This window comes from Balaenoptera physalus, assembly GCF_965194825.1.
Source record: "Balaenoptera physalus genome assembly, chromosome: 2".
NCBI classification, from domain to species: domain Eukaryota; kingdom Metazoa; phylum Chordata; class Mammalia; order Artiodactyla; family Balaenopteridae; genus Balaenoptera; species Balaenoptera physalus.
This window is the reverse complement of record NC_138883.1, coordinates 141,362,181-141,484,076: the sequence shown is the minus strand read 5'-3', so window position 1 is coordinate 141,484,076 and position 121,896 is coordinate 141,362,181. Positions and strand designations below refer to the sequence as shown.

Sequence of the window (121,896 nt, the reverse complement as noted above, 5' to 3'; positions counted from 1 at the left end):
ATACTTGCCAACCTGATAACTGAAACATGGTACTCGTAATTTGCGTTTTTCTTGTTATGAATAAGGTTTAGCATATTTTCTGAAGCCAACAGTTTAAAAAACAAAAAGCAAAGAACAAACAACTCCTTCTGAGCCCTTTCTAGCCCAGTCGACTCAGGACTCAGGGCCTGGTCACCAGCACCACGCGGGACGCCGGGCGTGGCCGGGGCTGGAGTGGGTGGCCGCGAAGCCCTCGGTTCCCCCCCATTCTCTCCCAGCCACGGAGCCCCGCCCCGAGTCCGCCTCTGGCGGGCCTGGGCGGAGCACGTGGCCCAGTGGGAGGTGCTGCGCTGCCTGATTTATTCCCGTCCAGGAGAAGGAGTGAGAACCGCCGGGTCTGAACAGCCCAAGCACCGGGTCTCGGCCCGCATCCCCACACCATGCCGGGTCCCCGTCTGCTGGCCGCGCTCTGCGGCGCGCTCCTCTGCGCCTCAGGACTCTTCGCCTTCTCCGGTGAGTCGATCGCGCCGCCCTCTCGCACTCGCCCCTCCTCTCCGCGCCGCTCGGAAGTTCGCCGCCGCGCCCTCCCTCTACTTCCACTGTTTACAAACTTGGTCAAAGAGCCGGCGCCGAGCGGAGGGGCGACCTCTCCGGCTGCGCCCGGGAGGGAGGCGGGGATGCTCTCGGCCTCTCCTGCTGTATCCGCGCCGGAGGGGTTTTGGCCGGTGATAGAGGCTTGAGCGCTGGGCGGGGACTCGGGACACTGGGTGACAGCCCAGCCTCCCCCAGGGATGTGGCTTACACAGAACAAAGGAATCCGCTGTGTAGGGCCTCTCTTTTCCCATCTGTAAAATGAGGCCACTGAACTGTGTCTGACTCGCGCGTTCCTTCCACCAGGAAGTTTCTAGGACTCTTGTATTGATAAGTCTTCTCCAGCCAACTTTCCCTGGTAACTCCCTTCCCAGCCCTGGCGGCTGGTCAGTTCGCTGGAATTTTATCCTCTGCTTAAAAGTAGGTGTCTGGTCAGATAAGCGAAGGGCTGGGGAGTCGGTGGAATGGAAGGGCCTCCAGGTGGGACCCCAGAGGGGGCGAGGAGCCTGGGGAGGGACTAGGAAAAGGGCTCCCTCCTGAGGTGGCGGCTCCTGACTACCCCCCTCCCCCTGCGGCCTTGGGCTGCTGCTTTATCTTCCTTGGTCCTCCTCCCCCGCCTAGGATACATCCTGCTGGCAGCTGGGCCTGCTGGTCCAGCTGGTCATGGGGATGCCCCATTCGCTTCACAGTGGGCTGAGGAAAGGGTGCCCACGGGGTGGGAGGAGATGGCAAAGACCCTTCAGGCACCCCCTACATCATTTTCTCATAGAAATAGGATTGGCTGAAGCAAGTTGGGGGCGGGGGTGGGTCCCAGCTGAGCCCTGGCTCTGCCATCCGGTGCCAGTCTGACCCCCAGGCCTGGAGTGGAAGCCTAAGGCCACCACTCCAAGCTCCCCCGAGACATGGAGAGCTGGCTGGGTCTTAAAAGTCCCTTGCCACTCCTCTCTGGCCCCAGAGCCTGAGCCCTGGCAAAATGTCCCTGGGGAACTCTCCCAAAGAGGGCAGAACCCTGAAATCCCAAAGGTGGTTTTGTGTAGGGTGACCTGGCTTTGTGGGAAGGGGGAAGTACCACAGCTGCAGTGCGCAGGTGAGTCAGTCAAGGGCCTGCCAGGTAGGGGAGACCTTTCCCTTTCCCTTTTTCCCACTCACCTGCTTTGCCCTGGAGCAGTACAGGGAGAGGGCACTTTGGGAGGGGGAGAGAGGGGAGTTGGACCTTGCCAGGTCAGAAGTCCAGGGCTCTGGCCATTCTCAAGCCTCTGCCGTGGCAGTGCCCGCCGCCTGTCAGGTCAGGGAGGGGATTAACCTGCTATTTAAAGCCAATGACTAATAGCTCATTGGGAGCCGCCTTAAGCTCCCGAGGCCCACGCTGAGGTGGAGTTCTGAGGCCTCCATCGCTCATTAACAGTGTTCCCTTCGTTGGAGCCCCGGCCCAGGTCTCTGGGGCTTTGGGATCTCAGGAGGGCCTCCAGCCTGGGATGGCTTGACTCTGCAGGGAGGAAAAAAGATGTCTCATGTTTTACCCCAAATGACGGGTTTGGGTGTGGGGTCTGAGGCAGCCCTTCTGGGATGCTAAGGTCAGCTAGAAGGTGCTCCGCAGGCCTGGCTGACCTAGTGAGCTGAAGTTCACTCGAGTCAAGGGATCGGGGCAGGCTAACAGTGCACATGTGTCAGCCAGGCCCCCAGCCAGAAGCTGTGATGTCCTCTCTAGCCCTCTTCCCACCTCTAGTCGTCCAGTTTTTCTCAAATCTGTCCTTCCTCCTCACCCCTTCGCCTGACTTCCTGTCTTACCAGGAGCCTGTGACAGCCTCCTTGATGCTCTCCTGGTTTCCTACCTCACCTGCTCCAGTCATATTTCCACACAGAGCCAGAGGGATCTTTGTGTAGCTACAGGATGCCTCCCCACCCTGGGCAGCCCATCCACATCTCTGCAGATGGCCTTTTCTTGACATTCTCCATCCCCAACTAAGAAATGGCTTCCCCACTCCCACCTCATGCTTGAGAATCTCTGACTTTTTTTCCTGGGGGACAATGGTGGGGAGACTAAAGGAAGGTTAAGAACCCTGTTCTGCAGGATGAAAAGTCTAAACTTGTCATTCTTAAGAGTCCCTACCAGTCTCCCTTTTCAGCAATGTCTTACTGTTCTCCAGCATACCATGTCCTCTGTGCTTCTGCTTTTCTGAAGAAAGTTCTTTCCTCATTCCCCAGCCCGACACCCTCCCACTCTGACTTTTTTTTTTTTTTTTGGCCATGCTGCAGGGCATGTGGGATCTTAGTTCCCTGACCAGGGATCGAACCTGTGCCCCCTGCATTGGAAGCACAGAGTCTTAACCACTGGACGGCCAGGGAAGTCCCTCCCTCTCTGACTTTTAAACTAGCTCAGATGTCCCCACCTCTGAAACTTCCTGCTCCCTGGCAGAAACCATCCTCCGGGGGCCCCTCATGCAGGCTTCTGTCAGAGCTCATGGTCCGTCTTCATTACGTGGTGACTTGTCCGCCTCTTTCCTCTGGCTTCTTGAGGCCTGGACTGCATCTGATTTCTCTGTCTCAGGGGCCCAGGACGTACATGGTAGTTGGCCCCCCAGATATTTACTCGATGAACGACTTGTTCCTGACTCAGAACTGTCATTGCAGGTGACTTCTGTGACTCCAGCCAGTGCCTACATGGTGGGACCTGCTTGTTGGACCAGGACAGAAAACCCCCCTTCCACTGCCTCTGCCCTGAAGGCTTCACAGGCCTCATATGCAATGAGACTGAGAGAGGTACCCGCCCGGGGCCATGCCTGCCGCTTCCCACTGGCTCCCAGTTGCAGCCCAGGCTGCTGGGCTGAGCTCCTCCCGAAGTGGACACTGGTCCCCAGCACCCCTCCTGTTGCCCACCAGCTTTTCCCTGGAAGCTCCCAGGCCACTTGGGAAGCTGGGTGCTTCCTTCACTTGGGCTGACTCACCTACCTGTGACCCTTCTTGGCTCCAGGCTGGCCCAGGCCCCATCGGGCAGATTGGGAGGGGGGAGGGACGAGATGGTTGGGGGAGGCGGGCAGTGGGCCGAGTTTGGGCGGAGGGTCCTTTTGGGCTTGGCCCATCTGCTGCTGCCTGTCCCCAGCTCCTTCCTGATCACCTGCCCATCTCACCTGCCTCCCTCTCCCCAGGTCCCTGTTTCCCAAATCCCTGCCACAGTGATGCCGAATGCCATGTGATTGACGACTTCCACCGAGGGGATGTCTTCACCCAGTACATCTGCAAGTGCCCTCATGGCTACACAGGCATCCACTGTGAGATCGGTGAGTATCTGGGGGTGCCTGTTCCAGGGGGCAGACCCTGAGCCACAGTCCTGGCAGCCCAGGCAGTGTGCCAGCCTTATTCCTGCGTCAGGGTGCACTGAGGCAGGGGACAGAGCCTCAGTTAGGCCAGGGTGGTGTGTGGGGAGGGGCGCGGGACCCTGTTGTCCCTCCCCAGGCTTCTTCCTGCCTGGCCCTCTCTCCTGGGACTGCAGGCCAGGCCTGATGTCCCTGCAGGGGAGTGAGGGCTGGTGGTAACCCCAGAGGTCGTGGGAGTGTTATTTTCTGTCACCATGAACCAGACACACAGCGTTAGGGTAAAGTCTTGGCATTTTTCTACCAAGAGGGGAAAACCAACAGATTCTTAATCTTTTGGGGCCCAGGAGGTTGGTTAATAAGGTTTGAGCCTCAGGGTCTGACAGTTCTGGCCCAGGTTTGACCTCTGGCTTCATCACAGAGCTCTGGGAAGAGGGAGAGGCCTGGGCAGGCTGGGTCATCCCCTCACGGTCAGGTGCTCAGAGGCCCTGCGTGTGCAGAGGGGCTGACCCGCCTGGCCTGCTTGGTCATCCACGCGGCCACAGAACGGCGCTGGGCGGGTACCCGGCAGACCTGGCCAGCGTTGTCTGTGCACGCCGTCTCCCTCCTGGCCTGGCTGGGGTCCCTCCCACAAACCAGGACTCTTCCTCACCTGCTGTGGGGCAGGCGAGGCCATGTCTAGGCGCAGGGGTGGGGGGAGTAGGGGTGGTGGTGCCAGACGTCTGCAGTCCGGTGGGTCTGTCAGTGAGCACTGCGGGCAGGGGGCAAGCGGTCCTGCTGTCGGCAGATGTGGGGCTGGGCTCCAGGAGGAGGAGGGAGGGCAGGGCCAGCCCCGTGGGAGCCGGCTTCTGGGGGAGAGCAGATGAAGTGCCTGTGACGCCCTTCATCTTAGAGGAGACAGCCCCGAGGGCCTGGGCCCTGGGCCCTGGGCTGAGGCCGATGTGTCTGAGATACTGGGTGGAGGAATGCGGGGGAGCGGGGTCTCCAAGGCCCACGGAGCCCTGGGTGGGGCCAGGTGGGCCCACTAATTACCGTGCTGGGAGCCCAGGTAACCCTGGGTGTGCCTGAGTGGGGATTACTCATCTAGCCTCCTTCCCCTCCTCGGCCTGGGGTCTGTCCCAGGCTGGATATGGCAGCACCTGGGGCAGAAGGCAGGAGGCGACCACAAAGCTGGAGGAACACCCCCAGAGAGACCTTTGCAGCCCCTCCTTATCTGTTACATAGTGTGTTTCCTTGGAGCCCAGCAGGACCCCACAGGCCCAAAGAATGCACGTTTGGGGCCCTCTGGGTGTGGGCATGGGCTCTGTGAGGACAGAGCAGACCTGGGTTCAGGTCTCTGCTCAGCCAGTGGCGGGCTCTGATCTTGGGTGTATGGCCTCCCTTGTGCCTCACTCTCCCTGCGAGAATGTCAGACACCGAGCTCGGCGTGAGCCTGGGGTGTTGGAATAAGAGTGGATCTGTCCCGGGTTCTCTGCTTGGGAGCTGAGCCCCAGGCATACAGGCTCGGCCCCCAAGGACCACATCGCTTGGCCAGAGGCAGCTTCCCAGATGGCTGGGTCAGGACCAGTAGCTAGAAGGGGCAAAGGATATGAGGGAAAACAGAATGGCACTCACACCCCATCCAGAAAACTCCTGCCAGTGGGATTCTAGAAAACTCCAGGCAGATGTGCTTCTTGCTTTATGTGCAGTACGAGTACTGTTCATTGCTGTCTGAGGCATTGCTTCTTCCAAGGCCGTCCTCCTGGGGGAGCCAGGGACTGGGCTGGATGTGGTGGTCCTCCTGATGGGGCAGGGACACAAAGGAAGAGGAGGCCACGCTGGTATTCGCTCAGCAGCCCACCCCCCTCTTCGAATAATTGCTGCTCCATATCCTGTAAAAACGAGACCACCTACTGCAGCCTGGTGGGGGACATCAGCTGCCAGTCATGGCAGTACCATGAGTGCCGGCCTGCCCTAGAACCTTCTGGCAGCCCAGGGTCCCAACCCCCAGTGACTCTGCCCGGCCCCTCTCTTCCTCACTGTGCACCTTGTCTTGGTACCTCCTCCTTGGCCCTCATTGTCCCTTCATGGTCTCTGCTCTGGGTCCCCGGCAGAGGCCACACTGTCTTGTTCTTGTGTCCTCTGGGCCCCGCCTGCTCGGGTGGCCCTCTGACTGCCCCCTCCCCCCTCAGTCTGCATCTCGCCGCTGGGCATGGAGACGGGCGCTATCGCCGACTCCCAGATCTCCGCCTCATCCATGCACTTTGGTTTCATGGGTTTGCAGCGCTGGGCCCCGGATCTGGCCCGCCTGCACCTCACGGGCATTGTCAACGCATGGACGTCCAGCAACTACGACAGAAACCCCTGGATCCAGGTATGGAAGGGACGGCTCAGGGGTGCGTAGCGTGATGGGAATGGAGAAGGCGGGATGAGTGCGCCTGCATTTGGGGGTCACCACGGGAGGGTTCATAACCGGGGTCCAGGTAGCATGGTAGCAGGTTCCCACGGGTGAAGTATCTTTAAGTAGAGGGCAGCTTTGGGGGGCCTGGAGTGCGTGGGCAGGATGAGGGGGAGTGAACGCTGGGCTGTAGAGGGGCTCTTTGCACTGTACGAGGCCTCTGGAAGCTTGTCCTTGTGTGCTTCCCTGAGCACTGGGTCCAAAGCCTGGAGAGGGCCAGATGAGAAAGCCTCCCTTATTTGTCCTGCTTGGGCTGTTCTCCTTCTGGGCTGGGGGAGTGATGGGGGTGAAAAGAATCTGGGAGATAGGGGTTCTGTCCTTCCTGTCCTGGTCCAGGTGAACCTGATGCGGAAGATGCGGGTGACGGGCGTGGTGACGCAGGGTGCTAGCCGCGCAGGCAGTGCCGAGTACCTGAAGACTTTCAAGGTGGCCTACAGCACCAATGGGCGCAAGTTCCAGTTCATCCAGGGTGCAGGGGAGTCAGGAGATAAGGTGAGGTTTGTTGTGAGCCCTAAAGAAGGGCTGTGGTCAGCAACCCCTGGGGTTCCAGCGCTGTTTGAGGGCCCCCATTGAGGTGAGGGTGCCCTGGCTGATTGGCCATGAGGTGGGTTTTCAGGTGTATCTTGGTTTGAAGAAATTGGGAAACCCAGATTGTGCCCGTGCTCTGTGGTTAAAAGTAATAGCCCCACTTTATAGATAAGAATAGTGAGACTCAAAAAGGTTCAGTGACTTGTTGAGGGTGGCGGTAGTGGTGGATATGGGATGCATTCAGAGCCGTCAGGGATACCATGTACAGTCATACAGGTTGTACACCGCTCAAGGGTGTCATTACTAAGTCAGCACCATTCATGTCATGTTTGTGTACTTCTATCTGTGGGAAAATTGTTATAAAAAAGTCTTTTGAGAAAGGAGTACCTTTTCCTAATTTGCACAGAGGCACCCTATAGATCATAGGTGGCCCTGTGCGAAAGACAGGGGTTTATGCCCAGGCCCCGTGGTGACCAAGGAAGATCTGAAAAGGGGAATCTGTGTTGAGGGCTGTGGGGTGGTCAGAGGAAGGGCTGAGCCCCTCCTGGCTCTGCTAAGCCCACCTCTGCCTCCAGGCCCAAAGAGGAAGGGGAGACCACCCCAGGAAGTGGGACTGCCCACACTGACCCACTCCTCCAATCTGCCTCTTCCCTCCTAGATATTTATGGGTAATGTGGACAACAGCGGCCTGAAGGTCAACCTGTTTGAAACCCCTTTGGAGGTGCAGTATGTGAGACTGGTGCCCGTGATCTGCCACCGGGGCTGCACCCTTCGCTTTGAGCTCCTTGGCTGTGAGTTGAATGGTGAGTGCTGGAGGCTCTGTAATCCTTGGAGATGGCTCTCCCTGCCCCCTCTTTTGTCAGCCAAGCTGAGCTGAGTAGGGTGGCAGCAAGGCCCAGGAACGTGGGCTCTCACAGGAGATGGCCAGGAGAGGGATCACCTGACCATCAGCAGTCCTGCCCAGGTGTTTGCTCTTTGCTGGTTGGTAGAGGAAAAAAAGACACCACTTCAATTTTCAAAATATTCTCACTTACTCTGATTGGTTCCTTGAGCTTCTAGAACATGTAGCATTAGTTCTGTTTTGCAGATGTCAGTTCCACGAGGGCAAGGAGTTTGTTTTGTTCACTGCTGCATTCCCAGTGCCTATAACAGAGCCTGGCTCATAGGCACTCAATAAATATTGATGGATGAGTGAGTGAATGAATGAATGAGGAAAATGAGGCCCAGATAAATTGTTTATCAGGGGCACACAGCTGGTAGGTATTAAAAGTTGGTCTGAATCCCCGGGCTTCTGACACCTACCCATCCACTGTTTCTTCCCCCAGACCTGTAGCCTGCATTCAAGAGAAACATGGGGACTTCTAGGGTCATAGGGCTGGAGATAGTGCTATTTTTTTAAAAATATTTTTTGATGAGGACAATTTTTAAAGTTTTTATTGATTTTGTTACAGTATTGCTTCTGTTTTATGTTTTGGTTTTTTGGCTGAGAGGCATATGGGATCTTAGCTCCCTGACCAGGGATCGAACCTGTACCCCCTGCATTGGAAGGTGAAGTCTTAACCACTGGACCTCCAGGGAAGTCCCCTGGGGATGGTGATTCTTGTTGCCCTTTCCGGAGAGATTCTCAGATGGAGGGGTGGGGGACCAGAAAGGGATAGGTTTCTGCTGAGTCATAAAAAATCTCACCACTGGTGAGGTCAGGGTGCAGAGCTTGGGCTGAGGGCCTTGTCTCTGCCCAGCTCAGCCCAGCCTTGCCTTCTCTGAGGTCTGGATATTTCCCTCTTTTTGCAGACACAGTGCCACCTGCTGGCCACCGGCAGAACTGTAGGGCTCACTAGGCAGAGCTGCAGAGCAGAGGTGGCTCTCTTTCTTGTCTTAACCCAAGACCCACCCTCTGCTCCCCCTTCCACCCTCTGTGGCACCTCTTTCTGTTATCCCGTTTTAGTTACTGCCCAATACCACTCAGAGCTCAGTTCAGTGACTCTCTGGGTTTAGTCTTTTTTTAAGTATGAACTTGAGCCAGCATATTCTTGCTCCCAGCATCACTGCTTTTTGAGCCTAATTGTTCTTTTTTTTTTTTTTTAATATTTATTTATTTTGGCTGTGCCAGGTCTTAGTTGCGGCATGCGGGATCCTTAGTTGCAGCATGCATGTGGGATCTAGTTCCCCGACCAGGGATCGAACCCAGGTCCCCTGCATGGGGAGCATGAAGTCTTAACCACGGGACCACCAGGGAAGTCCCCCAAGCCTAACTGTTTTAAGTGGGAAGTTAAAGACTTTGCCTTTTGCTAAAAGGAAATTCAGGCAGTTGGTAAAGGACAGAGACAGGTCTGGGGCCCCCCACCCTGGGCTCCTCTCCCTGGAGTCCCTCACTACTCACTGTCATAGTCTGAAGCCTTTGGCTAATTGCCGGCCTAGGCCTGTCACAGCCGGTTACCTCCAAGGCCAAGAGAGGGTGAGTCTGGTGAGCCGAGGAAGTGAAGTTTTTCTGTCTGCTTCCCTCAAGGACTGGACCATCTCCTTTCCCTTGTAGGCATTCTGGTCACCTGGAGAGTGTTGGTGTGTGCCTGTGTGCACATGCGTGGGGCTGAGGTCTGGACATTTCTGGGCATGCCCTGCACCAGGATTCCTCTTCACCAGCAGGCAATGTGTCCTTGGTGAATTGATTAGTTATTTAACTCAGTAGACATTTATTAAGCTCCTTCTGAGTGCCTGGCTCTAGGGAGCAATATAGGTGAGATCCCTGACCTCATGGAAATTGCATTCTAATGAGGGAGGCTGATGTGAGACAACGAGCAAATAAAAGAAAGTTCAGATAGCAGTAAGAACTATGAAGGAAACATGAGAGGGAGATGTGATGAGGGTGACTTGGGGTGAAGAGAGGGAATGGCATGGGGACTGCTGTGTTGGGATGGCGTTTGAGTAGAGGCTTGAATGATGGAGATCAAGCCGTGTGAAGAACTTGGAAAGGGCATCCCAGGCAAGGAATTGACATATGCAAAGGCCCTGGGGCATGTAAAGGATAGAAGGGAGGCCAGTGGAGCTGGAGCCTAGAGAATGAGGGGGTAGCTTGGTGGGTGATGAGGCTGGAGAGGTGGGCAGAGACGGACCAGGCAGGGGCCATGTAGACCATTTTAAGGATTCAGGTCTTTATCCTGAGAACAAGGGGCAGCCATTGTGGAGGGAGTGCTAATAGGACACGATTAGAGTTGGGTCTAGAAGAGATCCCTTAGGCTGTATAGGGAGAATGGGGGCAGAGGGCCATTGTGAGTGAGGGGGGAGACATGTGGGAAGATAAGGTGGCTTGGATCAGGGTGATGGAGTCAATGGATTGTACAGATTAGAGCCTTCTACTAAAGTGAGCTCCATGGACCAGCGGGATGAGCATCACCTGGGAGCTTGCAGAAATGCAAACTCCCAGCCCCACCCTTGACTTTCTGAGACAGAATCCTCATATTAACAAGGTCCCCAGGTGAGCTGTGAGAAGCACTGCTCTGGCACCTCATTTTATAGATGGGGAGTCTGAGGACCAGAGAGGGGAGGGACTCCCCAGGGTCACATAGCAAGTGGTGGAGCTGACAGTCCTGCTCTCGGCTTGGTGCCCTGCCCGGTTGCATTTTATGTGGAAGGCTGTCTGACATGCCGTAAGTGATGGGGGCATGAACTGCTGGAAGCAGATGATCTGTAGAAGGGTCCACCGTGGGCAAATGATGCCTTGGCGTCCTCTGCAGAGTGCTCCAGCCTTGTGCCGGCCTCATGGCCCTCCAGGTCTGGAGCCGTGGGATGAACCACCTCCCAGCCCAGCAGCCTCTCTTTGTGGGAGCAGGGTGGAGATTACCTGGTGCACCACCGTCACGAGGAGATGGTACGATTGGTCGGCATCAGCACACTCTGGAGGCAAATTCTTTAGTGGCAAGGGAGCAAGCGTGTGGGGAGACAGTGAGGTAAAGCACTGGGTACTATAGTCAGCTCCCAGATGGAGCCATGACTTTCCAAGCCCACTCTCCCACTCCTGATTTTGCAAAGGGACAGGCAGTTGTGCAGTGGTGATTCTGCCACGTGTGAGACACGCCCTTCGTTCTTTTGGGAGTTTTATCTCCTGCCCGTTCCCAACTGTTCTGGCCACCTGCAGGTGCAGAACAGCCCGGCACATTCCTGAGTGTTTGGAGCAGGCCTGAGTGAAACCAAGGCCAGCTTCTCAGGTAGCCCTCCCAGGCCTCTCTGACAGCATGCCAGGTAGTGAGTGTGTGAAGGCCCTCTGGGAGGGGCTGTGGGGCAGGGATACAGGGTCGTTCCTGAGCCCCAGGAGTTCTGACTTTTCGGCTTCCACCTGCTAGAGAGCAGGAATGTTGTCCTGCTCATCGCTGGGTCACCACCAGGCAGGCCTTCACGGCTCTGGGTGGGTGCAGGAATGGTGGAGATAGTGTCACAGTGTGACATGGTGATTAGGAGTGTGTGTGTGTGTGAGACTTGCGCACAATGCTTAATGTCTCCCAGCCTCAGTTTTCTCATCTGTGGAATGGGGTTACAAATATCCTCTTCGTTCCGGTTTTTGTGTGGTAGATTAAATGACTGAAGTCGGCACTGAGTCAGTGAGATGGTTGTTATTAGCACTCTTGACGGTTATCCCAGGACTCAGCAGTGTGAATAGCAGCTGTACTGTAGGAGTGACAGAGGAAGTGCTGTGAGTCCAGAGGAGGGAGAAGTCCCACCCAAGTGAGGTGGTCAGGGCAGGCTTCTTGGAGGAGGTGTCCCATGAGTCAGGCCTTGAAGGAGGGTGGAGGTGGTGGATCAGGGCCTGCCCTGGTGCGGAGGGAGAAGAGCGATGGGTGATCTGTGCAGAGCAAGTGAGGGGCACGGGGTGGGAGCTGAGATGAGGAGTAGGTGGGGCTGTCGGTAAGCAAATAGAACGGTTGGCCCTAAAAGGTGGAAGGATCTTCCGTCTGTTGTCCAAGAGGATGCCAGAGGTCGGTCAGGAGCCACAGAGTTCTTTCCCCTTCACCACCTCACGCTCACACCCCTGGGAGGCTGTGGACCCCAGATCTGGGTGACAGCACCCCTCTTGTTGGCAGGATGCGCCGAGCCCCTAGGCCTGAAGAACAACACCATCCCCAGCAAGCAGATCACAGCCTCCAGCTTCTACAAAACCTGGGGCCTCAGTGCCTTTAGCTGGTATCCCTCCTTTGCACGGCTGGATAATCAGGGCAAGTTCAACGCCTGGACCGCCCAGACCAACAGTGCCTCTGAGTGGCTGCAGGTGGGTCAGGCTCCCCCTGGGGTGCAGGGCTGGGGTAGGCTGGCGTTGGGTGGGTTTGGGTGGGGCTGTTGGATCTATGACCCTGGCCCAACCCAGGCTTCTGCTCCCCAAGAGGGAGTTTCTGCACGGCCTTGTTTGTGTTCGGCTTTGCTCCTTCTTCCTCTCATATCCCCACCTTTCTCCTGATTCTGTAACTCCAGAGGGGGGGATGGTAGGGGAGCTCAGTGATGCTTCCATCAAGGCCCCCAGCCCCAGGTGGTGAGTGTGTGTGTGTGTGTGTGTGTGTGTGTGTGTGTGTGTGTGGTGTGTGTGTAGGGGTAGGGCCACCTCCATTGGCTGCCACAGGGTGATAAGGCTGAGCTCACATACAGCAGGGCAGGACGGAGGAGGGACACCTCAGGATTTCTCTGTCTGCACTCAGAGGATGCTCTCTAACTTGCGGTCTGAGAACACACCATGTGACAGCCCTTGGATTTCACTGAAATTGGGAAGCGCAGGAGAGTCATGGAAAACCAGAGCATCCACTCATTTTATAGATGAGGAAACTGGGTCCCGGCAGGGTGAGGATTTGCCTGGGGCTCACCCGCTTGTTGGCAGTGAGTTGGGTTTGCAGCCTGGGTCTTGGCACTGCCTGCCCAGGGGCAGCTGGCAGGCTCCCTGGGATGGGCAGGGAACCGGGGGGCAGGAAGGGCATCTCTAGGCCCCAACAAGCACATTAGCCTGTGGGGCTGGGTTCTGTGAGGAGCTGCCTGCCTTTGGAGTCCCTCAGGACCAATGTCAGGCTGTGGACAGCCCTGCAGGGGCCTCAGGAGCAGTTCATGTCCCTATAGGCTGTGGCCTCCCCTGTCCCTGTACCTATCCTATGAGGAGTTGGCAGTGAGTTGGCTGGAGCCCAGGCTCTGAAATCTGAGCTTCATTGCAGAAAAGTGCTTAACAGTGTCTGACAAAGTAGGTGGGATTATTTATGCCCATTTTATAGATGGAAAACTGAGGCTCTGCCAAGTGAAGTAGTTTCCCCAAAACTAGATTGTATGCCTCAGTGTGTCTGCCTTTTCCCACCTTACTGGAGATGGTCCAAGCAAAGAAGATGGGGTGGATTTTTTTTTTCCTGTAGATTGACCTGGGCTCTCAGAAGCGAGTGACCGGCATCATCACCCAGGGGGCCCGAGACTTTGGCCACATCCAGTATGTGGCAGCCTACAAGGTGGCCTATGGTGACGATGGTGTGAACTGGACTGAGTACAGGGACCAGGGGGCCGTGGAAAGCAAGGTGAGTGTGTGTCCAGCTGTCCTTCCCTCCCCACTCCAGGGGTGCCCTGCGAGTGGGATCTGGGGCCCTGAGGGAAGGAAGGCTGGCTCTGGGGCCCTCCTGACCCCCTCTCTGTCTCCAGATCTTCCCTGGCAACATGGACAATAATTCCCACAAGAAGAACATGTTTGAGGTGCCTTTCCTGGCTCGCTTTGTGCGCATCCTGCCTGTGGCCTGGCACAACCGCATCACCCTTCGCGTGGAGCTGCTGGGCTGTTAGTGGTAGGCCCGGCTGCAGTGACCGCAAGGGCCGTGGGGGCACCTGCCCCTTTCCTGGTCCTCCTGGCCTTCTGGGGACCTGCTGCCTTCTCCACCTGCCCTTCTGATTGTAGCTGGCCTGGGGGTGGGGGTTTCAGTCGTCTCTCCCTCCCTCCTTCCCTCCACCTCCTCCCTCCCTCCCTTCCTCCTCCCCCTCCCCCTCCCACATGCCCCTGGTGCCCACCCCTCATGCCATCCCATTTTCTTAGGCACGGTGGGAGTTGAGTAGGTCTGGGATGGACAGGGAAGGGCGAAGTAGGGCGCGTGGGTCCTCCCTAGCGCCTCTCCCACACCCCACATTCCCAAGGCCCTGGAGGAATAGGCCCTGAGGCCCCAAGCTGGAGAGTGCTGGTCTCCTGCCCGTCAGCCCTGGGGCATGATGCTGCCACTCTGCTGCTGCCACCTAGCCCGCCGCCGACACTTCCCCCTCATCTCCCTGGAGACCCCTCTTGACCCTCATCCTGAAGCCTAGAGAGAGACAGACACGGGTTGGCTGGGTCTGTGGAGAGATGGGGGAGGAGGTGGCTGGGCCTGGGGGGCCCTCTGTGCTGGTTCTTCACCCCAGAGTACACAGGCAGCTTCCAAAATATATTTATATCACCCCCTGAACTCTCGCTGTGGTTCATCATTGCTCCGTCAAAATGGGCTTTGACTTGGGCTGGTGTCCCCACCCTGAGTTGTCCCCGAGCCCCAGCATTCTTGTGTCACCTGCCCGACTACAGAGAGGGAGGAGACTACTGGGGGTGGTTCCCACCAGAGGGGCCAGGACTCTTCTCCTCAGTTCTCCTCCACCAGACCCATGCAGCCCCAGGGCCATAGCTGCTGCCAGGTGAGTGCCCGGGGCGGGGCCTGTGCAGAGGCTGTCTTCACAAATGCCTTTGCTCCCTTCCCACGCCAGGAAGACAGGCAGAGGCTGCTGGTTTTCCCCTGCGGCAATTGCCATTTTCTCTGCAACTGGAGTGGTGGGCTGGAGAAACTATTAGAAACTCAGTGAACCTGGGCTGCTTTCAGAGCTGCAGGAGCCCCAGGGCGGGGTGCAGTGTGGGATGGGATCCACTCCAGGGCTGGGAGGAGAGCTCCAGGGGTACCCCTCTCCCCCCACCCCCTCACATCATGCAGGGGCCATCAGGAAGTGGCCAGTGGGAGGCAGTGCAGGCCAGTGATCTGGAAGTGGGGCTTGCAGATAAAAGAGGGACTGACTAGCTGGGAAGGGGCATATGAAACCACCCTAGTATTCAACGCCTTGGGACACAAGATGGATTTTCCGGAACAGACTTTGGGAGCCATGCCTTTGTACACATAGGCACCTCTAGGCAGCAGATCTGGCCATGTGGCTGCCAAAGGGAGGGTGTGGCATTGTTGGAAGTTCATCAGAGAAATTAGTCTGGAAGTGGCTCCCCCGCAAGAGCTCCTGTTGCCAGGGCTTCCTGGCTGGGCAGGGATGGAATAAAAGGCCCAGGCTGTGGTCTCTGAATGAACTGGGTTTGTGGGGCTCCCCACCTCTGGGGGTCTATTGGCTCACTCCTTCCTGTTTCAGAGCTCTCCTCCGTGGAGCTGCATGGGTTGGGTTTGAAGTCAGTCTTTCTGGGTGGTTGCTGGCTTTAGGACTCCCTCCTGGGAGCATTTCCTACCACCCAACCTGTTCAGGCCTCTCCTGGGGACTTAGCAGACAGTGGGAGAAACAGCTTTTTCCCTCCTGCATCTCTGCTCTTGGATGCCTCCCCAATAAGTAACTGCAGCTCGAGCCTTGTTAGAATGCAGGAGTCCCACTTGCAGAAGGGGAAACCAAGCGTCACTTCCAAGCGTCACTTTCATCTGTCAATTTGTCCCTCTTTGTGGCATTGAATATTTTCTGTGGGCCAGTCTCATTGGCTGGTTGGCTGGGTGGGCTGGTGTCACAAGCCCCCCGCCTGGCCCAGGAGATCCAAGGTGACTATGGAATTGCCTAAGCCACCTCTCAGTCCCTTCTTCCTGCTCATCTTTGCAGCCTTGGATGTGTTGGCCATAGCCTTCTGAAAGTCCCCTTCCTGGGACCCTGGACCTGGGCCCCCTCCCTCCTGACCCCTTCTGTCTTTGGCTCCTCTCCCTGGGCAGCCCCCTCTGCTTCCACAGTGTTCACTATCACCTCCACAAATTTACTTTTTTATTCCTGACTGCAGTCCCGAGAGCCAGCTCTGAGATTCCACCTGCTGGCCAGCCCTGCCAGTGGCTGGGATGTTAAACTTGCTTAGCTGTTACAAAACTGACCTTCTCTGCTGTCCATTCCTCTCCCTACACGTGTGGCTGTCAGCACTGGCATCTGTTGACCCGCCTCTCCCAGGAGTCTAGATTCCTTTCCGTTCCTGGCTTAAATATAGTGGAGTGATTGGGAGTGCAAGGCCTCAAGTTGGAGAACCTGGGTTCAAATCTTGGCTCTGAGTGACCTTGGGCAATTTACTTAAGTCTCTCTGGGTCTCAGTTCCCTATCTGTAAGGTGGAAATAATAGAACCGACTCCATGGCCTTGAGACTGATGGAGAGAATGTACATAAGCACTGATGTAAAGCCTGGCCCATCAGAGGCCTCAAAAACTTTGGTCATTGTTGTTAGAAAAGCTTGCAACTTTCCTAATTGGAACTCGTGTCCTATTTCCCCCTCCAATCCATCCTGCATCCAGTGCACAGACTGGTCTCTGTTCCTTATGGAGGAACTTTCATTGGCTCCCTTTTGCTCATCAAGCTGGCATTCACTTTGTGCAATTTAGCCTTGTCCAGCACAGCTCTTTGTGCTCTGATTTGCTCCTGGCTGTGTGTATGTAAAGCGTGCATGCGTGTACACACACACATACACACACACACAGGCTGTCAAGGTGTATTTAGGAAGAGGCTCTGGGTTCAGTGACCACTTGGCCAAGGCTGAAGGACCTCCATAGGCTTTGCTGCTGAGGAAACGAAGGGGCTGTCCAGGCCAGGCCTCCTGTTTGTCTGGAGGGGAAAGAAAACACTCTGTCCAAACAGAGGCATCCTGGGAGGTGGCTGCTGGATGGCTGTGCTGACAGATGTCAGGATTCTAAGGTAGGGTCACCCCTGTTGGAGGACCAGTCAGAAAGGCTTCTGACCGCCCCTGTGGGCGGCTGGGATCACCATCCCCCATCCTGTGCCCCCCCTCCTCCCAGGGCTCATTCAAACCCCACCTACTAGGGGCAGCATCCCTGAGCCTGACACTGAGTTAAGAGGCTGACTGGTGATTTCCTGACGGTCAAACTCAGGGGCAGGAGGGATGTCAGTGCCCCCTTGCCTTCTATAGGGGGAAAGGCGGGTCTACAGAACGCTCACCCCTCCCTCTCCTGCAGGTGGGGGGCAGCCATAGTCCACCTGCAGTGTGGAGAGGGGCTCCTCCTGCTTAGTCCCAATGCTTTTGGTAAACCAGAGCGTTCTAATGAGCCCCTCCCTTTACAAACGCTCCTCTTCCATCCTCCCCCACTTCCTTCCCCCAGATGTGACAGCCTCAACTCCTGGATACTCCCTTCCCAGCGCGGCCAGCAGCTCTGCGGGTTGGGTGGTTTCCAGCCGAGTCTGGAGACAGCCCAAGTGTGTAGCACCTCCTCCCTTTGGGCCCAGCCCGAGGGAGGGAAAGGGGCGTGTGTTCCTTTAAGGGGCTGGCCCGGCGGGAGCGCGGGGATTTGTTCGCCGCCGCTTCCTTTCTGGCCATTCAAGATCCCCAAATCCGCCTGCTTCCTCGGACCCGGTCCGCCCGCAGCCTGGAGCGCTCGAGCCGTCGAGGAGCTGCCTGGGGACGGTACGTGGCTCAGAGGTGGCCGGGCTCCTGGGGCCCCCTGTGGGCCGGTTCCTCCTTTCCCGCTTTGGGTCTCCTGCAGGCCCCACGCCTCCCGGGGCAGGGTTGGGGAACCGGCCGGAGGAGTGAGCTGGGCACCGTGGGGCCGGAGCGGACCTGGGTTGTGATCGCCAGAGCCGGTGGGGGGGTGGGGCTCCCCCGGCGCCAGTGGGTTGAGAGCAGCGCGGGGCGCGGGCTGACTTGCGTGGGACCCTTGTGCATAGACCTTTGTTCGCGAGGAGGCAAATGCCGAGGGAAACCAGTGGCCTCCGAGACCACTACCCGGGTCCCCTCTTTCCCACCGGGAGCCACCGGGTCCCTTCCCGTCTCATCCTGCCGCCGTCCTGCAGCCTCCAGCACAGCGCAACGCCCGCCAGGCTCTGCCCCGGGGCATCTGTCCGATGCTTCCGGGGTCCGCGGTAACCCTGGCAGGGGCTGGGGTCAACTCTTGAGGCAGCGGGCAGGCGGACCTGCGCCTCTCGGCCTCTGCCGGCCTGCTCTGGCCATCCCAGGGCAAACGCAATGGCTGCCCGTCGGTTTCAGGTCCGGGTTCACTGGGGTTTCTGTCTTAGGGACAGCAGAGGGGCAGGGAGGGCGGAGGGTAGAGCCCTGGGTGGGAGATGCGATCGCTCAGGGAGGAATTTAGGGCTTTTGAGCAGCCAGGAAGGAAACAGCTCCGGGCACTTGGTCCCAGCTCTGTCACCAGCTCGCTGGGTGGTCTCCAGCAGCCTGTGACCCGGTCTGGGCCTTGGCGTCCAGCGCTGACCTCCGGAGTTCCTTTGCCCTCTGCAGCGGGGGGAGGTGATTGAGAGGCGCCCTGGCCCCTTTCCCGCGGCCTTGCATGGGCCAGTGGGCTGGGAATGCTGGTAGGAAACACCTCCAGCTTCCACTTTCCGGGCACCGCAGGTTTCAAAGGCCCTTGTAAGCCTTGCCCAAACAGGGGGCACCGAAGTCAAATTCCTCTCGGGGAGCCGGGTCAGCTGGAGACCTGGGGGGGCAATGCTGCCCTCTGCTGGTGTTTGGGAGACCTGTACTCCCCAGTTGTGTAGTCGGGGTGGTCTGGTGGAGCTCCATCTTCCTTCCAAGTCAGGGCTCAGCTTATTCTGGTGTGTGGAGGGGTCCCAAGGCAAGTGGTGCTAGGAAAAGCAAGGGATGGGCCGTCAGGAGACCTGAATTTTCTCTAACCTGTTTTCCGAAGATAAAGCCTTGGGTCTTCACCTCCCTTGGCCTCAGTTTCCCCAACAGTGGCTGCTTCTCTTCTAAACAATGAGAGAGAACAATCTACTGAAATCTTGTGAGACTCACTTTGTAAACTGTTAACAGTAGTAATCATAGCTAATATTTTTTGAGTGCTTGCCCCCTCCAGGCAGTTTTCAAAGTGCTCAGTAGCCGTTCTCTTCCTTAATCTTTACAAAAAGGTTTTCTGGTTGGTATTATTGTTGACTGCCACTTTACAGATGAGGAAACTGAGGCTCCGTGACGTTCCCAGCGACAGACTGTTAGTAAGTGGGTGGAACCAGAACTGATTCCAAGTGGCCACTCTGATTCTAGAGCCTGAAGCCTGTCACTATGTCTTCCGCCAATATGTATTAGCTACTATTTGTTGAGCACCTGCTATGTGTGAGGGGCTGAACAAAATTCATCTTTATAATTCTCACCACAGACCCATAGGTAGGTGCTACTATTATTATTTTTTACAGGGGAGGAAGTGGAGGCCCAGAGAGGTTAAGTAACTTGCCCAAGGTCACACAGCAGGATGCAGGTGTGTCCAGCCCTAATGCTGGGCCCAGACCTGTGTGCCCCAAATCAGCTGGAGCCACTCACTGCCAAGGTGACTGGGCTGGACTTGAACATGGGCCTTCCAGCTGGTGACATCTCTGTGGTGGTCCTGAGGGGCTGATGGCAGGGGTAGCCAGCCTCAGGGAGCAGAGGCTGTCCATCGCTCTCCTTAGTGGTTGTGGTTGGGGATTGGTCCGGGGCAGGGCAGCAACTAGGCAGCAGTTGCCACCCCTGATTCACACCCAGGACTCTGTTCTGTGTTTTAGCCTTGACATTCAGGGTGGTCCTTGTCCTCAGCCCCTGAGCCTGTTAGTATTCTGTTAGTATTCTCTGGAGACAAGGAAACTTCTGTTCAGATGAGTCAAATGACTTGCCCAGGGTCACTACTCCTAAGGAGGGTTGTAGCTCCTGGACACAGGCTGATCTTTCCTTCAGACTCATTTTGTTTTTCCTGACATCCCCCCACCTATTCTAAGGTTGCTTGACTGCTGGGTTGACATCCCAGAGGGATGTTAACCAGATCACACCTCTCCATTTGCAGCTGTGTTAATAAGCCAGGGAGTAAACCAAGGTGGGTGCTCAGACCGGAGAAGTAATGGAGAGAACTAGGGCTGTTTGTAGCTGGAAAGGAAGAACCAGGATGAGGACATGCACTTGACTGAGGTACGAAGATAGCCAGAATGATCCTTTTAGAATGTAAATCAGATTCATGACACTCCTCTGTGGAAAACTCTTCCGTAACTTCCCTTCAGGGCTACAGCTTGGGACCTGTGACTGCTACTTGGACCTCATTTCCTGCCACCCTCCCTTTCTCTATCTCTGGGCTCCAGCCTTACTGGCCTTCAAGCTGTTCCTGCCATAGGCTTTTGCCCTTGCTGTTCCCTCTTCTTGCAAAGCTTTTCCCTGGGATTTTCAAAGCTCATGCCTTCACTGCCCATCCCCTTCTCAGGGAGGCCTTCCTGACCCATCCTGTTGACAGGACCCCCCCCACCCCCTGCTTCATCCTCTTCTATCATGTGCCACATGTTCATTCACATCACATTATCCCACATCGTGTTTATTGTCCGTCTCCCTCACTAGAGTGTAAACCCCACAAGGACCCCTGGTTTGTAATCCCAGTGCCTAGAACCATGCCTGGCACATGGTAAATGCATGATAAATATCTGTTGAGTGAATGCGGTCAAGTCCCAGCTCCTTCATCTATTACCTGGGTAACCTTGGCCAAGCAACCTAGCATTTCTGAACCTCAGTTTCCTGGTCTGTACAATGGGGATAATAATTCTGACATTGTGAGGCCCATAAGCAATGATGTTCATGAAAGTGTGTTGACAAGTAGAAGGCAGCCCTTATGACAGATTGTTATGGAGATTGGCTAAAAAGAGTTCAACAGAGTCCTGCCTCTACCACCTCCAGGCCGTTTCACCTTTAGACAGTTGCTTCATGCCTCGGTGTCTCTGTTCACTTGTGGATTAATTGGGGAGAATGAAATTCTCCTTGCTGATCAGGGTGGGGGTGGGGAGCTCTTGGGAGGATCAAGGGAGCTGTTGGATGTGGAAGCCCTTTAAAAGCCAGGGAGAAAGTGTGGTGCCCAGGCTCAAGGTTGTGAGTGTGTGCCAGGGTCTCTGAGGCTGGGAAAGGGTGCCTCGGAGACTTAAGCTCTGCGGTTCTGGAGGGCAGAACTCTGGTTCTGGAGACACCAGAAGGTGCAACGGTCTGTTCTGCCTCAGCAGGTGTTTCTGAACTGTGAATTACCTCATCCATGGTTGGTAAGAACCCTGGGGGAACAACGTCAGTAAAACATGGAATCGCATTGGTCTGGTGGTGATTTTTTTCCAGCTCGCTACTGTATTGGAGTGACTGAAACAAGAGTTCTCACAATTACAGAGCAAACCTTAGCAATGTATGAATTCCTTATGAGAAATGCTGCCAGTCCTGTAGAAAGGGCCTTTCTTTAGTACAGATGTCCCTCGCTATCCAAATGCTTGCTATTCACTGTCCAACACAGGAACCAAATAGATGTGAATAACACAGCATCCCTCCCTGTCTGGATCCCCCAAATTCTCAATATCCAAACTCCTGCCATCCCAACTCAAGGATGCAATAGATTTGGTGACGGAGGAATGCCTGTACAGCTGGTTTAGCTGCTTAACAGAACTTAGCGTAAAGTTTTCTGATAAAAGTTGGAACCAGCTGAAGAAGTTACAAAGACATTTCCTCTGTGTTAAAACGAAACAAAACAAAACAAAACAAAACATTGAAGAAGGTGACTTCACCCTGTGTCAGATTTTTAATTTTGGTAAATCCACTGGAATTTACCAAAATTGGAATCCAATGCCCCCAAGGACCTGCATGTTGAAGGAAGAAGCACTTGCCCCAGTGGTGGGTGAAGTCTGCAGAGGACTGATTGATGGGACGTGGGTGCCAGTGTCAGTGGAGTGTAAACGATGCTGGTTTTTTTTTTTTTTTTTTTTTTTTTTTTAGGATTGCTATTGTTTTTGTTAGTGCTCTGGTTATAAAGTTACATACGTTTTGAGTAGTCTGCCCCAAACTTATTTTTCCCCTAACCTTGTTATTTTTTAATGCATGATTTTACAAAAATACACATTTTTTTTTTCCAGGCAGACAAAGATCACTTTGTGGCAGAAATGCCTGCATTTGCTCATCCTGGGGAAGCTGTTTCTCACTGGGGAGCATCTGTACTAGATGAGGTGCTGGAAAGAGGCTGGAAACGTTGCAGGTGGAGGCTGGGGAGCCCCTCTGCTCCAGGAGGCCCTGGGTGCCCAGGGACAGGGCGGACCCTGGGACATCCAGCCTCTCCATCCTCATTCCACTTTTCTCTGCATTCTAAACATGGAAACCCAAGGAAGGGAAAGGGAACTAACTCCTACGAGGACCTGCTCTGTGCCAGGCACTGGACTATGTGCTTTATACACGTCACTTTCCCTAGTTTGATATTGTGGTTCCAGGCTTTGGAGCTGGAGTGCGTTCAAATCCTGGCTTTGCTGCTTCCTAGCTGGATGACCTTGCGCAGATTATTTAATCTTTCTGTGCCTTGATTTTCCCATCTGTAAAATGGTGATACCAATAGGTCCCACCTCTAGAGGTTGTGGTGAGAATTAAGTGAGATAGTAAGTGCTCATTAAAGTCAGCTGTTAATATCTTTATGCTGATCATAGCAACCCTGTGGAGTTATTTCTTAGGCCAAGTGTGGCTAAGCTACGTTCATGAAGAGACTCAAATGTGGTGGCTTAAATACAATAGGACTTTGTTTTTCTCTCATGACACAGTGTAGGTGGGGGAGGTCCAGGGCTGGTGGGGTGGCTCTGTCATTAAGCCTGTGGTTTCCATCTCTGAGTCTAAGGTGGCTACTCTGGCTGCCAACAGGTTGGGGGAAAGAATACCAAGGAAAGCTTTCCCAGATTGTTTTCAGTGTAAGACCTGCATGTGTCATGTATTATTTTTGCTCACTCCCATTGGCCAGCACTGAGTCACATGGCCTCTCCTAGCTGCAAGGGAGGCTGGAAATACAGCCTTCAGCTGACTGGTCACACACTTATGTAGAACTCTCTCACTATGGGAGAAAAGTAGAACATATTAGTGAAAAATATACCATGGTGAGTTTTATGATCTCCATTTCACAAATGAGGAATCCTGCCTAGAACGACACAGCTATTAAGTAGTGGAGATGGGACTTGAACCCAGAGCTTCCTGCTCCAAACTTCTTTTTTTTTTCACATTTCCAAATTCTTTTTTTTTTTTTATTAACTGCACAGCATACATATAACAGAAAAATGCATTATCAGGGGTCCGAACTTCTGTATTAGGTTGTTTGTGCTTAGGCTGCCCAGATCCAAGTCACCAAGAGGCTTTGTGGGTGTCACCTGGGGATTCCTCTTGGACAAGAAGCAAGGCTCACGGTGTCCTCCTGTTGTGCAAGGCACAGAGGGCAAGTCTGGGCCTTGGGCTCTCTGCAAAGAGGCCTAAGGGAACAGTGGATTCTACCCCTCAACTTCCTTCACATCCATTCCTTCCTCCCCAGCAAGAGCTCCTAACTGTTCTGGAAACAAGAATGTTTCCTCCACAATCCCACCACCCTTACAGGCCAATGCATTTCTTTTCTTTTTCCTCCCTCCCTTCCTCTCCCTTTCTCTCCTTTTGCTGCTTCCTCCCCTTCTGGTTCCCATTCACAGGCATTCTTAGGGCCACACACTTACAATCATAGCAGAGTGGCAAGTCTATGTTCTGCCTTGTCTATTCTAAATGATACCCTAAGCACTTTCCACGTTGCTGCATGATAGTCATAGTCATACTTCCAAATGCCTGCTGTCAACTCTGGTCTTGCTGCCCTACTTTCCACTCAGCCCCCAGAGGGATGTTTCTAAGATATAGGTGTGATCCTGTGGCTCCCCTGCTTAAAGCCATTACTGGCACCCTAGGGCTTTTGGGACAAAGGACAGGCTGCTGGGTCTGACACACAAGGGCATCTAGACTCTGGTCCTGCCGACCCCTCTCCCCTCCTTTCCCCTATATCAGCCAGGGCCTTGGCAGGAAGCAGAATTCACCCTAGATGTTTCCAATAAAGAGATTCTAATGATGCGATGACATTTAGAGAGGAGGGTAAAGGCAACAAACTAGGGAGTTGGGGCGCAGAGACAAGCAATGGCAGTCGGTGCCCCCCTGGCCTCGAGGGGGAAGGGGAGGAAAGAGTGTTACAGAGCCATGAGAGCGGTGTTGGGGAGAGGAGCCGCCCGGCGGAGTTGTGATCCTGACGGGACACAGGTACTGCAGAGACACAACCTCTCTCCCCTCCTGCCCATCTCCTGTGTGTACCTCCTGTTGGCTGAATCTAGCTGGAAGCCAGAGGGCCTGGGGGCCTGGGAGAAGTGATCAGTGCAGGGCAGAAAAGAGCAGAGATGGACCAGGGAGTGGGGGGGTCACAAATGGACAACTGGCAGCACACCCCAGCCCTCCACGTGCTCTCTGGCCTCTGCACCTTTGCACTTGCTGCGCCCCCTGCTGGGCAGACCCTGCTGTCCTTTTCCACCTGGCTACCTCCTGTGTCTTCAGTCTAGTTTTCTGTACCTTATCTTTGTACTCACCACACGATATCTCCTGCCTATGACTCTGCCCCTTTCCTGGACTGAGCTCCTCCAAGGTATGACCCGGCCTTTTAATCGTTGAGAGTACTCAGTAAATGGCAATGAGCAGGGCAGGGATGGGGGGAGGTGAGTGAGGCATTAGCTTCATGTGCAAATTTAGGGGAGGGGAGTGTGTGTGCAAGAAAACTCAATAATCAAGATATAATATTTTGGGACTTCCCTGGTGGTGCAGTGGTTAAGAATCCGCCTGCCAATGCAGGGGACACGAGTTCGAGCCCTGGTCTGGGAAGATCCCACGTGCCGCGGAGCAACTCAGTCCGTGCGCCACAACTACTGAGCCTGCGCTCTAGAGCCCACGAGTCACAACTACTGAAGCCTGCGCGCCTAGAGCCTGTGCTCCACAACAAGAGAAGCCACCGCAATGAGAAGCCTGCACATCGCAACGAAGAGTAGCCCCTGCTCGCCACAACTAGAGAAAGCCTGTGCGCAGCAACAAAGGCCCAACGCAGCCAAAAATAAAATAAAATTTAAAAAGATATAATATTTTGATGCAATACAAAAAAATAGAATCAACAAACTACAGCCCATGGGCCAGCTGCCTATTTTATTTGCATGTCCACTGAACCTGGAATAGCCCCCCAGAAGTATTCTAGCATGGTATTAAATTTTTTTTTTTTTTTACCTTGACCCAGGATAAGAAATAATTTCACACTGTGACCCCCCCTACCTCATCCCCACAGATGTTTCTGGACTGAAACAAAAGCTCTGCAGTGCAGGACTCATCTTCGCTAACCGTGAATGCAACCTGATGTTTTCTAGTCTAGTCTAGTCTCTTGGATGTCATTAAAAAATTCTGCTCACAACTTTTCCAATTCAATCCCGGTGTTTGGAGAATGGTGATACTGTCATATCATCCTGATTAATTTTCTCCATGGTCTTTTTGCTGCCTCCTAACTCCTTTTTAGGACTTGTTGGCTTGCTTGTTGCCCATCTTGCCTGCACGGTGCAGTCCCCTGAGAGCAGGGACCTTGTCTAGCTCATCACCACTGTCTCCTTGGCCTCGAGAACGGTGCCTGGCACACAGAAGATGATCTACAATTTCCTGTCGATCGAGTGAATGAGTGGGTGCTGGAAACCAGGGGTCCCCGGCCTCAGGGCTTCTCTCACTGGCTTGTTTTTCTCCTCTTCCCAGTTTGCCCCAGCCCCCAGCCTTCCCCAGGACGCCTGGGCGCTGCCGCGTGCATGACGCCATGGACCTGCCGCTCCTGGTCCTGCTGCTTCCGCTGTGCTGCGTCTCGGGCCTGCCCTTCTACAACGGCTTCTATTACTCCAATAGTCCCAACGGCTGGAACGCGGGCAAGGGCCACGGCGAAGGTGGGTGGCCTCCTGGGTCGACTTCTGGCTCGGCCAGGTGATGAAGACCTCTCCTGGCCCCTGCTGTGATGTGCAGGTTCCAGGTTGGGACAGGGGCGAGGGTATGAAGCCAGCAGCCCCTCCCCCAGCTGTGCAGTGGTCCAGCCTCGTTTCTAAGATGAGCAGAAGAGGGGGTTCTGTTACTCCGAGTTTGCTGGCCCCTCAGATGTGGAGCCAAGTGCGCTGTAGGACAATCATTTTTGCTTTTTATACTTTCCCCAAAGTCCTGCCGGATTTTCCAAGATTCTGCTTAAACATGACCTCCCCAGGTCTCCCCAGTGGAAAGGGGGTTTGGGGTTAGGGAGATGTGAGTCTGAATCTCAGTTTTGCCACTTACTGGCTACGTGGCTTTGGGCAGGTGGCTTTTTATCAGTGGTTTTACACACCTACTATGTGTCAGTCATGCTTCTAGGAGCCTTACATATGTTACCTCGTATGATCCTCACAGGAACCCTGGCATAGGCGAGGCCTTGTTAGGTGTAGCTGTTTTTCAGCATGCGCTCCTCTGCAGGGAGCCTCCCTGTCTGTCTCCTGCTTACCCCCGAGGCTACCCCCTGCCCCCACCCTGTGTACCTCTCAAGTCCAGACCCAAGGTCATGAGACCATGAGGCCCCTATAGAGGGGCTCACGTTAGAGATGGGCCAGCCTTAGCCCATAAACCTGGTTCTTGTGGTGCATGGGAGGCTCTGTGTTTGTTTGTCCCCCTGAGCCCTGACTATAATCTCTAGAAGTCCTGGCCTCATCTCACCTGTGTTGCCGGGTGTTTGGGAAGAGTCGTGGTGGACAGTGGACAGAGAGTGAAGGGCAGGCTGTGGTCTCCTGTGGCCAGTGTGTTAGGGAAGGAGACTCAGGGGGATTAGAGTCCCAGCCACCCACCCATCTGGGGGTGCTCTTGCTGCCCGCTACACCAGTTTGCTTCTTTTTTAAAAAAAAATATTTTCTATTTTTAATCTTTTTTTATTTTTGGCTGCGTCGGGTCTTAGTTGTGGCACGTGGGATCTTCCTTGCAGTGCACGGGCTTCTCTCTAGTTGCGGCGCGCGGGCTCCAGAGCGCATGGGCTCTGTAGCTGTGGTGCGCGGGCTTAGTTGCCCTGCGGCATGTGGGATCTTAGTTCCCTGACCAGGGATCGATCCGGTGTCCCCGGCATTGGAAGGCGGATTCTTTACCGCTGGACCACCAGGGAAGTCCTCCAGTTTGCTTCTTATACCGAACAAACCTAGTGGCTTAAGACAACAGCCATGTATTTTGCTCATGATTCCATTTTGGTCAGCGTTTTGGACTGGGCTCCATCTCTTCAGTCTTGGCTGTGCTCATTTAATTGATCGTGCCTGCGGTTGGCAGGCAGATCAGCTGGGGGCTGGTTGGTCTAGGATGGCCTCGGCTGGGATGGCTTGTCTCTGCTCTCTGCATGTTCTCACCCAGCAGGTGAGACCAGCCTTGTTCTGATGGTGGTTGGCAAGGTTCTGGGAGAAAGAGTAGCCTTAGCAGGGCCTCCTGGAGCCTCGGCTCAGAGCAAGCACCACGGAACAGTCACTTCCACCACATTCATTTGGTCAAAGCAAGTGGCAGGGCCAGCAAGGATTCAAGGTGGCGGGCATAGAGTCATCTCCTGATGGAAGGAGATGTCAAGTCGCGTTGCAGAGCGTGTGGATACAGGGAGGGGTGCAGCGCTGCGGCCATTCTTGCAATCTAGAACTCCTGGGCCTGGCGGGAGCTGGGAGTGAGGGTGGGGTGGGCCTTTGCAGGGGTACAGACGTGCTGCAGCAGGTCCCCATCTGCACCCGCCTCTCCCCCCAGGCATCTTCAATGGAGTGAAGCTGGTGGTAGAGACGCCTGAGGAGATCCTGTTCTCCTACCGTGGGGCCAACGTGACCCTGCCCTGCCGCTACCACTACGAGCCGGCCCTGGTCTCTCCTCGGCCCGTACGCATCAAATGGTGGAAACTGTCGGAGAATGGGGCCCCAGAGCAGGACGTGCTGGTGGCGATTGGGCTGAGGCACCGTGCCTTCGGAGACTACCGAGGCCGGGTGCATCTGTGGCAGGAGAGGGAGCGTGAAGTGTCACTGGAGATCCGGGACCTGAGGCTGGAGGACTATGGGCGCTACCGCTGTGAGGTCATTGATGGGCTGGAGGATGAGAGTGGCCTGGTGGAGCTGGAGCTGCGGGGTGAGACCCCAGTGGGAGCTGGGTCCTGGGAGCTACGGGGAGAGGGCCCTGAGAAAGCATCCAATCCTCTGTGCTTTCGGCAGATAAACATTTAATCCTCAGAACAACCTCAGGAGGAAGCTGCTCTTATTCTAACCCCTATTGTACAGCTGAAAAAACTGAGGCACAGAGAGGTCAAGTCACTTACCTAAGGTCACACAGCTCATAAATGGCCGAGTAGAGGTTTGACCTCAGGCAGTCAGGCTCCAGAATCCACTACTCTCTACTCCCTCTTGCTCACATCCTGTTCAGAGAGAGGGGGACAGGAGCTGGGCACACAGCTGATGGAGATAGAGCTGAGATTCAAGCAGGGTTGGCAGGCAACACAAGCAAATGAGGCAGCCCAGGGTGAGTGATAGGGAGTGGTGGGGACTGGGGCACACTCCTGAGCCCTCATCCCATCTGAAAGGAGCCGCTCTATTCAGGCCCAGCCGATGATGCCACATCAGAAGCAGGCCTAGTACAGCCAGATTTTCTGATTTGAAAAGAGAAGCTTATATTTTTATGTGAAATCTAACTGAAAAAAAAAGCAAACCAGTGCTATGCAAGCCAGCCAAACTCTACACACTAGATCTTATGTATGGGTCCCTGTTGTGATCTCTACATGACTCCCACCTTCTCTGTCCCTAGGATGGGGCTGTGTGTCCTCGTATATCTCCTACCTGTTAGGGAGGCAGCTGGGGGGTATGTAGAGAAGGGTGACCTGACTCAATGTCCTTCCCATCCCAGCTGTGGTACCCTAGGTCAGTGCTTCACCCCCAGAGCTGCAGTCCCCTCACATGTAAAATGAAGAACAAGGGTAGTTCCTCCTTTACCTCCTTCGAGGAGATGAGGATAGATGTGAGTCAAGGGCCTATCAATCAGTGCAGATCTTTGCCATCAGCAGCCGCATCCCCAGTCCACGTGGCTTAGGTGGTGGCCCAGTGGTGGCCCATGATGTTGGGGATGGTGGGGGATGGGAGGGAGCCTGTGAGAGCCATTTGTCTGGGGACCACAGAAGCAGCCTAGAGAAACAGGGAGCCCTCACCGTGTTCCTGCGGCTGGAAGGGCTGGGAATTTGGGACGGAACCAGGCATGAAATAAGCCCCCTGCAAACACACATGGAGGTTGTGCACTGATTGTCGAGGCCCAGGGGCCTCTCTGCCCCCTCAACCTGGCTCTGCCCAGGGGCCTGGCTTCCTGAACTAGGTGATATTGGGGGTTTGGGGCCCAGATGTTCCCAGGCCCCTGGCCACAGGAAGGAGATTCTAAGGACTCCAGGCCCTGCTTCTAAACAATGCCAGTCCCAGGCACTAGGGACACCGCCTCTCCTTAAGGTTTCATCTGACTTGGTAGAGACTGGATCTAGGGTGTTTAAAAATTTTTTTATTATGGTAAAGTTTCAAACATGAATGGTGACTTTTGAGGGAGCCTATGGTACCTACAAGCCTCTGGCACCACAAAGGGAAGCCCCCTGCCCAGGACCTCCCTGACCTTGAGCCTCCCCTTTATTAAGACCTTTTACCATCCCTCCTCTTCCCCTAAATTCCATCTGTCCCACATGGAAACTTGTATTCTCCTAAGAAGCTTCTACATTAATGTTAGTGTTAATGTAGATGATGAGATCTCAGCTACCAACAGGGAGAGCCAGAGCCCAGCAGTGCACCGTCTCCTGTAGATGGCAGTACCTCCTCACTGGTGTCTTAGCTCAGGCTGCTGTAATAAAATACCGCAGTGTGGGCAACATAAACAACAGCAGCAATTCATTTCTCGCATTTCTGGAGGCTGGAAGTCCCAGATCAGAGTGCCAGCATGGTCAAGTGAGGGCCCTCTGCTAAATTGCAGACTTCTCGCTGTGTCCTCACATGGTGCAAGGGGCTGGGGGTGGGGGGTGGTCTCTGGAGTCTCTTTTAAAAGGGCACTAACCCCATTCATGAGGACTCCACCCTCCTGACCTAATCACCTCCCAAAGACCCCACCTCCTAAAACCATCACATTGAGCGTTAGGATTTAAACATCTGAATTTGGGGGAACACATCGAGACCATGGCACTGGGGTTCTTGCAACAGCCCTGTGAATTAGGCCTTAGTCTCATTCTGTAGTTGGGGATATTAGTTAGCTGATTAATTCATTACCTTAACAAGCTAATAGTTTTCTGAGTACTGCTGTGTGCCAGTCTAGCTCTGGGAGGGAGGTGTAAAGCAGATATAGGCTCTGCCTCAGATTTGGATATTGGGCAGGAGATGACAGGTTTACAGAGTTTTTCTGAAGGATTGTGTGTGTGTGTGTGTGTGTGTGTGTGTGTGTGTGTATGTGTGTTGAGGGGAGCATCTGTCCCAGTAGGTTTGGGTCTCCAGTCAGCTGGGCCCGGCCCACCCATTCAAGCTGCTTTTTCCTCCCTCCCCAGGTGTGGTCTTCCCTTACCAACACCCCCAAGGGCGCTACCAGTTCAACTTCCACGAGGCCCAGTGGGCCTGCGAGGAACAGGACGCGGTGGTGGCCTCCTTTGAGCAGCTGTTCCGGGCCTGGGAGGAAGGCCTGGACTGGTGCAACGCGGGCTGGCTGCAGGACGCCTCTGTGCAGTACCCCATCACGCAGGCCCGACACCCCTGCGGTGGCCTGGGCCTGGCACCTGGCGTGCGCAGCTACGGCCCACGCCACCGCCGCCTGCACCGCTATGATGTGTTCTGCTTTGCTGCTGCCCTCAGGGGTGAGTGGAATGGCTGAGCACAGGCCTGCGGGTGGAAGGGCAGCATCTGGGGAGCTTTCAGACCTCTCTGCCCACCCTGCTGGCACCTTCATCTGGAGGTCTGGAGCACCTGCACATGTTGAAGCCATGTCCAGCTGAGTTTTTTGTTTTTTTTTTTGTTTCCTGGTGTTCATTAGGGATGCTCTTTATTTTATTTATTTATTTTGGCCACGCCTTGCAGCATGTGGGATCTTAGCTCCCCAACCAGGGACTGAACCCATGCCCCCTGCATTGGGAGTGCGGAGTCTTAACTACTGGACCACCAGGGAAGTCCCCCAGCTGAGTTTTGAGTGCTTTGCTGCTGTTGCTTCACACCAATCATTGGTTTAGTCATTCATCAAACATTTCCTGAGTGCCCACTATGTGCTGGGGCCAAGGCTAGGCACTGGTCATCATAGACAAATAAAACACAATCTGTCCTCACAAAGGAGCTCATTTCATGGGAAGATAAATGAATAAAAACAAACTGGTTCCGTGCCATATCCCAAGCACTTAGAAAAGTGCCTGGCACATAGTAGGTGCTCAGTAAATGTCTGAATGAATGAGAGACTCTGATTGGTCCAGCAGAGGTGGGGCACAAACCCAGGGTGTAATTAGGGAGGGCTAGGGTGGAGTACTGATATGACTGGAGGAACCCCAGCCCCATGGCAGATAGGATGGCACTCTTGGAGAGGGGATGAGGACTGGGAAGTTATCCCCCAACAGTATCCACTGCAGATGCCCACAGCCTGGCATTTCCCTAGGCTCAGAGAGCTGTCAGGTCTTTGGGGGCTGGTTGGTGGGGTCTGGATGGGCTGGCATTGCTCCAGGCCCTGTTGTCTTCTCTGGCTGCCCACTCCACTGCCCAGCTCTCACGCCCCACATCCCACAGGGGAGGTATACTACCTGGAGCACCCTGAGAAGCTGACACTGGCAGAGGCAAAGGAGGCCTGCCAGGAAGACGATGCCCAGATCGCCAAGGTGGGCCAGCTCTTTGCCGCCTGGAAGTTCCACGGCCTGGACCGTTGCGACGCTGGTTGGCTGGCGGATGGCAGTGCCCGCTACCCTGTGGCTCACGCACGTCACAACTGTGGGTCCCTGGAGCCTGGGGTCCGAAGCTTCGGTTTCCCAGACCCACATAGCCGCAAGTATGGCGTCTATTGCTACCGGCCGCGCTAGCGCCCGGGCTCCAGCTCTGTACTCACGCCTACCCCATCCCCTCACGGGCTGTATTTATTGAGTAGTTCATTTTCCCTTGCAGGTTGGGGCAATTTTCATTTTGTTTTTATACTTTTCAACTTAAAATTTTTTTAGATACTCTTTTTTTGGTAAATCCCACAGATCCCAAATCTTCCCTTTACTCAGGTAGACACCCCAAGGCTCTCCCCCTCCACGAATCCTCCTGCCCCTCTCCTCCAGGACATTTGAGGTTCATGGGCTCACGAGGGCTCTCTGCCATTGCTGAGTCCAGCCCCTTTCCCTGCCCCTGGGAGGCTGGCGCCCAGAGCTGGCAGTGGCACGAGATGCCAGGGCGTGGTGGCTGCAATCCTCCCTCCGCCTCAGCCTGAGGGAGGAGAGGGCATCCAGGGCGGCTCTGGAGCTGGGCTTTGGGCCTTGCAGCCTCCTGCCCTCTCGTACTTCTTTGGCAAGCAGCTGGCCCACATCAGCATGGCGGAGGAGCTAGGGCTGGAAGCGGGTCCCTGGGCTTCTGTGTGACATCCCAGGGAAGAGAGAGAGACTTTCCTCCACATTTTTTCCTTTTCTTAGCTCCAAAGAGTCCATATTTTGTTCTCATTTTTCCCTATTTGGGGAGCAGCCCTCAGGTGTGTGTACTTTTTTTGGACAATAAATGGTGCTGTGACCCCTTCCTCCACCCCGAGTCCCTGCTCTGGGTCTCACTCTTTATCTCATTTAGTCTTAGGGCCCAGCTCCCTGCCCAGTGGGAATGGGGGACAGTTCTGTCCCAGACTTCAAAGGTCGACTGGGTCTGTCCACTGGAGTGGGTGGGAAACGCCATGGGCTGCACCTTTGGGCTGCCTTGGTCTGGCCTTGCCTGCCCTGGGGACACCCTGCCTCGGGGGCTGGCCTAGCAGCTGGAGGCGCTGGCTCGCTCTCCCACCATCCTACTCCCGGCTGTGAGTCTGTGTGGACACAGCACAAGAGTGGGAGGTACCTCTCGGGAGACCAGAGGAAGCTGTGCCCTGCAGAGGATCTTGGAGACCAGCCCTCTCTGTGCCTCACCCTCTGTACCCCCACCCCCTCCATGTCAGCCTCAGGAAACCAGACCTTTTGCCTCTGCACAGGCACACCTCTGTCACCCACAATCAGTAATTCACTCTATCCTTCACGTAGCCCAGTGCTTCTCAAAGTGTGGCCAGCACCACCAGCTTCACCTGGGAACGTGTTCGAAATGCAAATTTCTGGACCCCACCCCTGACCTGCTGAGTCAGAAACTCTGGAGTGGGACCCAGCACAAGCCCTCTCGATGCTGATGCAGGCTCAAGGTTGAAAACCACTGACACAGTCGTGTTCCCAGTGAATCAGTTAATTAATCAATAAATTGCATGATTATTGCGTTCCTACTATGTGACCATTGCTGCATCCTCTGCTTTTGTCCACTGATCCTTTCCAGAGCTGTAGATAACCTGGGTACACAAAAATATTCACCAACAAATACTCAGCCACACACGTACACACCCAAAGAGACACTAGCAGACTCACACTAGCACACACTAACCAACACCCAGACACCTTCGTAAACACAGAATCAATGCCCGCTGAGCAAGTGTGATGAGAGGGTGGCGCCGACCTGGCCTTCTAAGGAGGAGGCTGGCGGAGGGTCACTGCCTGGCATGCACACTCCAGCTCGACTCAAGGTCTGTTGAGGGAAATCCATGAACAGTCGAAATCGTTTTCGTTGATATCCTACAGCCTACTTAAGGGCAGGATGCCCAGACCTTTGTGCTAGTGGCTAGCTAACCATTTGACCTCAAAAATGTATACGCAAGATTCACTGTTCCTAGGCTGTCTGCAATTTTTTTTTCTTCCCTCTTATAAATCCTGATTTTGCTTCTGTTCTTGGACTCTCTCTACCAATCGACTCTTCCTATGTGAGCAAACAGTGTAAATCAAAGGACCAAACTCTGGATAGTGGCCAGATGTCTCACTTGAGTTGTTCTTTGACAGCATGCCAACTGGCAAATCCATACACAGCACCCGTTGGCTGTCTCTCTTTCTCTCTCTCTCTCTCTCACACACACACACACACACACACACACACACACACACACACACACACACACACAGAATCCATCATACGCACAGGTACACCTGTGAAAATAAAGCACCGCAAGTATGACTGTCCCAGGCTTTCTGATCAGACAGGATTTGCAAGAATTCGGGGTCATTTGATCAAAATGTGTCCCCACTGCCCCCATACCTAAGAGCCCCTTCAGTAGACCCTGGACCATGTTTGCCTTCTCTTTAAATTAAGAAAAGAAGGGAAAAGAAAAGAAATAGATCTCTTCCAATGTCTTTATTATCATTATAATTATCATAATCTTTAGTTTTCAAAAATATAAATAGGTGCACGGAACCCTGGTGCCTGCACGGTCCCGGGGGTGGGGGAGGGAGGGGGGAGGGTTGGGCGGCACTCCCACCGGGAAGGAAATGCCCCCCGCCCAGCCCTGCCGAGATCGAGATCGACACCTGCTAGGGTGGCAGACCCGGGTGAGAGGAAGAGGGACCCTCGGAGGGAACCCGACCCCCACGCTTTGGAAGATCCCTCGATGGCTCTCTCCTGCCCACTCACCTGCGGCTGGAAGCCACCCCCTCTCCCCCAGGCTTCTCCCCCGCACAGATGGCGCAGCCCTCCTACTCCGTCTCATCCCATACATTCAGCTGCGGTTCCGCACTCTTCATGCCCTCAGGCCTCTGCCCCTTCCTCCCTCCTCCCTAGCTCTCCCTGGAGGTGAAAGAACCAACGATTGCACTGCTCTTGGATAAGTCAGGAAACAAAAAATTACCTTCTTTATTTAACTTAACCCCTCCCCTTCTCCCCCTGTCCCTGCGCTGGTCCCTGGAAAGGCACAACGGGAGATTGAAGAAACGTCTCTAAACTCAGTCCACGGGTTACAATACGTTTGCTTTGCTTTGGCATTTGGGAGGAAAATTAGATGCAGTTTTGGCGATTTGAGGGGGTGGGTGGGTGCATACACAATGTGGGATTTATTTTTTTTCCTTCTTTAATGGAATTCCTTATATGACAGAAAGCGACAAGGAGAGGACACCATCCCTGTGGGATGTCAGCCTGGCAAGGCTCCTGGGCTCAGCATCCTGGGCACGTCCTGGAAGCTCCTTTCAGTGGGCCGTGCTGGGGCGGCTCCTCCTCAGGGGCCGTGAGCTCCGCTTCTGTAGTCTGCGCTTGTAGGTGGAGGCTGGGGTGAAAGGGAGATGGAAACATCTGGGTGAACCCTGGGAAGAAAGTGGGCCAGCCCAACCTCTCCCCGTCCTGCCCCTTCTCCGCTGGCTCCCCTCCCTGCAGAAACCATGGGCTCATGAAGGCAGCCTGAGGCTTTACCCACTTCTTGGTTTTGATTTTTCTTGGAACCACCTTGGGCTTCGGGGCTTCGGGGCTGGTGTTGAAAAGGAAAGTGGGCCACCCACTTTCATCTTCACCTTCTCAGTGCAAGTAAGCCCCCTCCCTGGGGGCAGCGGACATCTGTGATTGAGCCCACAGACGGTGCAGACAGCGGGGGACAGGGAGGAGGACGTGTTGGCGGTATCTAACGCTGTGTGGGGCGATGCTCACGGTCTGTGCAGGTGATCCGAGGCTCCTCCCAGTGCCCGCTGGGCTGGCACCGGATGGTGGGCACATGGCGCTGGACAAAGCCCTCGGTGCACTGGTACCGCACCAGGGAATTGATCTCGTACCGGTCCTTCTTCTGCCCGAAGATCCTGGCGTGCTCCACCACGGGGGGCTCTCCGCAGGCCACTGAGGGGCAAACACCCTTCAGAAAGGGCTCTCAGAGGGTCTCCCGTGATGCCCCATGCTGGTCATGAGCCAGTATGCCCCCCTCTGGCTGTGAGGAGATGGGCTCAGAGCCCAAGGAAGGGGCACAGAGCCTGAACACCCAGCCGTGAGCCCTGACTGCTGGGGAAGGGGTGCTTTCATGCCGCACTAAGAATCTGGAAAACACTGGTTCTAACATTTGAGTTCCTCGATGATTTAGAGCAGCAGTAAGGGAGTAAAAGGGAGAAAGGGGGGGAAAGAGGGCGAGAGCCGGGCAGACTGTCTGTGACTTCTCTATGAAAACAGTGATGCAGGGGAAAGTGAGAACTAAAGGAGGCCTCGGGGGGCAAGGGAGGGGAACGAGGCCAGGAGCAGGAACAGGTGGGGAGTGTCCTACTCGCACCTAGATGTCCACAGACTTAAAGCTGATGATCAAGGCTGACAACTCCGACTCTGCGACTGATGGGCTTGGGAACCCCAGACAGGGAGGCTCCCAACCTATGTGTGATTGTGGGTGACTTTCTGTGCTGATATCCAAGGCACTGTATGTGTGGAGAGGGTCTGTCCTCCTGGGACCTTCACCCTCTCCCTGTCCCTAGTGGGCTGGCCCTTTCCATCAGCTCTGGGATGCTGGCATTGGGAGTGGCCCCCCAGGTCAGCTCCAATCTGCTAGTTGGGCAGGTGAGGTGACCTCAACAGCCAGGAGTCCGGGTGACTCGCCCCAGGTCACACAGCAGGAGCCTGGAGTCTTGATTCTCTCCACGCTGCTTATCCCTCCCAGGCTGCTGCTTACCTGTGCCCTTTTTACACGTGAAGGGCAGCTGGTAATTGCAGGGAACGTCATTCCACTCGCCCTTCTCATGCCAGATCATCACCACGCAGTCCTCCCCAGTGGCAAAGAAGTTGTCAGGCTGGTTGGGGCGCCAGTTCTCAAATTGCTGTGGGTGGGAGTGGGGAAGGGCTGAGGAGGGGGCAGCAGCAGTACAGCTTGGCTGGACCCCTGCTTTCCCTCCCCACAAGCCCCTTCCTGGCGGTGGCGCAAAGACTGCTGGGAGTCTGGTCAGGGTGGTCCCAGGTGCCATGGAACCCACGGGCCCTCCAAAGAGCTGCTCACACCGCCTGGCTGTGGTCCTTGTCAGGAACTCAGAGCCCCCAGCACTCGCAGTCCCTGTTAATGAGCTGACGACACTCTCCTCTTCCATATGGGCCAATGGGGCTGGTCACCCAGGCTGCCTGCCTGGGCAGGACTGGGAGGTAGACATATGGCTCCCAAGTCCAGACTCTGCCTTCCCAGGCTTCTCCCTCTAGCCTGACTCAGGGACAAACAAGTCCCCTTTCCTCTAATGTAACTGCTCCCCTCCCACATGACCCTGTTCATATTCGCCTCTTCCAGGGAGCCTTCCCTGAGGTCCTTTGCTGACCTCCACCATTTACTATGTGTACTGTTCAGCTGGCATCTATGTTGCTTTCTATCTGTCTGTCTGTCTCCTTGAGTGGACTCGAGTTCTCTGTGGGCAAGGAACCACTCTAAAGCTTCCATGTTCCCTCTTGGTGGTTTGCCTTCCTTTATTCATTGCCTTCCTCATCCCTCACCCTTCCTTTCATGCCATTATTCAGTTGTCCAGCCCTGGGCTGGTCTCTAAAGGGACAAGAACGAGACACAATCTCTGATCTCAGGGCTCCCGGTCCAGAAGCTGCTCAGTGAATGTTTGCATGTGATTTGAATGTGTCTCTCTCTGGGGGTCTTTATTCATCTCCTCTGGGCCGCCAACTATCCCGGGTGCCCCCAGCAGAACTCACCATGGAGTGTCCATCTGACCAGCGGAAGTCTCCTTCGATGGTCTTGTCATTCAGGCCGATCCACTGATAGTCCTGAGCATTGTCTGGAGAGAGGACGTGGGTATGGGGCGCCCTGAAGGTGTCTGAGAAACTTGAGCTCGTAGAGACAGAGGGGATGGAGGGGTGGCAGGAGCTGGGTGGGCTCCTAGGAGCGTGACACCTGCCTCCAGGGTCCTGACAAGGGTCTTAGCACCTGCATGTTTGGAGTGCATTTGGACCATCTCCCTGAGCTGACATGGACTGATGACAGAGTCGGGGTTAATCCAGGGCTGACTCTGACAGACAGTGGGCTGTCCTGGCTGCAGCCAGAGCCCTTGGCCCCTCAGGCAGCGGAAATGCCCTTCCCTCCCTCCCTGCCCCCGACCCCTGCCGCCTCACTGGGCCCAAGTCCGCTGACTGCTGCCAAGGGAGATCCTTCGCCCATGTGACCATTCTCGGCTTGGGCCCCTGAGGCCTGGCCGCACTCACTGTTGACAAACTCCTGCTCCTCAGGGGTGACGATGCTGCTCAGGTGGGACTGCTGCTTCCGGCACTGGCCCTCGGCGTCCACCCAGGTCGCCCGGTCGGGGAAGTGGCGGTAACAGTGGCCCTGGAACTTGGTCCAGCCCTTCTCACACAGCTTCTGGTCTGCAACACAGGTCAGGGGCTTGAGGAGAGGGCCTGGAGGCCGACTGGGGACGGCGTCTGCTGCCAGTCTCAGGGCAGGGATTCCTGCGTTCACCCTGCCTTCCGTGTCACTCCCCAAAGGAAGGGAGAGGCCCGACTGGATCGGGGCTCAAGTTGGAAGCCAAGAGGCCTGGCCCTGCCCCCTCCTGCCCCAGGAGCCTCTGGGAAATGCCAGGGACCCTTTCTTTTCCTGATATTGCCTCCCACCCCCAAAGCTTTTCTCCTGTTGAAGTCTGCTCTGCAGGGCTGGCAGAGCTCAGCAGCCAGGTAAAAAGAGGTGGGAAGATAGGAGGTGTTGAGGCTTAAGGAAAAACATGGCTCAGAGGCTCTGAGGGGCTCCAGGGAGAGAGGGAGCTGCAGGGAAGTGTGTGAAGGGGGCAGCAGCAGGCAGTGCTGGGGGCATGAAATGGAAACTTGGGTGGGGACAGAGGAGCAGAAATGTCTGCTTTGGGTCCAAAGAAGACACAGATCTCTAAGTCTATCCTATCTGAGCTGGCTCTAGCAGAGCATACGATACTGCCTCAGGGTCCACGACCCATGGACCCTGGCTTTTCATTTTATTTCTTGGTGGCAGATGAGAAGAGGGGAAGGGCTTCTCTCCTCCCAAGCCTACATTGGTAATGGATTCTGAGTTCAGCAGAAGGGACTGATGTGGATCTCTTGGAGCAGCCTAGAGGGACAGACAGAGGCAGGTGCGTGCTGGAACTGGCTCCTTCAGGCTTGGGAAAGCCATTAGGAGTGTGTCTTCCCGACTCGGCCTTTATTTTTAAATTAAATTTAATTAATTAATTTATTTATTTAACTATTTTTGGCCGCTCCGTGCGGCATGCGGGATCTTAGTTCCCTGACCAGGGATTGAACTCGTGCCACCTGCAGTGGAAGCACGGAGTCTTAACCACTGGACCGCCAGGGAAGACCCCCAACTCGGCCTTTAGTGACGTTACATTGGTAGCTTTAACTGGCCCTCGTGAGAGTGTTATACCCCAGAAATTGGCAGACGCTACAAATCAGGGATCCTCCTTCCTCTTTGAGAGTCAGTTGTTAAACATCTGCCAGCACAATACTGGACAGAGGGAATTCCAAGACCCTCTTTTCTTTCTTCCCCTCGTGCCTCACAGGTGAAGGGCTGTCCCTAGGGCCCTGGGGCTGAGTGTAGGGCCATGAACCCTTCAGGCTGTATGGCAGCCTCCCTGGTCTGGCTGTTCCAGGACGAAAGGACCAGTACCTGAAGGGAAGGATGCTTACGCTGAAGGGGTGGATGCTGGGCAGGGTTGGAAGACAGACACTTGGGCAGAGCAGAGAGAGAGAAGAGTTTGCGGCCAACAGCCTTTGAAGAAAGAGGCAGCACAGCAGAAAGGCTTAGGAGGATGCTGCCAGTCGCCTGCTGCCAGTGCCTTCCCCACGGGTTTGGAAAGAAAGGCAGAGAGACTTCAGAGGTAGCTCAGCACCTGAGGAGGCCAGAGGCATATCATCCCAGGGCTGATTGTGGGGTCCATTCTTGGGCCACCTGAGTGCCTGAGGGCTGAGCTGGGTGGGCAAAGCTGGAGGCAGCAGCTGTGCTGGGAGGGGCCAGGGCCATGCAGGATGGAGGCTCTGGGGCAACAGCAACAGAATTCCAGGAAGGCTGCAAGAAGGAGCAGGGCCAGAGCCAAGGCTTGAAGCACCCTTGGGGTGGTGAGCGCTCAGGATTGGAGTAGGAGAAGAGATGCAGCCCTGCTCAGTTGGGTGCCCAGGCCCAGGGCCCAGTTCAGGGGCTCTGGCACCCTCTCTCTGCTCCATCAGAGTGCAGAGCCCTCTGTGGGCCTGGCCTCCACTCCAGCAGGGCACTTCCTTTCCCAGTCTGACACCCAAGAGCTGTTGTCTGCGTGGACATTCCATGCCCTTCTCCCTGTGGCAAATATTCTGACACCCTGGGGAGGAAATCCTTGTAATCCTCCACTCCCACCCCAGACAAGACCCCATGCACCAATTTCTTGGAGTCTTGGGGTGAAGGTGGAGAATGGGAGGCTGCAGGGAAGGAGGGTCCAGGCCAAGTCTTTTCTTCCAGAAGTTCCTCCACCAGTCTGTAACCTTGGCAGTGCCTCCAAGGAACATGCAATCCAAAACTACCTTCCCACTCTGATTAGGAGTTTCAGTTGCTGTCTGGAAGTTTCTGGGATGTCTAAATTGAGAGTTCATTGAAAATGGTTTTGAGCCCCTAAACACTTCCAGTTCTGCACAGACCATTGCTACTAGCAACTGCAAGCTCCATCTCCCCCTTTCTGAGTTGGGGTGGCCCTGAGATGGGGAGACTAGGAAACACTGAAGGTGAGAGGGCTGTGGGCTCAGTCTGGCCTCAGGAAGTTCCTGGCCCACAGCTCCCTTTGGCAGGGCCTGGCCCAGGTGCAGAAACTGAGGGGTTGGCAAGGCCCAAGAGAGGAAGCTCAGAGCCCTTGCAGCGAGGCTCTGTTCTCTCTAGCCAGCCTTTTGCCTTGCACAAGGGAGGGAGCAAGGAAGCATGGACCGGAGTGGCACTGACGTGGCAGCTGTCACGGTGGCAATGAGGACAAGGTGACATGCAGCTGTCCTTGTGCATGCATGACTTGAGCATGCTGGTGACACAGGAGCTCTCAGACAGACAGACCATAGCTCTTGCCAGAGAAGAAGAGGAAGGCAGCTTGACCAGTGTGGCACGGTGGCTCCCAAGGCCATGGAGGGGCCACAGAGGTCCCGTGGGCAATACGGCAGGCAGACACATGCCCATGGCCATGCTGGGAAGATCCAGGGCTCTCATCTGGAGCAAGAACCAATGACTCCCACCCATAGTGTCCTTCAAGACAAATGCATGGAATTGGCTCTGTCTTCTTAGTCTGATGCATGCACCAACTTTGCTGGTGGCATCTGGAAGCCCTGGAGCAGGTTAGTGTTTGAAAGGTGCCCCAGAGCCCCACCTTCCAAAGTGCAGGCTGGCCCGGCCTGCATGTCTCTTCTGCAGTCAGATCAGCCAGTGCCCCAGAGGAGGGCTTCTGCAGGGAACAGCAAGAGAAGGAGTGAGAATGAGTGGGGCCGACTTCTCACTTGTGGCCCCTGAAGTGGCTGTCTGGATGGATCTTGGGGGCCCCACAGGGCCTAGAACCTGTGGTTAGCAGGGAAGGATGAGGGAGGAAGAGGGGGTGCAGCAGTTAGTAACATTAGCTGAAGCCGAGACGGTCGTACCGATCTCACACAGGTCCCCTTGGTAGCTGGGAAGGCATAAGCATGTGAAAGAGTCGATGGCGTCCACGCAGGTGGCTCCATTCAGACAAGGGCTTGAGAGGCACTCGTCAATGTCTGCAAGAAACCAAGGGCCACCATTAGGACTCCTGCCGGCAACTCCAGCTTCACAATTGCATTGCAGCTTCTTTATTGGTGGCCAGCCCTGCTGCTCTCCAGAGCCCTGGATTTCCTAAGAACTGTTGCTGCTGCTGCTGCTGCCGCCATCGTGGAGTGCTGAGCCAAAGATCCAACAAGGGTTTTCTTGGATGTGTGTGGTTCTGGATGCGCAAGCTTGGAGCATTGGAGCCAGGTTTCCCAGTGGGTGAAGGGATCTGCTGCTTCTGAGGGCAAATGCCTACTGTGAGAGTGAGCTTGGAGTTCCTCCAGGACGTCTTCTCTTGTGAATATTTCAAGAGGCCTTGAGGTCTGAATTGGCTCTCAAACATGGCGGTGAGCAAGGACACTGGAATTCCAGTTCTTGAAGCTTGGTTCGACCTCTTTCTTTTCCTAGCTTCTTCTGTAGTTATGAACCAAGGAAAGAGGGCAAGGCCGTGCAGTACTAGAACAAAGAAGCTAGAAGTGGTTCACAGAGTATAGGATCATGAGAAAATGGCAGTGTGGGATATCTGCATGAGACTTGTTAGATTTTTTTTTTTTTTTTTTTGGTTGCAGACACCTTCTTTGTCTTCAGTAAATAAGATTCTAGAGTATCTTATAAAGATGAAGCCAACATTGTTATCTTGGGGGAAGGGACAGAAACCCAGCTTAATATTTCCCCATGTAACCTCCTTCCAGTTTAAGGCCTCAGAAATGGACATCGCCAATGAGTCATGATTTCTAGAAGGGCTGCATCCTGGCCAGCGGGAGGCCAGTGTTTGAAGCCAGCGAGGCGTTTAGTAAGTGGCCATCCACCAGCACCAGCCTGGGATACTGGCAGGTCCCCATCAGCCTCTGTTCCCCAGAAGACTCTTCTTTCCTTCTGTTCTTCTGGTCCAGGATGTTCTTTGTGATCCAACTTCTTTGTGGGACTTACATTGGTAAGTCATTGGCCTTTGCCTCAAATTTTCATCCATTAGCCAAGGTGAGAACTGAAACTCCTAATCTGGTCTTTCTGCACTTTCAGAGAAGCCAGAGACCTACAGGATCCTTCTACTCTCTTTGTATTCGTTCTCCAAAAACACCGGCTGGGTTACTTCCTCTGGGAACATGATAAAAGGTATTGTGAAGCTCCTCTTCCCAGGGGATTAATAAAATTCTGGAATGAAAGGGTTCCACTGGCTTATGGGGGCAGCATGATACGTACAGCTATGTTCATACAACCTTCAGGACCTGGCGTGTCTGTGGGTGGTCTCCACGTAGGCAGCTCCCTGAATATGTTCCAGGACTTAGTTCTTACCTCTCATAAGAACAGACTAGATCTTAAAGTCAATCCTCTGATAAGAAGATAAAAGCACTTTCTTCTGGATCCTTTTCACTAGTGCATAGCCGATGTTATCTAGACCAGAGCTGGGTTTGTGCAATGGGAGGCCTGAAAATCTCAAGTCCTCAGGTATGTCTCTCTTCCCACGAAGTTCTTGGCTTTATTTCAGGGAGTGTACACCATGGGCTAGAAATCAACAGTTCCAAGTTTGAAACTGTTCCAAGCAAAACCAAAATGCATGGAGGAATGGACTGAAATCCCAGCATGCACTTGGATTCCCAGCATGCACCAGGATTCCCAGCAGCAGCAGTAGCAGCAATAGGTCAGGCCGGTGGGCGGAAGCTGGGGGAGGTTCTCCTGCTTCAGAAAAGCTACTGTTGTCTTTCGTCCATTAGCGTCATTATGGAAGATGGGAAGCACTGGGCAAGGGGGTATTAAGCAAATGTAGGCGCTAAAGCAGTTGTACAGAGCAGGGGACAGGAGTGGCCTGTGGGGAGAAGAGCCAGACATCAACCCTGGGGCCTCTGGCCAACCCACGTGGGAGAGGGCGGGAGGGCGGAGGCCCCGAGGGAGGTCGGGCCAGGTAGCTTCCGGTGGTACCAGAAGCTTATTTCACATCACTCGCCCCCACAAGGCAGCATGAGGTCCGGGACAGTTTTCCTTTGGTGTTTGGCCAGGGCACAGGATCTGACAAGTCTGCAGAGACTGAAACCCAAGGAACCAGGTTCCCGGGCTCAGAAGCTGTTTTATGCAGGGCCCTGGATTCACAGATGAGGAGGAAAGGAAGGGTCATAATCCTGAAGACCAGAGCCTGTGAGTGGCACTGGGGCAGCTTAGAGAGGCCTTCAGCAGTAGGGAGAGGGCTGAGCATCCTGTGTGGGGCCTTCTCAGGCTTGTGGTGCGTCCTCTCCCCTTCCACTGGCTGGAAGAGCCACTCTGGCCCTGATTTGCCCACCTCTTTCTGTGAAGGCAGTTAGAACATTGCTTGTCTTCTGGAACCATGAGAAGGGTTGGGCTGGGCCCTGCTGTACTTTGGGTACCCCAGACAAGGTGACGGCAGATGGAGGACGGGAAGGGCTTTGGGCAACGGGCAGACGGTGTGAAAGAAGAGAGGAAAGAGAGGGATCCAATATCTCCCCAAAATCTTCTCTGAGCCAGACACTATGTCTCTCACACACTTATCCTCCCAGCGGCCCTATGGCATGGCCGTCGCTGGGCCATTTTACAGATAAGAAAACAAATGAAGTGACCTGCCCATGCTGGTAAGTGGGGGAGACAGATTGGAGAAGATGGAGGAGAGAATTAGACCATGAGGATGAAAGCTGGGCCTCTGTTCCACATGGAGAGAGAGAGAGAGAGACACTGGAGTCCTGGATCTCAGCATCTCATTACCATTTCTGCTTCCCCAGCCAAGGGCTCACCGGTCATCACTAAGCAGGGACTTTGAGTCCTCTTCTCTCTACTCTAATCAAAAGGGATGGTTTGTTCCTGAACAAGGCCCTCTAGTGATATCTCTAACTTAAGGGAGAAAATAACTGAGAACCCTGGTAAAGGTGAGGGAAATAAAGATACTTGCAAATAATCACTTTGGCGTCTGAATAGGAGACCACAGGTCTCCACCCTGAAGAGGTCTTGTCCAGCTGTTGTCTGGGTCAGAGCCCAGGATTTCCAAGTTAGAGTTTGTTTTGTTCATAGAAAAGGTTGAATGGAATGACAGCAGGCGCTTTTACTCAAGTGATACCCAACCAAAGGGGTTGCCACTTGTAAATAGCATGGTATGAATGGTACCCCTCAAGTTGTTCAGTGTACAACCTGTGCAGCTGTATGTGGTGACCCTGGACATGACTTTCCTGGACAAGGATAGAGGGAAAATCTCCTCAAGAAGCACAGAGACAATTTCTTAGCTCAGTAGATGCTCTGCACCCTGCAAAGACCTAGGATCAATCAGGATGAACAGAATTGAATATGTACACTCACTTTCTGGTGTATCACAATCGACAGAAGGATTACAAGAGCATATTTATCAGTTCCAATTTGCTTTAAAAACAAACATGATTAGATTAAAAGTATGTTATAGTTATTTATACTATCAAGTTGTTTATGTTTTTAAAGTTTGATCTTGAATGTAACTTTAATATCCTGCTAAATTCAATTAGTTGCCTGTTAAAATCTGCCCATGGACTTCTTGGTTAAGTCAAGTCAAGAAGGTGTAATTTGTATTTTCACTTGTAACCCTGTATTTTCACTTGCTTGGAAAGCACTTCCCCCCACCTCCCAGGGATAAGGTGTCACTGGAATTCAAATATCACCCCACTATGGGGAGAGACAGGGTCAGGTCATCGATCAGAACCCCAAGCCCACAAAGTAAAAGATGTCAGTTAAACAGAAAAGAGGCTGATTAAATTTTAAGTTCATGCCCTTCTAACCAAGGAGTTTAGAGAAATCCAGGCAATGACAGTGATTGCTGGGAAATTGGACGTGAGATCTGATTTCTCAAATTTAGCTGCCCATTAGAATCACTGTGGTATAATCTTTAGATTAAAAAAAATTACCAACACCACCAGAGTCCCACCCCAGACCAAGTGAATCAGAATAGCTCAGGGCGGGGCCCAGGTATAGTGCTTTTTAAAAATGTCCCAGATGATTCTAAGGAGTAGCCAGGATTGAAACCTCAGAATCAGAAATCTAATCCCCACAGGAAGTACTGTATTAGCAATGGAGGTAGGGAAGATGCTTCTGCTTTTTAAGTGGATCCGAATAGGATAGTCCTGCTTTTTTTTTTTTTGGCCACATTGCTAGGCATGCGGAATCCTAATTCCCTGACCCTCTGCAGTGGGAAGCGCAGAGTCTTAACCACTGGACCGCCAGGGAAGTCCCCAGTCCTGCTTTTAATTGCTAAAGAATCTAAGTATTCATTAAACATATTTATTTTGATGTAAAGAGTAGAGATTAATAATTTATCAAGAACTTCTTTACGGAACGCTGACTAAACAAGATGACACTGATCTATACGGTCTTTTAACAACCTGTGGTTCCCAGTTCTAGAGCCAGATGACAGGTGGGTGATCTGTGGATACTGGACACCTTCTGCAGTCCTTTTGGAAGCACCAAATCTTGAGCTTGAATTGAACAGGAGCGACTTGGAACACCAGGGGTACAGCCATGGGCAATGAGACCCCAGATTTTGCATGTGGATGACTCTTACCACTTGCCCTTTAGAGATGACAAAGCTTTTTGTAATCAGTGGCTTGAGAGATGGGGAAGGGGAACTGGTCAGATGTACACAGACGATCTTAATCCTCATAGCAGTGTTTCTCAGCTCTGCCTGCACACTGGAGTCACTTGGGAGTTTAAAAAACCCCAGTGCCAAGGCCACAGGACCATTCCAATCAGAATCTGCGGGGGTGGGACCCAGGCATCAGAATTTTTTTAAAGCTGAGAACCACTACCTTTGACCCTATTTACAAATGAGGTAGTGAGGGCTTGTCTGTGAGTGTCTAGTTGGACCAACTCCAATTCTACAGCTGTTCTTCATTCTGGTTCCCCTGAAGTCTGGCTTCTAGCTCTTTAAGACCGACAACCGGTTGTTATGTTCAAGAGAAGGCTTCTTATTTAACCGAGTGTGTTAAACAGCGAACACCTCAGTTCTTGATTGGACTTGCTCAGTGAAGTTAGGCAAATCACTTAACCTCTCTGTGCTGCAGTTTCAAATGGGGATGATTACCAAGCTCTCAGAGCTGCCTAGGAAGAAACTGTGGGAAAGAAAGCCCTTTGGAAATATACACCATTAGAGAAAAGTTGTCCTTATAGCAGATTAGTTAAGGGCCATTGTCACCTACTTCTAATTTCAGAGGTGCCAGGACATGAGGCTTGCTGTGTGACTTCTGATACCAGTGTCACATTTTTGCTTCAAGCATCAGGTTGGGGAAGCAGTTGCTAAGAATGGAGAGAGGTGTCAGAAGATACCAAAAGAGGGCAAGGGGTCCTGGTGGCTGTCCCCACCCCGGAAGTCCTGTCAGGCTCTGAGTCTGTTCCTCGCTGACCCAGGCTGAGCTGGCCAACAGAGCTGAGCTCCACAACACTTCACCCAAGATGGGCCCCCTGCTGCTCTCTACCTGCACACCCAGACCCAGGGGGGGACGTGTCTGCACACCTGGCACGATGCCCCCCAGGGGCACTGCTCACGGGACAGACAGAGCCACTCCCACTGCCGACTGAAGACTTTGTGTGCTGGAAAGCGCACAAGGTCTCCCCAAGTTTTCATCAGGGGCGGGCTCTCCCAGGACAGAGGCAGTGCTCTGCCTTCCCCTTGGGGGTGGACGACAGAGGGGTATGTCTATAGCCCCTGGGGTCACTATGGCTCAGTGGGAACACTGTCCCCTCGGTAGAAAGGCCAGCACCTTCCTAGGAGAGCCCAACTTCTCTGGCCACGGAGGCCCATAGTGTTCTCAGTCACGGCCCCCCACACGTGGGCAGAGGCTGACTCCAAATCGGGAGAGAGTGAATAGGTATTCACCCTAGTGCCTGTTTATATAAACATATATATTTCCTGTCTAAGTGTTAAGGATACAGCATCTTTATATTATGAGTATATAATGTATTATGAGGTGTTATTTTGCATATATATTAATGTCTATAAACACAGAATGCTTCTTTGTGTATGATGTAACGGTATTTTGCATGTGTCCTAGGTATGAAGCCCTTTTAGGGAAGGCCTTGGGTCTCTGATGCCTGACTTCAGACAGGGCGGGGCTAAGGGCCTGAGAGCAGCGCAGAGAGCTAACCCAAGAATCTGAGCTTGGAGGGGACTGGGCATTTCTTTTCTCAAGGGTGGTGATGTTAATGAGCTGAGATGTCCTTATGGCCACAGGCCTCAAGGTGTTTAGGGAGCGACAGGTAGATTCTAATCATCTTGTTTTCAGGGCCACCTCCAATCAGAGGATTCCCCAGGCTCCTCACTCATCCCACAAGCTGCTTGGGCAAACAGGGGCCCCAGGGTGGTGGGTGCCCAGGGGTGGGGCACTGCTGGGTCACAGCTGACCTGCAGCCATGAATCCTGGAGCTGGGAGTGACAAGCTCTGTCTGTGTCATCTCCTTCAGGGCAAGAAGGGGACCCAAACCCCACCCAGACGCAAGCGTGGAGGGGACCATAGGGGCTTTCCTGGAGGGCTCCACTCTGCATGATGCAAGACAGCCCCCGTGGAGATCCCCTCCCGGGAACTGCGGGGCGTGACGGGGTCTCCTCAACACACGCCCTAGCTCAACATTTCATTGAAGTCTCAAGTTTTATCTTCAAAATTCCAGCACGTTTTGCATTCTACTCATAAAACAATCATTGGCTTGACAAAAAAAAAACAAACTACTTCTCAGTTTAATTACTTGACTTTTTTCTCCTACACCGCCATGTAGACCGGACGCTCTAGAAAGACGTGCTGTGTTTACCCTGTGCCTGCTACCCAACACGTCACCGTGTACTCTCCTTCCCAGTGTGAGAAGCCTGAGCCCCAACTGACTTTGGTTGCCTCCTCCCAACCCCTCTGCCTGCACCCCCCATGGCCTATGAGGGTCTTACCTATGTCGCAGTGCTTGCCAGTGTGGCCGGGGGGGCACAGGCATATGACGTGTCCCTCCGTCTCCTGGCAGGTCCCAGCACCGTAGGGCTCCTTGGCACAGGTGGTGGGGTCTGCAACCCCCAGGGAGAGGCTGAGCATCAAGAATGTAGCTGCCTGGGGTACAGCGCAGCCTCTACGACCTCGAGGGTGGGGCCTGAGGCCCCAGAAGCCCACAAGGCTGGTTCTGGGTCAACACGCTTCTGAGGTCTCTGTCCCTCCTGAGCCCCAGCATCTGGGAGCGGTTGGGGGCTCTCTGACTGGGGAAGGTCTCTCAGTACACAGGGGGAGGCAAGGGATCCCACACAAAAAGCAAAGGAAAATCATCAGCCTCTGGTGCCCAGTGCCAGGTTTGTGTCAAGGTGAGGCCATCACTATAGTACAGAGGATTCACCTGCACAGGGTGAGGGTGGGGAGGCAGGGTCTAAAGGCAGGACACAGCCAAAATGACGCTTCATAGTTCCTTGAACTGTGCAGGTTTTCACCCTGCACAAAGCAAATACTGGGGCATAAATGTCATCAGCAGATTCATTCTCTCATCTCACACTCACTCCATGGGAAAGGGGCATGAGCAGAATTTCCAGCACTATCTAAATAGTGCTTCCCGTGCCAAGTACAGACAGTTGAATTCACATATAAATGTTTGTGTCATGTAACTCCACTGTAACAATAATAATCATGCATCTACAAATGTGCCCTGTGTGCAAAGTATGACGCTTGTTCTCTACATATTTGTATCTTGCTTAATCTTCCTTGGTACTATTCCCGTTCTACAGATGACGCTCAGAGAGGTTAAGAAAATTGCTTGAGGCTGCACAGCTCATCTGTGCTCAGAACTTGAATCTACACGGCTACAGTCTGAACTACCCAAACCCATTTAAAGGAAAATAATCCCAACAATACCTGTCATGGTTGCCTCTGATTCATCTGTCCCTCCTGGAGAGGTTGGGATGGAAGCATCAGTTGGGGAGGTGGGTATTTCAGCTGTTTGGATCTCTTCTCCTGAGTGCACGGGGCTTGAGGACTCGATTTCTAGATGCGCCTCTGCAGGGCTCTGGGTCTGCTGAGTCCACTTGGATTCCGGGATGGTGGTGCCGATGACAACATCCAACCCCGAGGTGTGACCAGACAGGTCTCTGCTGATTTCAGTCCTGTCTCCAGAAGCCACGGGAGTAGCCGAAGGTGAACCTGATGCCTCTGTGCCCACATCATAGGTGGTGGTTGACTCTCCACTCACTTCCGGGGCAGCCGAGCCCTCCCTGGGGCCTTCCTGAAAGGCTGAGGTGCTACCTCTCACTCCCAGGCCTGAGGCTCCCTCCAGATCAGCTTCATGGAAGGCGGAGGTGGTTTCACTCAGATCAGGGGACCTGGAAGTGCCTCCGCTGGCCTCGGGGGCAGCAGATGCTCCCACCTCAGCCTCAGGATAGGCGGACGTCTCGCTGCTAGATTCTGGGACTGATGGTGCTTCTACCCCAGACCCGGGGAACCTTGGTGCATCCCCAGAGGCAGAGGCTTCTCCACTGGACTCAAAACGCTGGGGGGTGTATGTTACAGGGGGTCTTTGGCCCAGTTCCTGGGAAACAGTTGGTTCAGTAACACCCTCCACGAACTCAGAAGTGATTAAAGTAACTTCTGGAAGTCCTGAGGCCTCCCCACTGGTGCTCGTGGGTGCAGAGGATTCTCCGCTTACATCAGTGGTGCCAGAAAAGTCCCCACTAAAATATGGAGTACTGGATGGCTCTGCACTGGGCTCTACCAGTCCAGACTGAAGTCCACTTTGGTCCAAAAGTCCTGAATGGTCTCCAGACATGTCTGGTGCTCCAGAAGGGGCACCACTAAGTTCCAAAATGCCCGAAGGCCCTTCTCCTGCTTCTTGGGCTGTTGGAGCCTGGGTTACAGATTCCACCAAAGTTCTGTCTACAAGAGAGACAGTGGACAAACCAGATGGAAGTCCACGGCCGTCATATTCTCCGGAGGGCAGGCTGCTCCCACTCTCAGCTCCAGAGGACTCTCCACTGACCTCAGCTACTCTGCTTGGCAGGCCACTGAATTCTGGAGGCTGGGGTGTAAACCCACTGGAGTCAATTACTCCAGAAGATAGTCCACTGACATCCACTATCCCAGATGTGCCTGAGAGATCTGCCTCTCCTGAAGGGAGGCCACTGAGTTCCACGGACCCTAAACCTTCTTCTTCTTTAAATGTAGTTGGGGTCACTTCAACCAAACTGGTGTCCACGAATGTAATGCCAGAAGATTCACCACTGCCACTCACGGCACTGGAAACCAGGTCAGGGATTCCGGATGTTGTCCCACTGAACCCTGGTAACCCCGATGGCTGCCCACTGAGATCAGGGATCCCGGACGTTTCTCCACTCAGGTCGGTTATGCCAAATGGTGGACCAATGCCAGAAAGAACTCCAGAAGCTTCTCCACTGATTTCTGGTTGTCCGGAGGACAGTCCACTAAGCTCAGTCACACCAGATGTTTCCCCAGAAAACCCTGATGGCTGCCCACTGACTTCAAAAAGCCCAGATGTTCCCCCACTAATGTCAGGAAACCCTGATGGCTGTCCACTGACACCAAAGAGTCCAGATGTTTCCCCACTGATGTCAGGAGACCCAGATGCCTGGCCACTGAGTTCAGCTCCTGAAGAGAGTCCGCTTGCTCCTCCACTAATGTCCAACTCACTGAAGGGCAGCCCAGATGTTTCTCCAGCACCACTGATGCCAATGGTTCCCCTTCCTTCTAGTTCGCCTGCAGTGGTGGCTGTGACCACTTCCACCAATGTAGTATCCACTAGGGAGACAGTTGGGAACCCAGATGGAAGTCCACTGAAGTCAGGAAGGCCAGAAGATGGGCCACTTCCAAGGTCCACCCCAGAATACTCACCACTAAATCCAGAGGGAAGGCCACTTGCTTCTGGAGCTTGCCCACTTCCTAGAGTTCCAGAAGGTATTCTGTCAAGGTCCAAGACTCCAGAAGCTGACCCAATCAAGTCTTCTTTTCCAGAAGTCAACCCACTAAGATCCTCAGCTCCAGAAGCAGAGATCTCCAGACTTTCCCTTCCAGAAGGAAGTCCACTAAGGTCCCCTACTCCAGAAGCAGAGGTCTCTAGATGATCCTCACCTACAGAAGGAAGTCCACTGAGGTCCTCTACTCCAGAGACAGAGGTCTCTAGACCCTCTCCTCCAGAAGGAAGTCCACTGATGTCCCCTACTCCAGAGGCAGAGGCTTCTGGACCTTCTCCAGAAGGAAGCCCACTGAGGTCTCCTACCCCAGAGGCAGAGGTCTCTAGACCCTCTCTTCCAGAAGGAAGTCCACTAAGGTCCTCTACTCCAGAGGCAGAGGCTTCTGGACCTTCTCCAGAAGGAAGTCTGCTGAGATCCTCTATTCCAGAGGCAGAGGCTTCTGGACCTTCTCCAGAAGGAAGTCCACTGAGGTCCTCTCCTCCAGAAGGAAGTCCACTGAGGTCCCCTACTCCAGAGGCAGAGACTTCTGGACCTTCTCCAGAAGGAAGTCCACTGAGGTCCTCTACTCCAGAGACAGAGGTCTCTAGGTCCTCTCTTCCAGAAGGAAGTCCACTGAGGTCCCCTACTCCAGAGGCAGAGACTTCTGGACCTTCTCCAGAAGGCAGTCCACTGAGGTCCCCTACTCCAGAGACAGAGCCCTCTGGGACCTCACCTCCAGAGGGCAACCTGTCAACTTCAGGAGTGCTGGTCCACGTAATTCTATCTTCATCTCCTGAAGCCAGTCCGCTTTCCACAGGCAGGCCTGAGCCCACTGTAGAGGTGAGCCCACTGAAGTCAAGGTCTTCAGAAGGCAGTCCACTTGCAATTTCCCCTGAGGGCTGCCCACTGGACTCTAGGTGTCCTGAAATTTCTCCACTGCCTGTGAAGTCACCACTGACTTCAGGCACCCCAGATACCTCCCCAGCGCCTGGCAGCTCAGTCCTGCTGGGCACTGGAGCTGTAAGTGTGGATGGTTCCTCTGACGGGAATGGCTCCTCTGAGGGGAATGGTTCTTCTGAGGGCAACGGCTTTTCTGAGGGCAACGGCTCCTCCGAGGCTGAGGGCACTTCCGTTGCAGAAGGGCCTTCTGTGCTCTCCTCTGTTGCTGCGCTAGTGGGAAGCCATGTAGGAGGGATCTCTGGAGGAAAGGAAGAAGAAAGATGAGGTGTGGATTTAGTAACTCTGCCCCATTTTAAGCTCATGCAGAGAAGCTGAACTCCATTCCTTCCACAGTAAAACTTTTCTCTCAAGAACTCAGAGATGTGTCCAGGCATTTGCTAATGGAACCTCGCACAGCCTCTTGGGAAGGATGGGGACCAGGAAACTCCCCGCCACCCTCAGGCTATGCTTTGTGAGACCCTAGGGGGCGCCATTCACACTAGTCACAGAATGTGGGGGACTGGCTGCCACTGAAGACAGCCAAGGTCACCTTTCAAGTACTTCCACATTATTACCTCATTTATCTAAAACCATGATTTTTAAAGTGTGGTCTCCGGACCATCAGCACCAGCACCACCTGGGAGCTTGACAGAAAAGCGAATTCTCAGATCCTACCCCAGCTCCACTGACTTAGGAATTCTGGGGCGGGACATGGCACTATGTGTTTTAATAAGCTCTCCCTACCATGCTGATACTCCTTGAAAGTGGGAATTATTCATTGGAACCCACCCCTCTGAGGCTGAGAGGGCCAGGTGATGTTTGCAAAAATACATCAACTTTTTCAATTCTCAGAGCCCTATTACAGAGGATTTGGAAAATATAGAAAAAAAAGAAAAGAAAAGAAAACCCCACCATCCTAAATAATCATGGTTACATTATTTTCTTTCTGTCTTGTTTCCTTTGGCATTTAAAAATAACTAGCTGGGATTATACCTTGCATGTATTTTTGGGCTAATTTCCCAGGCAGAGAACATGAGCACAGAGGGTACTGGGTCCCAGTGGGCAGGTTTACAGCCTACTCTCACTTAAAGGAGAATCCTGGAGGGGGCTGGGGAGTTCGATATAGCAGTGGTGACATGCAAGACGATTTTAGATGGATATATACACACACACACACATACGTGTATTGGGTTGCCCAAAAGTTCGTTTGCGTTTTTCCGTAAGAGGCTATGGAAAAACCCGAATGAACTTTTTGGCCAACCACATATATATATATATATATATATATATATATATATATATATATATATATATATATATATATATACACACACACACATATATATACACATATATATGTGTATATATATACACACATATATATATATATATACACACACACACAGCACATATCAGAAAATAGCCACTTACAGATATGATACAATGTTTCTCTTTGAAATACATCTACCTTTCTTTTCAAAAGGAAGTCAATTTAAAGAAAAAGGTACAGAATTAATAGCAGTAGAGATGGTTCCCTGATAAGGCTCAAATCAGTGAGGTGGTGGGGAACTGAAGAAACATTGGAAAACATTTCTATGGGGCCACTGGAGTCCCCTCCCATGGATAACTCCCGTTAGTGGCTTCCCGAGTCCTGTGCCAAGCCACATACTCATGCCAAAGAGGACCTGGTTATTCTTGTCCTGGTGAAGGTCAAGGAAAGGGCCTCAAGCAGGTGTGGCTGTTGGGTGAGGTCTCGGGGTTAGAATCCCACCTGCTTCACTGATGCACCTTTACCTTCTGGTTTTGCATTTCCAGCACCCAGAGGAGCACTTGGTGTGGCCAAATTGCTTGGGAACTGTGCACTGAATGACTGGATAAATTATTGGGAAGCCTTGATATATTCCTTTCTTCAAATGCATGTACGCCTGGGCGAGCTGACTCTAAAAGGTGCACACAGGTTACTGTGCATTGCTCTAATTCAGCCTTACCCAAAGGGGGCCATGTTAAAAATGCTCCGTGAAGGGGCTTCCCTGGTGGTGCAGTGGTTAAGAATCTACCTGCCAATGTAGGGGACATGGGTTCGAGCCCTGGTCTGGGAAGATCCCACATTGCTGCAGAGCAACTAAGCCCGTGCTCCACAACAACTGAGCCTGCGTTCTAGAGCCCACAAGCCACAACTACTGAAGCCCGTGCACCTAGAGCCCGTGCTCTGCAACAAGAGAAGCCACAGCAATGAGAAGCCCTGAGAAGCCCACACACTGCAACGAAGAGCAGCCCCCACTCGCCACAACTAGAGAAAGCCCATGTACAGCAACGAAGACCCAATGCAGCCAAAATAAATAAATAAATAAATAAATAAATAAATAAATAAATAAACAAACAAATAATTTTTTAAAAAAAGAAAATGCTCCGTGAGAAAAAAAAGACCCTGTGATCAGATTCATTTGGCACACACTGAATACATTGCCCCCCTCTGCCTTACATATTAGCATATTAGCATATCCAAGGCTCTGATAAGGTCTGCAGTGGGGGAAATCTGTATCTTCCTGTAAGCCAGGATTTCCCAAACCTTATGGCTACAAAACGCTTTTTCCAATAGGGTTTGGGGTCTTCAGATTTCATCCCATCAAGTCCCATCTGATTTAATCATAACAGATGTTGCTCAGCAAGTTCTGACTGGGGACGCCTGGCCCAGAAGAGGGACATGGAAGGAGAAGCAGGGCAAGGAGACAGGTCACAGTCAGACTGCCCACAGCCACCCCCTCCCAGGCCCTTTCCCCTCTACTGGAGCTCCTCCTGCAAGAGAGTTTTTAAGAGGTTAGAGAGGAGGCGTGTAAATGCAGGAGCACAGAGTGAGAGCTTTCTGACTGATACAGTGCTGGGCATTTGGGGTGTGTAGCTGGAAGACAGTGCGGAGAGAGAGAGAAAGACAGAGACAGAGAGAGAGGGGAAGAGGTGTGTTTTATGAACAAAGCTGCCCTTTCTCTCCCGAAGTTGCCCACAGCGGCACACTTAGCTAGTGTAAGGGCTGGGGAAACAGAGCACAAGTCCCAGGGAGGGACAACCCTGCCCTCCGCCCACCCAGGGCACACCCTAGGCTGCCAGGCGTGTGATGCATCGGGACGTGCCCCGGAGCCCAAGCCACACAGACCTGGCAGTGGAGAAGTGCCCGCTGGCGTGTAGGCGGGCTCCCATTCCGTCTGGTTTTCTGGCTCAGTGGTGAATTCTGGGATTGCAGTCGTCTCCTCCCCAACAGGGACCGCAGCCACGCTGGGCCCCACTTCAGTAGCGATCCAGTCTTCCACCTCAGGGCGCTCTGTGGGTGCGCTACCCTCCTCTTCTCCTGGAGAGGGCGCCGCCGAGACGCCTAAAGGGCATGTGGGTGGTGAGGGTTCCTTCTTACCAGTGACCCGACCCAGGCTGGCCCTTCTTGAGGGGAACTACGGGATTCTGAGGTGGGCCAGGCCTGTGCACAAACCTTACTTGTCCTCGGCCTCCCACCGCCCCGCCCAGTCCAGTAGGATGGCTCTTGTCCTCAATTAATAAGAGCCTTTTGCATCAGCTGTATCGATATGTACACACCATCGGCACTTTATTTCAGGGTGGTCTGGGGCACCTCTTCTGCAGAATCTATTATACCTGCCAGGCGTTGTTTAAAGGTGTTATGTATATAAAATCATTTTATCCCACAATGGCCATGTGAAACAGATACTATTATCTCATTTACAGATAGGGAAACTAAGGCACAGAGTTAAGTGACTTGTCCAGTGTCAGTGGCTTCTAAGTGATAGATCTAGTCTTTGGATCCAAGTATCTGGTGCCAGACTCTCTGCTCTCAAGTACTGCAACGATGCTGCCTTTCTTAGGGACAGAAATTATATTCCAAGTGTGTCTGGATCAAAATCAGGAGAGTGCTATTTAAAATGCATGAAGCCATCCTGGCACTGATGGCTGAAGGCAGGATTCATTGACTGGGGGTAATTGTTCTGGTTTAGTGGGCTCGATTGGGAAGGAAGCCAAACTTCTTGGCAGTTATATAAGAGGCTGAGTTTACAGAGGGTTGGGAATGGATGGTGGAGATGCATGGGAGGAATTTACTGGGAGGCTAACTGGCTTGGCTTCTACTTCCCAGAGCAGGGAGAAGGGTACTGGGGTAAGAGCCTCATCAAATCCTCTGGGAGGGGATTGGCTTTCTTAGGCTGGCAGAGTGGGACTGAACTTTCTTTGAATTAGGTTTTAAAAGGGGACCTGAAAGTCTGGGAAACTTTAGGGCACTCAGGGTTTTTTAAAAATTAACTTTATTTTGAAATAATTACAGATTCACGGGCAGTTACAAATATACTGAGTTTTGATGTATAATATGTAAAATATGGCAAAAGCCATTACTACAATCTACATTCTAGGCAGTGCATCTAGACCCGTGGACCCTGTGAGAACTCATCCAATCAGAACCCAGCAAGCCCTTGGCCATGCCCTGGCCACGCCCACTGAGTTGTTTGATGACGTCACTCTCAGAACTCTGGTAACATGGCATCAAGTACCCAGCATGGGTCAATTTAAAATGTGAATTTTTGGTGCTTGGTGAAGAATAATAATTTGACTAAACTCATCACAGAAATATTTAGAAGGTGAAAATTTGACAAAGGTGTACAAATTAAAACAGTATATGTATATATATGTGTTATTTATTTATAATAATAAAGTAACATTTATTGAGCATTTACTATGTCCTAGGCACTATGCCAAGCATTCTGTGTGCACTACCCTTGTTAATCCTTCCAGCAACTCTTTGAGGTAGGAACTATTGTATCACTATTTTATAGATGAAGCAGAGGAACAGAGAGGTTAAGTGACTTGCACAAGGTCACACAGCTACTAAGCAGCGGAGCCATGATTAAAATTCAGGTCTGCCTGATCTTAGAGCCCAAGTTCTTACTCATTTCTCTCTATGTGTCTCTGGGAGCATTTTAGAAGGATGTGCTTGTCTTGGGGTCAAAGCCTAAGGTCATGCTAGCTCCAGAGCTGCCCCTGCCCCGAAAAACTGACTTTTTCTTCTTTGCTGTGATGGATGGACGGAGGTCAGGAGGGGTGAGCCAGTGGAGTCACCACCCCAGACAGAAGGGGTGCCGGAGGAGAGGTGAAGGCACATACCTCGGAAGCAGAAGGCGTGGTGCCGGGACAGCGGGTCCAGGAGGCCTGTCTGGTTGGGGTAGAGATAGACGGTTCTCACACCTGGCTTGTCCCCGCCGCAGGCAGGCCTTGGGGTGACGATGGGGTAGCGGAGGCTGCCATCAGATAGCCAGCCAGCGTAGCACTTGTCCAGGCCTTGGCTCCAGGCAGCATAGAGCTGGCCCGTGGTGGCCAGTGTGGCGTTTTGGGATTCACAGAACTCCTGTGCTTCCTGGAAGGTGAACTGCTCCAGACGTGTGGCGAAGAACACCTCCCCTGGGGGCAGAGGCAGATGGCAGGTGTGACCCTCCACCCTCATGGCCAGAGCAGCCTCTGCTCACCCAGGGGCAGGGCAGCTGAACTAAGCGAGTTGGTGTCTCTCCATGGAAGGAACCTCCCCTCCTTCCCTCCTTTCCGGATTCTCCAGTCACACTTAGGCACCCCCTCCTCTGGCTAAGAGAAGAACTCCCTTGGGCACCCTGTGCTCCCCTAAACCACAGCACTTAATCACTGAGCACTGAATGCTGTGGACCTGCCAACCCACCCGCCCCACTGTCATCCCCACCCTGTGAGCTCATCGAGGGCAGGAGGCGGGGCCTGTAGCCACTGTTGTGGGTTGGGGTCCCAATACCCAGAACAATACCCGGGTCTCTGTCTGATTTGGGGGAAGGAAGTTCACATTTACCGAAAACCTGCTTATACCAGACACTTTTCATGCACGTCTTATTTAATACTCAAAAAAGTCTCTGGCATAAGCATAAATCAGCCACATTTTATAGATGAGGAAACTGAGGCCTAGAGAGGTTAAGTAACTTGTCCAGTTCCCAAAACAAGTGGGTGGCAATGTTGAGATCTTTCCTGAACACGAGCATTTCCAAAATTGGGTTCACTGGAACGGTAATTTGGTGATTTTAATTGAAATGAAAAGAAATGAAATAAGACCAAACAAAGGGTCTGTGTTTAACTAAGCTTGGGCGATGCTTGGTTAAGCAGAGTTAAAGAGATTGTTTTTACTGCAGGACTTCTCAGAGCCTTTGATTTGTTCATGGGCATTGGGATTCTCCATGAGGCAGAAGGTATATATAATACTTTTTGGTGTAAGTAAATTAATTCATTTATCCATAGAACTTATTGCTTTTACAAGAAACCAATGCTCCCCTGCAATGCTGGGGAATCCACATGAACCATCTGGGAGGGAGAGGAGGGGCCTGACCTGAGACACCGGCTGGGAAGCCCTTCTTTCTTAAACAGGATCCTTCCCCTGCTCCCCGCCCAGGTGGGAATGGGATTAGGTTGATGGTAATTCCCTCTTCTCTGTGTCACCCCGTCAGCCCCCTGCCTGTCTAGAGACCGAAATGTGAGAACGTGGTCTGTACCATCGAGTCTGTCCACGTAGCAGTAGACATCGTAGGTTTCTGATGGTGGTCGCACGCCATAGGTCCGGACCCCCGGGCTGCTGTCCTTGTCACCCACACACGGGGTCCGTGGGCTCACAATGGGGTATCTGCAGAGGAGGATGGGAGGGGCGGATGAAGGCCTGTTCTGGGGGCTGGGGATGCAGGGCCTCAGAGTGTGGCCGGCAGGTCACTTGGGGACTTGGGCAGGGTGTGTCTTCTGCTGTCCAGTGGGATTCAAACCAGGAAGGAACCTCTCATGCAGCACATTCCCTGTGTGGCTGGGGGAAGGGTCTGGGGGCCCCTGGGGGATTCCTGGCTTCAGAAGAAAGCCCACGGCATGGAAGGGCCAAGCTGGGGAGGACTGCGGGGCTTGACAAGGAGCACTCTCTATGTCTCTTCAGGTGAAATGTCCAAGGAGTTAATGTCACCTGAGGCCCATCCCCACTGTCTCAGAATATGCCTTGATTCTGAGGGAGAAATTAAGGGATTAGCCAGAAACCACTAATTAATGGGCATGCAGTGTGGTGGGTGCCCGCTCTGGCTCCCCAAGCCTGACCTCTCATGGTTGGGTTTGGGTTAAGAGGGGACCCCAGCTAGTCTGTCACCTGACGGTCTGGTCCTGCAGCCAGCCGGCGTCACACTGCTCGTAGCCTGCTTCATAGGCGGCCTGGAGCTGTTTGGGTGAGGCGATGACGGCCCCGGTGCTCAGGCAGGCCTGCTGGGCCTCCTCAAAGGTCAGTGAGTAGCGGGAGGAGCCCGGGCGGTAGTGGAACACAACTCCTGGGTGGGGAGGAGAGGGAGAGAAAGAGAGACAGGTCAGGCTCAAGGCACGGACCAGGTGCCACAATGCCAGTGACCATGGTGCCTGGTTCTCAAGGCTCTGCAGGTGTGGAGGGAGCCCTGGCTCCTTGAGGAATGACCTCCCTTCATCCCCTCCTTCCTTTCCTACTCCCGATCTGATTCCTAGTCAAGCTAGTCCTCTCTGCTTGTTCAAACCACTCCTGAAAGCCACCTCCTTGAGAGAGCCTTCTAGGACTCTTCTGCCGTAAGTCTTCCCAACCCTCCTTTCTGGGTTCCCCACTCCTAGGCTGCTCATTTTTCCCATTACTCTTTAAAACAAATGCATTTTCTCTTATTATGGAAAGAATAAACAATCATTACAGAGCATTTGGAAAATATAGAGAAGGATAAGGAAGAAATCAACCACTGCATTTCTTCCACTTGGCCCAGGTTCCAGGGTTCAGTGGGTGGGTGGTCCTCCTGAAAGTGGCTGCAAGAGTTTGTGTGGGTGCACCGGGTGTATTTCTGGGGAGTGAACTCATAGCTTTTGCCAGATTCCCAAAGGGTCTGGGGTCCACGTAGCTTATCCTGGAGCCCCTACTTACTCTGCCTCCCCCATTGCATTCAGCTGGACACACATTTGCTTTTGACACTCCCCTGGGTGACTGGCCAGTTTATGTCACAGCTGTGGATCCCCAATCTGAGTCTGCCCCTGTTCTTGTCCTGTTCTGGGTTAGATGTTCATGTGTCCATTGGCACCTTCCCATGTGGTGGCCACGTGGAGAGATTGAGGGTCTCTCCAGCCCTGGGCCAACCCTGGGACTCAGCTATTGTTGGTGTTACTCCAAAACTTCCAAACAATTCTTCCTTCTCAACATACTGTATTAATCTGGGCAATTCAGGCTGAAATCTCACTTGGTGGCATCGTGGGTGTGATGGTGGATGGCAGTGTCCATTTGCCCCTCCTCCAGGAGGGGACACCACCAAGGTCCTTAAGGAGGCCACCCCAATATGTCCTTCCTGATCACAGACTTGAGTCTGGGGACCAGCTGGGCTTTAGGTGATGTGACATCCCAATCATCCAGACACTTATTAAGCACCTAAAACACCATCATCCCAGAACTGGGGTGGCAAACGTTTTCTGAAAAGGGCCAGACAGAACACATTTTAGGCTTTGTGGGCTAAATGGTTTCTGCACAACTACTTAATCCTACCATGATAGCTCTAAATGGCCACAGACAACATGTTACCAAATGGGTGTGGTTTTGTTCCAATCAAACTTTATTTGTGGACATGAAAATTTGAATTTTATATAATTTTCATTATATGTCACAAAATATTCTTCTTCTTTTGACTTTTCCCCTCAAGTATTTAAAAAGGTTCTTAACTCTTAGTTCATGGGCCATATAAAAACAGAGGATGGGCTGGATTTGGTCCACGGGCCAGTTTGCTGACCCCTGTCCTGGAGGGTCAGTGCTGTGAGAGGCCCAGGGGTCACCCAGTGCAGCCAATCTCAAGCGGTTCTATTCTGCGGAAGTGCCTGATGGGGCTAGGAGGGCCCCTGGGAAAAAGAGCCCCCATTCTCCATCACACTTCACCTCTACCTGTTGATATATACCACCTATGACTTCATTGGAAGGAAATGCTTTGTGGCAAAAGAGCCATAGACACACAAAAGAGCGTGGGTATCACTGGTCTGGCCCATCCCCCTTGTTTCACAAATGAGGAGAGTCAAGTCTGAGAGGAGGGAGGCTTGTCCCAGGTTAAGCTAAAGGTATAGAAGACCCCCAGGCCAAGCCCTTTCCACCTACCCCCGATGCAGCCCCCTGAGGGGGCGGGCACTTACCCCCCGGCAGTCGTGGCTGCCCAGGGACCTCGGTTGCACCTGGGGCTGCGGTCACCTGCACGACGAGGTCCTCGCTGGTGAAGGCTGTCGGAGCGCCCAGGCCAGATGTGGACTCCTCGGGAAAGGCCCAGGGCCGGGTAGCCTCTTCAGTCCTGTTCTCGGCCTCAGAGAAGGCGGTGGCCCCTACTTCGGGGGCAAAAGTGAAGGGCTCCTCGGGCTCCAGGGCGGTAGGGGTGACGTCAAAGACGGGTTTCACCGTGAGGATCACGCTGCCTCGGGCTTCACCCTCGGTGATGTTTCGGGGCAAAGGCAGCTCCACATCAGGCCAGGTCACCGTCTGGATGGTGATGTCCTCCTCACCACCCACCCCGAAGAAATTTTCTGGGATGTCCACAAAGTCTTCACCTGGGGCCGGGGGTTAAAGACAGGCATTATTGCTCAGCCTGGGGCTGGCTTGGGGGAGATGAGTAGCGGATGGTCTCCTCCTCTGCTAAGGAAGGAAAGCACCTACTGTGTGCCTGGTACCTGGCCAGGCCCATTGCAGGGTCCTCAACGATTTGAGTATTTATTATAGGCGTGCCCACGGTCTCCAGACTGCAAGAGAATGCAGTCACCAGAGCACAAGACTGACCAATCAGCTCACTGCTTGTAAAGCCATCTTGTTCCAACATCCCTTCCTGATTAATGCCAGCCAGTTGTCTCCTTACCTATCCTGTGAGTATCTGTTGACCATCTGATGTTATAACTAGCCAACCGGACAATGTAAATCAGCTACAAAGAGAAATGGAAAAATCTTCCCAAGGATGCAGGGGCTCATGAAGTTGATGAAGGTGCCATGAGTCATGAACAAACGGGGGTCTGGCAGAAACAAGCCATTTAGTAATTAACAAAGAGAGCAACCATGAGGATGCTAGAACTTCAAACAGGGTGGTAGGAATATTGAAAGGTTAAGAGAAGTTTTGGGGGAAATCCTAATTATTTTTGCACAAGTAACCCTCTTCATGTAAGATCAGGCTGTGGAAGTTAAACATGAAATGAGCTATGCTGTTGTGCTAGCACCAGTTTTGTCATAAAATTTACTCAACTCCAAATTATTCATTGTTTTTTTTTTCCCCTTCAATAATTAGCACTTAATTGTAAGTATAACCTAGACTGTGTAAAATATAAGATAAAAACATTTTAAAAAGTTTTAGTTCAGTTTTACTTTTAGGGCTGGGTACGCTGCAGCCTCCAGTGCTTCTACCTTAGCTCCCCTAGGAACCCGTGAAAATAGGGAGTGCTAAGACAAGGGGTTCAGGTACCCAGTGGCCCTTTGGAGGGGGTAGAAACCAGCCCCCCACTCTAACATCTCATCCTCTGGGCCCCAATTTCGGTGGCACGATCCCCCTTCCGGCCTCCAGCCCAAGCGCACCTGTGTAGCAGATGGCGTCGTAGCGGGATGAGGGGTCGGGGTATCCCGTCTGGTTGGCGTGCAGGTAGACGGTCCTCACGCCCAAGAGGTTGCCCCCGCAGTTGGGCCGGGCCTTGGAGATGGGGTAGCGCACGCTGCGGTCGGCCAGCCAGCCGGCGCTGCACATGTCCATGCCACTCTGCCAGGCCAGGTAGAGCTGGCCCGTGGTGGCCAGCCGGGCGCCCAGCCGCCGGCACTCATTGGCTGCCTCCTGGAAGGTGAACCTCTCCGGGGATGTTGCATAAAAGACCTCGCCTGCGAAAGACACAGCCAGCAGGGTGAGGAGCTCCCTCCCACACCTGCCCCGTGTCCCCAGGGAGATCCATGTGGCTCCTCGGGGTTTGGCCTCTAACTTCTCAAAGCCCTGGTCCCACATGTCTGTATTTCAGATCCTGCCCTCCACTTCCTATGGGCTTTTAGGTGGGGTGATGTCAGTTTCCTAAAACAGGGACCAATAAAGAAGCTGCCAAAAAGACAAAGAAGTGAGGAAAGTGCAGAGCAAATGTGAGGCCCGGGAGGAAACTCCTGCCGGAAAGCATCTTCGCCCGCACTTTGCTATGGAACTTCCTGCCACCGGGGTATCCCTCCTATGAGTCAAGCATTGCCCACTGGAACGATCCTTTTTTGTTTTTTTTTTAAACTGATTTTTTAAAAAAAATTTATTTATTTGGCTGCGCCAGGTCTTAGTTGCAGCACGTGGGATCTTTGTTGAGGCATGTGGGATCTAGTTCCCTGACCAGGGATCGAACCCACAGCTCCTGCATTGGAGTGCAGAGTCTTAACCACTGGACCACCAGGGAAGTCGCTAGAGCAATCCTTTTTACAATTCCAAATTCTGATGGGAAAAGCAGGCATCAGACTTTGACCCTAATAGCAGTGTTTCCCAAATTGGGGTCTCTAGGCCCCGAAGTGTCCATAAGGGCAATGGTGGGGGCCTGTGGGCTCTTTTTTACTGTTTTTGAAAACCTAACAAGGTTGTGCTGCAGGGAGGGATAGGGTTGTGGGCATCGCTGCCGGGGGTTGTTCTGGTTGTCCCTGCTCAGTGGCAGCTCTGGTTGGCCCTAATCAGTGTCTTTAATTAGCCCAAAGTGGGAACACAAATATTCGTTACTTAATCTACCGGCTTGGGCCCTGGGGTGAGAATGAGGAAAGGGGTCACGGTGGTGAGGAAGCTGGGGAGGTTCCCTGCCTCACAGTGGGCCAGGTTGTCAGCCCTTCTCCTGCCTGGGTGCAGCCGTGATCTCAGGGTAGGGGTGGAGGTGCAGAGTTTGCAATGCCAAAATGGGTGAATGAGTGCTGATGGGGTAAAGGGTGTCATCCACTTGCCTGGGTAACTTGCTCAGCTCTGACTGTGACCAAACTTAACTCCCTTTACAAACCAGAGAAAGACTATAGGTTCCTTCTCGCTGCCCCTGGTGCTCTCCAGAACTAGCCCATTGGGGTGGCCTGGATAGGGCTGGGGGCTGGCAGCACAAAAGCTGAGAGAGGGTGGCTGGGAGGCCAGCTCTCCTGGGAATGACATTTCTGATAGGCTCTCCCTGGAGTGGCCTGGGTGGGAGGGACTCCTTTGTGAGGGTGACAAGGCTGAGCTGGGCTTTAATTGTGCAGTGGAGCTTGGGACAGCGATGGGCTGGTCAAGCAGCGGGGGTCCTGGCTGGGAGGAAGAGTGGCAGGTGAGAGACCAGCTATAAATATTCTTGGGCCCAGTGATGGCCCAGTTTGCAGGTACCTGGGGCCACTGAGGCCCTCTCCAAAGTGGAGAGTGAGGGGGCCAGACCCTTCCTTCCTGAACTCTTCCCTCCCCCACCCACGCTGGGCATGATGAGGCTGGGGGTGGGGGAGGGGGGAGGGGCAGGGGCCGGGAGGAAGGGGGTGTTGAGGGTGTGATGTCCTGGGTTAACGCCCTGCCCAGGAGGAGGCCCCTGTGATCCTGAGGGTCAGCAGGATGAAGGGGTTGGGGAGCCGGCTCTTGGGAGGGGCGTGGGTGGCCTCACCCTCCATCTCCTCTGCGAAGCAGTAAACGTCATAGGTTTCATTGGTGTCACGGATGCCGTAGGTTCTTACGCCGGGAAACTCATCCTTGTCCCCATAGCAGCCTTCCCTTGGAGTGTGGATGGGGTACCTGCCAGGGACCCAAAGTAGGGATGTGACAGTCAGGGGATGGAGAGGGCCAGTGGCCCTTGCCGTTGTATCCTCCTCCCTTGTGGGAGGAAACGGTGACTTACTGATGTGTTTGCTGAGATCTGCCTAGATCTGTGGGCTACTTGTTTCTACAGCTTTTTCCTCAGCTTTATTAAGATATATGTTTTCACCGTTACTGGTGATTAAAGGAGGACCCCTTTACTGAATATTTATTGGTACCAAACATGTTCTATCAGGAGCTTGCAAATCTTTTCTGTAAAAGGGCACATAGTAAATATGTTAGGTCTTACAGGCCATAGGGTCTTCATTGTGACCTTGCCATTGTAGTGAGAATGAAGCAACCACAGACAAAATAACAGGAGTGGCTGTGTTCCCATAAAACTTTGTTTACAGAAACAAGGGGTGGGTTGGATTTGACCCATGAGCCATAGTTTGCTGACCCCTGCTCTGTACCATTCGAGTCTCACATCAACCAAATGAGGTGCTATAACGACTCTATTTTAAACTGGAAGAAACTGGGGCCCAGAGAGGTTAAGCAATTTGTTCCAGGTCACACAGCTTCCAAGTGTTAGAGTTGGGATTTGAGCCCAGCTCTTTCTGAGGCTGAGGTGTGGGCTCTTGCACTATGCTAGGCTGTTGTCTTATCTTGCTTTAAAAAAATGGCTAATGGGTTTTGTGTCCTAAGATCTTTTGCCTACCCCAAGATTACAAAGGTATTTCCCTTTGTTTTCTCCTTGTGGCTTTGTGGTTCTGGCTTTTGCATTTAGAGCTCTGATCCATCCCCAATGAATTGTCTCATCTTGCTTTTACAGGCTTGATCATACAATTGCAGTCCCTTGAAGGCAGGGCTCTGACTGTCCTGCTGTGCAACCTATTCCTCAGCAGCTGTGCTCAGGGAAAAATGCACCAAGAAGCTTAATTTATGTATGTCTTGCCTTATTAAAGACAAACTGAATGTAAAGTGGTTTACAAAAATATATAAACAACAAAGTTTTAAAAAGACGTAAGTGAAGAAATCATGGCAAAGGGAAAAATGAGTAGGAAGAATAATCATGTGTAATTTGCATGGAGAAAATGCTCATGTAGCGCAAAGTTGCTAGTGGTCACTCACTCCACCGCAGGACAGAAGACCAAGGATTTGGGACAGGTCATCGGGGCCTGACCTAGAACTGGTCAAGGCATCCCTTCAGACCCAGCTGAGGTTGGGCTCTGTGTCAGGCTGGCACCAGCTCAGTGCTGGTCAACGTTCCAGCCCATCATCCACCCTACTCCGATGGTGGCCTGGGGCTCACCTGACAGTCTGGTCTGCCAGCCAGCCGGCGTCGCACTGGTGGAAGCCGTCCTCATAGGCGGCCTGCAGCTGCTCGGGCGTGGCGATGATGGCGCTGTTCTGCAGGCAGGCCCGCTGCGCCCTGTCGAAGTCCAGGGTGTAGCGTGTGGAGATGGCTCTGTAATGGAACACGATGCCTGCAAGACACGCGACGGCAAGAGAGCAGGTCAGGCACAGCCTCCCGTCACCCAGGCCCTTGCAGAATTAGGGCAGGAGTCAAGGGGATGTAGAGACATCTGGTCGCACCCCTAGCTGATGGGTGGCTCCTGTCTCCACATTTGCATGTGGTCCTTTTGCCTTTCTTGGAACACCTCCGGTAACGGGGAGCTCACTACCTCACAAGGCATCTTTTTGGAAACCTGTGATAATTCTGATAATCAGAAAGTTCTTTGACTTGAACTAAAATCTGCCTCCTTATAATTTTTTCTTGTCATTCCAGGACCCTATATTTGCTTTGCAGAAAGAGACACTTAGAGCTCCATGCACCCTCAGCCCAGGGGCATCCTAGTGGGAATCCTGTTTAAGGCACAGGCAGGAGTGGACCGTCTTCGGCAGAGTCTCCCAGCAGGAAAAATCTGGTGCTGACTGAAGTCCTAGAGCCAACCAAGGACAACCATATTCCTTGGTCCATCTAGAGCAAGGGAACCAGGGAGTCCTCATCCCTTTCTTTGGCTTCTGGAACTGGAGGTGGGGGAGGGAAAAGACACCTGGGTAGAGAGTCAGGAGACTGCTCTGGCTCACTTCCAGGGAAACTTCAGGCAAGTCACTTAACCTCAGTTTGCTTGTCTGTAAAATGGGGATGATCACAAGGCAACCGAATCACAGGATTGATGGAAAGAATAGACTGTCATTTACGTGCAACTGTGGCCCTGAAGAATTTAATTCATTTAAATTCCAGAGAGAGTGATGTTACCAGCTCTGTGTTACAGGGGAAGCAACTGAAGTTAAGCAACTTGACTGAGGTGCAAACCATCAGGGGGAGGAGCCAGGATTTGAAAGCCAGACAGCCTGGCCCGAGAGAGGATGCCATTCTGGTTCTTCCTGCAGGTGAAGCAGGGCCCCTGTGGGAGGAGGCTCTCACCTTTCACCACGACCTCCAGGGTGGCCTCGCTGTCCTCGATGCCGTGTGTCACCTCGCAGCGATAGATCCCAGAGTCATTGGAGCTCAGGTTCTGGATTTCCAGGGTGGCGTCACTGGGGATGGCCGGGTAGTTGGGTAGCGTGACCCTGTCTTGGTAGGCACTGTTAACCCGCACCTGCCCTTCAGTCGCCACCAGCAGCACCAGCTCCTTCTCCTTGGAAATGCAGCTCCACTTGATTCTTGGGGTGAGGGGGGCGGTGGAGGGGGCGGTGGTCACGGGGTGCATGGGGTCGATGAAGTAGCAGGGGATGGTGAGGGAGCTCCCCAGGGGGACCCGCAGCGGGGACGGTTCAGGGATGCTGACACTCAGCGAGCTGTCAGGGTCTGTGCGGGAGACACGGGGGTGGGAGACAGACCTGTTAGTGCCCAGAGAGGACCACCCAGCCTCCCTGTCAGTGCTTCTGCAAATGACAAAGTCCCACGAGTGTGCTGGTGTCTATCCTGTGCCATATGGAATTCCCTTTCCAGAGCAGCTTTCTCAAGACCTCTGGTCTCTGTGCCTCAGGACAGGAACTATGGAGCCAGAAAGGGCTGCAGAGAAGGGCAGGGGAAGCTTCAGAGGGGAGACCACCTCTCTGTTTCTCAAACTGGGGTACCCAAAGCGATGCCAAGCCATAGGATAAACAGAACCCATCTTCCTGGAGTGACAGCTTGACCCAAAAATTGGTAAACAATTATCTGGGGATAGAAAAAATTATTATAGGGAGGAAAAAAAATCCACACAACTTTTAAAGCTAAGATATAAAAATATCAAATACTTAAGGAGGTCTGCTTCAGGCTCCATCCTGACCCTGCAGAAGGATGAATCATTCTCTTCTGCTGTTGGGGGATCGGGAGCCTAGCTGGAGAAGCATCAGAGAGGATCAGACATTTAAGTCTGCAAAGGGTCAGACTAGGGTGGGGTGGGATATGATTAGACTCCACAAAAACACATGGAGAGCATTGATAGGGAAGATGCAGCGTGTCTGCCAAACCCCGTTAGAAGTCAAAGATCTTCCTGGAATTGGAAAGAAAGAGCCTTTGAAAAAATAGCACCTTTCATGGAGATTCATACACTTATTGAACCTTTTTTTCCAGGAGAACCTAGAGGTTGAAAATAAAAATGTTTCAGGTATTTGTGGGTGGCAGATACATAACAAGGCAGGGAAAGGGGAGCCAGGAATGTTTGGGGTGAACTGTCACCTTTTGATGTCCTGGCCGGTCACCACCAGGCCCTTCACAGAAACCTCCCTCTGATACTCAGCCCTAGCACATGACACAGTGTGGTTTTAGTGGTGGTGGCTCTCTGGGGACGGCTGGAAGTGACAGCAGCGCCTGGCTCTAAAGTTTTTAAAGCTCTCAACTAACCCTCGTGAGCTGCGTGGCCTGTCCATGCAGGCCTGTCCTGGCCTAACCACCCCAGGTTACAGCCAGGGGTGGATATCTGTGGGTCCCAGAGCAAGAGTGCAGATGGAGACCCATGGACCATAGGTCTAAATATTTAAAAGCTATAAATCAAGCCAACAGATTGTTCAGTAAAACATGTTCTATCTTCTTATTTGACAGTGATACTTTTCAAAATGAAAAGCCAGATTCAAATTTAGAATTCTTGGATTCCTTAGAGTTTTGCATTGAGATGTGTTGGCCAAGCTGGAGGAGGGGAAATCAGGGCCCCTTCTCTTCCCACCACAGTTCTGCACTTTGAGGGGTCTGTGTGTACCCCAGCCCTCACATCCCAGCTCTGTCTACACTCAAACAGCCACCCCTTCCCCTCTCAGACTGGAGGCGTGGTTCCTCCATGGGAGGATGGACCCAGAGGAGCTAACCGTGCAGCCCTGGAAGTGACTTGGGTCCAGCTGGGCAGGGAATTCTGGGCGTTCTGGGTACCCAGAGGGAGCATAGATCTGAGCGGACACATCTCACTGGCCCTACAGATTCCTCATTCTTTAGGGAGCTTTGGGGCTGGAGGAGGGTAAGAGGGGCCTCTAGAGTGATGGCCCAGAGTAACCACCAGGGCCAGCAGGCCTAAGTTCGGTTCCCCCATCCCCAGAGTCCAGTCCCCAGTGCCTGCTGGGTAGATGAGACATGAGTGGGAACGTCCTCACCTGAAACTTCTACTGAGATGGCTGCCGCGATGACTCTCAGAGTCACAAACACGAAGAGTAAAGTGGTCATAGTTCACCTGGAAGAGAGGAGTTATTCGGAGGTTTAGATACAGCAAGGTTGAGGGTCATGTGTCACATGACAAGTGTGATAAACTCCTCGCCTGTGTATCTGAAATTGCATCAGGATAAGGAGGCTATACTGTATAAGCACGGGGAACTCTGTCGGTACTCTGTAATGACCTATATGGGAAAAGAATCTAAAAAAAGAGTGGATATATGTATACGTATAACTGATTCACTTTGCTGTACAGCAGAAACTAACGCGACATTGTAAATCAACTATACTCCAATAAAAGTGAAAAAAAAAAAAACGGTAAGGAAGCTGCACGTGACTCGAGAGATATCTTCTCCAAGAATCCCCTCCTCACAAAACCTTCACAGATTTCTCAGTTTAATTACTGGTATGAGGTTGGAAACCTCCTCCTACCTTTTCTAGGGAACCTCTCATCTTCTGACCAACAAAGGCTCATCCTAAAGGATCCCTGCAATGGTTGATTTTATGTCAACTTGACTGGGCTCAAATATTTGGTCAAACGTTATTCTGGGTGGGTCTATGAGGGTGTTTTGGGATGAGATTAACATTTTTTTTTAAGATTTTTTTTTTTGATGTGGACCATTTTTTAGTCTTTACTGAATTTGTTACAATATTGCTTCTGCTTTTTATGTTTTGGTTTTTTGGCTGTGAGGCATGTGGGATCTTAGCTCCCCGACCGGGGATCGACCCACACCCCCTGCGTTGGAAGGCGAAGTCTTAAGCACTGGACTGTGAGGGAAGTCCCAAGGATGAGATTAACTTTTAAATTGGCAGACTGAGTAGAGCAGATTGCCCGGCTAATGGGGGTGAGCCTCGCCCAATCAGTTGAAGGCCTGAGTCAAACAAAACGGCTGAACCTCCCCCGAATAAGAGATCATTTCTCCTGCCTGATGACCTTCAAACTGCCTTCAGGTTCGAACTGAAACATTGGTTCTTCCTGGGTCTCAAGGCTTCAGACTCAGGCTGGAACAACACCCTGGCTCTCCTGGGTCTCTAGCTTGCCAAAAACCTCAGTAATCATGTGAGCCAATTCCTTAGAATAAATCTCTTTCTATACGTATACACACATCCAAATGGTTCTATCTCTCTGGAGAACCCTAACACAATTCCCCAGGCCCAGAAAAGTGACATGAGTTACCCAACCTCCCTGATGAAATCTGGACCTGTCACCAATTTCAAATTCAGGAATCTTGTGCGTTTTAGGATGGAGTGTGCTCCAAGATTTGGGGCACAATTCAGGGGCCTGGTTCAAGTCAGGGGAAGGACGCTCACCCAGAGAGCTCTGTGGGATGGACAGATTAATAATTTAGGAGAGAAATGAGAGCCCAGGATCCCTGGAGCCCTCCTGCTGGCCCAAACAATGACTTCATGTGAATTAGAGAAACAAACTTTCCTTATTGCCATGTGCTGGAAAACTGTCACGCTAAGTATACTAATCTTTGAAGGGCATCCCCTGCATTACTGGAACCCTGACTCCAAGTGGGCCAGTGCAGGTAGACCCCAAGAAGACCCATCTGAATTTGCAAGAGATCAACCAGAGCGGTGGTTCTCAACTTTGGCTGCACGTTGAGATCACCTGGGCTTCAGCCTGGTCCTCAGACGTTTTAAAAGCTCCCCAGAAGGTTCTAACGCGCAGCCAGGATGTGGCACTGCCAGCTAGAGGGTGTGCAGTCACACTGCCGACACCTGTGACTTGCACCCCATGACACGTGCCCGAGGATGTTTACTGAGCTGTTCTGTTGGATGGACCTGCACTGGCGCCTTCCCTGCCCTCCTCTCAGTCTGTGAGCGTTTAGTCTTGGTTTAATGAGTGTTTTCATGCTCCGCCGGAAGGAGGGAGGAAGCCTGGAACTAAAGACAAGAAGGGAGCTTTCAGAGGCTGAGAGTAATGCCCAACTGAAGCTGCGGCCAGTGTCCCTGACCTTGACTCTGTCAGCGTCTGATGGCCCAGCAGGCGTCGCTATTGGCTCAGTCACCATCAGCTGGGGCCGGATGGATGTGAGGATGAGGGCATCCCGTGGTCCCCATCTCTGGAATCTGTGCGGGAGGGGCGGGCAGGGCCCAGGACCCTGGGGACCCTCTTGGGTGACCCCAGTCTGTCGTTTGAGTGATCTTTCCACTGCTATCCTTCATTCATTCCACATACATTGGGCACCTGAGGGATGAAGGGCCGTCTGTATGGGTGCTGCTGGGGGCCCAGAGATGGAGCCATGAGGCAGAAAATAAGTAGGAAGTCTGGGAAATCCCAAAGGCTTAAGAAGCAGCCCCTTGCTTCTCCTTAGGGATTTTTCTCCTTAGAGGCTGTCTTCAAAAAGAAAAATCTCTGGGGCTCCAGGTTCTGGCTCTCTCAGGTCCAGTGTGATCCGTCATGGCCAAGAAATATTCCCCCGGAGGCTAAACTGGTCAGGTGTCTCCTCCACTGTGAGGAGGGGGCTAGACTTGCGGGCCCCCGTCTTCCCAGAGCCTCAGGGAAACCGTGTCCAGACACAAGGCCGCCTGTTCTTCTTCCCTCAGAACACCCTTCACGGGGAAGTTCTGTGTATGTTTTCAGAGTTGTGCTTCTTTCCTCACTCTCTGAACAAGCCTGACATTGTCCGGGAGGCAATGGTTCTCTGTGGGGCTTGGGCCCGCTCTGTTTTTCTCCCTGGCCTCAGCCAGGAATGAAAAGGGCAGGGAGTGGGCATGGGGGAGGCGGGGTGTGGGCAGAGAAACTAATTTTATTTCTTCTTCTTTTTTTTAAGACAAACTTTGGGATAGAAATATCGCAATAAATATGCTCTTGTATTTGCGTGTGTTTTCTGAGCTGTAAAGAAAATAGGGAGAAATTCCATTCTGTCTGGGTTCCAAGTGTCTCCAGGACTCACTGAGCCTTTATGTGAGGAGATGGACTTTGCCAGGCCCGTCAACAGGGAGGCCTTTCTCCATGGGAGGCAGAGTTAGGTGTGGTGAGGGGATTGGGTAGCTGGGACTGAGGAAGGGGGAAGGGGGCGTCTGAAATGGAGGGAAAGAGGAGCCTGGAGGGTGGGAAGTGGATGCTGGGTGAAGACCGGGGTGTGTGAGTGGAGCTTCTGTGGGATCCGTGTGTGTGAGGTTGGGTTCATCATCAAGGAATCGGCTTTTTTAGGAGAGAATTATTAGGAGGCTTGATGGGAGAAAGTAAGCTTGCTAGTGCTTTGAACCTGACTGAGGCTGCATGTGTGTGTGTGTGTGTGTGTGTGTGTGTGTGTGTGTGTGTGTGTGTGTGTGTGTGTGTGAGAGAGAGAGAGACCCATAGCTGAACACAGGAAAACACTCCACCTCCCCATCAGCTAGACTCTGTCCCATGGTTGCCAATCCCGCTGGGCCTTTGACCTTTATTCCATCAGATTATGGGATTGAATGGGCAGCTTGCCTGCTTGCCCTGAATTCCTATTCCAGCAACGTGCAGTGGAGACCCCCAGACCCGGGTCCCAGTCCTGGCTCGGCCACCTCTTGCTTTAATGAAACAGGACCCACCTCCACTGCTGTTTCAGAGACCGAGTAGGATAATGTGCCAGGCAGGCCCCGCTTCTGGAGCATGGGGGCTGCGTCTCTGGCTTGGTACCCAGCCCAGGGTCTGACACTCAGCAGGCATCCATCAGCGCCACTCTCCTCCCACCTCCCTGGTGTCAGGCCTGGGTGAGCCCCTCAGAACGTGGGGACTGGAGAGAGTTTAGCGGTTACAGGGAGGCTTCTTGCCCTGGGATGAGGGTTGTTGGACTAGATGACTTTCCATAAAGAATAAAACTGCGTTTGTTTCAAAAACAACATCACCACCCTACCAAACATTTGGAAAATAAGGAACTAGAGAAAATAAATCACCATAATCCTCAATCCTAATCCAACCATTATTCGTGTTTTGATAGTTTTCCTTCTGGTCTTTTTCCTTAGGCATCTACTTGCGTTTCATGGAGTTGTAATCTTTTTGCATCCTATTTGCTTCTTCCACATAGCACCGTGGACCAAATGACTGCTTTTGGTTCCTTCAGAACTGATGGCTTTGGGGTTTTACAATCATGACCTCACTGCCGGAAATCCTTTCTATGTGGCCGGGACAGGTGGTCTTCAGCCTCTAATCGAAGAGGAAGTGCTCATTCCTTCACGGGGTGACCCACCCATGGCTGCACAGCTCCAGTTGTGCTCAATATATTTCACGACGGAGTCAAGGTGACCCACCCCTATTACAATTTCCACCCATGAGTTCTACCCTCAGGGACTACACTAAACAAGCCCACTCCTCTTTTATGGGACTCATGCCAGATCCTCAGGGGTCTAATCTGCTCTCCCATCTGCTGTTCTCCTACGGAGACATTCCTAGTTCCTTCAAATGTTCCTCATGTGGCTTCTCCTCCCTCCCTGGAGCCACAGAAGGTCAAAGCTGGGATAGACTTTAGTGAACATCAAGTCCAACTCTTCCATTTTACAGGTGAAGAGACTGAGGCCCAAGGAGGTAAGTGATTTGCTCAAGGCCACACAGTAAGTTGGAGATGGAGCCAGGACCAGCGTTCTGGTCCCGAGTTCTCAGGACTGGCTGTCTTAATGCCAGGTTCGTGAGCTCCACAAGGCGGTGACCGTGTCTGCTTGTTCCTCACTGTCTGCCTGACCCCCAGAAGAGTATCCAGCGGAAAGAGAGGGCAATTAGGAAATATCTACTGAATGAATTAATGAATGAATGAACAAATGGAAGCCCAAGCACCTTAGAAGTCACCTCCTTCAACCCCAGGCCTCTGAGGGAGGAGGGTTGGGCTGGAGGCCCACATTTGTTGAACACCCATGAGGGGCACAGCCCTTTGAGGTAGACCATTTTGCAGTCAATAAATCTCAGCTAGAGACATATATTGCTTGCTTGTGATGCGCACAGCAGTAATGATTAATGCTAGTGCATCAGTACAGTGTGTGACTTTGGGAAGGTCATAGTCCGGGTGCAGCTCAGGAGTGTGACCCCCTCAGGGTCTTCCCTTCCCAGGGCTCCAGCGAGAGCCAGTGCTTGAAATTAGTCACGATGGGAGTATTATACCATGGAAATCAGGAAACACTACAAACAAGGGCTTTTCTTTTTTTTCTTTCCTTTTTTGAGAGTAGGCTTACCAGCACACTACTGGAAGTTACTAATACTAAATAAAGAAGGCGGCCGGCGGAAGGGTAATGAGCACTTCTCCTTTTCTAATGAAGCCTTATTCTTCCTTCATTTTGCTGTCCTGCATGAGTTCTGAAGCTGACCCTGAAACCGAGGCCAGATTGCCAGCCTGAGGGCAGGGTGGGGTCACAGTCATCTCCATGTCATATTCCCAGGCCCAGCCTGACAGCCACATTCGTGTGGACTCAGCAAATGTTTGCTGGTTAAGTGAATGTATTCACTCCCCCTCCCCTGACCCTGCAGGGCCCCTGTGTCCTCCATGAAGCCTCATCAGGCCCTGCCCCTCAGTTCAGCTCTCCCAACTGTGACTGCCTGTACAGCCACTTTGGCACTTATTTTTCTCTGTTGTTCTACATATGTTAGCTTGGCCTCATCATGCAGACTGTGACCTCCTTAAAGTTAAAATCAAGCCTTAAGTGAAAAAAAAAAAAGTCCTCCTGTGTTAATTCCCACAGTGCGGGTCAGGTGGGGAGTGGGTTGGGGGTCAGGAACGACAAAAAATGGTATTTGACACCTACTTGTTAAACGAATGGGTGGATGCTGGAATTTAGTAGACTGGCTGACCAGTAAAATTTGCCAGTACCCAAGGGGCTCTGTGTCTGTGACTTAAGTCCTGAGGAGGGATTCAAGAGGACCAAGGTCAGCCATTCCCCTAGCCACCAGCCTCCGGCCCATCATTTATTTGCAGGCTAACTTCCCAGTGGTGCCTATTCTCTTACCACTCATGGATCCATGCATACAAATGGTGGCATATGCACTTGAGATTGGAGTTTTAAACCCAGCACAGGGGAAGTGGTAGGGATCCCATACCAAGGACACATCTGGCCAGAGTGATCCCAACTGCAGCTGCTAATTTTCCACATATTCTAAATAGACATGGTGGGGGGCGGTGTGCAAAAGGGGAGCCAGGAAACTGATTCCAGGAGAACATATGCAAGCCCTCAGTTTTCCTAACTGCAAACTGGAATCAGAATGCAAGCTTCACCCCAGGAACACTGTGAAGGTAATTTTCATGGATGCTAATACTGTTTTTGTATTTCCTCCTCTTTCTCTTCTCTCCTTTTTCTGTATTCTCTCTTCTTCTATATCTTTTTCTGTATAGTTGATTTCCTTATTCTTATTGTGTTACTTGCTTGGTCATCACCAAAGCATAGTAAATTCTGCAAATGTTTTCCTGTTTTCTTGGCAATTAAGTGGGTCCTCTGAAAAAGGTGGCTGGCAGTGGGTGGGGGGCTGTAGATCGACCTTTCAAGCCCATAGTTTTGTCTAGGATTGGCCTCAAGCAGCACTGTGCTTAGACAGAAGGGCACAATGAGGTGGGGAGGAAGGTTTTTCCTCTGAGTTGCTTATAGCCTAGCGGATGGAGACAAACCTATATGCAGAGATAGCAGACATCAGTGAGTGGGCGCTGGATCCTAACCTTGACCCTGCCTCCGAGCGTCAGATTTTCCATCTTTGACACGGGGCAGAGTGGGAGAATTGTCCCTGGAGTTCTCTGAGATTCTAAATGCCAGCTCCACACAGTGCAGAAGAGACTCTCATTTGATACGGGGTCAGAGTGAGTCACATCTCACAGTCACATCACAGCCTCCCCCATGGTTAAGAACCAGCTCATCTGTCACTTGCCCCTGCACCAAGATCAGCATATCTGGGAAGGTCCAAGCCCACTTGGAAAGATGTCCCTTGTGCCCTCAATGTGCTGGGGAAGAAGTGAGGGGCAGTGGGATGCAAAGAGGGGAGCTGTGAGGTTGTGGAGGTCCTGCCTAAGTCTCAGAGGAATTAGGGGAGGCTCTAAGGGGAGGAGCAAGGCTCAAGTGGTGGAATTGGGAGAAAAAATAAAGAAATCAAGAAATGACACAGGTCCAGATGTTGTCATACCTGGTATCTCTGCTAATGTGGCCATGGGCTCATCTCCCAGCAGCGCCCTTGGCTTGGGTCTGGCCCTGCACTTTCCCATCCTTCCTTTTGCTCACACAGTTTGTTCTTTCCAGAAGACTCTACATCTGTAGAACAGCTCTACATCGGACCTAATCATAGCCTTCTCTGAACGCAGTGCAAATACTACCTCCTGGGAACTTCCAGGTACCCTGGCCTGAAACCATCTCCTTTCTGCCCACGTTCTTGTCATTCCTTGTTGTTACCACCAATTAATTAACGAATACATCCCAGCTTGTGACTTCTTTCCCACCGCTGGTTTAAACTACCAGGCCAAGCACTTATGCGGGTGTGTGGGTGGGCGGATGGCTGGGTGGAAGATGGCTTTGGAGTCACATAGATGCTGTTAAATTGCAGTCCTGATACTTATATGTGAACATACAACCTTGGCCCAATTATTTAACCTCTTGAAGGATCGATTTCCTTACTTCTAAAGTGCTGGTCAAATAGGATCCATTGCATAGGGCTTTCGTGGGGATTAAATGAGAGACAACTGTGTGGCTCTCAGTAAATTTTGTCTCCTTTCCTAAGTCTTGTCCAACTGAACCCTCCCTCATTGAGGAGGGAGAAGAGAACAGCTGCATCGTGTACACCCATCACGGCATTCAGTCTAGTGTAGACGCACTGAGCACCTGCCGTGGTGGCCGAGGACAGGGCTCTGCACATAGTAGCCCCACAACCAACACGTGCTGACTTGATAAGAAGTTACACCCAAATACAGTTTATGCCTCGATCTAATTTAAATGATGCCCCATGCGGATGGTCTTTTGATCTGCAATGGTAACAAACCATGGGACCCCCTCCCCCACCAACTTGGTTAACCTAGGCTCATTCCTGCATTCGCCCCAAGCCTGGGCACAGGATGTGGGTTCAAGTAAAATTCTGGACTGTAAGATCCTAATGCTGCTGGTGTCGCCTGCAGTGACACAAGACCTGTCACTTTCAGAGCTTCTCCATGTTCACTGACTGAGGGCAGCCCTCCCCGTTCCACCCTCAGGCAACGGTGAGTATCTTACAGTCAGAATCAGCTTATACAGTGCTTTCAGGGACCCTCTGAAGACTACCTTTATGAAGGGTCTACTGTGTGCCAGGAACTGTACTCTGATCATAATGGTACATAACACCATGCTTAAAAAAACCTTTCAAAGATTGGTTTTGTTATCCTCACTTTACAGATTGTGAGATGACTGCTCAGAGAGGTTAAGCAACTTGCCAAAAGTCACACAGACAGTAAGTGGCTGAACTCGGCTTGGAACCCAGGTCTTATGGCTATAAATTCCATGTTTCTTCTCAACATTCCCAGCCCCTCTACATTCATTAGTTTTACTCATTCATTCCACTCTTCAGTCAACAAACATATTTAACTTAAGGGGAAGATAGGGGATGTTCTCATTGAATTTCAGATCCAGAGGGTTTTAGGGATTGGTAGAGGGTAAAATGAATCGCTAATTAGTTCATCAGAGGGAAATCCACATATACTCCAGCTCTGCCCAGGACTACAGAGCACCTGGAATATGGGCAGGGCTGGGGGGATCTTGACAAAGATTAACACAGGGTCCAGTCTGGAGGAGGTGAATTCCCAAGTAAGAGTCCTGACCCACTCTTGGACCTTCCATCAGCAGGGAGGTCCCCGGCCAGAGCTCTGAGTCCTGTCTTTCCCTGCGTGCCTAGAAGTCCAATGGAGGAATGGCCCCTGCAGCCCAACATGGCGGCTCTTCCCCAAAGTCCTTCAGGCAAATTGCCTGAGGGGTCCAAAAAAGATGGCCACTGCACAAATCCAATTCTGCTCTACTGGGCTGCAGGCAGTTCGTGTTAACTTCCTTCCAGGGGTCTTCAGGGCTGGTTTTTAAAAGAGCTCCAATCAAGTCATTCTTGATGGAATGGGCCATGTCTCAGCCAGTGTCTGCAAAGGCATGAACATAACTTACTCATGAATAATTGGCCTCCTATCAGCCAACTCACCAGAAAAGTCAGTAGAGCCCTCCCTTGGGCTGGGTGTTCTGGACCTTTCTAATGTCCCACCCTGCCACGTGAGGACTCTTGCCTCCACCGGCTAGAAGAACTGTCCAACTCCTTGCAGGGAGAGGCGAGTCAAGGGAAGGAAGCCCTTACTGAATTTTAGCTTCAGACATCAGCCCATGAGCTATTTCTGCCAACGTCAATCTGTGGCCAAACTCACTGTCCTTACCAGGGACCAGGAGGATGCTGGTCCCAAAACAAAAACAGCACTGGCCTTGGTTTGTTGAAGGTCTATGTAGGTTTGAAGGTAAAGGCTCTCCCTGCGGAGGTGGGTGATGGGAACAATGGGAAACTGGAAGGAGTAGACCCTGGTTCAGGGCACAGAGCACATAAAAGACTTTAGAAAACATCAATTTCTCCTCTCTCTGGCCTTTCTGTCATGATTCCCTTCACCCACCAATAAAGGTCCTTGCTAGTAATAACTGTTTGACCTGGATCTATTGTGACAAGAGATATTCTGTTCTTCATCTTCTCTCTCGGGTCCACTTTGAACCCCATGCAATTTCCTCAAATGGCCTCTTCTCAGTTTCCAGGGAGACAATATGGTTTGGGAGAAGGTGGGTACCTTAAAAATACAACCTGAATTCGTACCGTTGACTCATCACTTGCTATCTGGGTGAGCTCAGGGAAGTTTCTTGGCAGCTCTGGCCAGAATATCCATGAATGAGGCCTCTGGAAATGGCTAATTTCCAGTTAGGAGGAGAGGCAGGGAATGATGATTCCCACGACAAATTGCTCTAAACTTCTAATTTCCTTTAAATCATCAAACAGAAGTCTTGATGTCCCCTGAGTAGTCTGATCCTGTTGGGTGGGGTGGCAGGAGGAGATGGAGGAAGGGAGCTTGTATCACACTGGAATCTTGAATGAGTCAGGGATACTGAGCTCAGGTCAGGAGGGACAGCTAAAGCAAAAGGGATCTTGGCCTATATGTCATGGCAGAACAGGACGAATGTCCTTGGAATGAAGTCCAGCCCGTGCCCATGGCCTGTAAGTTCCTACATGATATGCCCTCACTCCTGCTCACACCTCATCCTACCTCTATTCCCAGCCACATTCTAGTTGTTTCTTGAACATAAAAATGTGTTTCCCTCTAAGGGCTTTTGTACCTGCTCTTCCTTCTTCCTGGTACACTTTTCTGGATCTTTCCCTAGTTGGCCACTTTTCATCATTTCAGCCTCAGTTCAAAGGTCCCTTCCCTGGCCACCCTGTTCCCTCACCCCTACCCAGTGCCTCCCTATCATGTCACCCTATTATTGTTTATTTATATCATTATCATTATTAGAAATTATTGCCATGTACTGTTTGTTTGTTTATTGTCTGTTTCCCCTCCTAGAATATACACTCCATGAGGGCAGACACTTTTGTCTGCTTCGCTTACTACTCTACAACACTTCAGGTGCCTGGAACAGTGCCTGTCACATAGCAGGTGTTCAACAAATATTTGCTGAATAAATGAATGAATGGTGCTTCATGAATGGGCAATGTTCTTTCTGGATTAAGTTCGGAAATGGAAGGAGTGTTAAGCTTAAGACTGATCATAACTGTTGCAAGTGATTTCAAAGCATTCTTGCCTCCGCAGTCCTGGAATATGTTAGAAGCTCTAGAAGGAAGGGTAACTCCAAATGTGGCTAACAGGGTAGCCTAGAGCATGCCATGGCCTCTGGAAAGATTCATCCACCCTCCTCTCCTGTTAAGAGAGGACCAGGAGTGGTCAGGATGGGCCCAGGGACCACCAAGCAGGGAGTGGTGGGTGACCCAGGAGATAGCATCCAGGGACAAAACAGAACTCAGAGTCATGCTGGCAGCCTGATGAAGGCTGCTTTTCTAAGGTGCTGGGAGTGGGCCAAGTCCAGAGCTGGGAAGGAAGGCCAGCCATGATGGAACTTCCTAGGGTGGGAAGGAAGCAGCCAAACCTGGCCCCGAAGCCTATGACTGGACCAGGGTGGGCACCAGAGGGAAGAATTCAGCTCAACACCACCAACCTTTCCCCATTATTCCCACCTCTCCCCACTCCCAATTGCAATTTCCTTGTAAAACCAGTTTAAAGTGGAGAGTGGTACATGGCAAGATTAATGGCTCCTGATTCACTCACCCGGGGACACTGAGCTTTGCCCTGCTCTCTTTGTGGAAAAAAACCTGGTACTTGGGACATGCCCCTTCCTGTTCTCAGCCTTCCATTCCAGCCCGGGCACTTTGGAGGTTTTCTCTGCATTAATTTCAGACGTTGGGTAAATATCAGACCTGGGAGTTTGGAAAAGAGTATCCTTCAGCCCAAACTTTCCATCAGGCACAAGCACCTTTCCTGGGGCAGGAATCTTGGGCCAAGAACTGAGTTCCCTCAACTTGGCGCTGACCACCAACCTGGCAGGACAGAGTGCTCCTTCCTGAAGGAGTTTGGGAAGGGGCTAGGGGACCCAGCATGACCCCTTGGTGACCTCGCTGGGTAGAAACTGAGCCCAGGTTTCAAAAATGATCTTCAGTAAAGGTTTCTAGAAGCCGAGGGTCCTTGCCAGAAAGGGCCACCAGGCATTTGGGGTTACAGCCAAATTCCTGAACAAAGCAGAGGGCCGGGTGCCTGGGATGCAGCTGAAAGGAAACAAGGGGCAACTAGCCCAACCCCTTAAACTCTAGGGGCAGATGCACGTTCTTGGAGTTTAGTCCTGGGGTCTAGTCATTTGGAATCAAACCTCATTCTTTTGACTCTAGTTTGCATGCTCTGATTCCAGGACTGGGAAGACTTCATAGAGAACATCCACTTAGCTCCTTTTGGGTCACGCTTCTCTTTGAGAGCCAATGGGAGCTGTGGACCTGGCTCCCAGAACGTAATCTCTAAACCCTTATTTAGCTGGGGGCCTTGGGCCATGCTGGATAGTCTATGCTAACAGTGTGACTTATGGTGGGGGTCTTGGGTCATGTGATATCAACTTGACCTCTGGAGGGGCTGGAGACTAAGGTCAGCCATGTGGGTGGTCAGCCATGTCTATATGACCAACCTCCAGTGAAAACCCTGGACAGCCAGGCTCACGTGATCTTTCCTGACTGGCAACACTCTGTGCATGCTGTAACCCATTGTTGCTGGGAGAAGTAAGCATTGTCCACAAAATGCCCTGGGCGAGCACATCTGAATGCTCATGCCTGGTCTCTGTGGGACCCTGTCCTGCGTGCCCCTCTTCCCTTTGCTGATTTTGATCTGTATTCGTCTGCTGTAATAAACCGTAACTTGTGAGCATAGCAGCTTTGCTGAGTTCTTTGAGTCCTTCTAGTGAATTACTGGACCAGGAGGAGGTCTTGGAGACCTCCTGAAACTGCACATTTCTGCTCCATCAGGTTAGTTTGTCCTGCCCAGGGTGGTTCAGTGTGGATTGAGTAGACAGTGGACAAGCCCTGTTCTTCCCACAGCCGTCCTTCAGTGACACTGCTTTCCCTTCTTGGCGCATGTGCTCTGAAGAGCTGAGCCTTCTTTTTTTGGCCCTCATGTGGAAGGAATAATTGCCTTTCATCTGGAAAAGTTCCAAGGACTTCTTGGCCCTCCTCCCTCTCTCGTTTCCTCTGTCAAACACCCACCACGTGGAAAACTCTTCAGCAGGTGATGAGGGGGATTTAAGGAAGGATCAGTGTGAATCCACCCCTGGGGCTCACTGTGGGAGATAAGACATGGGAATAAATCCTACAATACAAGAGGGGATCCTCTCTCAATGAGAGGGCTCCAGAAGCTACAATATAGAAATCAATCCTGTTGGGAGGACCTGAGAGAGCTTTGAAGAAGAGGTGGCTTTTGAGCTGAGCCTTGAAAGATGAGGACACTATGGGCATGTGGAGGTAGGGAGAGGGCATTCTAGGAGGAAGGGATCACATGAACAAAGGCATGGCGAAAGGAGTGGATCCAACTGGGATCCAATAAAGTGGATCCTTTATTTGAAGGATCAAATAAAGTTAGAAACAAAGCTGGGCCAGATTCTGAGGAACCTCCATGATTGCGCTCATGAGTTTGGCTTTATTCTGTAGGTGATGGGGGGCTCTTGGGGGTTTGGGGAATGACCCGATCTAAGGTGTGTGCCAGGAGGAAATCACAGCCCCCACTATCTCTGCTGGCTGATCCTTGCTCTGTGAAGTTCCCATGGTGATCAGGTCCACCTCCTCCATTACAGCAGGAGCACATGCTCCTAGAGCATTTGTCTGCCTCTGCAGGGAGATTTCACCCACTGGGGTGTACACTGGGCTTGCCCATCCTTGGGTCTCCTTCACCCATGAGCACCTACCATAACTACTTCCTCTAAAAATGGCTGTCTGCTGAAGGTTGAGCCCAGGCCGGGCATGGTGCGCAGCAGCAGTGTGAACAAACAAATCAAGTCATTCAAGGCTCACAATCGTCCTGGGAGGGGCACCGTTACTAGTCCCATTTTTAGAAAGGATACCGAGGCTCAGCGTGGGTAAATGACTTACCGTAAATCCCACAGCCAGGGAGTGGCCGAGCCAGAATTCAAACCCAGCTTAGTCTGACTCCAAAACCAGTGCTCCTAACCAATTCTCTGCTTCCCATGCCCGTGCCAGGATGCTGAGGATGCAGCCTGTCACGGGTTTGGTCTTGTCACCCAAAGACCTTTGACAATCTGTGGCCTCAGCTTAAAAGCACGATTCAAAGAACGGACATTGGTTGTGTGCCTCCCACATGGGGAGGCTTTGCATTTTGACTCGAAGCACCAAGGCACCTTGGTGCTGTAGAATAACACCCCACGGGAGGCAGAGAGCTTGCTCTCTGAGCCCCTCACAGACCTCTCTGACTCCTGACTTGTTCGAGAATAGTTGGTGAAGAGGCGCAAACATCGACATGAGATGGTGTTGCCCCCACCCCGTTCCCGTTTCCTCCCTTTCCAGCTGTCCCTGGCGTGTCCCCAGTTCTCTGCCAGCTGTTCCTGGCTATGTGACTGTGCCCTGCAAGGCTGTCAGGATTATGGTGCCCAACAGCCTCCCGACAGGATGCCAGAGCAGCGAGCTTCATGAAAGCGCCTTCTAGGGATTCATGCCATCTGCTGCCTCCCAGCTGCTCCCAGTCAGGGTTTCTTCAACGACATTGTCCTCACAAGAAAGCTACCTTTCCCTTTTTAACAAACTGATCTCCTTTTTAAAAAAGCTGTGATAAAATACACATAACATAACATTTACCATCTTAACTATTTTCAAGTTCATATATTTTACAGTTCAGTGGCATTAAGTACATTCACATTGTTTCTTAACCATCACCACTATCCATCTTTAGAACACTTTTCATCTTGCAAAACTGAAATTCTGTACCCATTAAACAATAACTCCCATTTCCCCTCCTCTTCCCTCCCCCAGCCCCTGGCAACCACCATTCTACTTTCCGTCTCTACGAACTGGACTACTGTCTTTCCTTTTGAGGAGGCAAATATATATCCGTAACTGGAAAAATATCTAGAGATCTTTGCATGCTATTTCTATTGGACAGGTTCCATGTTTTTCTGGACTGTTTTGTATATCCAAGGAGGCCTTCACATACTCAGGGCTCTCCCGGGTACCACCTGGCCTCCAGCATCCTGGGACGCCTTCACATACCCCAGAGAGGAGCTGCATCTTCATGGGGTTGGGCTCTAAAGCCGCACACAAGATGGAAACCAGGTATGATCAAAACTCGCCTTGAAAATCTCTTAGGAAGGTGTCATGGCGGAGGCCCCCCACATTCTCTCCTAAAGATTTGAACACAATCATCTTTCTTCCATTACTGGGTGGGACTGTTGTTTGTTTATCTGAGCAGCAGATGAATTGCTTGTTAGGAGGGCCATGTTGGATGAGAAATACATGTCATGAAACACTAGATACAAGTGTGGTGCCTCAAAATGCTCTCACTCTGAGAGAAACGAGGGAACAGAGGCCAACTCTGGGAGCAGCAAATTTGAGCCCCGTGTCTCTGGCTCACTGGGAACACAGACCCATCAGCGGAATGCCTGCAGAATTTCTTACTAAAGCATGCTCTCTCCCAGTGACCGCCACTGCACTGTAGCTGAGCCTCCAACCCAGGAGAGCCTGATGCCAATTTCCCTTGATGGAAAAATTCACTCACAGCTGCACAATCAGCTGTACGAGGGCAAGGAACTAGGGCTCTCTGCATCACATGATGAGCAGACATCACTTTCTCCGACCTAGCTTGTGGGCTTTCCGGAAAGTCAGGGAAAACTTTTAATTTCTCCTTTTGTATTCCCTACTGTGTCCAATAGAAAGCCTGGCATGTAGAATAGTCCAATTATGGAAAACTATTTACTGACTTGGAAACATGTTCACCCTATATCATAAAGCTCAAAAAGCAAGTTGCAAAATAATATGTAGAATGCAATTCCATTCTGTTCTTACGTATACCTATTCACAGAAAAAAGACCAGAAAAATATATAGAAATTTAACTCTGGTCATTGTTGGGAGGAGAGTTTATAGTAGATTTTAATTTTTTCCATTTTGAGCATTTTTATTTCCTAAACTTTCTATGCTGTTCTTTATTATTTTTTAAAGGAAAAATGTTTCTAAAGATAAAATGAAATTTTATATCCTTTAAAAAAATCTACATTCAAGACAATCACACTAGAAAATAAGCTCCAGTCCTGCCAGGCCGTTAGGAGAACTGGAGTTTGTGGGTCAAAGCCAACGGACTCCCCAGTGACCAAGGTGACAGCCAATTAGGGTTGGTGTGGGGAGGTGGGGAGGAGTGTCTCAGGGAAGAAGGGAGGAGGGAGACAGTTCTCTATGTGTTAGAAGTCTTGGAAACCTGCTGGGAAACAGAATTTTCTTCTGTCACAGTGAGTGTTCAACAGACTCTGGGCCCAAGGTCTTTCCAGCTCATGGCTCCCTCTCCTGAAGGTGGCCCTGACTCCGAGCCAAGGAATCCCCATGAAGTTCAAGGGCATGGTGTGCAGGAATAAACAGGGCTTTACACACCCCCCTGAAGGACAGGCCCCAGACTGGGTAACAAGCCCCAGTGCTTCTCTTTCTTATGCTAGATGTCAGGGTCTGGTCTGGGAAATTCATCTTCTCTCGGGGCATAGTGCACGGAATAGCCAGGAAACCATGAACTTTATAATCAGATAGTCATGAGTGCAAGTCCTGACCCTACCACTTACCAACTTTGCCTCAGTTTCACTATCTATAAAATAGGGATAATTAGACCTACTTCATAAAGCTTCCTGCTGACTCAGCATGAAGTGTGTGTACATGGGGAGTTTGGTTCAGGTCATGGGAGGGCATTTATATCCTTTGTACTCAACTTGCCCAGTCTCTGGTTAGCTTACACGCACTGACCTATTGGAAGATATATCACTTATTTAATCTGCCTTCCCTGATAGAACTTCCTTTATATCTTACAAATGAAGCATAGATCTAAAATATAACAGCAAGTCAATAAAGGATGCTATAGGCTGAATTTTGTCTCTCCCCCCACCCCAAAAGAGATGTTGAAGCTCTAACCCCCAGTGTCTGTGAATGTGACCTTATCTGGAAATAGAATCTTTGCAGATATAATCAAGTTAAGATGAGGTCATTACAATGGTACAGTAGGCTTGCTGCAGTTTCCAGGTGTGTCGGGAGACTTGTGCTAGTGTCAAGGTGGCAGGGAACATAAGGCTCTTGTTGCATCCCTCAGGTCCCTTCCTGCTCCAAGCTTGTATGACTACCTTAAGAGCATAAGTGGGCAGGAAAGCAGCTGAGGAACTTCAGTTTGGGCAAGAGGAGGCAGTCACATGATCATCCAACCCACTGCTACAAAATGTCAGGTTCTGAGACACCAGGAATGGGCCCGGGGATATTCACGATGAACAGCTTCGAGAGTGTTTCGAGAGCACTTGCTCTGTGCTACGTACCTTGGTTTAGCTATGTTATCTTGCTTTATCCTCCCAATAAACTTATGAGGGGAGAGTCATTATACCCAATTTGCAGATAAGGAAACTGAGGCATGCAAGACTAATCAACTATGGCAAGGTCACACCGCTGGCGAATTGGTCAAACTGGGCCTGGAGCCCTTTGACCTGACTCCACCCCTGGAAGACAGTGGCCTGATGGATTTCTTGGTGAGTCCAAGTGCTAGATGTCATCAGGAAGGGAACTGGGAATAAAATGTAGGTGACAATGTGCTGGACTCTCCACCACAAAAGAAAGACAAGGTGGAGCTGGGGTTCAAGGAAGGCCCAGAGTGGGGGTGGCCTGAGAGGACAGGTACAGAGTTGGGCGGGGGTAATGTTGCTCAGTGTGGACAGTGAAGGCGCAGAAGAGCTGCCCACTGAGGTCTTCAGAATCATGAATACGCTGAGCTCTGAGGCCAAGGAAACCTCGTCTTGTTCTCTGTCCTCTCCCCGGTGCCTGGCCTACCTCCTACCATGTCATGGGTAGTGCTGGGACACTGCAGCTTGAAAGATGTACAGGAAATGAGATGAAAGATAGCCCATGGCCCATGTTGGGTGGCCCAATGATAGAATTTGAAGCTCCAAAGGTGGTAGAACTTAAAAATGTAAATTTATTTCTAGAAGCAGCTGCTCCCCAAGACATTCGAGTCATCATGAACTACTAAGGAAAGCTTGGAAGGGAAGTGGCCATTCCTCTCCTCAGCTGGGTCCCACTGATGGCAGAACATCAGTTGGCCCAGGTGACTATGCAGAGTCCCTGGGCCCTGGCCAGGGTGGGATGGGGCTACTGAGGTGGCTGGGTCAGTGGGGACTGTTCTTAGACAGCCGCCATGTTCAGGAGATAGAGCACTGGGAGCTGGGAGACTGGGCCCTAGTTCCAGCTCTGACAGCCACACCCTCTAGCCAGGACATACTCTTTTCTAGGTCCCAGCTTATGACAAGAGAAAGATGCACCACACGATGGCTTTCAAAAGACATAAAATCAGAGTTGTTCTCATAGAACCTGACACAGACCCTCACAATCACTGCCCCTCTCAACTCACTTCTGTGGCCCCTGAGGGGTGTCAGAGACACCCGCCCCCCATGCCGACTCCCTGTGGAGCATGGTTTGAAAAGCACTGGATTGAAGTCACTCAGCAGACTTTGACTGAGCACCTACTGCATGCTAAGCATTTTCTAGGTGTTGGAGATAGAAGACGATCAAGACAGACAGGGCTCCTGTCCCATGCAGCTTTTGTTCTTGGAGGGGCTGGGAAGGGGGCAGACAACCACCAAGGAAAACAACCAAGCAGAAACTTTTAGATAGTGATAAGCTACAGAGAAAATGCAACAAAGGATTCCTGGGGCGTTGGGGTGGAGGTGTTCATCTTCTTGAAATTGGGGGGCCAATTTAAAGGCTTCACCGAGGAGGTGACATTTGGACCTGAATGACCAGAATGAACCAGCCACGCAAAGTCATGTGGGAAGGAGGTCCAGGCAGGGGAGACCACGCGGGCAAAGGCCCTGAGGTGCGAACGAGGTGGGAGGCCAGTGGCCGGAGGGTGGTGGGTGAGGGGAGAGTGAATCGTGGATGCTGAGATGGCGGGGAGACCAGCTCCTGAGGGCCTTGGGCCAAAGAAGGGGATTGGGCTTTATTCTTAGTGTGAGAGGACCACATCTCTATGGCCTTCTAAGAGCCTCTGCAATCCCCAGAGGGCTGAGGAGGGCGTAATTGCTGCCTGCAACTAAGGGTAGGTCATCCCACAGGGTACTTGCAGTGACTGAGGAGTAGTCCAGACTAGTTGCCAGTTTCCAGCCATCGAAGTTGCCTGAGCCTTATCTGGTGTATATTAGAGTCTTGCTGACCCCCGTGGGTAAAGCCCGGGTGCCCCCAGGCACTGAGAGGGCAGAGGGAGCTCCTGAGAGAAGAGCGATGGAGGCTGAGGTGGGTCGAGGGGGCAGTAGGAGGCCAAGGCTCTGAGTCAGTGCTAGGAGCTTCCTTGACTAACAAAGCCACTCCAATCCCCAACCCGGCTACATAGCAGTCCTCTCCCCCAGGGATGGGTTTGAAGACAATCTAAGCAATCAGGTTCCCTCACACCAGGGGGACCCTGTCTCTTAAAACATCACCAAAGCAAGTTACAGCAGAAGCCACTGCAGGCTGGGCTTAGGAAGCAAGTAGGAATCCCAGAATGAGGCTGCCCTAAGGGGAATTAAGGGCTGAGGAAAGGGCTGAAGAAGCCCCCTGGCTGGCCTGGGTGGGGGTGATGCCCACCGATGGAGTGGTGAGGACATGGGACAGAGACAGGTAGGTAGGCAGGGCACCTCTTTGCTCAGCTCTGGGGCTGCCATTCCCCCCTGGGGATGCTACTCACTGAGACTTCTGGGAGACTGGTGCCCCCTGGAGTCGGACAGCCAGTAGAGCACACAGGGTTAGGCCTGCAGCCAATGGGGTAGGAGGGGTGTGTGTGGAGCCGGCAGGGCAGTCAGGTCTGGAGAGAGAAAGTGTTCCGAGGCAGGACTCAGCCAAGGAGCCAGGGCCCCACCCTCCGGAAAACCACACTGAATGTTCTACCTCTCTCCTCATTTTTCTTTTAAATCCAGGAAAATAAGGAACTAAAATGAGCTTCCAACATGACCAACCTTTAAACGGAAGGTAGCAGGTAGGAGGTGGGAAAGGAGAGGTGGGGTCCAGCCTTGCCCTGGGGGTGGAGAGGGCTTGTCGGGTCAGTGACTGCGTTTGAAGTTTAGGGTTTTAAGCTCTACTTGGTGGGGTCTCCCTTGTCCTGGGTTGGCCCTGGGGCCCTGGTGCAGCAGCCTCAATCCTGCTGCAACATCAGACCTGGCTGACTGCCTAGATCAGCATCTCTAGACTGAGTCCCTCACTCTGCCCTAGGGAAGAAGAGTTCTCTGGTCACATTCAATGTGAGGAACTTGATGGAGATTTCCAATGCCCCTTAGCATATTGAGAAGTCCTGCAAGAAAGGGGCACTTTTTATTCTGTTTAACCCTTAGGGATGAGATCCTTTTTACATGCAATGCTATTGACATCCCTGGAAGGAATGTTCTACTTTGGGGAACACTTGCCTAGCTTTTTCTGCCTCTTGGGACAAATGTACTTTAATCCAGGGTCAAGGACAAATGTGTTATGGAAGAAGGGCCCCTGTCTCAGGCAGGAGAGGGGAGGCAGGCTTCCACTTTCTCACTCCCCTAAAGGACAAAGGTGAGGCCAGAGGCTGTAGTTCTGTCTGCAGGGAAGGGAGGACAAGTCACCTTGAGAGGCAGGGCTAGAGGGAGGGGCTTAGAACCAAATGCAACAAGAGGAACTGTTTTGGCCTTTAAACTAGGGGTTCAGAATCAGGACTGCATTAGAATCACCTGGGGAGATCTTGAAAAACACAGATTACTAACCTGCCCCCCACTACCAACAATCCCTGGGGGCACATGAGGCCTGGGAACCCTTGTTTCTCAAAAGCTCCTTGAATGTTTCTGATTCTAGGGACAGAGGTTACCTCTGGTGACAGCCTTCCAGGCCCCTTTTTCAGCGCCTCGTAAAACTGGCAAACATCTGCTACATCCCTGAGTCATCCTAAAATCCAGGTGTTCCCCTGAACCATCTGAACAAACAGGTCAAAGTGAGGGGAGGAGGAAGGGAACACCCTTGATGGGGAAGGGAAGTAGCGGGGGGAAGGTCAGGGAGGATCCAGGGTTTGTTGGGGAAAATACCCCTACATATGACCCGGGGTGGTGGCCAGGACAAGGAAGCCCAGGTTTCCTGAGAGAGATGGGAGTCTGGGCTCCCTCCTTGCCTTGGACATTTCTCTTCTAAAGGGTTTTCTTCCCAAAAGCAACCCTGGGGCCAGCAAGGACCCTGGAAGGACAGAGTCAGAAGGTGGCCCAAGGGTGGGCAATGGGTGGTCCCAGGACAAAATGCTTCCACAGTTGGATGGGATGGCACAGTGTTTCTGTGACCTAGCACCTCCTATTACTGGTTTGGATGTGACATATGCTGTGGAGGGAGGAGCCTCAGCAGCCTGGTTAAAGCCGTGGCTCTGCCAAGAGCAGCCTGTGCCCTCCCCGTCCAGGGCCCTCCCCTCTCTGGGACTCAGTCTCCTCACCTGCATGATGAAGGAGCCAGGTGACTTAAACGTCTCCTTAGTCCCCCTGTGCTCTAATGCTTCATGATTCTGAGAAGGCTCAGGGAAGTTTGCTGATTTCCCAAGTCCACCCATTTGGCTAGTGGCTTTCAGTTAGGCCTTAATTTGTTGTGATTTCAACTCCATGTGGTTGAGTAACGGTTCCATTTTAAAGAAAGGAAAATGGAGGTATTCAATGACGTGCCTGCACTGAGATAAGTCTCCAGGTTCCCGATCCTGATTTGGTCCTCTATTCAGCAGCTTCCTCAGTTCCGATGTCCCATTCCTACCTCCCTCCCCCCATGGGGATCCCGCTCTTGGGACTGTCACAGCTCAATGGCTGTATCTGCAGTTCCCTCTAGAGGGCGCTGCTGACTGGTGCGGTAACCTGACCCTAGCAGGCACTGGGAACCAGAGGTCCTGGCTTCTGGCTTTCTTGGGAGAGAGTGGCAAAGTGGAGGATGCCTGTTTGGGTATTGCTGACACTTTCCTTGTCAAGAATTGAAAGGAATTTAGAGTGCAGTGGTCCACTGGTTTGTTCGTTCATTCATTCAGACTGTCTGTGCCCAGCACTGGCTTGGGCACAATGCACACCAGATACAAGAGAGTCCTGCTTGGGCTTCACAGGCACCCCCAGAAGGCAACATCCTGGACAGTAATTTCTCACTGGATCTCGATCTGTGAGGGCAGGGCTTAGTATCTCCATTTTACAGATAAGGAACCTGAGGCTCAGAGAGGTGAAACAATTTCCCCACATCACACAGCCAGTCAGTGCCCAGTTCGTGTGACTCCAAGTCAGTGCTCTTCCCCCTGCACACACTGGAGGATGCACACATTGGGCTTCTTGCTGAAGCTAACCCTTCTCCCATCTTCTCACCCCTTGCTGGGAGCTGTGTGTGTGAGGAGGTGCTGACCCTGCACCCCCAGAAGCAGAAGGCATTATTGTGGCAACCGCGTCCCAAACAGCAACCTTCTTTGACCTCATGATCACATGTCCGTACCTGCTGATACTGTAACTTTCCATAGTGGGACCTTCAAAAACCTCAGATAATCATAACAGCTGCTATTTTATTGTAGGTCTACTTTGTGTCAAGTCCTTTATTTGCTTTATCTTGAATTCTCTCAACTATCCCACAAGCCCAGTTTCACAGGTGCAGAAACTGAGGCTCAGAGAAGATGACGTGTCTAAGTGCTCATAGTTTGGATTTCAACCTGTATCTGGGCCACCAAAGTCCAAGTTCTCTCTACTTTACCTCTGTGCCCCTGGCTCTTTCTTCATTTGTTGTCTCCTCTTTATTGACTGCCAAACTCTCCCTTCTTGCCCTCCTACCTGCAGCTTACCTTCCTGCTGTTACACACAGTTGGGCATGGCCTGACCCAATGACTAAATGAAGATCTGGAGCAGAGTTTCTTAATCTTGGCACTAGGGGCATTTTGGGCTGTATAATTCTCTCTTGTTGAGGAGAAGGCACTGTCCTGTGCATTGTAAATGTTTAGCAGCATCCCTGGTCTCTACCCACTAGATGCCAGTAGTATCGGCCCTCTGTTGTCCCACGGTGACAACAAAAATTGTCTACAGGCACGACCAAATGTTCCCTGGGGGGCAAAATAGCTCCCCAGTTGAGAACCACTGCTTTATAGAAATGAAGGGTCAGGGTCAAGTTGATTATAACCTGTCTTCCCCATTAGACCATGAGTGGCTGGAGGGCAGGAAGAGTGAATTGTTTTATTCACTGCTGTGTTACCCACACCTAGTGCCATGCCTGGCATGTGACAAGTGCTGCTGAAAGAAGAATGAATGAATGAATGAATGAACGAACAAGTAGTTTCCACGGACATGGTATGTTTCAGGATGAGGGCCTGAAGGCCTAGTTTCCCTTCCAGATCCTCACTGACCTGCACTGGGCTGGCCTGGAGCACAATACCTTTTCCTCTCTAGGCCTTGGTTCCCTTTGCCATCTCTTAAATAAGGGTCCTCACTGGCCCTGAAGCCCTGGACATCTGTGGTCTGGGAACTGCCATGTTCCACCTCAGAGGCCCAGAGTCCAGGGGTTGAGGAGAGGGGCCGTCTCCCCGGCTGGACATTGAGATCTGCCCAGTCTTGAGTTTCTCCTTCCTCCTCTTGCTCCTCAAGTCAAATCAATTACAGAGAGACGGGAAGTGCCCCCCCCCTCCCTCCTGCCCCAAGACCGTATGCAGCAGAGGTGGCTCCTTTTTTGGGTGTGTGTCTTAAAAGGAAAAACATGTAACCTCAAAGGTAACCAAATATCCAAATCACGGTGCCCAGCATCACACACCCCAAATCCACCTATTCATGAGTTTAACAAAAAGCTTCTTTAGGATACACTGTAAGGCCATTGAGAGGGAGAAAAGTCGCCTCTTACACGCCCAGGCCAGCCCACAGGGCCGCCCTCCCAGCACACACATACACACACTCATACACACACACATACTCGGCCGCTTACAAGAAGGCTCTGAGTTTTTAAAAGTAAACTCTACGTTTCCGTTCTTGCCCTGGATTCAACTTTTGAAAAAAGGAACCGTTTTACCGTTTTCCCTACAAATTCTCGTCTCTCTGGTCCTCCCTTTGCCTCAATCCCGCTCCTTCCCTCTACCCTTACCCTTGCCCACCCCCAGCAGTCTACAGTCTCCACTCCAGCTCCCACCGTGCCCAGGGGCCCAGACCCCCCTGCCAGGGAGGGGGTTGTCCTGTTAGGTCAGGGGAAGGAGAGCAGCCGCCCCAGGGGAGATGCCACACAGACAGCCCAACCTTTGCCCCCTGGAACAGGGCTTTCTTAAGGAAGGAGGGTGGTAGTAAAGCTCCCATCAGGACCCAAAGCATGGCCCAGAGGCAGCCTGGTGACAGCAGCAGAGGACGGCTCCCAGCTCCCATTTCAAGCTGTGTTCCCATCCACAGACCCCCTTTACCAGGGCAGTCCATTAGCCCTGTCCCTTCTCCTGCTCCACTTGTAAGCAGGCATGCCCTCTTCCTTGAACTTGCCCTTCACTCCCACCTCCAGCTTCCATCCCTTGCTGCCTCTACTCCCATGATACTTAAAGGGTTTTGTTCCTATAGGGGCAGCAAGGATGCCCCAGTGCCCGCCAGCTGGAGCCACGAGGCAGGAATTTCTCAGAGACAGAAATATCATCAGGATCAGAGTCTTTCAAATTCTTTTGATCACAACCCGCAGTAAGAAATACATTATACAAATCACAAATTTGTGTCTATTTGTGTGTATACATATATATTATCAACATATATATACTTATGTAGACCTGCATAAGTATGTATCAGAAAGAAAATTTTCCAGAAGCAATACTTACCTTTACGACATGGGAGGCACTATGAGATTATTCTTTCCTATTTCATTAAACCTCCACGAAATTGGTTTCAAAACCGGCAGTTGGACCACTCCTGTTCTAGATGTTCATGTGGGAGTGGACTAAAAATGACACTCCGAACAGGGTCCTGCGGGCTTCCCCTGGCTCAGCTGAGGTCTTCCTAGTATCCAACAAGAAGGACCTTGGGGAGACCAAGTTCTAGAAGGGATCATTAAAAAAATCCACACCAAAAGTTGGACACACGGTCTTTTACTAAGACAGAACTGGGACCCCAAAGGGGCCTAGAAACCACTAGAGGAGAGGAATTCAGGTTCGTGGTATCTGCTGAGAGCCGAACAAGGCACCCACATTGGGTCTTTTAATCCTCACAAAAATCCCCAATCGGAGGTTTTCATCCCCTTTTTAGAGAAGAGGAAACTGAGTTTCCTTTGTCAAGGAAACCTTGACAAAGTCATGTAGCTAGTAGTTGGCCGAGCCGGGATTTGAACCCGGGTCTGCCTTGGCCGGGCTGCCCACCCACATGGCTCTTCCCCACCAGCTCAGCAGGTGAGCTCTCTCTTGGACTCCCTCTCCGACTGGGGAGTCTGACAGGCCATTCTGGGTCTGTGAGGATGGAGAGTGCCCCATCTTGGCAGGCGGGGGTACGGGCTGCCTGGGATAGGAGTGTGTGTGTGAGAGGGTGACAGGGGCAAAATGTGTGCCTGGGTGTGAGGAAGGGCGTGGGGACAGGTGTGGCTCACACCAGACAGCGCAGGAGCTCACCCCTCAAGCGCACAGACTTCCTCCAAAGAAGTAAGAATATACGCTGTTTTCCCCTCTGGATTCTTTGCTCTTGTGTTGATCATAGGGCTTTCAGATAATAAAGGAAGAATGCCAATTTAAGTATGATTTTCACTGAAAATTCTAGGAGAGAAAAACTTCTACTTAAGATTAAAATCAGTAATAATAATAATATCGAACAGCTTTGAGTACTTGTCCAGTGGCAGGCACTGTGCTAAGAGCTTTGCTTGGGTCACATCACAGTTTCCGTTTATTGAGGACCCGCTATGGGCCAGCACTGAGCACAGAGCCTGGCACCTAGGTGGTGCTTAGTAGATGTCAGAAAATGAATAAATGAATATACCAGGCGTTTAGCTAGAAACTGCACAGAAATACGTCTAATTTAAACACAACTTGACGTAACCTGAAGAATTCCAGCATTTCTCTGAGAGAGACTTTCTTCCTTTTGATAATTCCTCCATCCAAAACTTCTTAAACTGGAGAGATTTTTTGTTCTGTAATTTTTTCTTTCAGGTTAGAAGCGTCTCCCCAACCCCACACTCCCACCCCTTACAAGCCTTTGGGTTTTCTCCCCCATTGCTTTTCCATTCCTGAGTAGTCTCTTCCTGGCTCAGTGACTGACAGGCCAACGCGCCAACATGGATCTTCACAGAGCCTCCTAAGCCCCTTTGCCCCTTCTCCTTGGCAGCCCAGAAGGCAAGGAAGAGAGAGGAGGATTTGATCCCAGACCTCCGGACCCTTCAATCAGGACTAGTGATCAACTATGGCCTCAGAAAACCTAGATTCTAGTCCTACCCCTACCCCTAAGTCACAGTGCAACCTTTAGTGAATCATCACACCGTTCTAGGTTCCCTTTCACTTAGCATGAGATGAGATGAATGTGTTTCAGACTGTCAGCTACCCGCCCACGGCAGCATCCAGGAACCAAAATGCCACACTAACCCAGTTCAGCTTTGCATCTTCCTCCCTTCCCTCCTGGTAGCCAGCCACCCCCGCAGAACTGGAATTTACGCATCAATCAACATGCAGAGACCTGGGCTCCTTAGTGGTGAAACCCTAGAAGAACCCCATCAGAACCCTGCTATGACTGCAAGGAGGAGAATGATGAAAAAGTTTGGGTTGGATCCTGTCCCCCAATAGGAGATGACTCTCACCCCTACAGTTTGCTGTAGCCTAGAATGTGGGTTCCATTGGCATTGACAACTGCCTACCCAACCCCAGGGGTAGAAAGGGTTCCTGCTCCACCATCACTGGCTTCTTCGGCAGAGGGATCCAGAGATGGAAAGGCAACCCGTGGCCATGTGTCCTCCCCTCCCCTCCTCTTCCTTGAGAAATGCCCCTTCTTGGTGGCATGTTCAGAGCGCTGCTCTTGTCTCCCTTGCTGGCAGCTCAGGAGCCCTGTCCCAAGCTCTGCCAATTCCTCCTGGCCTGCCCCCACCCCTCCGGGTGCCCAGTGGCCATGGAAGTGGGACCAAAGGGTTCTCTCAGCCTCTACTTAGGCACCTGCTGGGTATCTGACACACTGCCGTGTCATTTCGTTTATTCCTCAGCCACTCTGCTGCTGAAGAGGCCTCCTCCTTCCCCACTGACAGAGGGCAGGCCAAGGCTCAGGAAGATGAAGCAACTCCCCCAGCTCAAAATAGCACAGCGGGATTTGGACCCACAGTTTCCTGACTCCGGAGCTGCTACTCTGTCCACTATGGCTCCTCCCAGACCCTGGGGCTTGAAAAGTGGGTCCCTTAATTCTGGGGACCAGGAGACAAGAGCCCCTCCTCACGTGTCCCTTCGCCCCATTCACTCTGAGTCTGCAACAGCCAGAAAGTTTGCTCAAGTCCACTGCGGACGCAGCCGGTGGATGTCGGGGGCCCCCAGCACACACCTCCCCGGGAGGTGGGGGGAGACGGAGGCAGCGCAGCCTCCAGCACAGAGGGGGCAGCCACAGCACCGCTCCCGGCTCGCCAGGCGCCCTGGGAGAGCCTCTCTCTGGAGGGCAGGAGACGGTTACCTTGAAGAGTTGGGCTCCCTTCTCCAAGAACTTCAGTCCCGTACACTTGGCGAGGCAGCGGGGTCTCCTGGGGCCAGGAGGCCCGGGTCTCGCCGCGCAGAGGGGGAGACGCTCTGGGAGGGCGCTGCGCACCCCTCCTCCTGCCGGCGTCCTGTCCGCAGGTCCCCTCGGGCGGTGGCCGCAGCGGCAGCGTCTGGGTTGCGGAGTCCCGGCCGGCCTAGGGAAGGGACACTGAAAGGCGCCCGGAGCCCCCTGGCACCCGTGTCAGATGCCGGCCGGCGAGGGTGCTGAGAGAGAGACTTGAGCAGCGCCGCGCGCGTCCTCAGCTCTGCGAGGCCCCTCTGGAGCAGCGGGAAGGTAGGTGGGCGGGCGGGCACGGCGCGCGGTGACACATACATAGGGGCGGGCGGGGGAGGGGAAGGCCCAGGAGGGGGGCGGGAGGGGGCGAGCGCGAAGGGAAACCCCACCCCCGGGGGACCCAAGGGGCGGCTGACAAGGGGAGGGGAAGGCAGAGGCGTCTGGAGCGCGCTGGTCCCCAGCCCCGGACCGGCGCGCGGCTAGGGAAGCCGCCGGGCGCGCAGGGCGCGAGAGGAGCGCTCCCCGCCGCGGCGCGGCCCCGGCAGCCCCGGCGCCCGCGGGAGGACGGCGGCGCGGGAAGGGCTGGAGGGCCAGCGTCTGCAATGCGGTCGGCCGCTCCGCAGTCGGAGGGGCCCGGGAGGGCTGTACCCGCACTGGCAGCCCCTGCGGGCCCGGCTCCGCAGCCGCCGCGGCCGGACAGGGCTCCCCGGCGCCTGCGCGGGGGTCTGCAGCTGACGCCCCTCAAGATGCGATCCGGAGGGGCGCGGCCCCCTGCTCCCAGGCCACAGTTCGGAAGGACCTTCCTGAAGAGCTGGCTGAAAGTTTTTGGGGATGGGGTGCAGCGAGATGGCAGGGGAGTGCGGAGCGGGCCTGGGGGTGGCGGTGGGGAGGAAGTTAGAGGACAGCGGGGAGGCGTGCTGGGGGCTGGGAGCCTCAAGACCAAAGGCTGAGGGTTTTCAAAATCTAGGAGAGACCAAGGACATCTCAAATGAAGCAGGAATTCTCCAGTAGCTGCAGAGACCACCCTCCTTAATTTTGTTTCCACGCAAAAGAATAAAAGAACTAACAGGTTTTGAAGACCTTCTGAGCTGGTTGCTTAATACACATTAATGTCTCATTTAATTTTCTCAAAGAGCCCAATGAGGTAAATATACGTAAATATTACAACTAATCTCCCCTTGCAAAAAAAAAAAAAAATAGATGTGAAAACTGAGGCTCAGAGGGTAATGGAGTTACCACTAAAAGGTGGGGTTTGAATTCAAACCCAAGGTCATACTCTCTGCTGCTACACAAGCTTCTGGTTCAACCTTAGCACTTTGGGGGACCCAGGCTGGCTGGTGACCTTCAGGGTCCTTATGGAGGAAGCTGCTGGTGACTGACACTAGGATTTAGTGGCCTTGGTCAGTGTGGTAGAAGCCGCTAGACCCCTCATTGGGCGGGGACTGAATGGAGAAGGACAAGAAGTGGGATCTTTGTGGGCTGCCCATTACAGAGATAACAGACCCAGCTTTTCCTTGGTTAAAAGGAACCAGAGTGCCTCACTTTCCCCAGTGTGAGTCCTCTGGAATTGTGTGGGTATTTTACTGGCCATCTCTTCTGTGGGGCAGGACTGGCCCTGGCCCAGCACATTCTCTGGAGCTGCCCCCCACCCCTTCCCTGCACAGGACAGTGAAGCCTAGGGAGGGCGTGGTGCCCACTCCACCCGCTGGTCCGGGGAGCTGGGGTTAAGGTGTTCCATCGGTTGGCAGTTCTGGCTTCACCAGTGTTCTACCTGAGTCTGTTGGCTTCTCCGAGTCAGGTCTCTAAGTTGCAGAGCACTTTGGGCACTGCTGACAGGACAGTGACCAGAGCCCCTTAGGCGGAAACAGCGACTTTCAAAGAAATGGGATGAAATCTTATTAGTTACTGGCCCTAATGTCAGGACCAGGGGAAATGACCCTTCTAGAAAAAAACAATCTTTAAAATTCCAACAGGAGGGTCATGAATTCTCATGTCAGTATTCATTCATCAGATGCTCTTGGTGAGAACAAACCACACCCTCACCTGTGAAATGGGGCCATATCTGACATATATCCCAGGACACGTGGGGTTAGTGAAGGACAATTCAATTCAAGGACGAATATTAATTAGGTAATTAATCTTTGTAATGAAGGGAGTGAATGTTTATTGATCATCTAGTTTGTAATGAAACTAAGAAGCATATAATAGGCACCTATTGTGTGCCAGACACTGCTTGATACCACGGCCTGGCAGGTGGCTCTTATTCCCATTTTACACACTAAGAAACTGAGACTAAGAGTCCACCCAGGTAGTGAATGAATGCAGGTTGGCATGACTCCACACTGCCTACCTTTACAGGCTGCAGAAAACCCAGCATGATGGGAAAGCATTTGGATACTTTAAAGACTGTGTTGAGAGAATCAAAGGACATGAGTGTCTGAAAGCCCTTGGTGGCATATGGACGTTCCCCTATTCAATGCAGGAGTCTACACAAGGGAACTCCTTGTGTAGTATTTCTGATCCTGGTCATCTCTCCTCTGCTCAAATACTTTGTAGCTGCCCACTGCCTTTTTTTTTTTTTTTTTTAAATTTATTTTATTTATGGCTGTGTTGGGCTTCGTTTCTGTGCAAGGGCTTTCTCCAGTTGTGGCAAGCGGGTGCCACTCTTCATCGCGGTGCACGGGCCTCTCGCTATCGCGGCCTCTCTTGTTGCGGAGCACAGGCTCCAGACGCGCAGGCTCAGCAATTGTGGCTCACGGGCCCAGCCGCTCCGGCGGCATGTGGGATCTTCCCAGACCAGGGCTCGAACCCGTGTCCCCTGCATTGGCAGGCCGATTCTCAACCACTGCGCCACCAGGGAAGCCCTGCCCACTGCCTTTTCCAGGCTGCCTGACCTGGTCTGCTGTCATGGGCAAGTTCTAACCTCTCACTGCTCAAGAGTAGTCTACAGACTAGCACAGTCAGCCGGGAGCTTGTTGGAAATGCAGACTCTCAGGCCCACCCCAGACTCAGAATCTGCATTTTAATAAGATCCCCCAGGTGTTTTCTATACCTGCTGATGTTTGAGAAGCACTGTGCTGGCATTGTACTCATTACAGAACAAGAGAATCTCTGAGCTAGGAAGGGCTCTTAGAGAATGTTGAGGACAACTTTTTCTGGGTCTTCACTCAGCCTGGGACTGGGTTCTAGGGCAGGGCACTGGAGACAGCCCTGCTAGGATGCCATGGCTCCATATCCCGGTAATTATGGCTGTGTGTCACATCACCCCAAAACTTACTGGCTTAAGAGTCATTTACTATCTCTCATGGTTTCTATGGGTCAGGAATTTGGGGGAAGCTCGCCCAGGCAGTTCTGGCTTGGGCTGTCTCATGGGGTTGCAGTCAGATGTCAGCTGCAGCCCCATCATCTGAAGGCTAGACCGAGGCTTGAGGATCCAGGTCGAAGGTGGCTTACTCACATGGCTGGCAAGTCGGTGTTTGCTATTGGCCGGTGGCTTCAGATCTTCTCCATACAGGGCCTGCTGGTGGAGCTGCCTCATGGCATGACACCTGGCTTCCACCACAGTGAGTGATACAAGACCCCAAGGGGAAGCCACAATGCTTTTATGTCCTAGCTTTGGAAGTCACACATGGTCATGTCCACTGTAGTCTATTGGTCACGTAGGGCCAGCCCTGTATTAGTGTGGGAAGGGACATACAAGGGTGTGAATACCAGGGCATGGGGATCGCCGAGAGGCATCTTGGAGGCTGGCTTCTACTCTCCATTAAACTGACTGTTAGAGGATGGCCAGTCTCCCAGTCCATCTAACTGTATCATCATGTTATTGTCCCTTACATGGTGATACCATGTAAATGCCTCACTAAGTCCAAGTGTAAGGTGTTTTCAGAATTCCTCTGAAGCATCTTTCCAATACCCCTGTATGAGTAAGTGGTCTAGCCTGCTCTCTGGGACAACACATCTGTCTCAATTTCTGCAGGACAGGCTTCATTTAGCCCAAGGGACTTTTCATATCATCCCTCTATGTCTCTCCTCACAGCAGAATGCCCTCAGGTCCTTCAAATATTTCCCAAAGGAGCTTCCTTCTGGCTTCCTCACTCTCTGGAAACTCCTGTTTGTGGATGCCCCTCAAATGTGTAATTCCCAGCATTGGATGCCCAAGCTCAGCCATGGACTGACCAGGGCAGAGCCAAGACAACCTTTCCCTCTCACCGTTTGGGCATTCTGCTCCTACTGGCGCCACCAAAGATTGGTGAGTCTTTGAGCTTATGCTATTGGTAGATATTGAAACTTGTGGACAGTTGAAACCATCAAACTGTTTTCATGCTGGCCACCACAAAAGGGCTTCCTGTGTATCTCAAGCAACAAAACAGGGTTGAGGAGGGGAATGTTCCCTGTATGTTCAAGAGCATTGGATGTGAATCCCATGTCTGGCACAGAGATCTTGGGCAAGTTTTGTAACCTCTCTGGGTCTTGGTGTTCTCATCTGAAAAATGGAGCTGCCTTATTGAATTGTTGTGAGAATTAGAATGAGCTAGATGTCAGCACCTAGCAAATGATCTGGCTCGAGGTGCAAGGTGGTTAGTTTTCTTCCCTGCTGCCCTTCTTCGCAGTTTGATGTCCCTGAATAAGTGCATTCTCTTCTGTATGCTGGTTTCTGGGTTTGTAAAGAAGCTAAAAATACTCACCTCATAGGAGTTTGGCAATGATTAATACTATATGTAATGTGTGTAGAAAACGCTGTGATCCTTTCTGGAAGCAAAGGGCCATAGAAACGTGATAGAGAAAAGCCTTCTTATTGCAGAACTGGGCCGGGGAGTGGAGTCTTCTGAGAACTAGTGGAACATTTGAAAAGTGCCATTTTATTTCTTTAACACCGTGCGAATGACAAACTCAGAGGGAAATGTTCTAATAATAAAGAGCATGGAGTATGTTAATGAAACACAATTCCACACAGGACTGTGTGGAATAATGATGTACAGTAACAGGAAAGTGCTATGTCATTTAAGACATATAGAAGTTGAAGGGCACGTTTAAGGAAACTTTCATTTCTTGAAGATTCAGTTTGATTTTTTTTCCCCCGAATTCATCGCAGATTCTATTTTCAATAAACCCCACCATTTATAAAAGAGGAAATCAGGGCAAGCATTTTACTCGTGACTCACTTGTGCTTTTTGTTTGTCTGTTTGTTTTGTTTTGTTTTAATTTTTTGGCCGTGCTGCGCGGCATGCGGGATCTTAAGTTTCCTGATCAGGGATCGAACCCGTGACCCCTGCAGTGGAAGTGTGGAGTCTTAACCACTGGACTGCCAGGGAAGTCCCTCAGTTGTGTTTTATCACCGAGAACATGCAGGGAGTGATGCCAAGTGGGGTGTTACCGTGTTGGTTTCTACCGTCATAGTCGTCATCATTATCATCATGTCACCAATTACAAAAACACTTTTCAAGCAGGTCTGGGGTAAGAAGAGGTGTAGAAGGATGCTTCGCTAGGTAACTTCAGGCCCCAAAGCTCTTGAAAGCCTCCCCATCTTTTCTCTTCCCCACCCTGCATCCTATGGGGCACCTCCCACACCCGGGCCTGAGCTGGCTTTTCTCTGCTCTTCCCTTTATTCCAGCCATCAGAGTCTTTGAGGACTGACCGCCCAGCCCTTGTCACACTGGGCTTGATGTTTTCATTTTCTTTCACTGATAAACAGTGTGTCATTCTGGAAAATTTTTCCTAGATTTTTACACATTATAGTACAGATACAAAATATGTATAAAATGAACAAATATGGTACCCCACAAACAAATGCTTGCTAGAAATGAAATATAAGAGGGACAGACAGCAACTCCATAGTTTGAAAATGATCTGCTAAGACACAGGCATGACTTTTCCCCACAAAACTTGGTACTCATTTGATATACGGTGCTGGAGAACAGTCATCTTGACATTTTCGTTGTTTCTCTTGATCTATTTGGTTTTTTAATGTATGTTCCTTCAAGAGGAGAAAACCCAGAATATATAAGAAAACTCAGAATATGAGAAAAAATCTTATTTAAGTAGATTGTCTTTTATTCTTAGGACATTTACTTGTTAGCATTTTAATCTTGAAAGAGTCATAAAAATAGGCATTAAAAATGCTGGAGGGTTCTCTGACTGGTCTCAAAAATCCCAAGTTAAAAAAAATGGGATTTCAGTTTCTTCATGGGCTAGCGCAGCTTCATCATCGTGGTAATATTTATTGGTTTGTTTACTTGTTATTTATAATATTTAATATTTATTATTGTGGTAAAATATAAGGAACATAAAATTCATCATTTTAACAGTTTTTAGTGTTTAGTTCAGTGGTATTAAGTACATGCACGTTGTTGTGCATCCATCCCCACCATCCATCTCCAGAACTCTTTCATCTTCACAAACTGAAACTCTGTACCCATTAAATAGTAAACTCCCCATGCCCTCTCTCCCTCCAGCGCCTGGCAACCACCACTCTACTTTCTGTCTCTGAGTTTAACTACTCTAGGTACCTCGTATAACTGTAATCACACAGTATTAGTCCTTTATTGACAGCTTGTTCATTTAGCCTAATGTCTTTAAGGTTCATCCACGTTGTAGCAGGCTTCAGAATTTTCTTTATTTCACAGTAGTATTTACTAGGTACTTACCATGTGCCAGGCCCTGTGCTAAGTGCTTTGTTAAACCTCACAATGATCCTGTGAGGTCTTGTTGCCTCCATTTCACTGATGAAGAAACTGAGGACAGGGAAGTTTAGTAAGCTGCTCAAGTTCATGTAGTCGCTAGATGGTAGAACCAGGCATCTAATCCAGGCCACCTGGCTTCAGAGCTCTCACACTTAAAGAATATGTCAATATCAGTCATTTATTGAGCACCTATGTGCTTGATACCAGGCTAGGCATTGCACCATTTTCCCCCCTCCCTTTCTTTCTTTTGATATATAATTTACGTAGAATAAAGTGCATCTTAAGTATGCAATTTATTCTACGTAATTTTTTTACATCGACAAACACCATTGTAATCACAACCAAATCAGGATGTAGAACATTTTCAGCTCTTTAGAAGGTTCCCTTGTGCGTGTTCTAGTGAGTACACCATCTCCTGCCCCCTTCCCCCCTCGGCCCCCGCCCCAGGAAGATCACTGTTCTAACCTCACTGACAGACCAGTTTTGTCTATTTTTTACGTGATAGAAGTGTGATCTTCACATGAGCACTCTTTTTTTGTCTGGCTTCTTTCACTCAAACCAGAGGCAAACTGGAGAGGGTGTGGCCCACCCAAAGGGACAGCCACTAGCCAGCTCCAACTAAATGTCGCCATTCAGGAGTTCAGGCTCAATGTTGCTGGGTCATGTAGTAGTAGTAGTAGTAGTAGTAATCGTAGTTATTATTGTTATTTTCTTTGAGAAGCCAAATACCTAGATTTTTATGGAATATCAAATTATGATTAATTTGAAAAGTTATAGTACATGTCAAAACACTGAAGGATAAGCAAAATTCACCTATGGGTGGTTGGATAAATACTATGGTGGATGGCAGTGAGAATGGACAGGAAAGGACATCTGAAAGGAAGAATCAGAGACACTGGATCTTGAGGGAGAGAGAGAGAAGCGAGAATGAAGAATGGCCTCGGGACTTCCCTGGTGGTCCAGTGGTTAAGACCCCATGGGGAACTTAAAAAAAAAAAAAGGAATGGCCTCAACCTTCTGAAGCTGAATGACTGGGAATGGGGAGTCCCTGTCAAGAGCTGGGCAGTCGGGAAGGGCAGCTGGCTTGGGGAGGAAAGACAGGGAGTCCCCTTTGTAGCCAAGTTGGGTTTTCCGAGGTGGCGGGACATCCAGAGGGAGGTGGCCAGCAGGCGGAGAGGAATGTGGGGCTGGGGCTTGGGGAAATAAATGCTCGGTCTGAGATTCCACACGTCTGCTTTTAATATAAGATCAGGGAACATTAGATTCCAGTCAACAAATGCTAAAATATACTTTAATTTCATACTGTAACTAATTAAGGGAGAGAGTAGAAGGGCAGAAAAGGGGGAGGAAGAGAGGCTGTTGGAGAGAAATGCAAGGATGCGCAGAAACAGGAAAGGAATGCCAGAGACCCTGACGCACCAAGGAAAAGCGATGCGTGTAAGGGGGTTCTAGAGAAAAAGAAATGTGGACAAGTATCAAGCGGTGAGCTTCCATCAGCTGTAGACAAAACTAGGGTTTGATTGCATGACAGCTGCATCTTGTGGCTATTAGGACTTTGTAGCTAATGAATTTTTAAATTCATTTTTTGAATGACTATTGCATTTTTGCATCTATAAGCACAAATACAATATGAATCTGATGCTTCGTGGCACTTACTCCTAGGCCCAAATAAATGAGATCAACAGCTATGACCTTCTTATATACTCTGGCCAGATCTCACCATGGAGCCATGGCATCAAGTCCACCTTAGGTCCCAGATCAAGTCAGAAGTCCAGTCCTGCAAAAGTCACCCCAGGCTTCCTGAGGATCCCTGGCTTAATAAGGGCATGTATAGTTCAGGCTAGAAGTTCTCCACAGAGTTGTGTCAGAACCAGTTTGAGAGATGAGGAAAAGAGACATGGTAAAATTCATTCAGCTTAGGGGGTGGTGTCGTTTAATTGTTGTTCTTTCTTGCCTCCCATCTTCCACAATTGAAGGAATAGGACCATTGAGTCCCACTATTGTGCCTACAGAGTAAAATGGTCGACCAGGTCCTAAGTTGTGTGTGTGTGTGTGTATGTGTGTGTGTGTCAAAGGAATAGTAGTCATACAGCTACCAAAGGGACACTTACAATTTAATTCAAAAACAGAAAATTGACAAATGAGAGTGACTTAAAGCCATAATAAGCAAATATGTATATATGAGAAAATTAATACTCAATAAAACTCCCTGATTGAGAGGTGATAAATGACAGATGCAGAGGAGAGAATGGTTAGCATTGAGTGGGGTGAATCAGGGAAGACTAAGAGGGCAAGGAAAGTCTATGAATTATCTGGGGGATAAATAAATAGAAATTACACTGGAGGGGCAGAGGGCTTCCTCCCCAAGTACCCTCAGTCTGCAAATCAGTTGTTGCCTGTGCCCAGGTGAGCTGGGTCCCACTGCCTGTCCAAATCTCACACCCGTAAATTTTCTCCCCATCACTGGCCCCTCTGCATGCCTTAGATGGAAACGTGGCTTTTCCAGAGTCAAAAGCCAGAGCACAAGGCCCCTATTCACCCCGCTGGGTTTGAAATTCTCCTCTGAAATTCCTTTAACTGCAAACGCCTTCTCCCAAGTACACTGTGCATCTTTTCAAATTTCAGACATAAACAGCCGTGTAGCCCCACCTGGCAACCCCCTCTCTCCCTCCTGATAAAAACAGAAAGGGCTGAGGTGGGGAAAGCCGTGGGCACAGTGGGGTTTTGTGGATCAGCTGTTTGCACGAGTGTTCCTGACCCCTCTGCCTATTTTGGGAAGGGGTTTCTCTCGGGGGAGCTTGGAGCTGGATTCTTGGGGGATTTGTCATCCCTGGCACCTTGGCCCCTTCCATTCTGGGCCCAAGACGCACCTCTGTGGTTGTGTGTTTAACTCTGTGTCCCAGGGAGAAACACCTTTACCTGTGGTTATTGGCTTGGGTGTCAACTCTGGTGACTGTGGGGGATGGAAAAAGTGGTGGCAAGAAGTGCAGGGAAGCAGCTTGTTTGCAGAAGCCACTGGTGTGAAAACTGTCACCAGGCCCCCAAGGCAGGCAACATGACCCCACGAGCAGGTGAAGGGCTTTTAGAGGTAACAAGCTCTTACCTTGTACACTTGGTTCCGCTGTATGGGACAGGGGTGAGTGAGCAGTGCAGGGCGAACTGGCAAGTTCCCTGAGCTTGGCCGTATGAGACCTGTTCTAGGTCCAGCTGTACTGTTTACCAACAATGTGACCTTGGACCTCAGTTTCCTCCTCAGTAAAAGAGGAATTGCAATATTCCCATAGAAAGATGCAGATGGGATCCTGCTGCTTCTCTGCTTACAACCATCCAGTGGCTTCTGGTTGCATTCAGGACACCACGGCCAACAGAGCTTGAGCGACCTGGCCCTGCCTCTCTCACCTCATCGCCCCACGAGTCACCTTACTCTTCCCCTCTGTGTTTTGGCTCCATTTCATCTTCAGGTTGTACTTTATTATTTTTTTTTTATAGATTGATTTATTTTTGGCTACGTTGGGTCTTCATTGCTGCACGCGGACTTTCTCTAGCTGCGGTGAGCAGGGGCTACTCGTCGTCGCCGAGTGCGGGCTTCTCATTGCGGTGGCTTCTTTTGTTGCCAAGCACAGGCTCTAGGCACGCGGGCTTCAGTAATTGTGGCGCGTGGGCTCAGTAGTTGTGGCACACAGGCTTAGTTGCTCTGCGGCATGTGGGATCTTCCCAGACCAGGGCTTGAACCCATGTCCCCTGCATTGGTAGGCGGGTTCTTAACCACTGCGCCACCAGGGAAGTCCCTCAGATTGTACTTTAAATATCAGAGAGGCCTTGCCTGACCACCCAACTTCTCTGCCTCCCCCAGTTTCTATTACGGCATCTCATTCCTTCCCTTCCCGGTCTAGACCATGCCTTGCTGGTGTGTATTTTGAGCTGTTTACTTGTGTAGTGTCCACCACCCTCTCTTACCAGACTCTGAGCTTCAGGAGGGTAGGGACACATATTGTCAGCTCCCATCTCAGTGTGGGGCATTGCAACCTCCCAATCGATATTTGTTGAATGAATGAGTAGGTCTAGTTTGCTCTCCTTTGTATCTGCTGTGTCTGGCACATTTAGAGAATCTAGAAGTGAATCATAATAACTCACATGCATTGAGCGCTCTGTGTTAGGCACTGTTCTAAGCATTTTATGTCTAGTAACTCATTTAGTAACCACAGTAATCTTGCTGTTTGTTAATGGCCCTCACAACTTATTCTTGTTTTACAAAAAAAGAAACTGAGGCCCGGAGAGGTCAAGCCCCTTGCTGCAAATCATAGCTAGTGAACGGCAGAGCAGAGACTCAATGCCAGACAATTAGGTCCCAGAGATTGTGCCTTTAACCTCTCACCATCCTGCTTGAATGAGGAGTGAGTGAAGGAGAGCAACTAGCTCATTGCAGGGGCTCATAAACATTCACGTATCCTTTCCCCCTCCCTGTCCACTTGGTTGAAAGGGTCAAATTAGAGCTATATAAGACAGTAAAGATGTGTAAGGTATATAATCTCTAAGGGTGTGTAGGGTAAGGCCTCTGTACCGATCAGCCAGCCTCTATCAGCCAGGAGAATTTCCTGGGCATGGTGGGGTTAGGAGAAGTCTAAATGACAGGAGAGAAGGGTGATGACAGGAGAGAAGGGTGATGACAGGCCAAGGCCATGGGCTGAGGCTTGAGCTGGCAAGGGTGGGGAGCAAAAATGACTAGAAGCTACAAATCGCATGAGATAGCAAGTTAGACAATTGATGGGAGAAGAGGAGTACCGCTAGGATGCATTAGGACGAGAAGCTGAAGATGACGACCCAGCAGGGCCGTCAAGTCAGGACCCACAGATGGGAGTTCTCCTTTTCCAAGATGAAACCACAGAAGATGTAAAGTTAGTTTTTCTTTAGTCAAACCTGGCAAGAAGTGTTTGAGCTCCGGAGTCTGACGTCAGACGTCAGTTCATATGTCATGGTTCAACTTCTGCCATTTGCTTGGCAGCCTAATGTTTGCCACCTGTAGCTGCCTAACCCTGACTCTAACACTGAACCAGAATCTACCAAATCCGGAAGAGCTGGCATCTTTGACTCAGAGAAGATTACAGATTTGGAGTCTTCAAGCTGGGCAGGATTCTGTGGCATCCTTACTCTTTCATTGTGTTAGGACTGAGGTGTTGACTTGGACCCCAAATTAAAAGTGGATGATGGGGAAGCAAAGCAGCATGGGTCACTGGGAATAGTGATATTGACCTTGTGCTGTGCTCGTTGGCCTTTGGCCCATGTTTCAGTCAGGATAGGCTGGGTTATGCTTCAGTAACAACAGTCCCCAAATCTCAGTGAGTTGAAATAACAAAGATTTAGTTCTGGCCCACGTCCACTGTGGATACTTGGGAGCTTTGCACCAGGTCGTCATCCTCCAGGTCAGGCTGATGGAGCAGCCACCATCTGGAACATTGCAGGTTTCCATGGCAGAGGTGGAAAGAGAGCCCTGGAATGTTGTGTATCAGTAGTTAAATGCTCCAGCCCAGAACTGGCACACGTCACTTCTGGTTACAACTTACTGGCTAGAACTAGTCATGTGACCCCATCCAGCTACTGTGGGAGAGGAAGTGTAATCCTATGTGCCAGGTGGATGAAAAGCTGGAATATTGTGAAAGGCATGATTACTGTCTCTAGTCAGTGTCTCAGTGGTCGGATAAGGTTTGGGTCCCACGTGGCTATTTCGGTCACTGGGATCCCTTCTTTAGGGGTCAGAATATCTCCCAGAGTAGGTAAGGGTGATATGGTGCATGGGGGGCTGGGGTTGCAGCCTGGATGGCCCCATTATTGGATCCTTGTTGCCAGAACAGCCTTCATACTCTGACAAGGGTTTTGGACATTTGGTGGAACCCCATTTAGTGCCCATTTGCCTGTGGTCTAGACCCACTCTTCTGGAAAGAAAGGAGGGCAGCCTCCTCCTTGTGTTCCTTACCTGGGCATTTGGGACCTGGAGGCCCCACTTAAGATGTGTTCAAGTCTTTGACACAAGGTGGTGGGTTCAGTGTGCTTGCCAGGGTGAGGGCTCCTCTTCACTCTAGGATTGTTAGCTCCGCAGAAGGCCCCTTTCCTTCCCCATGGCTTTCTTCCTTGTCTTCTGGGACCAGATCTTGGAGGCCACTTGGCTCTCCAAAAGGTGGAGGCATCACTGGAGTTGGTTGTGGTCTTGCCGGCTATTCCCATTTGGGGACCTCTTGCAGGCTTACCTGCTCAGCTGGTCAGTGAGGAGCTCTGATGACACCTAAAAATGATACAAACAAGGAATGATTATAAGAAAAGAATGGAGCATCTTGTGCGGTGAGAGCAAGGATGCAGGGAGGCATACCTGGAGCCACAGGGCTCTGCTTTCCTAGTCGCAGCTTGGCCCTGGCTCCAGGAAGCCTGCCCTTCCTCACTCAGCAAAGGAGGGAGAAGCTTCCTGGCTTATTGGGACAAGGGGAGGATATAGGCTACGAGATTCCAAGCTGTCTCCTTAGGCAAGGCACACAGAACAAAATCCAAGGGTTTGTGCTGGGACTAAGGCCTGAGAAGCCTCAAATTGCTTCATTTTTGGTCCAGGGAAGCCATGGGGCCTTGGCCTGGGTCCATCCGTGAGAATCTAGGAGTTGAAATACTGTGGCCTAGGAAGAGCCAGGAATGGGGAGTGGAGGTGGGGATCAGGAGCCAGGTCATAGGAGAAGGCCTAACCATCCATAGCACCCCTGTGCTATGTAAGATAGGGCTCACCTGGAGGCAGGTAAAGGCTTCATGGGGAACCAGAGCTAGAGCAGATGCAGGAAGGGACCAATGATTCAAATCAAAGAAGTAGAGCCCTGGGAACATGAACGCCTGGCTGGAGCTGTGGATTGGAACCTGGGGTGGAGGAGTCAAGAGAAGGACAACCAGACAGCTTGTCTACAACAGGGACCTTATTGAAGGTCATGTCTTGTCGTTGGGGCTTTGTTGGTGAAGAATCTAGGGAAGGCATTGGCATGACTGGCACATGGCATAGCATGGGCAAAAGACAGGAGGCAGAATAGAATGCCTGGAGAGGCCACCCTGAGTAAGCTTGACTCGAACGGGGAAGGGCCCAAGAGGACCCAGGACACACTAAGGGGTTCTGAGCAAGAGGAAACTGGCATTGATATTTCTGCATGTAAAAACCCTGCCCCATTGTCAGGGCCCAGCTCAAATGCTACCCCATCTAGAGAGTTCTACCATAATCTAGGGTCAAAATATACCTTCTTCTATGATTCTGTATCTGTCAGTTCTTGTCATAGGTGCCTTGTGCTCGAGTTAGTTACGGCTGTCTCTCCCAACAGCCTGATCTCCCTGTGGACAGGACCCCACCGCAGGGGAATCCCAGCTCAGCACCTGGCTCTCAGGTATCTGAGAAGCCAAGGGGAAGGCAGCAGGACGTGGTGGGTCCTTTCCCCGTCTTCCAGAGTGCTGCTTCTCCAGGGACGTTCCAGGACCACCTGCCTTCCAGGTACTTGGGCTGTTTGTTTAGAATTCACCCCAGACTTGCCAAATCTGACTTTCCAAGGTTGGCCCCCCAAATCTTCACTTTTTTGCTTTCTTTTAAAATTACTGTTGGGACTTCCCTGGCTGTCTAGTGGTTAAGACTTTGCCTTCCAGTGCAGGGGGTGCGGGTTCGATTCCTGGTCAGGGAGCTAAGATCCCACATGGCTTGTGGCCAAAAAACCAAAACACAAAACAGAAACAATATTGTAACAAATTCAATGATGACTTTAAAAATGGTCCACATCAAAAAAAAATTAATGTTAATGAAGCATAATTTATGTATAACAAAATGTACCCATTGTAATAAAGTTTGATGAGTTTTGGTAAATTTACACAGTCATGTAACCATCATCTCCATCATGATATAGAGCATTTATTTCACACCAGAAAGTTCTCTTTTGCCCCTTTGCAGTCAATCAACTACCCCACTTGGCTCCAGATGACCACTTCTATTTGTTTCCAGAGATTCGTTCCAGAATTTCATATAAATGGAAACATGTGATGTGGTAGGTTGAATGGTAGTCCCAAAGATGTGTCCTAATCCTTGGAACCTGTAAATGTTACCTTATTTGGAAAAAGTGTCTCTGCAGATGGGATTAAGTTAATGATTTTGAGATGAGGAAATACTTCTGGATTATCTGGGTGGGTCCTAAGTGCCATCACAAATGTTTTTATAAGAGAGAAGTAGAGGGAGATTGAACACCACACACACACAGGGGGAAATCAGTGTGAAGACGGAGGCAAAGATTAGAGTGATGTGGCCATAAGCCAAGGAATACTGGCAGCCACCAGAAGCTGGAAGAGACAAGGAATGGAATCTCTCCCAGAGCCTCCAAAGGGAGTGCAGCCATGCTGACATCTCGATTTCAGTCTTCTGGCATCCAGAACTCTGAGAGAATAAATTTCTGTTGTTTTAAGCCACCAAGGTTGTGGTAATTTTTCACAGCAGCTCTAGGAAATTAATGCATGTAGTATGCAATTTTTTGTGTCTAATTTCTTTTGCTCAGCTTGATTTTAATACTCCTCCATGATATTTGTGTTCATAGTTCATTTTTCTTATTTTTAGTAGTATTTCACTGTATGGCTATTCCACAATTTGTTTATTCATTTTACCTACTGATGAATATTTGAATAGTTTCTAGATTCAGAGTATTATGAATAAAGCTGTTATGAACAAGTTTGTGTGTGTGTGTGTGTGTGTGTGTGTGTGTGTGTGTGTATGTGTGTATACATGTATTTTATTTCTCTTGGGCAAATATCAAGGGGTGGAATTCTTGGGTTATACTATAAGTATATGTTTAACTTAATAGGAAACTATCAAGTTCTTTCCCAAAGTGGTTGTACCATTTTGGATTCCCATGAACAATGTACGAGAGTTCCAGTTACTTCACGTTCTCACCAACACTTGATTTTGTCAGTCTTTTATTTATTATATATGTATATGTATATATAATGAATAAAAATATATAATTCAACTTTAATTAAAAAGTTATGATATATATTATATATAATATATAATAAATATACATATTTATACTAGAGTTAGTTATAGGTTATATTTAATAAATATATATGTACTGTATATAATAAATATACTGAATATATGTAGTACACACATAAATTCCGAAAAACACTTACTTGTTAAAAAAATGCTTCTTTTTTTCCAAAAAAAAAAAAGTTAAAAAGTTCATGATAAGTAATGTACAAAGGTGATACTTTAATATTACCAGAAGATTGAAAATACTAGTAGTTTTAACTATAGAAATATCTAAATATGAACCAAATGATATTTAGTGTAAAGTGTAGATATTTAGTGAAGTGTAAAGTTGTAGACTTGAAATCTTTCGTTTTTATTTTCTTAAATTTTGTGTTAAAAACCAACATAATTCTTCAAATGTTATGGTCAAAAAATATGGAATGCTTCCCAAATTTGCATGCCATCCTTTCACAGGGGCTGTGCTAATCTCTGTATCATTCCAATTTTTGTACATCAGTCTTTCAGATTTTCGTTATTTAAATGAATGTATAGAGGTACTTCACTGTGGTTTCAATTTGCATCTCCCTAAATAAGCATTTTTTGGTGTGCTTATTGGTCATTTGTATATCTTTCTGAAATGCCTGTGCAAATCTTTTGCCCATTGTGTGTGTAGGAGGTGTTGTTTAATTTCTTAGTGAACTTTAAGAGTTCTTACTGAACTTTACAAGTCCTTTGTTGAATATAAATATTGCAAATATTTTCTCCCAGTCTATGGCTTTCCTTTTCATTTCCTTGACAGTGAATTTCAAAGAGTGGAAGTCTTTAATTTTGATAAAGTTCAGATTTCCAGTTTTTTCCCTGTAGAATTAGTGTTTTTTGCGTCCCACCTAAGAAATCTTTGCCTACCAAGGTCAGAAAGATATTCTCCTGTTTTCTTCCAGAAGTTTTATAGTTTTAACTTTTATGTTTAGGTCTGTGATACATCTTGAGTTATTTTTTGTGTGATATGAGGTAAGAGCTAAGATTAACTTTTTTTCTTACAGATATTCAGATTTTTCAGCACCATTTGTTGAAAAGACTAGTTTATCCCCGTTGAATTACTTTGGCCCTTTTGTTGAAAATCAGCTTGTAGGTTGTTTACCCATTCATCCATGGACGGGTCATGTGTTTTTGAAGCTACTTGATGATATTACTTTTTAGATTTCTTTTCCCAAATGGTTTGTGGTTCAAATCTGCATTTTTACTGAGCACCTTTGGTGATTCTTGTACTGGCTAAAGTATGAGACCCTTGGATCATAGGGCATTGGTTCCTAATCAGGAAGAGAAATGATAATCACCCAATGCCAGGGCTCCACCTTCAAAGGGCCTGATTTAGCAGGTCTAGAGTAAGCCCCCAGAAGAAAACTTCCCCGACTAAGAGCTATTGATTCTTTGCTTAAGAACGATGGATACATCCTCTCCTTTTCATTCATGTGTTCCTTAGACACATAAGGACTGGCTCTTCTGCTGGGCTCTGGTGTGCCTCAGTGAACAAGGTTTGTTTGAACAAGCAAACAGGCCAGTGCAGCCCCGTGTGTGCAGATGGGTCCGACAGAGCCTTGTGGGAAGAGTGGGTGAATCTGGTGGTCCTGGGTGCCACTGTGGATGCTGCAGTTTGGAGATACAGGGAGCCTCTCTTTGTCCTGCAAAGACCCCCATGAGGCCTAGCTACACCCCCGTGCTGGTTAGCGTCTGAGCGTGAATTCCTTCTTGAGGTTAAGACTGCATGTCACGTTCCCTACACTTGTGAACTTTCTGGCTTTGTCTTGGGACGGCTACGTCACGCTGTCTCCAAGTGCTCTGTCCCTAGTGGAAAGTTTTGGTCTCTGGAGGTGCTGAGAGAAGGCAGCTCTGTTGGGTCTGGTGGATTCTGTGACTGCTGAGCTGTCCGCATAACTTGGTCTCGGTCCACCCTGCCCTGTTTGTTTGCCGTCTGGGTCACTTCTCCTAGTAGGGTTGACTGTCCTTCTTGCCCAATTTCACACCAGACCTGAAGCCATTTGGCCTTTCTTCCCCCACTCCTCCACCTGATCAGTGCTTCTGGGCACGTTGTCCAGCCTGATTGCTCAGAATGTGCAAACCCAGCTCAATAGACAGGGCACCCAGGCCCTGGAGGCATTAACCAAGCTCAGCTTTACATGGTTTCCCTTCTGGTCTGGGCTAGAGCCCTGCAGTTCTGTAAGGAGAGGGGAGCCTGTTTGCTGTTCCATAGAATGGTCCAGAAACTCCAGCAACTGGCTGTTGCCCTGGAAGTGGAGGTAGCCTGGGTGCTGGGGCACAGCTGCTTTAGCTCTGAAATTGGTCAGAAGCAGTGGTTCTCAGCCCTGGCTGCACACAGGTATCACCTGGAGAACTTTGAAAGCTCCTGCAGCCCTGGCTGTATCCCAGAGCAATTCAGCCAGGATCTCTGGAGGTGGGATCGGGGGTTCCAGTATCTGTAAAGTTCCCCAGGTGATTCCAACACACTGCTAAGTGTGAGAGCAGCTGCTCTATCTAAAAGGACAACACCATTGAGACGAGGTGAGGCGGCGCTGGGGGGTCTGGAGCCAACGTTAGTCGACATGCCTCCCTGGATGAAACATGGCACAGTCTATTTTGTTTTTGATTAAAATTATAGGGGTATCACCCCACTTTCTTTTTTTAAAAAGTATTTAATTAATTAATTAACTTATTTATTTTTGGCTATGTTGGGTCTTAGTTGCGACATGCGGGATCTTCGTTGCGGCATTCAGGATCTTTCGCTGTGGCTCGAGGTCTTCTCTCTAGTTGTGGTGCGCGGGCTCCAGGGCACGTGGGCTCTGTAGTTGTGGCGCGCCAGCCTAGTTGCCCCGCGGCATGTGGGATCTTAGTTCCCTGACCAGGTAGCGAACCCTTGTCCCCTGCATTGGAAGGCGGATTCTTTACCACTGGACCACCAGGGAAGTCCCTCCCCCCACTTTCTTTAAATTTCTATTTCAGCTGTAACTGATGCTCTTCCAGTGTCCACCCTAAGATCACCTTTTGGGTGCAAAACATACTCCCTCAGGCTGGGGAACAGGCTGCAAAGGGCATAGGCTTTGTTTGGCTCTGTGTTTTCAGTCCTTTGCACGCTGCCATGATACCGTGGATTGGTGATTACTGACGGAGCAAGGCAGTGACTCAGGAGACCTGGTTGGTCTAGGGGCTTTAGGCTCATTCTTTAGGTTTCTTCTGTCCCACCTCATGACTCAGCCCTGATTCTCATCTTGGACTTGTCATCCCCACAAACCCCCAATCAGTAGTTGTGGCTCCTGCTTTCCTACCACGATGCCTTCTCCTTCCGGCCACCTTTGGCCCCCATCTTGCTACATCCTCAGTGGGATCTCGCCTTTCTTTTAGTCTTCACCCTCTCCTTCCCTCTTACTCAACCTATCATTTCAGTAACTCTCTTGCCAGCCCCCCACACTCCTGCACCCATCCTGTATTTTATAGAGAAAATTGAAACTGTAGATTAAAATTCTGCAACTTCCAAACCCAGCAGTGTCCTCACTCGTCCTTCCCCTGACCTTCCTGTTGCCATAGTGGAACCTCCTTCCCCCTCTCTGAGGCCAATCCTCCAGCTCACCTCGGAGACCCCATGCATCCCCCAACCCCACTATCTTCTCAGGACCTCTCATTGGTGATCCCTTCTCTCTTCTGTATTTTCAACCACTGGCTTTCACCGCCATCAGCTTTGGCTGATGTTACCTGTTAACTCCCATGTAACCAAATCTGTTGGATTTTTTACTCTCTGTTTGACTGACCTGTCAACAGCAGGAGGCACAGCTGACCACTCCCTTCTTCAGGTCCCCCCCTCCCTGCTCTCTCCTGACTTCCTTCCACCTCTCTGCTCACTCCTCCTCAGTCTTCTTTGTAGACTCATTCTTTTCTCACAAGCCATTAAATGTAGACATTCCCCAAGCTGGGTCCTAGGTGCCATTATCCTTCTGTTCAAAGCCAGTTACAAACTGTTCAAAATTCATTCTTTTGCTTGTGGATGTCCAGCTTTCCTAATACCATTTGTTGAAGCGACTGTCCTGTTTTCATGGAATGACCTCCACTGCATGGCACCCTTGTTGAAAATCATTTGACCATATATTCAAGGGCTTATTTCTGGGGTCTCTATTCTATTCCATTAGTCTATATATCTATCTTTATGACAGTGACACTCTGTTTTGCTTATTATAGCTGTGTCATAGGTTCCTCTTTGTCACTTTAAAAAACATTTAGTTTTTGTTTTTTCACAGATGTATGTGTGTGTCTGTGTGTGAATACAGCTTAAAGAGTCAGTTATACTTTAAGGCTTATTACTCTACCTCTCAAATCAGACCCTGCCTCTCTTTGTTTTTTGCTCCCTGGAGGCAACCACTTCAATTCTTTTATCTTTTTCATTTGGAATTCATCTCTATATCCTTAAGTAATATGAACATAATGATACTTCTTGGTTTTTAGGTTCTAGGCATTACCTATTGACTTCTCATTGTGTTGGAAATGAAGATTTAGCTCTCTTTCACCACCATCTCCCAAAATGTGCACACTTTCTGTCCCCATCATCCTCCTGGTAGAGTTAAATCATAATTTTGGACAAGTCAGTAAGAGCATTACTATGACAGTGGAAATGTGCTTCACAGCTGAGCCATGTAGAATACTGTCGTATATTTTCTTTTCTTACAGAACTTCTTATTTTCCCTCGACTTAAGAATATTTTTATTTGTTTGCTACATTTTCTATGTATGTATCATTCATTCAACCCCAGAGGGTGCCTGGGAGCTCCCTTAGCACAACTCTGCTGAACATGAGGAAACCTGTAATTTGGGGATGGGTCACATATCCCTGAACAGGACACCTTCCTTTGCTAGCAAGAGGCTTGTCCACTGAGAGGTGATTGGAGTTTCCTTCTGTATAGAAGGTGCTGGGCTAGGGTGACAGGGATGGATGTGGCAGTATTTTGCACACCAGGTATTTACACTTGAGTAAGAGAGATGGTATTGAGGCAGTCATTCCAGTTTGAGGCAAACTTTGATAAGAAGAATAAGAGCAACTGCAAATTTGAGAGAGGACAGGTTAGGAACAATTATTTCTAAGTAGAAGATGCAGGGAAGGCTTTAGCAGGGAGGTGGTATTTAAGCTGAATTAAGATTTCAATGGGAAAGGTTAGTGGTGCAGAGAGAATGACATTTAGGTGCAGGGAAAAGGAGGAAGCAAATGTACAGAGATTGGAAAGTGTACTGTGGGTTCAGGGAAAGATGGGCGGCCCAGTGTGGCTATGATGGGGGATGAGTGGGGATGCATCAGACAAAGGAGAGCTAATTCTGTGCTAGGACTGGGTTCAGTCTTTTATAGGCACCAAACTAGTAGTTCTCAAAATGTTATCACCTGGGAATTTGTTAGAAATGAAAATTCTTGAGCCCCACTCAGACTCATGGAATCAAAAACTCTGGGAGCGGGGCCCAGCAATCTGTGTTTTAACAAGCCCTCTAGATGGTTCTGATGCATGCTAATGATTGAGAACCATTACCCCATCCAATTTGATGCTTACAACAACGCCATAGCCGGGCACTCATTATCCCCATTGTACAGATGGGGAAGCTGTCTCAGAGTGAGAAGGTAACTTACCCAAGGTCCAGAGGGATGCTGGAGCTGGCTTGCACTGGCTCTTGGGAGCAAATTATAAGCATCTCTTCCCAACTCTAAATTTAGTGATGCCATATTGGTAGTTTGAAACTGGCCATAGTGGAAGTATTAACACCATGGAAACTGGCAGATGCCACAAATCAGGGCGTCAAGCCCACCCCGAGAGCCAGTTGTTAAACATTCACCAGCATAGCACTCTCAGGGCATTCGGTTGGTAAGTGGTTGGTAGGCCTGGGTCTTGAACCCTGACAGCCAGGCTCCTAAGTGCATGCTCTTAACCACTAGGTTAAACTTATTCTGAAAGTCTGGAAAGATGGTCTGGGGCCACAGTGTGGAAATCTTTTAAGTGCATGGTAAAAATTGGGGCTTTATTCTGTATACACTGGATTTTTCAGAAGTTTGAATGGGTAAGTGATAGGATTGTATGTTTAGGCAGGAGAACTAAATTGTTGGCTGTGGCTTTTCACTTTGCAAATATGGTGAAAAGATGGGATGAGGGGGTGTTGTATGGAAAGTCAAAATACATAGTTGCACTCCATAGAGAAGGGCCTCCACAGCCAGGGGGTTGCCCATTCACAGAAGAGGTCATGAAGCACTGCAGAGCAGAGGCCTTGTGCCTCACAAAGCCTTCTTGTTCTACAGGAGAAAGGTCCCCTGTCTCTCACTCCAACCGTCTGCCACAGCGTGGACTGGCCTTAACGCAGCCCTGCTGGCCAGAGGTGCCTCAGGAGTCCCTGGTCCAGGTCATCATTCACTCGGCAGCCACTGTAGCAGACCAAGTGGTCACTTACCCACCTTCACTCCTCCTTCCTCAGGGAACCTCGAAGGTTTTCAGGCCTCCTTCACATCAAGGCAGCCGTGTGCCTCTGGGAAGGGTGGACAACCCTTGGATCCCAGAGGGTGAATCCTGATTGGGTTTAAACCAGCAGTTCTCAGGACTGTTAAAAATTGAGGACCTCTAACGAGATTTTGTTTATGTGTTTTATCAATTGATTTTATCAGATTAGAAATTAAAGCTGAGAATTTAAAAATTATTTATTAATTCATTTAAAAAATAGCAGTAGAGGACTTCCCTGGTGGCACAGTGGTTAAGAATCTGCCTGCCAATGCAGGGGACATGGGTTCGAGCCCTGGTCCGGGAAGTTCCCACATGCCGCGGAGCAACTAAGCCCGTGTGCCACAACTATTAAGCCTGTGCTCTAGAGCCGGTGAGCCACAACTACTGAGCCCACGTGCCACAACTACTGAAGCCCACGTGCCTAGAGCCCCTGCTCCGCAACAAGAGAAGCCACCGCAATGAGAAGCCTGCACACCACAACGAAGAGTAGCCCCTGCTCGCCGCAACTAGCGGAAACCTGTGCGCAGCAGCGAAGACCCAGTTGAGTCAAAAATAAATAAATAAATAAATTTATAAAAACAAACAACAAAGAAACCCCCCCACTCTGTTATTAAAAAAAACAAAACAAAACAGTAGACCCATTACATGTTAACATATTTTTAATAACAAATTAGTATATTTTCTAACACAAAAATATTTCATGGGACTATCTAGTTGTAAAAGAGGAGTATTCATGTGTTGTATAGTTGAAACTTGCTAAGAGAGTAAATCTCACCACACACACACAAAAGATAGCTGTGTGAGTTAATGGATGTGCTAATTAGCTTGGTTGTGATAATCATTTCACAATGTAACACCTGTATCAAAATATCATGTTGTACAACCTAATGTATACAATTTTTATTTGGCAGTCATACCTCAATCAGGCTGGGGGAGAAAGGAAAGAAAGAAAAAAGGAGTATTTGAATAGCTCTTTCATATAATTGGATATTTTTCTTTGATACTACACCAAAACTCAACGAGAGGTAGTTTTGAAAAAGTTAGCTGTAATTTGCTATCTGAAATGAGGTCAAAGAACTTTTCATAACCTGTTGCAGGAAAATCTATTGGTGTACCTTGTGCTTTGGGTGAATCATCTACCCATCTGTGATATTTGGAAAATACTGGTTTACTGAGTATGCACATACTGCAAATGTTGACACATTTTGTTACACAGCGTAAAAAATAAAATCATATTTGTTAGCATCACCACCAAAAAGCTTTTATTGGGAAGCTGCCAAAGTCATGATGTCAGACACAAGTTTTCCAAAATTTGAATTTTCGTTTGAAAGCTTGAATTTCGTCATTGGCCACAAACACTGTCAGTTGTTTTCCTTGAAATGACAGGCTCACTTTGTTCATTTTCGAGAAAATGTCTGCCAGATACACAAGTTTGAATAACTATAGTCTGGCAATTGTTGTTCCACGTAAAAATAATGTTCTCTGAAAAAAGTGGCTAGTTTAGTTTACAACTCAATTGTACAAATGCTTTTTCTCTAGACAACCATTTTCATACATCAGACATGCTGTTTGCTTTTATGCTTTATGCATAATTTTCATTTCATCACAGGATATTAAAATATCATGTTAAAAAAGATATGTTTAGGTGTTGAGATTTTATAAAATTAATAATTCTTACTGCTTCATCAAGGACATCCTAAAGTGAAACTGGCTTTTTTTTTAACTGGGAGAGCATGATACCAAAGTATACAATGATACTACTGTTTGCCACTGCTTGGGTGCTAAGACCTCAGCAGTTTAACCCACCACTGCTTTTGCTTCACCAGTGCAAATGTCAACATGGTTGATAAACCTTAAGATAAACCGTAAGATTCAAAAAATGTTCTTCAACACTGAATATTTCAGCACCACTCGTCTGTTGCATTCACATAAAAGATCTTCTTTGATGATTAGCTAGTGCTGATCTTGAACAAATACAAACAAAGCAGCTGACACAGCCACCCCTGTGCATTTGTCCATTTATAAGACAAATGTACAATTCTGCCAACGAGAGATCAATTCAGTCTTCATGTTGACAAGTAAATTGTTAATTCAACCAGTTGTCGTATCACTGGGAAATGGCAGTGCTGTGATTTTTTTTTTTTTTTTTACTGAGTTTTCATTCAGTAGGCATTCAGCAGTGTCCACTGGACAAGGCTTTTCTTAGTCGTTCGATTAATGCAGTTTGATGACTTATTCTGTCAGATGCTTCTGTGGCTTTTTCACTTCTAGTTGGAAGAGCTGTAACAAACCATTTCTGGCTTTTTAACAGCTCATAACGTCTGCGTTTAAAACATTTAAAATATTTAATTCCTTTTTCTTTAAACTCTGGTTTTAAAATGATGCCACAACTCAAATGGCCCCATCAGGGCTGGAACAGGGGCGAGGCAAGCGAGAGCCGAGGGCACAGGGTATAAGGAGGTATCCACTCTGCCTCCCTGCACTTGCAGGAGCCTGAGCGCGAGTGCCTCCTGACATTCTGCACCCTGGGAACCTCACTAGCCTCCCCCTAGAACTGGCTCTGGGCACCATAACGCCAT

At 51.0% G+C, this 121,896-nt stretch overlaps 3 protein-coding genes across 5 annotated transcripts; 2 read left to right on the top strand and 1 right to left on the bottom strand.

Moving 5' to 3' along the window:
- Nucleotides 1-314: 314 nt before the first annotated feature.
- On the top strand, nucleotides 315-14,279 carry MFGE8 (milk fat globule EGF and factor V/VIII domain containing). The gene is made up of 9 exons (XM_082450936.1): nucleotides 315-492; nucleotides 3,202-3,330; nucleotides 3,717-3,848; nucleotides 6,053-6,234; nucleotides 6,655-6,810; nucleotides 7,505-7,649; nucleotides 11,919-12,103; nucleotides 13,218-13,373; nucleotides 13,495-14,279. Exons 1-9 carry the CDS (start codon nucleotides 420-422, stop codon nucleotides 13,630-13,632), a joined length of 1,296 nt encoding a protein of 431 aa, XP_082307062.1. The 5' UTR covers nucleotides 315-419; the 3' UTR covers nucleotides 13,633-14,279.
- Nucleotides 14,280-16,675: 2,396 nt separating this feature from the next.
- On the top strand, nucleotides 16,676-33,276 carry HAPLN3 (hyaluronan and proteoglycan link protein 3). Of its 2 annotated transcripts, none has more exons than XM_082450937.1 (5): nucleotides 16,676-16,722; nucleotides 17,145-17,446; nucleotides 27,572-27,940; nucleotides 30,366-30,668; nucleotides 31,579-33,276. In XM_082450937.1, exons 1-5 carry the CDS (start codon nucleotides 16,691-16,693, stop codon nucleotides 31,863-31,865), a joined length of 1,293 nt encoding a protein of 430 aa, XP_082307063.1. In that variant the 5' UTR covers nucleotides 16,676-16,690; the 3' UTR covers nucleotides 31,866-33,276. The 2 variants fall into 2 exon arrangements, with proteins under 2 accessions (XP_082307063.1, XP_082307064.1); XM_082450938.1 differs by lacking the exon at nucleotides 16,676-16,722 and adding an exon at nucleotides 25,553-25,734 and having other exon boundaries at nucleotides 17,315-17,446.
- Nucleotides 33,277-34,202: 926 nt separating this feature from the next.
- On the bottom strand, nucleotides 34,203-97,424 carry ACAN (aggrecan). Of its 2 annotated transcripts, XM_082450911.1 has the most exons (18): nucleotides 97,036-97,424; nucleotides 69,692-69,768; nucleotides 67,548-67,931; nucleotides 66,429-66,603; nucleotides 64,989-65,116; nucleotides 62,956-63,249; nucleotides 61,545-61,949; nucleotides 59,524-59,698; nucleotides 58,898-59,025; nucleotides 57,504-57,797; nucleotides 55,504-55,719; nucleotides 49,369-52,611; nucleotides 41,398-41,511; nucleotides 38,005-38,163; nucleotides 37,498-37,580; nucleotides 36,491-36,635; nucleotides 35,497-35,679; nucleotides 34,203-35,122 (listed from the first exon to the last, which is right to left on the bottom strand). In XM_082450911.1, the coding sequence occupies exons 2-18, from the start codon at nucleotides 69,759-69,761 to the stop codon at nucleotides 35,046-35,048; spliced, it is 6,273 nt and encodes a 2,090-aa protein (XP_082307037.1). In that variant the 5' UTR covers nucleotides 69,762-69,768; nucleotides 97,036-97,424; the 3' UTR covers nucleotides 34,203-35,045. The 2 variants fall into 2 exon arrangements, with proteins under 2 accessions (XP_082307037.1, XP_082307038.1); XM_082450912.1 differs by lacking the exon at nucleotides 41,398-41,511 and having other exon boundaries at nucleotides 97,036-97,422.
- Between the last annotated feature and the right edge of the window lie 24,472 nt (nucleotides 97,425-121,896).

Bases quoted from the DNA above. Each gene is read 5' to 3' on its own strand.
- ACAN (XM_082450911.1), bottom strand. From the start codon at position 69,761: ATGACCACTTTACTCTTCGTGTTTGTGACTCTGAGAGTCATCGCGGCA. The intron at 67,932-69,691 runs GTGAGGACGTTC...TCTCCCGCACAG, and splicing joins CATCTCAGTAGAAGTTTCAG to ACCCTGACAGCTCGCTGAGT. The intron at 65,117-66,428 runs GTGAGCCCCAGG...GGTCCCTGGCAG, and splicing joins CTGGCAGACCAGACTGTCAG to GTACCCCATCCACACTCCAA.
- MFGE8 (XM_082450936.1), top strand. From the start codon at position 420: ATGCCGGGTCCCCGTCTGCTGGCCGCGCTCTGCGGCGCGCTCCTCTGC. The intron at 3,331-3,716 runs GTACCCGCCCGG...CCCTCTCCCCAG, and splicing joins ATGCAATGAGACTGAGAGAG to GTCCCTGTTTCCCAAATCCC. The intron at 6,235-6,654 runs GTATGGAAGGGA...GTCCTGGTCCAG, and splicing joins ACAGAAACCCCTGGATCCAG to GTGAACCTGATGCGGAAGAT.
- HAPLN3 (XM_082450937.1), top strand. From the start codon at position 16,691: ATGGCTGTGCTGACAGATGTCAGGATTCTAAG. The intron at 17,447-27,571 runs GTACGTGGCTCA...CTCTCCCCCCAG, and splicing joins CGAGGAGCTGCCTGGGGACG to GCATCTTCAATGGAGTGAAG. The intron at 30,669-31,578 runs GTGAGTGGAATG...CACATCCCACAG, and splicing joins CTTTGCTGCTGCCCTCAGGG to GGGAGGTATACTACCTGGAG.